At 39.9% G+C, this 126,844-nt stretch overlaps 13 protein-coding genes, 1 long non-coding RNA gene, 1 other non-coding gene and 2 pseudogenes across 23 annotated transcripts; 6 read left to right on the forward strand and 11 right to left on the reverse strand.

Moving 5' to 3' along the window:
* Nucleotides 1–645: 645 nt before the first annotated feature.
* On the forward strand, nt 646–1,214 carry LOC121746041 (annotated as a pseudogene).
* A 2,474-nt stretch (nt 1,215–3,688) lies between these two features.
* Nucleotides 3,689–4,373, forward strand: LOC121743798. The gene is made up of 2 exons (XR_006038328.1): nt 3,689–3,902; nt 3,982–4,373. It is a non-coding gene; the product is annotated as an uncharacterized LOC121743798 (long non-coding RNA).
* A 2,603-nt stretch (nt 4,374–6,976) lies between these two features.
* On the forward strand, nt 6,977–10,129 carry LOC121743514 (derlin-2.2-like). Its single transcript, XM_042136825.1, has 6 exons — nt 6,977–7,414; nt 7,766–7,865; nt 8,464–8,678; nt 8,776–8,859; nt 9,307–9,360; nt 9,696–10,129. The coding sequence occupies exons 1-6, from the start codon at nt 7,316–7,318 to the stop codon at nt 9,876–9,878; spliced, it is 735 nt and encodes a 244-aa protein (XP_041992759.1). The 5' UTR covers nt 6,977–7,315; the 3' UTR covers nt 9,879–10,129.
* Nucleotides 10,130–10,348: 219 nt separating this feature from the next.
* Nucleotides 10,349–15,576, reverse strand: LOC121743353 (tobamovirus multiplication protein 1-like). The gene is made up of 11 exons (XM_042136643.1): nt 15,345–15,576; nt 13,645–13,735; nt 13,521–13,573; nt 12,883–12,975; nt 12,635–12,706; nt 12,361–12,433; nt 12,186–12,231; nt 12,003–12,066; nt 11,360–11,413; nt 10,884–10,961; nt 10,349–10,798 (listed from the first exon to the last, which is right to left on the reverse strand). Exons 1-11 carry the CDS (start codon nt 15,483–15,485, stop codon nt 10,703–10,705), a joined length of 861 nt encoding a protein of 286 aa, XP_041992577.1. The 5' UTR covers nt 15,486–15,576; the 3' UTR covers nt 10,349–10,702.
* Nucleotides 15,577–30,101: 14,525 nt separating this feature from the next.
* TRNAW-CCA lies at nt 30,102–30,173 on the forward strand. The gene has a single exon. It is a non-coding gene; the product is annotated as a tRNA-Trp (tRNA).
* An 851-nt stretch (nt 30,174–31,024) lies between these two features.
* On the reverse strand, nt 31,025–35,487 carry LOC121744868 (N6-mAMP deaminase-like). The gene is made up of 12 exons (XM_042138545.1): nt 35,314–35,487; nt 33,790–33,888; nt 33,592–33,662; nt 33,281–33,372; nt 33,134–33,193; nt 32,714–32,944; nt 32,554–32,630; nt 32,399–32,468; nt 32,191–32,304; nt 31,759–31,825; nt 31,495–31,599; nt 31,025–31,390 (listed from the first exon to the last, which is right to left on the reverse strand). The coding sequence occupies exons 2-12, from the start codon at nt 33,864–33,866 to the stop codon at nt 31,266–31,268; spliced, it is 1,089 nt and encodes a 362-aa protein (XP_041994479.1). The 5' UTR covers nt 33,867–33,888; nt 35,314–35,487; the 3' UTR covers nt 31,025–31,265.
* Nucleotides 35,488–39,386: 3,899 nt separating this feature from the next.
* On the forward strand, nt 39,387–40,873 carry LOC121744869 (vacuolar protein sorting-associated protein 28 homolog 2-like). The gene is made up of 2 exons (XM_042138546.1): nt 39,387–39,583; nt 40,054–40,873. The coding sequence occupies exon 2, from the start codon at nt 40,130–40,132 to the stop codon at nt 40,757–40,759; it is 630 nt and encodes a 209-aa protein (XP_041994480.1). The 5' UTR covers nt 39,387–39,583; nt 40,054–40,129; the 3' UTR covers nt 40,760–40,873.
* Nucleotides 40,874–45,684: 4,811 nt separating this feature from the next.
* On the reverse strand, nt 45,685–47,594 carry LOC121743246 (tryptophan synthase beta chain 1-like). The gene is made up of 5 exons (XM_042136493.1): nt 47,258–47,594; nt 46,817–47,173; nt 46,302–46,735; nt 46,124–46,218; nt 45,685–46,032 (listed from the first exon to the last, which is right to left on the reverse strand). The coding sequence occupies exons 1-5, from the start codon at nt 47,570–47,572 to the stop codon at nt 45,830–45,832; spliced, it is 1,404 nt and encodes a 467-aa protein (XP_041992427.1). The 5' UTR covers nt 47,573–47,594; the 3' UTR covers nt 45,685–45,829.
* Nucleotides 47,595–56,294: 8,700 nt separating this feature from the next.
* LOC121744343 (homeobox-leucine zipper protein MERISTEM L1-like) lies at nt 56,295–60,894 on the reverse strand. Of its 3 annotated transcripts, XM_042137857.1 has the most exons (11): nt 60,512–60,894; nt 60,212–60,320; nt 59,127–59,403; nt 58,742–59,048; nt 58,224–58,667; nt 58,030–58,131; nt 57,737–57,937; nt 57,474–57,648; nt 57,127–57,398; nt 56,948–57,043; nt 56,295–56,858 (listed from the first exon to the last, which is right to left on the reverse strand). In XM_042137857.1, exons 3-11 carry the CDS (start codon nt 59,345–59,347, stop codon nt 56,493–56,495), a joined length of 2,184 nt encoding a protein of 727 aa, XP_041993791.1. In that variant the 5' UTR covers nt 59,348–59,403; nt 60,212–60,320; nt 60,512–60,894; the 3' UTR covers nt 56,295–56,492. The 3 variants fall into 3 exon arrangements, with proteins under 3 accessions (XP_041993791.1, XP_041993792.1, XP_041993793.1); XM_042137858.1 differs by lacking the exon at nt 60,212–60,320; XM_042137859.1 differs by lacking the exons at nt 60,212–60,320; nt 60,512–60,894 and adding an exon at nt 59,909–60,181.
* A 4,256-nt stretch (nt 60,895–65,150) lies between these two features.
* On the reverse strand, nt 65,151–67,409 carry LOC121744344 (COBRA-like protein 10). The gene is made up of 2 exons (XM_042137860.1): nt 66,666–67,409; nt 65,151–66,586 (listed from the first exon to the last, which is right to left on the reverse strand). The coding sequence occupies exons 1-2, from the start codon at nt 67,210–67,212 to the stop codon at nt 65,181–65,183; spliced, it is 1,953 nt and encodes a 650-aa protein (XP_041993794.1). The 5' UTR covers nt 67,213–67,409; the 3' UTR covers nt 65,151–65,180.
* A 245-nt stretch (nt 67,410–67,654) lies between these two features.
* LOC121744345 (CRIB domain-containing protein RIC10-like) lies at nt 67,655–70,018 on the reverse strand. Of its 2 annotated transcripts, none has more exons than XM_042137862.1 (5): nt 69,794–70,018; nt 69,379–69,495; nt 69,214–69,311; nt 69,056–69,140; nt 67,655–68,196 (listed from the first exon to the last, which is right to left on the reverse strand). In XM_042137862.1, exons 2-5 carry the CDS (start codon nt 69,437–69,439, stop codon nt 67,991–67,993), a joined length of 450 nt encoding a protein of 149 aa, XP_041993796.1. In that variant the 5' UTR covers nt 69,440–69,495; nt 69,794–70,018; the 3' UTR covers nt 67,655–67,990. The 2 variants fall into 2 exon arrangements, with proteins under 2 accessions (XP_041993796.1, XP_041993795.1); XM_042137861.1 differs by having other exon boundaries at nt 69,727–70,018.
* A 15,752-nt stretch (nt 70,019–85,770) lies between these two features.
* LOC121744221 (non-specific lipid-transfer protein 1-like) lies at nt 85,771–86,325 on the forward strand. Its single transcript, XM_042137702.1, has 2 exons — nt 85,771–86,144; nt 86,242–86,325. Exons 1-2 carry the CDS (start codon nt 85,804–85,806, stop codon nt 86,246–86,248), a joined length of 348 nt encoding a protein of 115 aa, XP_041993636.1. The 5' UTR covers nt 85,771–85,803; the 3' UTR covers nt 86,249–86,325.
* A 1,175-nt stretch (nt 86,326–87,500) lies between these two features.
* On the reverse strand, nt 87,501–88,361 carry LOC121746042 (annotated as a pseudogene).
* An 11,070-nt stretch (nt 88,362–99,431) lies between these two features.
* On the reverse strand, nt 99,432–100,730 carry LOC121743409 (thiamine thiazole synthase 2, chloroplastic-like). Its single transcript, XM_042136711.1, has 2 exons — nt 99,799–100,730; nt 99,432–99,713 (listed from the first exon to the last, which is right to left on the reverse strand). Exons 1-2 carry the CDS (start codon nt 100,672–100,674, stop codon nt 99,561–99,563), a joined length of 1,029 nt encoding a protein of 342 aa, XP_041992645.1. The 5' UTR covers nt 100,675–100,730; the 3' UTR covers nt 99,432–99,560.
* Nucleotides 100,731–101,601: 871 nt separating this feature from the next.
* Nucleotides 101,602–103,875, reverse strand: LOC121743824 (protein translation factor SUI1 homolog 2-like). Its single transcript, XM_042137192.1, has 5 exons — nt 103,771–103,875; nt 102,584–102,660; nt 102,309–102,514; nt 102,182–102,235; nt 101,602–102,090 (listed from the first exon to the last, which is right to left on the reverse strand). The coding sequence occupies exons 2-5, from the start codon at nt 102,618–102,620 to the stop codon at nt 102,046–102,048; spliced, it is 342 nt and encodes a 113-aa protein (XP_041993126.1). The 5' UTR covers nt 102,621–102,660; nt 103,771–103,875; the 3' UTR covers nt 101,602–102,045.
* Nucleotides 103,876–107,714: 3,839 nt separating this feature from the next.
* Nucleotides 107,715–113,953, reverse strand: LOC121744540 (tyrosyl-DNA phosphodiesterase 1-like). Of its 6 annotated transcripts, none has more exons than XM_042138118.1 (16): nt 113,609–113,953; nt 113,343–113,525; nt 112,954–113,231; nt 112,711–112,875; nt 112,473–112,533; nt 111,919–111,995; nt 111,585–111,842; nt 110,780–110,869; nt 109,764–109,898; nt 109,470–109,619; nt 108,863–108,966; nt 108,687–108,740; nt 108,491–108,581; nt 108,220–108,297; nt 107,995–108,142; nt 107,715–107,923 (listed from the first exon to the last, which is right to left on the reverse strand). In XM_042138118.1, the coding sequence occupies exons 4-16, from the start codon at nt 112,774–112,776 to the stop codon at nt 107,826–107,828; spliced, it is 1,410 nt and encodes a 469-aa protein (XP_041994052.1). In that variant the 5' UTR covers nt 112,777–112,875; nt 112,954–113,231; nt 113,343–113,525; nt 113,609–113,953; the 3' UTR covers nt 107,715–107,825. The 6 variants fall into 6 exon arrangements, with proteins under 6 accessions (XP_041994052.1, XP_041994050.1, XP_041994053.1 ...); XM_042138116.1 differs by having other exon boundaries at nt 112,954–113,235; XM_042138119.1 differs by lacking the exon at nt 112,473–112,533 and having other exon boundaries at nt 111,939–111,995; nt 112,954–113,235.
* Nucleotides 113,954–114,089: 136 nt separating this feature from the next.
* On the reverse strand, nt 114,090–118,351 carry LOC121744541 (chaperone protein dnaJ 50-like). Its single transcript, XM_042138123.1, has 10 exons — nt 118,173–118,351; nt 118,008–118,070; nt 117,844–117,910; nt 117,522–117,581; nt 116,245–116,295; nt 116,026–116,106; nt 115,758–115,870; nt 115,075–115,192; nt 114,776–114,902; nt 114,090–114,467 (listed from the first exon to the last, which is right to left on the reverse strand). Exons 1-10 carry the CDS (start codon nt 118,289–118,291, stop codon nt 114,364–114,366), a joined length of 903 nt encoding a protein of 300 aa, XP_041994057.1. The 5' UTR covers nt 118,292–118,351; the 3' UTR covers nt 114,090–114,363.
* Between the last annotated feature and the right edge of the window lie 8,493 nt (nt 118,352–126,844).

Genomic DNA, 126,844 nt, shown 5'->3' on the forward strand with positions numbered 1-126,844 from the left:
GAAGTTGTTAATCTGAATTGCAGTCCATGGAATCTGAGTTTGGGACCACTTTTACTTTGTAGTTACCTTTTGCTTTTGCCCTAGTACCCTACAGATCTGTCAGAAATCCTAAACAACCACCACATATTCTCTGTTATTCCATTGTTCCATTTTTAGCAACCGTTAACTTTCCACATGTCTCCAAAACACCTTGTCCCCCACTCTCACGTACACAGCCACATGTCAATCACCTTCACACCCCCAGTCAGTAGAGTACCACCTTATTTTTGTGAAATAAGAATCTAAATTTTTATAATACTCCGTATATTAATTATATAAAAAAGTTTAAGTGAAATAAATTAATAGAAGTGTAAAAATAAAATGTCCTGTTAAATAGAAACATCCAAAAAAAATATGACACCTAATGAGGTGTGAAGAGAGTATATATAAAAAAAATCTGATCGGAACTAAGTGTAATATACTAGTGTTATTTAGACAAAGGACACTGTTTATTTTAATCAAACGATTTTATTTGCTTAGTGAATAAAGTACTATGTTTGATTCGTTTTATTAAGTTTTTCGTATGAGTTCGTTGTATCACGTATGAGCTAGCTCTATTTTTCTTGTAGTATGAAATGAAAGTGACGAAAGAGATGTATACTATAACACCTCTTCGGCGTTAAGGTCGGGAAGGACCGCGAATGGTACGGCCGGAGACAGCCGTTTCCCTGCATCCAATTCATAGGCGGCGATTTGGGGATCCACATGTTCCGGTCGTCGGAGGATGCTCGGAAGTCGACTGGCGGCCGGGAGACGATCAGAGTCGGGAATGTAGAGCTGTTCCGGGTGACGTACGAGGTGGAGTCGCTGATGTTTGCGTCGAACAAGCGGATGATCAAGTGCTTGGGGCTGGAGAGCTCCGGCGAGGATCGGTTTCCGGTGTTCGATGTGGTGCGCTGCCGGCCTTCCGGGGAGCTGGAGTTTAGGAATCCGACGTTTGAGGAGCTGAGGTTTTGCTATGGTGTTTTGATGGCGGCTGCTCTGGTGCATCCCCTGCTGGAGGAAGATGGTGGTGGGGCTCCGAGCTATGCTAGATTGGCGGCGTTTCAGCCGTTAATTGAGACGTGGACGTTCAGTGGCCGGAAAAGATTGTTGCTGTGACCATCTCTCACCCACCCAATCATGGATACCAGGAAAAGATTACCGAGCAGCTTCACAAGGATGACAGTTTTTAGTTGAAATAGAGTAAAAGGTTGGTTGTGATTTTAGTTTTACTAGGCGTGTACTCCTTGCATTTTAGTATGCCGCCCGGACACGCCGTTATAAGAGTGAACTACCATAAACTATGCATTTTGTATGCAAATGATATCTGAACTATAAAAATATCATGGGTAGTCCCTAATCTAAAGTATAATCACATTTTTATATTTTTCCATTATTCATAATAATTTTGCACTAAAAATGCCCGGAAAGGCATAAGGGCATCTATTTACTTTCATATATGGGCATTGCAAATAAATAAAATTCACTTTATGTTTTCTCTATGTAGAAATGTGCCCTATGTTCTGTTATTGCATTTGACTCTTGTGTGGTTGATTGGCTGCCGCCTATAGTGGCTGTTTTGGTTAAAGTAGTGGCTGCTAAATTCTGCAATTTGTAATTTTATTAATCCTTAGGCCATCCGCAATGGGCGGACGATGGCACGTCCGATGGCGCGCATCGTCCGCGCCATTCATCGTCCGCCCCCACTGTGGGTGTGTGGCATAGGCCGCGGACGATAGTCGCGGCCTATGCTTCGGGCGCGACTTAAACCGCGGACGATGACCATCGTCCGCGTCATCGTCCGCTCCATTGCGGACGTCGCGGACGATGGTCGCGGACGATGGCCATCGTCCGCGACATCGTCCGCCCCATTGTGAAGGCCGCGGACGATGGCACGCGGTTTCGTTTTTTTATATAAATCTCGTTTCTCATTCAGTTGTGCATACGAACATATCGACTATCTCTCAACATATTCTCTCTCAACATCCAACGAAAATGAATCCCAGCGAAGACACCAATAGTTCTAGTTCGTCTGATTCCGGTCGTTCGATTGACGAAGCATTAGATGCAGCCGTTGAAGAGGCCATGGCGGCATGCTATTCGCAAATGCAGCGCGAGAAGGCGGCGGCTGCAGCGGCGGCTGAGCAAGTCCATCGTCCTATTCGACATAGGACGTATGTCGCAACCACGAGGAAGCTTACAGGCGTCTGGTTGAAGACTATTTTGCCGAACAACCACGTTGGGGCCCGACTGTGTTCCGCCGCCGGTTTCGAATGTCGAGGTACCTTTTTCTCAGCATTGTTCGTACATTGTCTTCACGTCAAGAATACTTCACGTTTCGGGAGGACGGCATCGGGAAACCCGGCCTTACACCATTGCAAAAGTGCACGACTGCTATTCGTCAGTTGGCATACGGCACCACGGCGGACCTTTTTGACGAGTACCTCCACTGTGGGGAGACTACAGGCCGCGAGTGTCTGAAGTACTTTTGTCGGGGGATAGTAGAGGCCTATGGCGACACATATTTGCGCAAGCCGACAGCCACTGATTGCCAGGGTCTGATGCAGATGCACGAGAGGGCGCACGAGTTTCCTGGGATGCTCGGGAGCATCGACTGTATGCACTGGCAGTGGAAGAACTGTCCGACGGCGTGGAGAGGCCAATTCACAAGTGGATACAAGGGCAGCTACCCGACGATGATCCTCGAAGCCGTCGCTGACTATCGGCTTTGGATCTGGCATGCTTACTTCGGCCTAGCCGGGTCGAACAACGACATCAACGTCCTCAACTCGTCCACCCTCTTCACCGACCAATGTAACGGCAACGGCCCGGCCATAGAGTTCACTGCCAATAGACGCCAATACCATATGGGGTACTACTTGGCCGACGGCATCTACCCACGGTGGCCAGTTTTTCTAAAGACGGTCAGCTGCCCGATTGGTGAGAAGAGGGTTTTATTTGCGCAAAAGCAAGAGGCGGCGCGGAAGGATGTAGAGCGGGTATTTGGGGTGCTCCAATCACGGTGGGCAATTGTGAAAGGGCCGGCTCGTTTCTGGTACAAGGAAGTCATCGCCGATGTCATATATGCGTGCATAATCATGCACAACATGATAGTCGAGAGTGAAGGCGGAAGCATCACCGATTGGAATGACGACGACCGTGCATCTAGCTCTGCCGGCACATCGACCGAGACACCCGATAGAGGGTTACCGTTAGGTTTCGATGAGGTTTTATCTAGGCAGGCCTCAATGCGCAACCAACAGGAGCATGCGCAGCTCATGAGCGATATGATTGAAGAAGTGTGGGCTCGTAACCGCTGTCGCTGAGTTTGCGTTTTTTATTATTTCGCATTGTAATGTATTAATTTTTATTAAATGAATGAAGTTTTTAAAATTCGTATTTTAAATGTATTTTAGTTTTTTTTAATTCGTATGTATTTTGTAAATATTACAAAATTGATGATGTGGCGCGCTATAGGGCGCGCCTTAAGGCGCCCCACTGCAGGTGTAGAAGGAGGAGGATAAAAATACTGACGTGGCGCGGCATAGGGAGCGCCTTAGGGCGCCCCACTGCTGATGGTCTTATCGTTGGGAGTTGAATCTCTAGCTAGATATTTTAGTGTTAAGTACAAGTTGTACAACTTTTTGTGAAGACAAGACAGCTTGAATATAGCAACTTGACTGCGCTATAAATTGATGTTTCCCTAGCAAAGCATCCCAATCTCAAATTCTCAATCACAGGCAGCAGATATAATTGATCCTCGTTCGTACGGAAGTTGCGCCATTCACCTATCTCTTCCCTTCCGCTCATCATTTCCCCCCTCGAAACTATGTGCACTGGACTCAGACCCCTGAATCCATCTTTCTCGGCCGACATACCAGGTTCCTTTCTTCTCTCCTTTGGTCAAAAAAACTAATTTATAAATGAAAAAGATAGTAATAACGTTTTGTGAGGATGCAGGTGTGCGGAAGGAGGAGATAAAGGTGGAGGTGGAGGACTCCAGGTACCTCATCATAAGAACGGAGGCGGTGGCGGACCGGAGCTTCAGCCAAAAATTCCGGCTGGATGTGGAGGGCATTTCGGCGGAGTACGTGGACGGAGTGTTGACGGTGAAGATGCCTAGATCCCTACATCAGGATGGGGTTTTTCATTGATCCACCTCATACCGTCGATCTTACCGCCACTGCTGCTTGATTTTACTACTACTACTACTATTTTATATGTATGTGTGGCTTGCATTCAAAAGTGATGAAATTCTTTTTTAAAATATGCATATAATCTCGTTGGTATTTGAATCATTGTTGAAATTCTCCATTTTGTTCAGTAGACTGAAATATGGTCGTAGTTTGGCATTTTGAGTTTTCAAGGTGTACAGTACAGTACCTATACGCATAAATTAATGTTTCAGCCAAACAAGGCGCAAGTGGATGAATAACTCTCGGCATTTTGAGTTTTCATAGATGCTAAGGCCACCCGCACGCGGGTGACCCGTATTTTGTTCCTCCGTGACGGAACGGTGGCGGGACGCGTTGCAGCGTCTCGTCCCGTCACCATCCCGCTGAATCGTCCGTCCCTTCGAGACCCGTTGCGAGACGTCTCGCCACGCGCTCCCGCGACATGGCGAGCTCTCAGGCCATGCGTGATGCCCACTCGCTGGCCATCGAGTGGGATTTCACGCTGATGCAATAAATCATTTTTTTAAAAAAATTTGAATTAAAATTAAAAAAATAATAATAATTGTCAAACGATAATATTACCATTTTATAGCCGTTTTCCTTTTTTTTTAGCTCTATAAATACTCCTAATTCATCATCATTTCACACACAACTACACATCTATTCTTCCCAAATCATCTCCATTTCCTCTCCAATTTTCATGCCAAATCATCTCTCTTTTATTCTTCCCCCAAATTTAATCGATCGCATGGATCCGTATAAGCAAATGCGTCGAATAATGGAAGAATCACTTGAAGAAGATCGATGCCGGGAGGCGGAGGAAGCCGCGCCGCCCAAAGACGCTCCCGGACTTACATCCATCGTAACCGGGAGGAAGCCGCCGCAAGGTTAGTCCGCGGCTACTTCTGCGATAACCCGGTGTGGGAGATACCTACTTCCTTCGCCGTTTCCGCATGCGGCGACCGCTATTTCTCCACATCGCAAATACATTGGCGGCCCGGGAAGAGTTCTTCCAAGAAAGGTTCAACGTCGTCGGCCGTCCCAGCCACACGACGCTCCAGAAATGTACTGCAGCAATCCGTCAGCTTGCGACTGGACAAACGACGGATGTGTTCGACGAATACATCCACATTGGAGACAGCACTGGGAGAATGTGTTTGCTCCAATTCTGCAAAGGCGTCCGGGCAGCCTTCACCGACGAATTTCTCCGGAAGCCAAGCACGACAGATTTCCAGTTCCTGCTCCGCCTTCACGAAGAAGTGCACGGATTCCCCGGGATGCTTGGCAGCGTCGATTGCATGCACTGACAATGGAAGAATTGCACGGTGGAGTGGAGGGGGTCGTACACGAGCGGCCACAAAGGCACCCACCCCCACCGTTATACTCGAGGTCGTCGCCGACTACCGGCTATGGATCTGGCATGCGTACTTCGGGTTCCCCGGCTCGAACAACGACATAAACGTGCTCCACCAATCCGACCTCTTCGCCGAAGTTTTGGATGGTAAAGCGACGGCCATCAACTTCACCGCTAACAACCGGCGCTATAAAATGGGGTACTATCTTGCCGACGGCATCTACCCGAAGTGACCAACCTTCGTGAAGACGTGCACTAGGCCTGTGAACGCAAAGCAGACTTTTTTTGCGCAGAAGCAGGAGGCTGCTTGGAAGGATGTGGAGCGGACGTTCGGGGTTCTCCAAGCGCGCTTCAACATTATCAAAGCCCTGGCTCGTACGTGGTTCATGGAGAGCATGGTCGGCATCATGTATACGTGCATAATCTTGCACAACATGATTGTCCAAGACGAAGGACCCGAGGCGGGAAATTGGTTCGACCCTGAAGCCCCTAGAAGCTCAACCGCAAGTAGTCCGCCTCGAAGTGGAGTGCATCCGTCTATACAAGAACGGTTGTCTATTCGGGCAAGGACACGTGACTCTACCGCCCACGCCCAACTCTAAGATGATCTAATGGAGCACATTTGGGCAAACATTGGCGGAGAAAATTAAATTATGTATTTTTAATTTTTTTAAGATTTTTAATTATGTTTTTTTAATTTTTTTTCGAATTTTATGTTGTAATGTTATTTTATTTTTAATGAAGTGTGTTTTTTATTAATGAAATATGTTGGAAAAAAAAATTAAAAAATGAAATTGAATGAATAGTAATTTAAGGGACGGTTAAGGGACGAATGGTTGCAGGTTCCGTCCCTGATGTAAAAGTGGATAAGAGCATCCACAATGGCGTCCGTCCCAGCGGACGTCCGGTCGGCATGCCAGAGTTTCGCGCGGGACGTTCGCCATTGCGCAGTGGTGACGCGGATACGGGCGTCCGCTGTGGACACCAGAGATCCGCTGCGGACACCGGGACGTCCGTCATTGCGTTGACCCCACGGACGTCCGCGCGGACGTCTCGATTATTTTATATTTTTTTATTATCGCGGGAAGTCCGTCGGGATGTCCTTGAGGATGTCCGTCACTGTGCAATGATAAGTTCTTATGACGTGGCAGAAGGTATTTTTGGGATGTCCGCAGAGACATCCGCACCACTGTACATGCTCTAAGGGGATCAGGATAAAAATCGCACTACCAAATTAAAAGCGTCACTCGGCAGTGAGTCGACCACCAGGAGGTAAAAATAAGTTTTACATAACGAATATGCTAGTGGCATCAATACCATCACTTGTTTGCATCCTATTGGCCAGAGCCACTCGAGCATGCATCCTATTGGCCGGTGATCCTTGCGCGTGTTAACAACCCCCACGCGCTACAGGTAAAGTTTTAGCTCTTAAATCCAAGGCGGAGAAGAAGAATCAAACAACGAAAGCAGAGAGAAAATTACCGTCGTCTGTTTGTTCTTTGTTTCGCACCTATACACATTACACATACACCCCACACAACCTGTATTTCTATACACACACACATGCAGATATACATTTGATATGTATAATTGAATTTCGGATTCAAATCTTAGGGTGTTGATCAAGCCTTCTTTGTTTTAATCGGACTGCTTATCTGGTTTTTAACATTCTCCCGGAATTTATATCCCTCCAATTTGGCCGGGGTAGATCGGGCTAGGGTTTATTGTTCTGCTTCTTGGCTGATTAATTGCGAAGATATAGAGAATGGCGCAAGCAGTGGAAGAGTGGTACAAGCAGATGCCTATCATTACGCGTTCGTACCTCACAGCTGCCATCGTCACCACCATCGGTTGCTCTCTCGATGTAATACTTACTTCTTTCCCCTTTATTGAATTATTGTGTGGCGGATTAATTTTTATCGAGGGCGTGATTTAATGATGAGGAGCGAGCACGAGGTTTATGCGGTGAAGTGTATAACTGTCATTGTTCTCTGATTTTCTGTACTGGGGTTGTCGGGATTACTGAATCAATTTTTTTTCTTGCTAATTGCCAGTTGTGTTAAAGCTAATGCAATTTTTTTGGTTTATTTCTGTTTTAAACAGTAAACTAACTTCTTATTTGATATTGGGGGTTCTGCTTTCTTGGTTATGTTTTGGGAGGGCCCTTGGCTGAGTAGTTCTTCTTATTTGATGTTGTGTTTCTGGTGATTTGCAGATAATATCACCATATGATCTTTATTTGAACCCGAAGCTTGTGGTGAAGCAATACCAAATCTGGCGCGTCATTACCAATTTTCTGTATTTCCGCAAGATGGGTAATTCTCTATCTGTCCTCTAAAAGTTAGGGCTTTCTTTGACTGATTGGTGAGTGGATTAAGAGTTCCTCTATTGATGAATTGATATGGTTGATTACAATTTATTGTCAAATTTCCACTGCATTCTGGATTCTGGAGTATAATTGCTTTAACATACTTTTCTTGTATTGCTTCTTCAGCTCAACCTGACCCCCCCCCCCTTCCCACATATTAACTTATAAGAGAAAAATATGAGTGGCCATGTTTCGGGGAAAAACCGGCCTTCACTTATAAATGGCTACATGTTTTTGATGCAACCTTCTATGTTGCTTGATTGTGCACACACATGGAACTTGGAAGTATGTACATAATCCATGTGTTATTTGTTTGATGATATAACAGAGTTAATTGGTAAAGCATCGTCACTATAATTTAACTTAGCAGGGAATCCTCCCTGTACTGCTTATGTGACTGAAAATTCAGGTTTTGGACATGATGATAATTTGATTGGTAACTCTAGATGGAAAACTTTCAAGCCAGAGATGGATGTTATTTTTGTTTTCTGTGCAGATCATTTCTGCTATATAACACAATGTACCTCTTTCTCTAATCCCTACAGATCTGGACTTCTTGTTTCACATGTTCTTTCTAGCTCGATACTGCAAGCTTCTTGAAGAGAACTCCTTTCGGGGGAGGACTGCTGATTTCTTCTACATGTTGTTGTTTGGTGCAACTGTTTTAACTGGGACAGTACTCCTTGGAGGAATGATCCCTTATGTCTCAGCATCATTTGCTAAGATAATATTCCTTAGCAATTCCTTAACCTTTATGATGGTTAGTTGCTTGTCATTAGGAATTGGGAGTTTTAAGTTACTATAGCTTAACAGTTTGTCATAGCTTTCCTATGATATTTTATATCCTGTTATTATAGGTATACGTGTGGAGCAAGCAGAACCCATTCATTCATATGAGCTTTCTGGGCCTTTTTACTTTCACAGCTGCCTATCTGCCATGGGTAAGTGGCTTTACATTCATTGGTCATTGTTTGCAGTGCTGCCCAATACAATACTCACGTCCACATATCATGTTCCTGTAATGAAATGGACCATATCTTATGGTCCACTTAATTAATAATGTGGGCAGAAATTCTGCTGCTTTCTTGGTTTGTAGTATATGGTAGTTTTTCTTCTATATGTTGGTATTTCAAGTGGGTCAAGTTATGTGTTTACTGTTGTGATGCTTCATTTCCTGATTGCTAGTTTTTTTTTCAATCACTGTTGATTGTGTCGAGACTTTGGCTGTAATTTCATCACATCTGCTATACACCTTAGATGAGCTGCATTATATGCATAAGGACATATATCTGACCATTGCATGTTTTAACATTGCCTCATTATTTATGCATTCTTTTACTTACATGCATTTTGTAGTGATGTGCGAATTCTGATGTTGACCTCAACAGGTGCTTCTTGGATTTTCTGTCCTTGTTGGTGCAAGTGCTTGGGTGGATCTTCTGGTACGTCTTACTATTGCGATTAAGTTTCTTTCACATAATTGCTTGGCATTAGGGGGAATGTTTTTTATGGCAATATTAATATGGACTACATACCATCAACTGAGCGTTTACGGAGATATGTGCGACAGAGATATTCAACTAGGTTCTGCATATTTTATCTGGGTCTAAAAGCGCATTTCTTTGTATGTATCTGATATTTTTCACTCTGTAGACCACAATATCTGTCTTGAGTCTTGCCTAGGTTTTGAGTAAATAATTTATTTAGTGATGCATGTCCGAGAATGTGCTGGTTGCAAGGTATACTCGTGTCGTTTACATAGGTTTCTTTGGCTCAGGGAATGATAGCAGGCCATGCTTACTACTTCCTTGAAGATGTATATCCAAGAATGACAGGCCGCCGACCCCTGAGAACTCCTGCAATTATACGTTCATTATTTGCTGATGAACCTGTGGTGGCGGTCAGGCCTGCCGCTGTGAGATTTGCTGCTCCAGCAATGGAAGAAGCTCCACCTCGATGAAGTTCTGGCGCTATGGGATGTCTAATGTTGATCAATGTATCAACCTTGGTCGAGGATCAATTTTGGATTCCTTGTCAATAGTGTCAAGGACAATTGGTTCTCTCACAGTTAGCGTGTTAATTACATTGGCGACCCTTCTCAGTTAGCAAATTATCCCTGGCTGTATAAAGTTGTTTGAGTTTTTAAGGATACTGTGTTTTCAAAACGATCGAGTTTTCGGGAATTATTATAATTTATGAATTTACTTGCAATTTGTTCTTATATAATGATATTGAAGCATCTCCAATCATCTATGTATAAGTTGTCAAATCAAATAATGATTTTACTATTAGTGTTTATTTACACAACATTAGTGGATAGTAGAATTCATAAAATATTAAATTGTTAATTCTAATAATATACTAAGTTGTAAATAAAATAATAAAATTTTCTAATTTATAATTATCTAATTTGAAGGGACAGAGGGAGTATGTTTGAAAAACTGAAACTAACACATTTTTATGACATATTAAGCATAGAATTCTAAATCTTGACATTTTTATGACATTTTAACCATAAAAGTAACTACAAACTATGCTGACAGAACGGCCAAATTCTGCACAATACAAAGCAGACTGTGAGATCGATAAAATGGCTAACTTCTAAACACCAGAATTCATTAGATTGCCGTCGTTGACACCAGACTCCCACAAAATACACGCAAAATAAAATCTCATGACCAGAGCCAAACCAGAGTGATAATAAATCTGGTTGGTTGTAGGCTCCAATTCCGTCTTGCCAAGAATGCCAACAAATTTATGTATATGGCCTTTTTCATGCATTCACTACCGTATAGGGTGATACTGTGCTGATGGTACTCTTTTTGGAGGTAGCTTGCGCAAGATGTACATAACAAGAGCTGAAGGAAGAATCTCAACCAGCTGTTTTGCAGGACGGCAACATATATCAGAAATATCAACTATTGTATATAAATTTAGCACAACCATTAAGAGAGGAAGTCCATACCGTGTAGTAGATTAAATTCAAAACTGGATGGTCCAATACATCAAGTGATGCGTCTGAATCAAAGGCTGAGAGCATAACCTAAGGTAGAGAACAAATAATAAGGATCAACAGAGAAGATAAGAATATCAACAGAGTCACTTTGGTCAATTGAAATCTGGAATATTCAAGAACTTGGACTTCAAAGATATTTTATTTGGGTGGGTTGATAAGATATGAATAATGTTTCACTTGGCACATCATAATTCAAATTGCCAAATGCTTCTTCCCTTTGTGGGATGATGAGGTTTTTCCATCTTGAATTTAGAATCTCGCAACTATAGAATTTTCTCATAGACTGAATTCAGTTACTTTTTTTGTGTTCAAGAATAAAGGGTACATAGCGGTTGTCTAAATGACAAGTACCGAAATCCAAGCAAAACTAATTATATATTCATTTAGTTTTGAAATAACAATGTGAGGGAAAATTGAAACCTTACCACGAAGCACCTTATAAGGAAACAAGTGAAGCATATAGCAGTTACAGATCCAACCTGTAAATGGATACTAATAGTAAGTACACATAACTCAACTAACAACAAAAGAGGATGATATCAAAAGCAAGGATAGGTGCTCAAAGTACATTCCACAATTATCAAATCAACATTTCAAATTGTCACATCAAAAACCTTCAATTGCATGATTGTCTGGATTGGACAGAGATTTTCAACAGTTAAATAAATGATGCGCAGTTTAGGATTTCGTTTTAAGCAATAAATAACAAAAGCTGGTTATTAGAAGAAACTTTGATAGCTTCACTTAAAAAGTCATTAACCAATTCAACTAGCCACTGTCATGAATATAAATTGATTTCAGGTTCTCATTATCAATGAAACTTTGTGCCTGGACAATGGAGAGCAGCTTAGCTGGTGATACATTTACTTCCCTTCAACCAATAGGTCGGGGGCTAGAATTTACATTACAGGTAAACGGGGAGCATTATTCATCCTTTTTAAAAGAAAAAAAAAACTCAGTGTAAGTAGAGATGCTACTGTGAACCCTGAAATCTTTTTCTGGTATAAAAATACCATTTCCAGTTAATTCAATCTAACAGTATTTCCAGTCAACAGATATAACACAAACCTCATAAAGTTTCTTTCTCCTCCCTTTAGATTCAATAGGGAAGCGTCTTAGCATGATGAACAGCCTGCACAAGACAAACGACAAGTATGACACAGAAAAGTGTAAAGAAATAAAACATAAGGCCTGAAGAAAGGAAGTAAATAAAATTTTCATTTGAAAGAAAAACAGCCTTTTGACATTCACCTTCCTCCATACAGCAAAAATCCTAATGCAGCTGCAAATGACACCACTGCAGAGACCAAAATATTGAAGGAAAGTCAGACTGTTGGCCTACGGATATCCCAGGCAAACTAAGAAGGGCAAAGGCTTTAACTTTTGCATTTGTTGATATGAGAAAAATAGGACTAGGAATGTTTACCTGCAACAAATATCTTTCCAATGAATTCTGCAGTGCTGTTGTCATCTATCCAAAGGTACACCCAGATACAAGCCTGAAGATAGAAGCCAGATTACAAGAGGCCCATAGATCTAGTGGAGAATAATAGGCCAATCATTATGTGGATTCAAGAGATCCACAAAACATCAGGAAAATATATCTGTAACTACGCATGATTTAATATATATTGTTCCACAAATAGGAAACAACATAATTCAAGAAATAATAGCAGTAAATCAAGAGTGCTGCAATGCACCTGCACAACATATACTCCGCTGTTGATGGCGAAGTAACATATTCTTAGTTTATCTGTTGGCAGACTTCTGGCCTGAAAAATGATAGGGATAGAAATGTTAGTGTTTCCTCATGTGACAACTGTAATTACATGTCATAAGCAATGAAATACCAGCAGGGATCTAATCAGGGTCTACGTGTTCGGGATATTGTTACACTAAGTTTTCAATCTTTAATTGTCAGAACTTTAACCAGAAAAATAACTTATACCTGATGATATATCTCTGCCCAAAAAAGAACTAGAAGAGTATATGTGGAGAAGAAGAGCAAGCCAGGAGACTCCAGCAAAACCAAAGAGAGAGCCTGAAATGGGGAAATTAAATTTACAATGGAGGTATAATAATGAAGGATGGATCATGTTAGCTAGAGTCACCAAAACACTTCATTGCCAAAGGACTACTCTGTAAGTCCATAAAATATGATCTCGATGGAGAATCCAGTAAAAGGAGACCTAAAACAAATTTCTGACATCTAGAAGCAGACATCTTTTTAACTGAATCAAACACTTCGTACGATAAAAAGGTAAAAAACATGTTCTGACAAGGAGGTCCTCCCAACCCCAATTACACTCATTGCTGTTTGCCAGCTCAATTTTTCTAGTGATAGGCTGATAGCATAATAAAACAGACAATGTATAGTACAAATTCATCATGAACATTATTAGCTATATCAATGGATTTTTGTTGGTCTAGCCCTGTTCCTTTAGTGATCTAGAAAGACGTTGTAATGCTGTTTAAAATTCTTACACTACACATAGCGCAGAATCTAATAGGGCAGTAACTTGAAGCATTAATGAAACAGGGAGGATCACATCAAACAAAACAGTAAACAGTACTTTAGGATCTTACCTTAGGATGTAGAAGAAAGACATTCTTATGAAATCCAAATGCGATAGCACGCACTGCAATGAATGATTTAAATGATTAGTCAAAGAGGTAGAACTATGTCTGACATAAAACTATAATTTTATACCTCCATTTACTATGAAGTTCATGAGGTGGAACACTTTTTGCGTGGTCCAACCATATTCGGGCACCCTAAGTTCAATTCTTATCAATTGAATCTGCATTAAGTACATCCATATCATTTTAGGAATAACATAATCTGGCAATTAAGTCCTCACAAATCAGACGTACAATCATGCTCATATTACATAATCAACAATTCTATAAAGCTGAAAAAAATTAACTGAGAAGTTCACATGAAGAAATGTCCAGAGCCTTTGTCCTAGCGGAAATGAGCTTAGACATTATTGTATGAGGTGCCGAGTTCGAGCCCTCTTGACCTCAGTTGTAATTTCCTCCTTTATATAGGAGTTTATTTGTAATTTCCTCCTTCATATTGGAGTATTTTTTTTTAAAAGTTCACATGAAGAAACAGTAGAGACACACAAGAAATATCATAACAGTAAAGTCCCATGATATAAATTTCCAGCTTGAAGGAATGGAAAAATGACTTCTTATAATTGTCGATAATAAAAACACCTTTCGGAAAAGGTGGAGTGAGTGGTTCCAAATCATATAACAAAAAAGTGATCCGGATAATTAAAAAATATGTGTACCATTACGATCATAGCAAAAGTGGGTAGATGATATATTCTACTTATACTTGTTTGCGAATCAAACAGATAAAGGTGAAGATAACGAAATTAATTTATCTCAAATCAACAATAAACTTATATTGCATTTGTCAATTGTGACTGCTATAATAACTTAGAGGTGGTCGTGTAGATAAGAAAAAGCTTGTCCCCACGGATACAGAGTGCATAATACATTGCACTTGCACAACTATAGGACAGGTAACTGAGAAAGTTCTCTTTTTTCGCTCTGCAATATTTAAACAATGACCATAAGATATGCCAATTGCCAAATCCCAACATGATCTCTATTCTCTGCCAGAGTTTCAACTGTTATATCTGAAGCAATAACCGTATGTAATTGAGATTAGAAACCAACAGTGTTTTCAGACACTGAACTCTACAACTAGCAACCATCACAAACTTATAATGTCCCAATGGAATTAAGCACTTAGGTTATCAAGAAAATTTAACTATCCAATTAATCCCATTAGCCTTAAGAACATTCAAAATTTCCAGAACATGGATCTAGTTCGACAAGATTCAAAAAAGTTGACCAAGAGGAAACACTATACTAATTCCCCTTGGGAAGAGATCCATCCAGGGGCGGAGGCTGAGAATTAGTGTGATTGGGGGTTAAACTAATTAAAATTAGGTATATTAATCGAAAAATCAAAATAGAATAAAGAAACACAGTGAAAAGAGCTCTATCAACAACTAAGCCCTCTTGGACTCCCCTCTCAATCGTGACCTTACCATGGGTCAGAAGAGAAGACATCGAAATTAAGTAGTGATTAAATACATCGAAATTATTAACAGTATGCCATGTATCAATTGAATAGTGATTAAATACATCGAAATTAACGGAGCTAAAATTAGCCCCAAAACCATCAGTTCATATGCCCCGATATTCGGAGAGGAATAAACGCGAATTCAACTGGATAAGAAAAGAAGCTCCTATATTCCTAAGCTGGCGTTTTCCAAGTAAGACAAGTTTGGCAAAGCAAAATCACTAACTAGAATCCCAACACAAGCAAAAATTCAACAAAAAGTATATGGTAGATATGTAATAGCAAGAAGAATATTGTAGACTAACAAGTGCAACGGAGGAAACAAGGGCATAGGCAGCGCAGAGAGAGTAAAATATTCCGTCTTGCCATACGACGGACTCGTTGATTTCATCCCACCAGTTGGCCACGGCGTCGATGGACGGAGAGCTCATTAGCATTCTGGTCATTGAGCTCTCCTCTCTCTTCTCTCTTCTCTCTTCTCTCTCTCAACTTGAGATGAGTAGGTCAAAATTGATTAGCTGTTGCTACTTTGAATAATATTATTTCCAATCAGAGGAAGAAGAGATCAAATCATAATAAGAGCATCTTTAGAGCATCCACTATGGGGCCGCGCCTATAGCCCCAGCGGGGGCGGTCTCGGACGGTTTATAGTGAAGGAGATGTCCGCCCCCGGGGCGGACGAGGAAATGGGGGCGGTAGGCAACGGACGACGGATAGGCGAAACGAGGGCGAGGACGCGTCAGGCGTCCTTTCGCCTCGCCTATAGGCGCGCCGGCCATAGTGGCCGGCGATCGGCGCGCCGACAGTCTTCGGTCGAATTTTTAATTTTAATTTTTTAATTACCTCTATAAATACCACTCTTCATCACCTATTTTTCCACCATTTTCACACAATCTCTCCATTCACTATCTACACTTTCACTCTAAAAAAATGCACGGTGGAGATGACGAATCACCCGACTCGCAGGAATCGGGCTACGACGGCAATCCTTCACACCCATTGGGATATGGCGGACATCCTTCTCAGCCGACGGGATATGGCGGGGCTCCGTCTCAGCCGTGGATGTGGAGTCAATCTTCCCCGCCGTGGGCATCGAGCCCAAACCTACCTCCATCTTAGTCGTGCAGGTCTTCTCCAACGCCCCCACCTATTCAGCGGAATCTGAGTCGCTCTGCATTTGGAGATTACAAACCCAACCTCGACGCGCTTAACCAGCCGCGTCCGGAGTCCCCTTTCCAATCCAGCCAATCGCCTTTCACCGAAGTAGATCAAGACGCACTGGATACTATGATGGGTTGCTCAGTTCCGGCGTCCAGGATACCCCGGCAGCACGGGTGGCAACGCCTGTTCCGACCCGAGGCTCTAGCAGCGGCAGCGGAGGTGGCGGCGGCGTCAGCGGTATGGGCGGCAGCCGTGGCTAGGGCAGCGGCGGTGGCGGCGGTGGCGAGGGCAGTGGCGTCGGCGGAAGCGGTGGCTCTGGCTCCAAACGGGGCAAGCTCTACACCAAAGCGGAGTCAATTGCCGTGGCGAGGGCGTGGGATGCCATCACATCGGACCCCATAGTGGGCACCGATCAGACTGAGGGGAGCTTTTGGAGGCGCGTCATGATGGCATACGACGAGTTCAAACCCGCCGGCACCGATAAGCGCGACCCAGAACAGATCCGCAAAAAGTGGGGTAGGATTCTGCTGGCTACCATGCGGTTCGCGTACATATAACAGAACAACATTCTCCACGCTGAGAGTGGCCGAAGCGGGATAGAAGTGATGGCCCTGTCGATGGGCAAATACCACACGGATGGCTGGCCGAAGTTCACAATGTGGGAGGAGTATCAAATCCTCGCGGATTGTCCGAAATTCAAGGCCATCTGCGCGCAAGAGGTCAATACAGCTCCTGGGCCGAAGCGTACAAGGCACAACCTTGCCGGGGACTACAGCAGTGGAAACGGCTCGCACTCGTTCGAGCAGCCCGACGAGCAAGTCGAAGAGCCAGCCGCTACACACACTAGGCGAGGACGGCCCCTGGGACAACAGGCCTCTATCCGCAGCGCCAGAGGGGCTAGAAGTGCCTCCCATCAGCCGTCGGCCCCGTCTGGATCTCGCATCCCCCAGCCCGCCCCAATCCCACAACACATGGTGCAAGGTCCCCACAAGGTCTTGAGGGATAACATAGATGTGCAGTTGATGCTCCAACTGCAGGACGTATGCAGCAAATACGTAGCCACCGACAGTGGCGGATATAGAAATTTTACTCTGGGGGTACAAAAATTGTACGGCAAATAATCACATCACCTATTAAAAATAAAATAATACTCACTATAAATAAATCCGCAAACTCAATTTAGTTGAGTCGTATTTCTTTTTAAGATGTCCCGACTTAGTAAAGTCATTTTATTAGCAGAGAAACAAAACATATAGTCACTCTTAACTCTACTTTATTCTCTTTTTTATTTTATTTTATCTTTATTTATTTTGTATAACACAAATTTTCAATATTTATGCCCAAAAGAAACGCTTTAGTTAAATTAGGACGAAGAGAGTAGTAATGTAACCAAATTAACAAGCTATATTCGTAAAAATGACTACTATATCCACAAAAGAAAATAATAAAAAATAAAATACTATAAAAATATACACACATACTAGAATTATTTTAAAACAATCATACTAAGCCATGAAAAATATTATTGAAATAAAAATTAAATTGCAAACTATCACATAAGAATATAATTCAGCTAAAAGAAAAACACTATGAACTGCAGTACTGCTGCCGGTAATTGGATAGAAGGTGGCAACCCGAGGAATCGAACACGAGTTCAAAGGAAGGCAAGTGAAGCGTTCAACCACTGGACCACTAAGACTATTGTTTAATCCTACAACAATTATATATTAAGACAACTAAATATGGGGGTACAGTTGTACCCCCTTGCTCCTATGTGGCTCCGCCACTGGCCACCGATGACCCGTACGTCAGGAACATCTAAAAGAAGCTCATCACTTGGTATGAGCGTTGGCTAGGGTTGGCTAATGACGCTCCTGGGGAAACCGCGGCCGGCAGCAGCGAGGGAGGAGGAGGAGGAGGAGGAGGAGAAGAAGAAGAAGAAGAAGAAGAAGAAGAAGAAGAAGAAGAAGAAGAAGAAGAAGAAGAAGGAGAAGAAGAAGGAGGAGAAGAAGAAGAAGAAGAAGAAGAAGAAGAAGAAGAAGAAGAAGAAGAAGAAGAAGAAGAAGAAGAAGAAGAGGAAGCCGACTCCGACACCGAGTAGATGGTGGCGGAGTTTTTAGTTGTATTTTATTTTAAATATTCGTTGTATATTTTTACCCTTTTGCAATACAACGAATATTTGACCCCAATTACCTCGTTTTCTAATTATTTGCATTGCACTGATTTTAATTATACTTGATTGAAACTAAAAACATTTTATAATGAAAATTGATTATAAAATTTGGGGGCTATTGGAAGTATCCACCATAATGGCGGAAACAAAATTATGGGGCTATGGACAAAAAAATTGGGGCTATGGACAAAAACTGGGGCGGGGCTATTGGGGTATCCGCCTTATAGTGGACACCCTTAACCCCGTCCCCAATTCAGGCCCCAAGTCCCCTCCACGTCATCATTCCCCTAAATTTGAGTCTCAGACCATAACTGCTCTAACCTTGCAGGCTTCATCCGTGCCACAAGTATTAAATTGCACTATTCACAATTTACCATCTATTTTACGCGTAAAATAAAAAATATTGAACAATTATAACACGAGAAATTCATTTTTAATTCAAAAATAATAAATTATAAACTAAAATATTAAATTAGAACATAAAAAAATGCAAAAAAAATACTCTTCTTCCCCTTCCTCTCGCCCCTCTTCATCCTTCTACAAAATGCAAAAAAAAAGAGAAAATTGGGGGTGCAAATGCAAAAGAAACCAGAAATCGTCGCCCTCTTCTTCCTCTCCCCCTCCCCCTCCTTCCTCTCCCAAATGCAAAAGAAACCTGAAATTGGGGCCCGGGACCGGAAAAAGAGCACCTCCAACGCCGGTCAGGTCGGACCCCAGGCGCGCCCTCAGGCCGCAACTGCGGCCCCGGGACCGGCCTGGGCAGGAACTTCCTCTCCTCCATCGACGCGGGCCGGGACCCAAGTGCGGCCCGGCCCCTTAGCGTTAAGGATGCTCTTAGAAGTTAAAACTCGAAAAAGATAAGAATCATACGTGCAGTAGGACTTTTATAAGAAAAATAACTAAAGTAGGACTACTTATTTAAATCTAGAAATAAATTTTGCTTCCTTGTTTAAAAGATTCTGTGAGATGCGGCCGTGACATGGACGAGTGTGGAATGAGTACGTGGCTCGTTCAATGCAGCTCACCAAGTCGAGGGTGCATGGATAAAGCGTTGCATGGGATCTAAGCTAAAAGAGAGAGCAGAGTTAGTTGGTAACTAACTTCGAAGGTCGTTTTCAGCTTGATATAAAGGGAGGCAGTTTTCCTCATTCATCAACGGGAAGTTTTCAAGATCAGAGAGAGTGTGAGTAAAGAAGGAAGAAAAGTTGTGTGTGTGTGAATCACCATTGTAGAGTGAAGTAGCTCTTGTAAAGTTTTCATCTTCTTGTTTCCATCTCTGTGTAACCACCAAAAGGAGTGATAGTAATAAACATCTCATCCCTTCCGTGGACGTAGGCAAATTGCCGAACCACGTAAACCCGAGTGTTACTTGTGTTCTTGTTTCTGATCAAATCAATCTTCAATCTAAAACCTCGACAGATTCACAGAAATTTATCCACACAAAATCATGGTATATTAATTTGAACAATATTTGTAGAATATATTAGATTGTTTTAATATATTCTACAGTTTAGAAAATTATATATATTGGGCAGTCTGGTTTGTAAAATTATATCACATAATTAAATTTGTTTATATTTAGGTTTAATGCTATATGGATAATTATGTGATAATTAGTCATAATTATCCGCTTCAACTAAAATAATTATACTACTTAATTTTAGATAGATAATTATATGATAATTAGTCATTATAATCGAACGAAATTATTAAGGCCATCCACAACGCCGTTCCTATACCGTTCCTAAACCGTTCCTTAAACTACTATTTGCGGGCCCCACTGTACTTTTTTACTCCATTCCTTAACTAAGGAACGGAACCTGCAACCACCCTCCGTTCCTTAACCGTTCCTTAAATTACTATTCATTCAATTTCATTTTTTATTTTTATTTCCAACTCAATTCAATTAAAACAAACACACTTTATTAAAAAACACACAACATTAAAACAAAGTTACAACTTAAACTTAAAAAAATAAAAAGCACATAATTAAAATCCTAAAAAAATAAAATTACACAATTTTAATAATTTCATCCGCCAAAGTTTGCCCAAATGTGCTCAATTAGATCCTGTTGGAGTTGGGTGTGTGCGCTAGAGTCGTGTGTCCTTGCACGAATAGATAACCGTTCTTGTATAGACGGATGCGCTCCACTTCGAGGCGGACTACTTGCGGTTGAGCTTCCGGGGGATTCGGGGTCGAACCAATTTCCCGCCTCGGGTCCTTCGTCTTGGACAATCATGTTGTGCAAGATTATGCACGTATACATGATGTCGACCATGTTCTCCATGAACCACGTACGAGCCGGGGCTTTGATGATGTTGAAGCGCGCTTGGAGAACCCCGAACGCCCTCTCCACATCCTTGCGAGCGGCCTCCTGCTTATGCGCAAAAAGAGCCTGCTTTGGGTTCGCAGACCCACTGGACGTCTTCACGAAGGTAGGCCACTTCGGGTAGATGCCATCAACGAGATAGTACCCCATTTTATAAAGCCGGTTGTTGGCGAGGAAGTTGATGGCCGGCGCTTTACCATCCAAAACTTCGGTCAAAAGGTCGGACTGGTGGAGCACGTTTACGTCGTTGTTCGACCCGGGAACCCCGAAGTACGCGTGCCAGATCCAAAGGCGGTAGTCGGTAACGGCCTCGAGTATAACGGTTGGGTGGGTGCCTTTGTGGCCGCTCGTGTAGGACCCCTTCCACGCCACTGGGCAATTCTTCCATTGCCAGTGCATGCAATCGACGCTGCCGAGCATCCCGGGGAATCCGTGCACTGTTTCGTGAAGGTCGAGCAGGAGCTGACAATCGGTCGTGCTTGGCCTCCGGAGAAATTCGTCGGTGAAGGCTGCCCGGACGCCTTTGCAGAATTTGAGCAAGCACATTCGCCCAGTGCTGTCTCCGATGTGGAGGTATTCGTCGAACATATCGGCCGTTTGTCCAATCGCAAGCTGGCGGATTGCTGCAGTACATTTCTGCAGCGTCGTGTGGCTGGGACGGCCGACCGCGTCGAACCCTTCCTGGAAGAACTCTTCCCGGGCTGCCAAAGTATTGGAGATGTGGAGAAATAACGGTTTCCCCATGCGGAAACGGCGACGGAAGTACGTATCTCCCCAAACCGGGTTATCGCAGAAGTAGTAACGTACTAACCTTGCGGCGGCTTCCTCCCGGTTACGATGGATGTACGTACGGGAGCGTCGTTGGGGCGGCGCGGCTTCTTCCTCCTCCCGTCGTCGATCTTCTTCAAGTGATTGTTCCAATATTTGACGCATTTGTTCAAAAGGATCCATTAGTTTGATTAAATTTGGGAGAAGAAAAACAGAGTTGATTTGAGATGAAAATTGAGGTGGAAATAGAGAGGATTTGAGAGGAATAGATGTGTGTTTGTGAGTGAAATGAGTATGAAATATGAGTATTTATAGAGTAAATAAATTAAAAATAAATAAATAAATAAATAAATAACGAAAAAAAACGGTAACAATACCGTTGCAATTTTTTTATTTATTAAATTCGAATTAAAAAAAAACGAATTATTGCGTCATCGTGACGACGCCCACTCGCGGGGCAGCGAGTGGGCGTCACGCGTCGAATGGGAGGCCGCCACGTCGCCTCGGCACGTGGCGGCACAGACCGTGCCGCGTCTCGTGCCGACGGCACCCGGGACGGCATGGGAACGGAACCGCGACGAAACGCAGCGCCGTAACGCGTTCCGCTACGGTTTCGTTCCGAAGGAACGAAACGCGGAATGCCCGCAGCTCGCCCGCGTTGCGGGTGCTCTAAATATTGATTTTTGGACTAAGCCAATATGAAAATTTTCTTAATTACAAAAGTAAGATTGTGTTGTTCTTTTGAAAAGAACATGAAAAAGTTATTTATAATTTAAAAACAAGCTCTATTTGAATAAAAAATTAGTTGAGTTATTCTTTATATGAAAAAACTTGTTTATATACATAAAAATTGACATCTATGTTTGAATAGAAAATAACATGCAAAATAATAGTACTAGTTCATTAGGATTTATGAGAATTAAATATAGAGTATTTGCAGCATTTATACTTTTAGAATATGTATAATTTTGTAATTTTTGTGGATAGCAATTTATAGTAACCTAACTTGATTCATGAGGCATCCCCTTCAAATATTTTACTAGTATATGATATCATTTTTTTCAAAATAACTTTATATTTACTTTTCTTGTTTTTTCTCAATTTCCTTTCAGCAATGAAAAATAAGTAAAAGCAGAGATTTTATTTTAAAAATAAAACATATGAAATTAATGAGAACTAGATTTGACCAATATAGAAAAAATAAAAAGAAGAGAAGAATACAATATACGTCTACTAGTATCTCTATTCCTAGAATACATTTTGGCACTTTACTTCGAAAATTAGCGTTAATTAAATTAATTCATCTTCATTCCAATGTATTTATAATTAATTTTAGATAGTACAATCAAAATTACATTTCTCATCCCGCGTAGGATTATAGATCATACTATCTCCGTCCGCAGTTAGGAGTTTCATTTTTTACCATTTTAATCCGACCTTGAATATGAGTCTTGATCATTTTTTACTACAATTGGTAATAAGGTCCAACATTCAACATTTTCACTAACGCATTCCATTCACATTTAATTTAAAATTAATACTCCCTCCGTCTCGGCTAAGACGACACATTTTTTACCGGCACAAGATTTTAGGAGTGTTATTGGTTAAAGTATTTAATTTGAGAGAGAAAATGTGAGTGTAAGTATTAAAATAGAGAGAAAAAGAAAGATGAATATTTTAATAGGAGTGAGAAAAAGTGTGGGTGATTTAATTGGAGAGATAAAGTTTCCAAAAAATGAAATGTGTCATTTTTGTTGAGACAAACTAAAAAGAAAAATGTGTCATCTTAAGCGCGACAGATGTAGTATTATATAGTACAAGTGAGATTTATATTTTGCTAACTTTTTTCCACCAACTGTTTTTTAACATTTCTTAAAACTTGTGTCGAAAAGAAATGAAACTCCTAATTGGACGAAGGGAGTATCTTATAGTAATAGGGAATGGTTATAGTGAGAACATTTTTTTAAAATGAGAACCGAAAATCATTACATTAGTATGGGTTGGATCACAAAACATATCAATTACTGATATTAAGTTAGAAACTACATGGAGTAATAAACTGATATTCATAAAACAATAAACTGATATTGAATCAATAATTGATAGTAGTATGATTTATAATATTAACTGATATTAATATATTTATGGATTATATAGTACTCCCTCCGTTGCACAAATTTTGTCACACTTTGCCGGGCACGGATTTTAAGAAATAATAGAAATTGAGTTGAAAAAGTTAGTTGAGAATGAGTCCTATTTTTTATATTAATTTTATAATGAAATGTGAGTGAAAATGAGTTAGTGGAATATGAGGCTCACTACTAAAAATAGTAAAAAGTGAAATGTGATAAAAATTTATGGGACGGACGAAAATAGAAAATGTGATAAAATTTAAGGGATGAAGGAAGTATAAAATTATTTAAATATGTAGCACAAATGCATGCTACTTATTTTGTCTAATTAAAACTTGTCGCATGAGATTGGTGACACTATGAACTAGTGAACACGTGCATGCAATAATATTATACTCAAATTATAATTACTTTTATTTTTATAATCTTAATTTAGGATCCTACTATTGTATACTCCCTCCGTCCCAGATAATTTATCCTAGTATTCCATTTTGGTCCGTCCCACATAATTTGTCCCACTTCAAACTTTCCATTTATGGCAACAAATTACTCCACTCTTAATCTCACTTTCGGCTACCCAAATTCCACCATTTACTCCACTTCATTTCATCTCCTTCTTCATTACTCCACACAACCTCCAACTGATTCCCCTTCTTCCTCTTAATTGCACTTTCGCCTACCCCAATCACACCATTTACTCCACTTCATTTGATCTCCTTCTTCATTACTCCACACAACCTCCAACCGATTCCCCTTCTTCCTCTATAATCTCCCTCTGAAAACCCTAGATCTACACCATTCCTCCACCATTTTCATCCGCTTCCACACAAATTCAAACCCCATCAGGTCTAAATACTGGACCTACGCCATTTGAAAATCCTAGATCTACGGCGATGGGTGATTACCCCGACTCTCCTCCTGGCATTTTATCTGCCGATCTGGATGATCTCGTCGTCCCAGAGACGGCGGAGTATATGTGGGGTTCTGCTTCCGCCATCGACGACTCTTTCGTCGCCGGAACCCTAGCTGACACTATTGTCCCCGAAACCCAACTGGAATCCTTCATTCTCGTTGATGTATGGCCTTCTCACTCCGCCATCGATTACTTGGACTGTGGTTGTCCCTACTACGGGTCGCCACCAATAGCCCCACTCTACAACCGTGTGCCACCACCAGCCACCCCCACCTATGGTCCACCAGCCTCATCCGCCGATCCAGCTCAAGCCCCTCCCGTCGTGTATTCGGACTTTGAGAGGCAGATGCTCGCCATTTTGCTGCCTGGGTTTTTAGATTTAATCTAAATATGTTGTCCCTCACTTTTATTGTTTTTCCGATTGGGTAGGCGGTTGGGCTTTGTTGGTTTGGGTTAGAGGCTGTGGTTTTAGTTGGGTTGGAGGCTGTGGTTTATTGGTATGGGTTGGTGGCTGTGGTTTTAGTTGGGTTGGAGGTTGTGGTTTGTTGGTATGGGTTGGAGGTTGTGGTTTGTTGGTATGGGTTGGTGGTTGTGTTTTAGTTGGGTTGGAGGCTGTGGTTTGTTGGTATGGGTTGGTGGCTGTGTTTTAGTTGGGTTGGAGGCTGTGATTGTTTGTGTATACAGGAGGCTGTGGTCTGATGTTGTGTTGGCTGCTGTGGTTGTTTGTGTATGCTGGAGGCTGTGGTTTGATGTTGTGTTGGCTGCTGTGGTTTGCTGATTGAATGTTGCTGTTAATTGTGTTAATCATACCCCTGTGATGATTTGCAGTGTGTTGCTATTACAGATATGTGTTGATTATTAAGCCACCCCTCTTGTTTGGTTAGGAGGCTTATTTGTGAGTTGATATAAACAGCAATATCTTAGGGAAATAAAAACCATACATTGACATTACAACAGCCACCCCTTTACATGGTTAGGAGGCTGTTTTGTTAGCTATGCAGCCTTAGAAGCCACCCCATACACATGTATGGTTTGGAGGTTGCCCTATGATGACAATGTTCTGAGGGATTAGGATTTTAGAAGCCACCCCTATACATGTAGGTTTGGAGGCTTTATAAAAGTGTACAAAAAACAGTTGATAGCATAAGCCATACCTAATCTTGAGGCTTCCACATCCAACTACCAAAAAATGCTTCCTAACTTACCGATCTTAGAACCCTACAGCTCTACTGATACCTGAGATGTCATATGAGGTGATCTCATTATTTTCAGACTGTTGGAGGTATATCACTGCAGCCTTCACTATATGTTCTTCAACCTCCAATGTCTTTGGCAGTATCCCCAGCCTTGTCAACCTTTCTTTGTTAATGTGTGGAGTTTTGTAGCCATCCCCCCCTTTCTCCTTCAAAATCTCTGTTAAACATCCTTGAAGAGTCAGAAAAACATTGTTCAGTGTTCCTGCACTAAGTTCATCAAAGGCTGCTTGCACATTAGCCACCAACTCATCCACTCTCCGAGCCAATTTGTCATCCTGTATAGACTGGATGACCCTGAAAAATCCTAAATCCAACACATTACAATCAGGAGAGTTAGCTGGTTGGCAAATGATATGGAATATGAACCCATCTGTGTTTGCAACTGACTGAAATTCTGCATTATTATGGCTGATGTGAGGTCTGGCATTGTCTTGTTGGATGAATATTTCCTTGCTTATGTTATCTGGCCATTTAGCCTTGATTACTGGTATGATCTGCATCATTACCTCAGTGTGTGAGGTCTGGAGTATGATTTGATACAGTTTGAAATAAAAAATTGATGCAAAAACAATGTACCTTATGAATAAGGCATTCTCTCATTACATCCTTGTTCACTGATTGAATGGGCTTGGTCTCCAAGGTGCCTCTTGGTCTGTTCTTTGATTTTCTCATTGTTGGCTCTTGTCTTGTGAATGGAAAGATGACTATTTTTCCATCAAATATGACATCTTCACTTTCTCCAAAGTATGGTCTACACACTGCACACATAAACATCACCTTTGTGATGAACCTCTTTGACTTGCATGACCTATATGGTTCTTCCTCATCTGGCAGCAGGTAGTATCTATCCGTAGTCTTTGTCATGAAAAACCATTTTTCATCTATATGCACTACGTTGTGCATTGTGTGGTATTTGAGCATACCATTGTTAACAACAGGCTGAACATGAGTGAGAGCCCATTTCATTCTTGATACCTTGTTTGCGGCAGTAAGCAGCGGCTTAACAACATTTGTGTGTGGCCTCAGAAGTTCACATTTCACCATCCTGCCTACTGTGCTCTTACTTAAATCTAGCTTGAAAGCCATCTTGCGGATGCTAGATCTTTCAAGGACTGAAAGAGCTCTTACCCTGATTTGATCTATCTTAATTTCATCATTGCGCTTGAAGCCTTTAACACGATCTTTTATGCTCACAGGTTCACCACTTTGGATTTGCTTGCTGGCCTCTGCCCAGATTCGATGGACTGTCTTCCTGCTCACTCCAAAGTCATTTGCTGTTTTGACAAAACTTTCATATGGTATTTTACCTAAAAGGCTCGCTTGTAGCAGGATTTGTGCTATCAGATTCTTGGTGTCCACTCCTATGATTCGCTTGCCTTGATCTCCGGCAATGTCTCTGGCCGTGGCTCCGGCAGTTTCACCAGCAGCAGAATCCATAGCCCTATGATGAAAATTTTCTGAGGGCAATACTTCTAAAACTCTCCTTTTGTTGTGTAGGTAGTCCTTTTATAGGTAGTGGTAGTTGGCATTTCCCTACTAAGTTCCCTCCTAAAAATTTGGTTAGAGTATTGTGGGTTTTGGCATTTCCCTCCCAAAAATCTTTTGTGTGTAATTTGATTAAACTCTCATTGAGATGTTGTATGTTGTGGAGTTGTATGAAAGAAGAAATTGAGCAGCATGTTTAATTTGTAAACTGCACAGGTTGTCCATTTTTTTAGAGCAGTTTGTTTAAGTTTGTTGAGCATTTTTCAATTCTGCCATTTAATCCACATTAATTAAAAACTAAACATTGAACCAAAAAAATTTAATTATACTCACATTAAAACTAATTCAAGTTTTCCATAAAATTGGCAATGAAAAAGTAACAAGGTGGGCTCCATTTTCACTACCTACCTTCATTTAAATCAAAGTCAAACAAACATTTCTTAAAACCCGTGTCAGGTCAAACTGACCCGAAGTATCTGGGACAGAGGGAGTATATATTTTTCATGCACAAAATAGTTCCATGCACATACGCATTTTTACACATGCACACTCTTCGATAAGATTCAGAAGTCCACTTTATATGATTTACTCCAGTCATTTTTATTTTTAGAGGGAACATCTTTTTTGGTCCACGAACTTTGCCAAATTATCATTTTAGGTCCGTGAACTTTGAAAATATCATTTAAGGTCCACCAACTATAGATTAATATCATTTGAAGTATTTTTTACTATTTCCAAGTTTTTTTGGACGAAAATACCCTCAATACCTTAAAGTGTATATATTTTTAATAAATTTATCATATACTCATATTTTTTTATAAATATCTTTACAATATATTTTTGACAAACTTTCTAAATATAATTTGACCTTAAATATTATCACTTAATTTTGTGACATGCAAGTAAAATTGCTTCTTCAATTTTTTATATTAATTTTTTTAAAAATTGAATACATAACTTTTCTTTAATAATAAAAATTGAATAAAGATCTTTTCTTGCATGTCACAAAATTAAATGATAATATTGAAGGCCAAATTATATTTAGAAAATTTGTCAAAAATATATTGTAAAGATATTTATAAAAAAATATGAGTATATGATAAGTTTATTAAAAATATACACCCTTTAAGGTATTGAGGGTATTTTCATCCAAAAAACTTAGAAATAGTAAAAAGTACTTCAAATGATATTAACTCATAGTTGGTGGACCTTAAATGATATTTTCAAAGTTCACGGACCTAAAATGATACTTTGGTAAAGTTCGTGGACCAAAAAAGATGTTCCCTCTTAATTTTTATGTGTACCTTTTTATTTAAATTTTTTATTTTTATTAAATTTTGTACTTGTTGTCAATTATTTACTATATTTATATAAGAGTATATATACAACTATTTTTATTAGACATGAAAATATTATAAGGCTGGTAATAATCCAACCAGCATGACTCTGACAACCTTAATTTAAAAGTTAGATGAGCAATTTTTAACATTTGACATTTTTTGCATATACTCCTTCCGTCTTACGAGAAATGCACTCTTTCCTTTTTAGTCCGTCTCACAAGAATATACTTTCCAATTTTGGAAACTTTTTTCACTCTAATAAGGTGTGACCTATTCTCCATTAACAATACTTTAATTACTTTTTTCTCTATCTCTCTTATCTTTTTAATTTTGCATTAAAACTCATACCAAATCAAACGTGAATATTCTTTAGGGACGGAGGAAGTATTAAATATTCCATTGACACACCATTTCTCTAGTGGGGAAGAAAAGAGTTTATCTAATTCGAATGATGAGAGAAAAAGTGTATCAATGGAAAAATTTAATATACGCAACAAAAAATGTTAAATGTTAGAAAATTGTAATCTCCTTTTAATGAACTAGTCTAAAATAGCTTCTTAGGGCATTTTGAACAATAAATTAATTTAGAAAGTGTAAATATCATTTTAGATATATTATAGTAGTATTAAAGTTTAGAAATGTGTAAAAATATTTTTGCAAATATATCTAATACTTCATTCGTTCCAATAAGAGTCTTATTTTGTTATTTTTATCCGTCCCACAATAAAAGTTATACCCCCTTCGTCCTATAAAAATATGGGCATTAGGTATGACATAGGAATTATGACAAAATTGGTAAAGTAAGAGAGATGAGGAGAATTGTATGGTAAAGTAAGAGAGATGAAGAAAATGGTAGTTAGAGCAGTGTTAGTGGATAGTGAGACCTATATTATTAAATTGATATAACTTTACAAAAATGGAATGCACATATTTTTGTGGGACGGACGAAAATGGAAAGTGCACATATTTTTATGGGACGGAAGGAGTATTACACTTTTACCATAAATGGTAAATAGGTTACACATTCCACCAACTTATTCAACTCACATTTTATTATAAAACTAAAATATATAAGTGAGACTCATATTTCACTAATTAATTTAACTTATTTTTATTTATATTTCTTAGAAATCCGTGGCTTAACCAAATATGACTCCTATTACAGGACGAAAGAAGCAGAACTTGCTGGTGCGGAAAACAATACGATCGACATAAACGGCTAAGGTTTATTCTTTTCTTATTCCTTTTTAATCTTTGGAATATACAATAGACTTTGGTGATAGGCTTATAGCTACAACTTTTTGCCTCTTTCTTTAAAATATTTGGACCACTTGGACACAAGTTTGAAGAGAATTGCATTAATAAAGGTTCCCGACAGCCATAAGATACACACATAAGAGTATATCAGTTGAAATAGGATAAAATAAGTCTACAAATGTATTGATAGACATCTAGCTAAGGAGCAATGTATCTATTAATTAATTAGATGGTGAATTAACACCGAGGATCCGTGGCGCAATGGTAGCGCGTCTGACTCCAGATCAGAAGGTTGTTTGTTCGATTCACGTCGGGTTCAAATTCATTTCAATCTTTTTTATATTTTTAATTCGTGAAACCTAAATCAAATATTGCAGTTATGAATCCAATGTAAGACCAGATTCAAGACTAGTCTGAATACACTATATTTTTCGACATGGGTTACTATCTTGTATTTGAATTAAACAAACTTAAAAATATGACTGATATATAATTGATGAACATGCTACATACTCTACTTATAAGCCAAAAACTAGACATCATATCTCTGCGAATCAACTTTAAGGTTAAGATAATCATAACCAGGAATATCATTGAGACGGTCTCCGTGAGCAACTTCAACGACGGAGCAGATCCCACTGCTCCTCCTCTTCTTCCTTTTCCAATTCAACATTGAAAATCTGAAGCCACCCCCCCATCTAGAAGGCCTCTCTTGAGAGCTGGTCTCAGCACGCTCCAAGTCGACTTTTCTGAAGTAGTCCATCTCCCTCTTCACAAGTGATCCCATGGTGCCTCGCGTGCCCACCTCCAACAGCACCCTCCCACCGCTCATGATCAAGATCAAGTGTGTATGATTGAGCTTGAGCCCTTGGTTTTTGGTCTAGTCGATCTCCTCGTCTTTTCCTGCCGTTCAAATCTACTTAAATCGGAGAGCATGAGACTTCTGCTGGTCACAGAAGCATCTACATCATCTGCCGTTTTACAGCAAGGATGGAATGATTATGCTGCTATTGCAAGGGGTTATATCAGCACAGCACAGCACAGCACAACTCATCCCTCTTTAAGTTTAGAATCAGGCCATAATTACGCATGCATTGCAACTTACCTGGTCCACCTAAAAAAGATGCAAAATCGAAAAAAAACACACCGCATATATTTACATGCCTTATCTTACTTGAGAGGTAGTGCTCAAAATGATGATATCTCAAGAGTGCAATTGAAGGGAATGACTTTAGTTACAGTAGTGGATAATTTAATAATCTGAAACCAGCCTAGTTTAATTTGTAATCATTCAACTGCATCATATCTTCCCCTTGCAGTGATTTAAACCTTTGCTCATTTTGCGCACTGGTAACCTACAACGTTAGCTAAACAAATTCTTTGTTTAAGAGAGTTCAATTCACTGAGCAGATTACAAGTTGAGTTTGGTGTGAGCTGAGGCAAAAGTAGCCTTCAAATCTTCCTTTACTCTCTCACTTGCGAAAATGAAGTCTATGGCTTTTTGCGCAAGCTGAAACATCTCCCTCTTTCCAAGACCTTGATATCAGAAAGAGAGAAGAAAACATTAAAAATATTCATGATGCTAAACCAGGGCGTAGAATCAAATTCACGTAACCAAAATACAAAATAGGTAGACCTACCAAAGGCAGATGAGGCAAGGGCATACTCAGCAGATAGACTGGTAGAGAAGACCCCACAATCATCAGTGCACAAAATCAGAGGATGGTTTGATTTGTATAGATCAGCTGCAAGAAACATGAAGCTCTTACAAACTCTGTATTTAGTAATTTTTCTTTTCTTTTCATCAATGTGAAATTAGTATAGCACATTTGAGATCACCAACATTCAAACCATACTAGCATGGAACCTCAAAACAAAATTCGGAAAGGGTTGTGGAATCTAACCAAAGTGGTGAACATCTGCAGAAGCAATAGTTTCAGTTTTAATGTTGGATGTCAAACAAATCTCCACCTGTTAGTTTGAATGAACAGTTAATCAGGAACATAAATATTACATAAGCGCAAACACAACACATGATGCAACAGCCAATGGCGATCTATGTTTATATTTAAAGACTATTTTAGCAATATTGTTAAAACATGGTTGGGGTATTTGTAATGAGCATAACCATGTAATCTATGTTCATTTTTTAAACAAGTTTAGGAATGCAACGAAACAAATGAGTGGGGCGTTTGTAATGAGCATAAACCGAGTAATATATATTAAGCATGCCTTCTTACACAACAAAAAAAATGCGGCCACAAGTCACCCAAAAAGAAGAAGAAGATAAGATGGAGAAAGAAAAAAGAGAAGCGCAGAAGAAAAGAAAACTTTACTGGAATTTCAAGTCTTTTCAAAAGCTTCCAGTCTTCATCTTCAAGGCAACAGGCATGCCCGATTCTCTTGGGAAGAAAATCTAGCATTGCATGAATTTCAACTGGATTGGGTACCTATAAACAACTAGGTTGTAGAAAAAATGCTTAGAATAACAGCAATTTTGGCACCATGAGAAATGAAATTATAGAAGGGATAGATCAAATACACCTCTCCACAATGTAAGGTAATTGGAAGGCCTTGCTTTTTAGCAAATTCTAATGCTGGTAAAAACGTCAGCCTATACAAGGAAGAATCAGATATTTATCATCTCCAAGCAAACAGAATGTTGGTGTATATCATGTATGACAAGTAGTGTAAGCTACCATTGACCAACATTAGGGTTGCCACAAAGATCTATGCCCACTACCCCAAAATCTTTGAGTTCCATAGCAAGCTCCACCTTCAAAAATAGGTAACAAACCAAAGTTCTCCAGATCCGAACAACTTAAAACCTGGAATTCTTCTGGTCATAGACTAACTTACAGTTTCCATAGCAGCTTCAGCTGTCTCACGGCGATCGATACTTAGAAGTAGCCTCACATATATCTTCTTGCTTCCAATGCCATTGCATAAACCATCCACGGAATGAGAATGTGCAAAAGCACCTGTCTTCAGTTCACCAGAAAGATCTACCTCAACTGAATTGACAGATCTTATGCCCTCTAGAACTGCTTCCACGTATGAGCGCTTGCTCATAGCTTTAGAATCATTCCTCTGCATTTCAAAAGTGCACAGAATTATAAATTTAAAATCATACGTAGGCAAAAAGTGTAACAGAATTAGACACTTTGGATGCTCGGGGGTCGGCTGCCCCCACCGGCCCCCTAAATCCGCCACTGCATAATAACAAGATTATCTTACTCAGGTATGTGTCAAGAAGTCTTCAAGAAATATATGACATACCTTCGGAGTCGTTCTTAATTCCAGGTAGACGACATTGTCTGCAGCAAAATCCTCAATAACCTGTCCACATGAAGTTGAATATCATACAAGAGGGTGAAAAGCGTGGGGTACAGGACTATAGCACCTGAAATATATCTGCACTCTCACCTCTTTTGTTATCCTAGCAACAGTTTTGTGGTCGGTTGTAATAACATGAATCAGATCAAACATCTTGAATACTTCATTCAGAGCTCGATCGCCTGGAAACACACAACATTCAAGTCAGTTCTAGGTCAACATCTCACCTCAAATTTAATGTTCATCTTGGCTAAATCCATCAATGCCAAACAAAAGGAGGTCCTAATCTCAATTTGCAACAGTTGTGATTAAAACTAAACGAGAAGTTACTTAATAATTAAGAAAAAACTACACAGTAATACGAAATTGGGCATGATTATAACAGAAAGGGATTGCCATACTTTTCAGAATAACATGCTCGACGTCTGAGAAAATGATAGCACCTTTCTCCCCTAGTTCCCTAGCAAGCTCCCTGCACATGATAATTTTCCGGTTAAAAAGAAAAACCAGGTCAAATCTCATTTAACTATCAATATAATGTAGATTGAGTAGTATCAGCAGAAAATGAGAGAAATGAAAGATCTGAGAGTTGGGCATACAGCAATGTGGAGTCCCTGATTGAGCCATTAAGATGCGCGTGAAGTTCAATTTTGGGCATTGACACACACCAGTCCATGTCTCTCCACTTGCGACACAATCTGTAACACAATATTAATGATGTTTTACATGAAATACGAACTCAATTCCTAAACTTGAACTTAAAGTTAAGTCAAGCAAACAAAATTAACTTAAGATCTTAATCACACCGCACCTAATTATGTCAAAGTAGAAGAACAATTTGCTAGACAGTAAGAGCCTACCTAAACTTGGAATATATAAATCACAAGGACTCTCATGCTGCATGCATGCGTACAATGGGGCTCTGTACACAGACCCAGCCAACTCACAAATTGATGAAACCAATAGCTAACAAAAAGTTTCAGCTTCTACTTTGTGTGCATAATTTCATTTTTTAAGTTTATATGCTTTAAAATTCTCATATATCCAATTAATATTACTCCTGCTTTGTAAGCGTAATTTCATTTGTTTTTTTCAGGTCTCATTCACTCTTAGGAAAATCTCATTTATCAAACACTTTATATCATAAGGTAAACTTCTAAGAATGTAACAGAACTTTTGAAATCATAATGAAAAATTCTTATTCATTTTCTTCATTCTGGTCCACCCGATCTTCCTATTCTTTTATTTCCTAAGACCCAACAGTGTAATGCTTTCCAAATTAAATCAAATCCGAAATTTGGGCCTAACTGTAATCAACACTTTCAGCTCAATATTACCCATAAAGTCTCCCTCTCTCCTATCCTTCACCTGTCTCTCTCTCTCTCAACTCTGCAGATTGTGACTCCCTTCCCTTTCACAAATCTAAAATTCTTCCTCTCAAATATCTAACCTTCTTCTTCTCTAGACTCTAATAGATTCCCCAGGAAATTTTCTGCTCAACCACCACCCCGCCGAACGCCATTACAATGGCAACAGCACATCTACTTCCTTGAAAATTCAGGCGAAACAACATGCAACCGCTGCCCTCTTCTCTGACACAACCAGCTACACTGCCACCCCTCTCGCCCAAAGCCAGCTCCCCCGGCGCCATTCCTCCCCAATGGCTCCTCGGCAACATCCACAAACTCCAGCTCCTCTTTTCACTCATCAAATCACCAGGGTCCAAATTCAGTCAACAACAAAAGGGTAAAAAAAAATCCCCTACCTTTTCTCTCTCTTTAAAAATCTACTAATTCTTTTCAATCTCTATATCATATGTTATTATTGTTTAAAATTTTCTTTTCGATACATAAAACTAGTGTTGGCAGATCATGGAAATATAAGTGAAATGGTTTTGGTGAATGTGATTATGCTAAAGCAACTAGATGGAAATTTATCTGAGTGAAATTGCACATCAAAATTGATTGAGAATAGGTTGCTGTGGCTATTGTCTATTGATATACAGCAAGATAATACGTACTGATTTTTGAGTGATGAGGTTCTTGTTCATGACAAAATTAAAGGAGATTAATAGCAAAATTTCTACAGTGTAAATAGGATTAAAACTTGAGTTGAGAAATTACCGACTGAATCTTGTAGGAAGACTGCCAGCAGAAACTTGCTATGATAAACTTGGTGTGTTGTTTGAGTTGACAAATTGGGGAAGCTACAGAGTGGTTTCTGGTGAAGTAGTACTGTGTAAACCGCAAACTAACAGAATATCTGGATTTGGGGATCATACAAATATTCAAAAAATAATCCAGCAAATAAAACCCATCTTTAAATGAAATTTATAAATCAAAAGCCCAACAGTTTAACTTGGCCCAGAGATAATTCATGTTTTCTGAATACTGTGAAATTGCAATCACTAAATAGATTAGGAACAAATTAATTTAGGTCGTCCACGAGCCCAAGACCCGTAATATTTTATAAATTCAATTATACTTGAAGGAGCAATTCTTTCATGAATCATTATCTATTCAAGAAAGGAAAATTAAGACCAAACATACTATATGATGTACGTAGTATATTAGTGTGTATAAATAGGGCTAGATCAGTATATTTACGGTTTGGACCGGATTCAGAAAGCTAATTAACCACACGATCCACATACCTTACGAGTGGATCTGGTTGATTTAATCAGCATTATTAGTAGGAATTGATAAATACATCAAACGATCCAAATAAGAAAAATAATATCAGTAATTAGGCCTAACAAAATGGGTAGCAAGAATTGGGTATTTCCCGACCCAATAGCCGATAGTCGACAGGTATCCGGTATCTGCTAGTTGACAAAATCGAAAACGGGTGAGTATGGGGTAGTGCCTTTCGGGGATTGTCGGGTATTGTTTATACCCAAAAGACATAATTAATTACAAAATAAGTTGACAAATAAATAGATTAGGGCTTTGTAATTTCATTTTCACCTTATCTTTTAATTTTACACAAATGAGTTAACAAACCCTATTGTTTCATCTGCATTCACTCGTCACCACCGGACGACAACCTTCCTATGTTCGATGCCAATGCCAAGCATTAAGGTCGCTGTCACCGCCTTCCGCTCGACGCCGCCTCCGTCACCAACCGTGACTACCTACTTGATGACCGACACAAAGTAAGATTCGTACTACATGATTTTTTTGATAGATGGTATATGTTTTGTAATCAATTTTATTGGACTACAATCGGGTGAGAATACCACAAGTATTGAGTGTCGGGATATAGAGATTCCTACGCATTACTATTTGAAACCGTAGGCCGTTCAGGTTCCAAAATTCTAGAACCGCCGGTTCCAAACCAGAATCACAAAAAATCAGAAAAAAACCGTGTAATTGAACCGGAATCGCAAAAAACCGCCATAAATCAACGGTTTGAAATTGAACTACATCGACGGAAACCACCGGTTCAAAACCAAAACCGAAACTTGTAGTTTTCAAACCAGAATCGTAACCATGAAATATGCCCAAGGTTCGGTTCGGTTCCAGTTTGAGATTTTCTGAAACCGGAACTGACAGTTCAACATCTTGGACATGTTTACCTGGATATCCAACATAGGCATCATACCCGATTTGTTCATGGGACGAGTATCAAGTGGGATAATGGGGCCAGGTTGGGTATGAGTATCTGCATATACCCATTTTGCCCGGGCTGGCTATAATCGAACCTTTGTAGATATTGTATTGAATTGCAATTTCAACATTTGACTATAGAAAATAAATACATTAAGGGTTGTTCAGTTTGCAAAATTGTATTCGAGATTAAATATGTAGTGTGTTATCCGGGATTAAATATGCAGTGTGTTTGATTTATGAAATTCAATCCCACAACTAAATTGTATAATTATAAGATAATTAGTTATAGCCCTGGCTAAATAATCTCCTTACTCAATTCTAAATTATATTTCACCGCTATTTTAGAGCATCTCCAGTGACTGCCTTCCGGTAGGACGTCCGGTCGGACACGCGAAAGGGCTACCGGGACGTCCGCCGTTGGGGGGTCGAAGGTCGGGTACGGACGTCCCGTGAGGACGTCGGGTGTCCTCGGACGTCCCGGCGACGGGCGGGCGGACGTCCGCCCCTGTGGCGAGGGTCGGACGTCCGATAATTATTTTTTTTTTAAATTCTATATATACGGCTCGTTGAACTTCATTTCATTTGCACCACTTGTGTTAATAAGTTTCTCTCTTCTTTTACTACAAATTTCATTTCTACCTAATGGAGAACGATAGGAACTCCCCGGCCACGAGCGAGTCGCAGACTCCGACATTTCCCATCGATCTGGAGGGAAACGTTAGCGGAAGTGCGTCAACGGTTCCGGGAATGTCGGGGATGGGTGGAATGGGTGGGATGATGTCCCCTTATATGTACAATTGGATGGGTGGTATGGGTGGTATGATGCCGAGGGCAGCCGGGATGGGGGGCATGACCCCAAATATGATGATGCCGGGTATGGGGATGGGGGGCATGACCCCAAATATGATGATGCCGGGTATGGGTATGGGTGGGATGATGCCGGGGATGATGCCCGGGATGATGCCGAGGATGATGCCGGGGATGATGCCCGGGATGATACCTGGGGGAGGGGGTGGCAGGGGTCCTGAACCACTAGCGGACGATGTGTATCGGCCCGTGATGGATACGCTGTCTACTGATACCCCCTCCACTTATGTTCCGGAGACTCAGTTCACCGGCTTGGAAACTTTCTCTTTTGAGGAGTTGGGGCTATCTCCAATCAGGGAGACTCCCGATGATGTGGGGGCAGCTGCAAGGGGTAGGAGCAGGGGCAGGGGGACGGGACGTGGCAAGGGCAAGGGGAAAGCCCCGGGCTCTTCCTCTCGAACGGTGGCAGAGGAGGAGGATGAGGAAGAGACGGGAAAGAGGACGGTCTGGAGCCCGTAGGAAAACGTTGCGCTTGCAAAGGCGTAGGTGGCAATTGTCGAGGATCCCTATGTCGGTGCCAACCAGCATATTGACAAACTGTGGCATCGGATCGCTGAAGCCTAACACACACACAAACCGGCTGGGGCGAAGCGTCGCGTTCCCGAACAGTGCCGGAAACAGTGGGAGCGTTTGAGGCCTAAGCTTAGTCGATTTGCTGGCCTCTACCAAAACAATCTCCGTCAGGCAAGCAGCGGCATGTCCGAGGAGGATGTCCGGAGCCGTGCCTTTGCTCAGTACCCCGACAGAGCCTTGAAGTTCAAACAATTCGACCAGTGGGAGGCCTTCCTCGTGGTGAAGGATTCCCCAAAGTTTTGTGGGGGTGTCGAATCGGGCTGGGCGAAGCGGACGAAGATCAACGCTTCCGGTGAATACAGCAGCAGTGCTGATTCGCACGAGCTCCCAGAAGCCGATGAGGTGTCCCCGCTACCTCAATCAGACGCTCGCCGTCGTCGTCGCCCAGTTGGGCAAAAAGCAGCGCAGCGGAGGGGTCGGGGAAGCAGCAGCGGAAGCGGGTCGTTCGAGGTCGAATCGGAGGCCCCTGCTCCTGCGGAAGATATCGACCGCCTCGCCCGCGCGCAAATCACCCAAAGCTTGATCCGGACCATGCATAGGTGGCATGGCACGACCGATGCGACGTACAAGAGGATGTTAAAGGATGTCATCGATGGATGTCGGCGCGATTTGGGGATGCCACCCATTGGAGATGATGGCGCTGAGATAAGCGGAGGGGACGACGGGCCCGGCGCGGGCGACGGGGGCGGCACTGGTAGCGGAGGCGGCACGAGCGACGAGGACAGCGCGGAGTGAGTCGGGGATGTTGGACTATGTATTTTTCTTTTTTTCATGACTATGTATTTTACTTTTTTTCTAAATTCTCTTTTTTTTTATGTTTTATGACTATGTATTTTTGCCCGTTTTTTGGTTTTCCGTAATTTTTCCCGTATTTTGCTTTCTCGTACTTTTTGTTTATATTAAAATTAAATTATTGTGATTTTTTTTATTGCGGGATGTCCTAGTGGGAAGGGCGATGGGAATGAAGGATTATGCAGGGGATGTCCTAGTGATGTGGCAATAGGGTGGGATGTCCTAGTGACGTGACAGAAGGTGTTTTTGGGATGTCCTAGTGGATGTCCGAGTGGTCGGACATCCGCCCACTGGAGATGCTCTTATATAGGACTGCGATTCACACTACCGATTTATGATTATGAATAGCGATTTTCTACAGGCAATTTATGAATAGCTATTTTTCGACAGCGAAAACGAAGTGGAAGACTGCAAGAGAAGGAAGACGACTATGAATAATTTATTCTGAAATACTAATGATTAAATCCCACACGCAATCTCAGACTGGCATAAAACCTGCTCTCCAATCTGCAACACTCTTCCCATAATTCAAACCGCGTCTTTTTTCCCTGTAAGTTCTTCCATCTCTCTCTAGATTTTAATTTGTTGGATTTCGTTCTTTGTTATGGCTCTTCCGGTGAAACCTATGTTCTGAGATAAATTTGATCTGTTTATATTTTACTCCATAGTCTTGTGGAAGAGTATTATGTCGCTTCTGGGCGATGATTTGTTTCTTCCTCGATCCTAGAAAATTCCGGGATTATGAAGCTCCATCCAAGCGATGAATATAGGGTTTCGGAATTTAATGACCTTTTTAATATAGGTTTTGAGTGCACAGTAATTTTTTCATTGATCTGATATGGATTGTAGCGAATTTTAAATTTGTAGAAACCTGCCCCTGTTTATTCGCTTATTTTTAAGTTGCCACCTGCAAATTGGGGATTTCTTCCTACTGTTTCGAGCGTGTAATTCTATTCTTCTGGGAATAATTGGCAATGTATTGAGGATTATGAATCTGATGTTTGGTTTTTGAGCTTGCAGTGATAAAAGTGTGCTTCTTTTTGCGCGTGTCCCGTTCTCTTCTCCAGTCCGATATCTACATACATATCTATGCTATATGGAGGTTAAGCTATGGAACGACAAGCGCGAAAGGGAGATGTATGAAAATTTCGCTGAGCTCTTTGCGATTATTAAGGCAACCGAGAAGCTTGAGAAAGCTTATGTGCGGGACGTGATATCTCCAGCGGAGTATGAGGTCGAATGCCAAAAGTTGATCGCCCATTTCAGAACGCTGTCTTCCACGTTGAAAGACATTGTGCCTAGCGTTGAGAGGTTTCACGATACTTACCAGATGGATTGTCCTGCAGCCATAAACCGGCTTGTGACATCTGGGGTTCCTGCAACCGTTGAGCACAGGGCGGCTGCTGCCACAACACATACTACATCGGCTGCCATTGTGGCCGAATGCGTGCAGAATTTTATTACTGCTATGGACTCCTTGAAATTAAACATGGTTGCTGTTGATCAGGTCCACCCGCTCTTGTCTGATCTCTCTGCTTCTCTCAATAAGCTTTCTATATTGCCACATGATTTTGAGGGGAAGACAAAGATGCGGGATTGGATTGCCAGGTTATCGAAAATGGGTGCAGCAGATGAGCTTACTGAGCAGCAGGCTCGGCAGCTGCACTTCGACCTGGAATCATCTTACAACTCATTCATGGCAGCACTGCCAACTGCAGGGACATAGTTGTTTTGCTGGACAAGGTTGTACATAATGGATACATTTGTTTTCATGTCTGTTATATTTCAATATGTATGTTTGGAATTCTGAGTGGAACTTTGGTGGAGCAAGTATTGTTCAGCACCGGTTGCCGACCTTTTGATCGTATTTTGTGCTTAGAGCATCCACAATGGCGCCTAGCGCACCGCCTAGCCGAGCGCCGGCGCTAGGCGGTCGCTAGGCGAACCATTGGAGGATCCGAAAACCGCCGAGCGGTTTTCCGGATATCAATTTCGCCTAGCGCTAGGCGGTCAAAAACCGCTGGGCTATGCGCTGGGTGATCCGCTCGGCTCCATTGCAGCGCCCGGATCGTCCAACTCATAGCCCAGCGGATTTTTTATTTTTTATTTTTAATTTTCGAAACACTATATATACGCGATTTGCACTTCATTTTCATTCGCACCACTTGTATTAACGAGTACTCTCTCTATCTTAATTTCTGTACAAGATCAACACCGAGAAATGGATCTGAACAACGAGCCTAGTTCAGGGACGAGCGGTTCTCAAACTCCCCCAATCCCCGTTGGAGGCGGATGGAATCAGATGCCCGGGTACTACAACATGTACCCGTGGCAGCAGATGCTACCTGGGATGCCGACCGGAGGGAGTCCGCCGGGGGAGTTCCCGGCGATGCGGGGTTGGGCACCCAATATGCAGATGATGCCGGGGTGGGTACCCAATATGCAGATGATACCCGGGGGAGGTTCGGCGACGCAGGGGACGCTGGGGGGCGTACCGGCGACGCAGGTGACGCGGGGGGACGTCTATCACCCCTGTTTTGATTTTTGACTGCTTCATCGCATACATCGACCCCAACGGATGCGCAGTTCACGCCGAACGGTTTTGATGATTTTGCTTTGTCGGATTTGGGGTTTGATAGTCTCGGAGTTCCGGAAACTCCCGTTCAAACGGGGGGGGGGGGGCAGTGCAGGGTAGTGGCGCCCCAAAGAAGAAGGGCAAGGGAAAGAAGGTCGGGGAGTCGTCTCAGCTGGGTGGGGATGACCCCACGGTACGCAGAAGGTGGACGGACGAGGAGAATGTTGCGCTGTCAAAGGCGTGGGTGAGTGTTTGCGACGATCCTCTTGTTTCTAATAACCAGAGGATCGTCAACGTGTGGGGCAAGGTAGCAGCAGCCTACCAGCTATTTTGCCCGGAGGGGAGGCCACACAACGGGGAGGATTGCCGGAAGGCGTGGAACCGAATCAGGGCTGCCGTCTCCTGATTTTCGGGTTTGTACGCCAACGCCCTCCGCATGCAGAGTAGTGGCCAAACGGAGGACGACTGCAGGAGAATAGCGGAGAAAGTCTTCCCCCCAGCCCGGGTTGTATAAGGACTTCACCTACTGGAACTGCTATCTTGTGCTGAACGACTCCGAGAAATTCCGAGTAGGTGTCGACGCTGGCTGGCCGAAGAAGCAACGATTGAACTATACCGGGGATTACAGCGGCAGCAGCGGTGGTTCCCACGACCTCCCCGAGACGGACCAGGTGCTCCCCAACCCTCGTTCGTTCGGCCGCCGACCTCGCCTCGCTGGGCAAAATCGGGCGCAACGGGAGGCGAGGGGGGTCGCCGGGGGTTCCCAGGAGGTCCAGTCGGCATCCCCCTTTGACCGCCAGTCTGCAGAGGATCTCAAGTACTTCGCGCGTCAACAAACGCGCCAGATGATGGTGAAGACGTTAGCCGAATGGCTAGCAGCGACGGACCCCCAGGAGAAGAGATTTCTCTTCACATTGCTCGAGAGCATGAATGACGATCTGCGTGGAGGCGGCAGCGGCGGAGGCGGCGGTGACAGTGGCGGCGGTGGCGACGGCGACGACGGAGGCGAGGGAGCCGGCGAGTGATTTTTTTTAAGTAATGTACTTTTACAATTTTGAATGTAATTTTTTTTTATTAATGTACTTTTTTAAAATTTTTGTACTTTTTTTAATTTATTGTATTTTTTTAAAAAATTAAAATAGTATTATTAATGTTTCCCGTATATGTCTCGTAAATTAAATTCCGTATATTGTGTTATTAGTGATGTGGCTATTGATGTGGCTGGGTTATTTATGATGTGGCTAGGCTATGGCTGGGCTATTTATGATGTGGCAGGAGGATTTTTAGTATTGATAATGTGACAGGAGAAGTTTGTGGCTAGGCTATGACTGGACTATTGCTGGACTATTCCTATTGTGGATGCTTTTATGAGTAGAGGGATTATCTGAATATTAAAGTGTTTCTCTCTGATGGAATACACTGGTCCTTGTTTTTCATATATGCTGCTGTTAACAAATATTCCTGTAGGCAGGGTAATGTAAGCTATTCAGATTTCAACATTTTTTGTGTTGGCACTCTTCTTTATAAGTCGAAAAACTAGATTGGTCTTCCATTGTGGATATAAGAAGATTGCTTTCTAATGTACACAGTTCAATCCTTGTAAGTGCTGTAGAGTTTTTATGTGTTGGGTTTAATGTGAATTTTAAGGGTTCAAGAAATATATATTTTCTGGATTTGTTCTTGCAAAAATATTCAATAACCCAAACAAGAAATAAAACAATAAAAAGATGGAAGAGAAGAAGATGATAGGTGTTATGATTTAGATTAAAACTCAAGAAAGGAAACCCAATGACTACTTTTACAAACAAAAATCTAAGACCAACTAGCAACACAAGAACTAGCAAGCATATCTTAACATTCAACCTAAGTCCGACAATAGATTGGAATGCAACCACAAGTGATTTTGATAAATCTTCAAAAATGAAGATGATGCTCACAATGGAGTCTTTGTTCTTTCAATATCATTCAAAGTCTGCTATGAAATAAACCCTAGCAAGAGTATTTATACTAGAGTGAAAAAGAAGCAAAATAAAACAATTCTTGGCCAAAAAGTCACATTCCGGACAGAACACCCGACCGGGTGTTTTCCACGGCTCATTTCACCCGCCCGCGTGAAGTCTCTGGACAAAAACTAATTTCTCGGCAAAAACCGGCCGGGTGTTTTTGGGTTGGCAAAACACCCGCGCACGTGTTTCTTTCTGCATTGCGCGACTTTCTTAAAATGATCATAACTTCCTCATCCGGACTCCGATTGAGGCATGCAAGATACCCACGTTAAGCTCTTTTGACGGTGAAGACAATGGTGGTCTGAGGAGTGCATTTGGATTTTATCTTCACAGTGAAGTTCCAGTTTAAATCAGACCTCTGAATTTGGCTTGGCACCTTGACATGTCTCCACCCTCTTCTCGGACCTCAATCAACCCATGACCCTCGACATCGTTGTATTCTATGATTGTGAATACCCGGATTCACATCATCCTCCCCTTCTTTGTGAAAGGATTTGTCCTCAAACCCGGTTCTTCGATTTTTCTTTAGGACACCTGGATTCACATCAGTGTTCGTTGCCTTCTTGTCAGTAGGCAACGATGTAACTGCTGTAATTTCTTGAGTGGTCCTAAACCATTTAATGATGTTTGTTTCTTGTGTGACTAGATATGAAGGTTGTACCTGCTGAAATTGCTAGAGTGGTCCTAAACCTTTTCAATTGATGATGTTGTGTTGTTGTTTTTTTTTTTCTGGTATAATCTGTACACGAAGTTGTATTCTAGTATCTTGAAGAACATTGGCGGACACAGGTAGAGCTAGGGAGGGGATTCAGCACATGCCAACAAATTTTTTTTCTTTATTTTCTACTGTTAAATTTTTTCAGCCGTTCCTAAATCAATGCTGTTAAAGACTAAATTATTGGAGATTGAATGATGGAAGGGGCTAAAATGAATTTCAGCTTGAAAAATATGCAGAGGCAAATGAAGAAAGCTTCCATGGTTATGGCCTTTTGGAGAATAAGATGACCCAACTCTCAAGAAATAAATAGTACAATATGTAATAAAAATTTTAAAAAGTACAATTTTCAAAGAGTGCATATCTAATTGACTTTTCAACTTTTAACTCAAATTTTCTTTTTTTTTCTTTCCAGTTCAATTATGCAAATATTTATGTTTTAACAAATTTTATGTATTATATATTAAGCATGAAAATATAAAAGAAATTATGATGGATTGGATGTTAGAATTTTGTTTTTTAAGTTTAATATGTTTGGGTTAGAGTTAATTTGATGTGCTCAATTTGGATAATCTGAAGTTTGTCTCAAGTGGAGTAATATTTACTATTCCTTCCGTCCTACAAAAGATGTCACACTTATAGGACGACACGAGATTTTAGGAGGTTTTGTTTTGTGTGTTAAGTAGAGAGAGAAATTATATAATATTTATATTAATGTGAGAGAAATTTTTTTCCAAAAATTGAAATGTGACATCTTTAGTGGAACAAACTAAAAAGGAAAGTGAGACATCTTTTATGGGACGGAGGTAGTATCTTTTACAATGTTATTGTAAGACAATTTTGATTTAATTAATTGAAATTTTAATATTTTGTCTACTATATTTTTTCAAATGTATATTACTAAAAAAATCATTCCCCCCATTCATGATTTGTTATTTTATGTATCTTACTTTAACTCTTGGGATCGAAAAAACTGTTAAAAAAAGTTAGTGAAAAAATTTAATAAAATTTAAGTCATATTTTTATATATTAATTTTAATAAAATGTAATAAGGGTCATTAGTGGAATCGGAGTCCAATTATTAAATAAAATAAAAGAGGGTAAATGATATACTTTTCCTTACACGAACGAAAAAGGATATACGTAGCATGAAACAATTATTTGAAGATGGAAGAAGTATATAATGCAACCGCTGCCATAATATTTTTCTGCGTCCGCCACTGATTGAAGAAGTCTCGAGTCTTGGACATCGCATGTTCAAAAATTGTACGAACTTTAATCTGTTAGCTGGCAGTTATTTGAAGTGATTTAGGTCTTGCATTATGTGACTAGCATGAGTTTGAAACATAGAGGAGGCATTTGTGCATTTGTTTGTTTGCACATTTCTTTAGAGAAACAATAAACTTTTTGTGTGAAATTGAGTTATTTATGTCTGCGTTTTTAAGGTACCCAAACTATGTCTCTTATCTTACTAAGCATTTACAAACGGTACATATCCTATTAGAAACTGATAAGCTCCCCACTAGATTTTTGCTGTTGATGCTTAAAGACGGTCTCTATATCCTTATCGCCGCGGCCACTGCAGTTAACTACTACCTTTGTGCCACTGGGCAAGGTGGAGCATAGTTTTCCAAGATGTGCGAGGGCGTGTGATGCCTCCAGCGCTGGACATATACCTTCTAATCGGCACAATAATGCATACGCTGCAAATACACACAGCTACACAGATGAGCACAATGTATCATCAAACTCTACTTAAACTTCAAATATATGCTGCAAAAAATAGGCAATCACCATCAAGAGCTTCTTCATCTGTAACTGTGTGAATCTCTGCACGTCCGATGTCTCTCAGAAAGCTCAGCTCCGGGCTGACTCCGGGATATTCCAACCTGCACTTACAAAAATCAAATCTGTAAGATTATGCATTCACAAAACACCCTTCATTTTGATATTCAAATGAATGATTACTTACCCAACACCGACGGAATGTGGGCCAACAATCTGGCCCTCATCATCTTGCAGCAAATAGGTCATGGCCCCATGATACACACCTATCTCTCCTTTAGCAAGAGTAGCAGAGTGTGTCCCTCCATCTATGCCAGTCCCAGCCGCCTCCACTCCGATCAACCGGACATCCTCGTCCCTCACAAACTCGTGAAACAACCCGAGAGCATTCGAACCACTCCCCACACAAGCCACCAAGACATCAGGCTTCCCACCCCACTTCTCCATAGCCTGTTTCCTCGTCTCTTTTCCGATAACCGACTGGAACTCCCGCACCATGGCCGGGCACGGGTGTGGCCCTACCGCCGTCCCTGCTAGGTAGTACTTCCTCTCCAAATCTCCCACCCACTCACGTATCGCCTCCGACGTCGCGTCCTTGAACGAGCCTTTAATTGATTTCACCTGTAATCATATGAATTTACCATAAATATTTGTATATATACACACAAGTGAAGTATTATAGTAATACTACTAGATTAGCACCTGCGCTCCGAGAAGCTTCATCAAGCGCACGTTGTGGGACTGCCTCGCCACGTCAACGTCTCCCATGATTATGGTACACTCCATATCGAGCTTCGCGCAGGCGGCGGCCGTGGCGACGCCGTGCTGGCCGGCGCCTGTGGCAGCAACGATGCTGCGCCGGCCCATGCGCTTGGCGAGCATGGCCTGAGCGATGGCGTTATTGATTTTGTGGGCTCCACCGTGGTTGAGGTCTTCTCTCTTGAGGTAAATCTCGGGGCCTTCCCCACGGCCGTTATTGTAATGATCGGTGAGCCTTTGAGCGAAGTATAGTGGCGTTTCACGGCCAACGTAATCTCTCAGTGCAGTCGCAAGCTCGCCCTATACAATCAGCATAGTTTTTTACTAACCAAAAATATGTATAACATGTATCGAATTAGGAAAAAGTTGAGTATATATATGAACCTGAAAGTGGGGATCATTCAGGCAAAAACTGAATTCAGACAGAAGCATGTTGAGACAGGTGACTAGTGTTTCAGGCACGAAGACGCCTCCAAACCTGCCAAATTTGCCTGTCTTAAACAAGGACTCTTCTGTTTCGTCTATTAGATGGAGAACGTCTGTTTTCCATGTTTGAGTCCACGTGTGCTGCGGGCTCATCACTGAGGCTATCTTGAAACCTCTGTGTGATGGCAATCTGAAACCGAGTCTAGTTGAATTATTTGGGTTTAGAGAGGGAAATGAGATGGCGTGGTGAAGAGATAGAGCTTGAAGATTCATGGTTTTACTAATATGAAATGTGTTCAGGTGTGGATTGTTATGGTTCCACGGAATTATGGCTGTTTAATTTATAGAGGTTGATTAGCTACAGCTAAAGTGACATATATCTGAATGTATCGTTTAATGCATGACAGAATGAAAAATTAAAACGTGGGAATAGTGAAAAAGAATAAAATATCCCAGGGTTGGCAAGTGTCGCATACTGCAATCACGTTTATTTATTTTAGAGGGGTTTAAAAAGTGCATGAACAGGAGCCCACACACGCACACACACGTTGAACATACCAGGAATAGTATGTTGTACTCCATATCTTCTAGTTTTTCAGCTTGTCAACTGTAATTTCAGTAGGTTATCCTCTGCTAATGCAATCACAATAAAAACTATTCATATAAATTTTATTATACTTCTTCCGTCCCAACTAAGTTGAGTCAACTAAAAATTAAAAAAAATCATTTTCTCTGAAAAGTTCACATACCTCAGTCCTATTCTAAAAGATCAATAAATTTAATTCCAAATTTTAAAAAGTCAGCAAATTTAATCTGATTTTTTGAAATTTCTCTTTATTTCGATGCTTAATGATTTGATTTTGATATTTTTAATTTGTGATAACTATAAAACGCAGAAATATATTTTGTGTCCACGCTAATTACCTGTCAGTTTTTCCATGAGCACCTGAAATTGAGGTTTATCTGTTTGAAAAGTCGTAGTACTATAAAACATGTATGAATGGATTCAATATGTGCCACGAATTCAGAATTTCATTATCAGTTCCACTCGAAAATATGTGATGCGCTTTATACGGAGTATGTCGTAATCCAATTCAGAAATTTTATTGTTATAACCCAACTACATTAATTTTGTCTACAGGGTGGATGAAATTGTATACAAAATGTAGACAGTCCAATTAAATTTCAATTAATATATTTTAGAGATAATTGGTCAATCTAACTCATCTCATATAGTATTAAAAGTAAATACGGAGTATTATCTATGAAGGAAAAAAAAGAAGTACAAATACTATTCCTTTTTAAGTATAAATGTACAAAATTAAAGTACTTATACATGTTTATTTGACAGAATTTTGACATGTAAAAGTAATTCTATTCTTGATTATTTATATATTTGTTGCATTGTTTATTTTACTGATAAAAATTATAGAAATAAGAAAAGTAGTACTACCAGTATAACTTTCCAAAATATTTATTCCTTTATTTTTATTAAATATTTTTCCTAGTTTTAGTACTCCATTTTTCATATTTAACTATTTAATGTCATTTTATTATTTTATCAATTAATAACATAAAATTTTTTTGATATGATATTTAAAATCATGGATCATATTTTATTACCGTATTTAAAGGACTATAATAGGGTATTGCCATGGTGCACTTTGCATGCTTATTTTCTTATGGTATTGTACTGTAGATAATTTAAGCTCTCCTAGGTTTCTAATCTTGTTAACAAAAGGGATATATAAAATAAAAATAACTAACAAATCATTTCAAATTGTATATGGTGTAATTTGATATGATTTCTAATTTAATTCCAGCTAAAATACTAAATTTGTTTCATTAACAGAAAAAAGAGTACAATTCTTACTTCTTCCGTCCCATTAAGATGACCACATTCTTAAGTGACACGAGATTTTAGGAAGAGTTGTAAGGTGGAATAAAGTAGAGAGGAAAAAAGTAGTACTTGAATATTTTAACAAGGAGAGATGAGAGAGGATGTTATTTCTAAAATTGTAAAATGATCATCTTGATTGGAACAAACAAAAAAGAAAAGATAGTTATCTTGAATGGGAGAGAGGGGGAGTACATTTTTTCTGTAATATTATATTTCCGATTCTGGACAGTTTCCTAAGAATTTATCTAAATTTATGAAGTACGAACAATACTAACAACTAATATATCGATATCTCTTGAAATTCCGCTAAAGATTTTCTTTATATAATACAGTAGATACTAGAAGAAATAATAATTTCTTAAAAATAAATTTGAAATACGAATTTCTCAATCTTTAAGGCCATCCACAACGCTGTTCCTATACCGTTCATAAACTGTTCCTTAAACTACTATTTGTGGGCCCACTGTACTTTTTTACTCCATTCCTTAACTAAGGAACGGAACCTGCAACCCTACGTTCCTTAGCCGTTCCTTAAATTACTATTCATTCAATTTCATTTCTTATTTTTATTTCCAACCGAATTCAATTAAAACAAACACACTTTATTAAAAAACACACAATATTAAAAAAAATTACAACTTAAACTTAAAAAAAATAAAAAACACACAATTAAAATCCTAAAAAAATAAAAAACACACAATTAAACGTGGGAAAATAAAAAAACTACTCCGCCGGCTAATCATCCTCCGAAGGCGGTTGAGGTTGAGGGGGAGTCGGAAGGCCAAGTTGTGCTGCCATATGCACAATTCCGTTCCACCAGGCCGCGAATTGGGCGTACGAGAAGCGGGAAGTGTCCGCCATTGTGGCGGTCATGTACGCCACCATAAGTGTGTCCGAGCCTCCCCGCGAGCCCGATCCCGAGGCTGGCTGGCTTGATTCGCCTCGGCCCTTCCTCGCTCTAGCCGCCTTCGCCGCCTTGCGGCCGACGGCGCCCACGGCTGGATCCCCCGTATTCGCTGGCCGTACCCGCAAACACCTGCGGTTCACCCTCGCTGCCCTCCCCGGTGTCACCAGACGAGTAGTTGCCGCTCGTCGTGTGCTTCGTGCGCTTTGAGGTTGAGCCCGAGCTGGAGCGGACACCGCCGGCCCACCATTCCTCGTCCTTGACGAGCTGCCAAATATCAACAAATTTGAACTGTAGACCGGTGTCCTGGTGAAAGGCGCGCAAAGCCGCTCTCAGAATGTCGGCGCCCGAAGCTCCGCTTTGGTAGTGCGCCGCTTCGGCCGAGTAGATGCCGCAGAATTTTTTGAACTGTAAGTCGACTCGGCCAAAGTGAGCACGGAACATTGTATATTTGCGCTTCCGGGCCCCTTTCGGCTTAGTCTGGTGGTAGACATCACGGACCTTTTCCCAGAAGCACTTGGCGGCTTGTTGATTCCCGACGATGGGATCGTACGAGACGGTGAGCCAGGTGTTGTACACCGCCTTTGTTTCTTCGTTGCTGTACGGATGCCGGCCCAGATCCTCCGGTTCCTCCTCCTCCTCGGCCGCCTCAGACGCAGCCCTGGAGCTTCCACCGCCTCGGCCTCCTCCCTGGGTGGGTTCAACGGGGATATCCTCCCGAATCTGGGACAATCCCTGAGAAGGCCGCGAGGCGGAGGGTCGAGCGTATGCATCCACATCGAAAGTGGGTGGTTGGTACCCACCCGACGTCGCCGAACCCTGGGTGCCCGGCGTCGACGAACCGGAACCACCAAGTGTGTTGTACATGGTCTCCCAATCGCCGAACGCGTTGAGATCCCACCCACCAGAGCCGCCACCGCCGTAGTTGCCGTCGCCGGACATTTTGTGAAGAGATTGAATATGAAAATTGGAGAGGAAATGAAGTTGATTTAGGAAGAATATATGTGTAGTTCTGTGTGAAATGAGGATGAATTAGGAGTATTTGTAGAATAAGAAAGAAAAAAAAACGGTAATAATACCGTTAAATTTTTTTTTATAAAATCGAATTTTTTTTAAAAAAAAATAATTATTGCGTCAGCACGTGACGTCGCCCACTCGCGGGCCGGCGAGTGGGCATCACGCACGACGCGGGGGAGAGCCACGTCGCCGAAGCGCGTGGCGGCAAAGACCGTGCCGCGAGTCATGCCGTCGGCACCCGGCACGGCATGGGAACGGAACCTCGACGAAACCATGCTCCGCAACGCGTTCAGCTGCAAAGTCGTTCCGGCGGAACGCCGGCGGCCCGCGTTGCGGGTGCTCTAAAGAATGTCATAAGAATTTTATAATGTTGTCAACACACTTCCCGTCCGATATAAAGCATGTCAACTTTAATCAACTTGCAACTTCACTTTTTAATTTGTTTAATTTAATTTTAATATTTCGTTCATGTTGGAAACGTGTATAAGGTGGGTTTATTTAAACTGAAAATTTCATGTTGGAAACGTGTATAAGGTGAGTTTATTTAAATTGAAAAGTCTCTTCAAGGAAATGAAACGTAGCGTAAGGTGTCCATACAAAGGCGGAACAGCCCCGTACAATCATAAAAAACTTGTCCGTCTAATCATTACGGTCACAGAAAGTTTGTCCGCCTAGTCATCACAACCACAAAAATTAGTCCAGCCACGCCACAGTCACAAATGATATTATTTTTATCAATTGTTGGTATATTTTAATTGGACTAGAATAAAATTAATTGGAATAGGTTGTATTTATATAAATAAATTTTAAAAAATCGGATAGGGATAGCCGCAGTGGTTTCGTGGCGCTGCTGCGAAGACCGCCGCTTTCGCCTCGACTGCGCCGGATATCCGGCGGTTCTTCCACCGTCGCGGCTCATCCTCTGTGTGCAATAGGCGCCGCCGCGCCACCACTTTGGATACTCTAATTATAGGTATTGGGCTGTCCAAAACTGAATCATGGGTAAATATTGGACCATAATTGTATTATATAGCTCAGCCCATCACAAAAATTAAATGGAAAAGGGTCATACAAAATCTTAGTAGTGTTTATTTATTTGTTCAGTCGTGACTCGTGGTCTCGCGGAAATGAGAAAATGCGGATTGAACTCTTTTAGGTCATTTTTAAATTAATAAAATAAAGAAAATAATAGAATGATCCAAACAAGAATGAATCTAAATTCAGAAATGCAGTTCAAATCTTGACCCTAGGATTAAGTGATCTAATGATTAATAATTGACCAAAAACACGGAAGGTCATTATTAATCAGTTTTAGGTCATATTATAAAATTCGAGTTTGATGTCATGTTAAGATCATTTTAGGTCATTCTTTATTAGAATGACTTAAAAATTAAACTAACAATGACCTGAAACTGCCCTATGTATGATTTTGTTCTGCGTTTCTATATTTAAATATAGTTTTATATAGATCAAAACTCCATTTACCATATAATACTATTATGAGTTTATAACAATTAAAACAAATAATTTTAGTCCATAATGGGCTTAGAGATAGATTTAGGTACACGGCCATTGCTCAAACAATTTATCCCATAAATAGGCACAGAGAAATTCAGTCCTATTAGCTTGAAATAAGTATAGCTAATTATCCAGAATCTGATGGAGCTGACCCGGCTAACAATCATTTTTATATAAGTGAGTAAAATTAGTACTAGTCGTGCGAGAATATAAAATTGAGGGGGGTTTCAACAAAGCAATTTAATGTTGAGAGAGTTCTTTACTTCTTGCCGAGCAAACGATGGCCTTGTTTACGGATAAAGCGCCGTAGTTGAGAACGAGTATACACATGGGATGTGGTGTGTTTGAATTGAAGTTTATCTTTCATTTAAATAAGAATAAAATTATTTTATAGAAATATTTTTTTTATTTTTCCATTTCTATTTATGGTGTTTGAATTGATGGTATATTATTTATAGTCCTTAATATCACATGTTTGATTTATTATATAAAGTCACACTATAATAGGAAATTTCAAAACTATCCTCTATCTTTTTCTATATTTCCAAAGCTGAAGGATATATTAGTAAATTTCACATAATTTAAGATTAATATAGTGTTGCACGTATTAATATATTATTATTACTTAGTTTTCCATGATAATAAAATACCATTTTCAGCTTTAATTCAACAGGCCATTGCCCATTGAATAGGTCACACAGAAAATTTAAACAACATATCAAACAGTATATTGTACTATTAAATGTACTTTAAATATGTCTATCTATCAATTCAAACACCCAATTATGTAGTTATGTAAAAATCAATTAATCAGCTAAGCAAACAGAAATATTTGAAAAAATCATACTATCGTGATAAATTCGTAGCTACTTTTAGAGATGCCCAAGGTTTTCGGTTCCGGCGGTTAACTGCGGAACCGTAACTTTTTTCTTGAACCGGAACCGCCATATTTTGAACCGCGGGCCTATTCCGGTTCCAAATTTTACGAACCGAAACCGTGCCGGAACCGCCGGTTCTGGACGGTTCCAAACAGGAATCGTGAAAAACGTCAGAAAACCGTGAAATCTAGCTGGAACCGCGAAAAACCGCCGGAAATCGGCGGTTCGAAACAGTGAAAACCGTTAAAAACCGCCGAAAAACCGGCGGTTCGGAACCGAAACCGGAACCGTGTTTTCAAACTGAAACCGGAACCGTGAAATAGCTTCACGGTTCGGTTCCGGTTCCACATTTCTCGAAACCGGAACCGCCGGTTTACGAACCGTGGGCATGTGTAGCTACTTTAGAGGACTCAAGTCTAGACACATTAAGTTTAGTTACTATGTGTTAATATTATTGTTATATTTATGTGTAACAAGAAGTGACCGGGAATGTTGAGCATCCACATCTCTGCTCTTGCCAAAGAGTATGGATGTGAGTCTTGACCCACTTTTATTCATTTTTTAATCCATGCTCTTTGTCAAGAGCACAACACCCACATTCATGCTCTTCTGCAAGGACATGTTATTACTAATTACTAAAAAATTAAAAATTACATAATTTAAATCCTAAAAATTAAAAATTTTATAATTAAAGTGCTAAAAATTAAAAATTACATAATTAAATTAATAAAATTAAAAATACGAATGTGAGATAATTTGATGTGAAAAATGGATGATGAATGTGTGTATTTATAGATGATTTTGGGATTAAAAAAATTTAATTTTTTTTTTCATAAAAACTGTAATAAAACGGCTATATTTTTGGGAACCCAAAAATATTTTTTTTTTTATTTTTCGTATTATTTTCGATTTTTTTATAAAAAAAGAAAATGTCAACGGCATTGACGTTGACCAATAAAAACGCGTCACGTCACCCTGCTTAGTGGCACGGACGTGCTCGATGCATCGAGCAGGGCCGTGCCGTCGGCAAGAGCACAACGGCGGACACCTGCATGCCGCGCCGACAGCACAGACGTCGTCCTTACTGACAAGCACTGATGTGGATGCTCTAATATTGTTCGATCAATAAATTAAGAGTAAAGACTAAAAGTGGTCCTTATATATGTCGATTTTACGATTTCGGTCCTAAATATTATGTTTTGAATTATTTCGTCCAACACAATTGAAAACGGGACATTTTTAGTCCTCTTTGGACGGAGCCGTTAAAACTAACGGTCAAACGACTGTTTAGTTGATTTTGACATGATTAGGTTTTTAGATTAATTTTTTTTACAAATTTTCGAAAATAATATAGTACTAATTATTATTCTAAAAAATAAATTCAAAGTCCATTAAAAATGTTAAAAATAAACTTAACCCTAACAAAATGAAAATCAGATTTTTATATAGGAGATGGGCGCCTACTCCTTCTTCCCCATTCTCTCAGCTGATTCTCTCACTCTGCCGCCAGTGCGGCTGTCGTAGCGGCAATCTCCTCCTCCTGTTTTTTTTTCTCCGCTGCGAACTCACCTCTCTCGGGCTTCTTCTCCTCTTTTTCTTTCTAAAATCTTGCCGCCTTCAAGCTTCTGCAATTCCACTATGTTCGATAGTCTGCTCCCATCACCAACAGCGGCGGCGTGAATTGTGCTGATTCTGTTTTTGTTTTTTTGGGAATTAGGTTTAATTTGTGTAAATTGGCTGTAGATTGCGTAGTAGAGTTTTTGATGCAATTTAAATGTATTTATTATTTGATTAAGTTGACATTTATAGACATAGTAGTATGATTTACTCATCGTAGCTCTATTGTACAATAACAATTACTTATATTGTTAGTTTCAATAGGAGTATTAATTTTAAATTGTATAAGCTTATAAATGATTAGTTCAAATAAAGGGAAAAAATTTGAAACATTTTGACGAATTACAAAATTTTCGTAAACTACATTATCAACATGGCAAAATAAATATTTTGCTTACATATTTTCTAGACATATTTTAACATCAATTTACTTTTATGGAGTATGTAAAATGTTACAATATTTTCGTCGATATTTAGTTTCTTAATTCAGAATGAGAAAAGTGAGATAATTTTCTGTTATGTACTTTTTGCATTTTTTTGTAGTTAAAAGTATTTTAATTTAAAATTTTCCAAACAAAAAATTAGGTTATAATTTAGGCGCTAATAAAACGTAATTAGGAATTTAATCCGGTCAAAATCAACTAAACCACTGTTGATTGTTAGTTTGAAACGGCGCCGTCCAAATAGGACCAAATCCCGGTCCGTTTCAATTGTATTGGACGAAATAATTCAAAAGATAATGTTTAGAACAAAAATCGTAAAATCATCATATGTTTAGGACCATAAAAGTGCTGATCAATCGGCGATTTTATCGGTGGTCGGGTCTGCAATAGGCGCCGTTTGCAATCGACACTGTTGATTTGCAGAAATCATGCAACATGGGACGAAAAAAGCGCCAAGCAAAAGCCCTCATGGTTTTGCTCTTGGGGCACTCCCCAAAAGGCATCATACTAATGGAGTTGGGGAAGCCCTTATATATGCTTGCAATTCTTGTCCATTCTCCTATGTGGGATATGGTTTACTTCACCACAACTTCCGTCACCTTTTCGGAACTATACTGAAGACGTAAAAGAGGCGCACATGTTGAAAAAAGCAAATTGCAACTAATAAATTACTACTACTGCATACTACTCCATATTGCTAGTTAAAAATAAGCAAGAATTTAGGGGTAATTAAAACCTTGTAAGGAAATAAAAGGAATTAGTTGGTGAAGAAAAGAGATAATACATAGCAGCAGTTTTGCATACACATGAAATAAAAGCAGGTCTTTGATCTCAAGAGTCAATACCCGAACCCAAACCCCTTGCTCAGCAAGGACCACGCGAGGTGCGTTCTTGACTTCTCCCCTTCGCTCCAATGTTACACCGCGGTGTCGCAGAGTACTGCGCCCTTAATCCTCTCAACCGTGCATTTGATGAGGTTGTTAACGGTTGTCACCGATGCCAATGAAAGCTTCGCCGTCGGAACCGAGTCCACTAGTATCTGGAAGGCCACCGTTAGCAGCGACCCACCGGATCCCACCTCAACTCCCCCGGCTTCGTTGCTGGGCCCGTCAGGGAGTATGGCAAAACCAGAGGGGAGGAGGGCCACGTAGTCCGGGTCGCCGCCACTTAGGACCACATTCATCGCGTGGATATCTACCGGAGCGTAGATCACGTACGATCCCGTTGCGTCCGTGCTGCTCTCCTGAAGTATAAGCATGTTGCTTTGGCTCGAATTCGCGCTCTGAAAATATGAACGAACACCTTCACGTTTTAGTTCCCCACTATAAACACAGAGATTTAGAAGTATGTATTGTTATTTGTTAATCTTACGTTGACGCGCAGAAGTGAGACTGAATTTCCTGGATCACGTCCATTTGCAATGTGTGCCATTTCTTGAACGAGGCCGCCGTTTGAGAGAATGTCCCACTTTGATCGGATTAGGTGGATTAGAATCACTTGCAGATCGTAATAAATGAAAATAGAAATGCATAAGCACAGGAAATAAATACCTCGCTTCTTGAATTCTCGTCGCGCAGGAAATCGAAAACTCTTTTAGGGGAGACGGGGAGCCAGAAGGAAGTAGCAGCGCTGAGCACAATGCCGGGCGGCCTCCCTGGATCGTCCATGCTCTTTCTGGTCATCACCCTAACATCATCCGCGCCACTGCCCGAGAGCGTCGTCCATGTGTGAGCGGTCGAAGCTCCCACGCCGCTGCAGAAACTCATCACCATCCTCTCCGCTAGCTTGAGCATGCTCTTCCTACCTTCTGGCGATGAAATCACTGCCAACATATGCATAATTAAGATTACTTCAATGATTGATTATTAAAAGTAAGTTAAAAAAGGTGGAATTGTACCTCCAACATCGCCTGCGGAGATGTTATTGGCCATGACGCTGGCTAGGCGTTCGCATTGTCTGTCAAGAGTTGCAACCCAGCGCTTAGCCCCGAATGCTAGTCCCGAATTAACCAGTGGCTTGTAAATGCTGTGGACAGCTCTGTCATCTATCTCTACATGTTCAACCCATGTCACCTACCAAATTAAACATATAACGTACATTAAACAATGTGATTCTGCTGATTAGATCATATGCCTACCTACATTGATCAATTAGTCATACCTTAGAGTAACCATTAGGCAGTTCCTGAATCAAACAACCAGACGGCCGTCGCCTGCATCTTGAAATGGAACTAGGCCTCAAGTTGTCTAAAGAAACATCAACCACGGCCCATGTCCCATCGGTGTGTTGCTTGCAGTATCTCACGAAGTAATTCTCGCGCGTTGGGACCAAAGGGGATGGTACTTGGAATTCAGCAGTCATCTAATTAATGAGCCAACCACATCACTACTCAGCCAAATCTATATAAACATGTAAGTAACTAATGAACTAAGTAATCATGGTAGCAGACATACCACTTGTAAAGCTCCGTTGTGGTTGCCTGCAACACCAGTAGACAACACCTCCACAGTCACTGCTCTAGAAACAATGCTGGCGAACATACTCGACCATTGGTTCTGAAATCACAATCCAAACCAAGCATTAGAATAGAAACTAGGCATTTTAATTTATCTATGTGATTGAAAAATGAAATGGTGGCTCATCCTACCACATCCATCAAGATCTCGACCAGGTTTATATGGTTCATGATGACTACAGCCAACTCCCTTGATGCCTCGGATATCAACCCTAAAGGCTTGGGACCAATTCCGCGGGGGAAGGTGGTTCCATAGTCCTCCTCACTCAACATCTCTGCACCATTGTTGATGCTTGGAATCCACAAGGGTTCTCCAGCTTGAGCCATTCTGATGAGTTCCTCCATTGCTGCAACGGCCAGCTCGATTATCACTGGCTTATCAGCCTCAGTAGGCCCTGATACTGACCTGAGCAGATCAGCAGCTCCAAAAACTTCCCCACCTATGCCTGACTGACCCCCGAAATTCCCCACTCCAAGATCAAGCGACCGCGATGCTCCTCCTCCCGGGGATAAATGAGGATATGACAGCATTGGTTTCCCAACATATTTTGAAGCAATACCAGATATCCTATCAATCTGCATATATATTATATATAGACCTTAGTGAACAAACAAAATGAATCATATACTATACACGGAGTATTACTCACCTCTTCCCTTAAGCGGGCATTTTCGATTCTGAGATGCTGCTCATCGAACGACATCTCGCCAATCGCGGCTGGGCCTCCACAGCTAGGACAAGTAGCATTGGTGAGAGCCTCTTTGTACCGTATGTTATCTGCTCGAAGCTTGTCGTTTTCATTTCTTAGTTGGGTGTTCTCGTGACGCTCATGTTGGGCCTTCATTTGGGTACGTTTGTTCTGAAACCAAAACTTAACTTGCAAAGGCTCCAATCCAAGTCGTCGACCGAGCTCTTTCCTCTGTTTGTCGTCCGGGTGGGGGCATTCATTGAAGAACCTGTCAAAATACTCATTTAGGCATAGAAAAGAGAGATAATTAACAAGAGATGGAAAGGATTCATAGTAGTGAGCTTACGATTCCATTTCCTGGATCTGATGCTGTGTGTGGCGATGATACCTCTTCTTCTTTGGGCGTTGATTGGGATCTTGATCATCGCCAGATGGTGCCTCCATAATATCAGTCCCGGATTTGCTCCCGTATTCGTCGTCTCTGATCAAGTCCATCTCATTTTCCGGTGTTTTATGCGCCATATCAAGCAGGTGATGGTGGCTATCGAACATGTTTGGCTGAAACATCTTACAACCTGCTGCTTTTCTTCTACTAACGTCGCCGTTGTTTTTTAAATCGAGATCTGCTAAACAAATAATGATGTTACGATTTATGAATTAGAGCTAGCTAGGAATTGAAATGTTGCAATACCAAATGGAATGAATTTGGCTTCAAAACTGCGTGTTGTGGTTGTGCAGTTTCCCACTGTTTTTACACGCTTATGTATACACGCAATTCATTTACTAGCGAGAAAACGGGGGTCAGCTGCATTCATTTAAGCGTGTGTAGAATATTCGATTAAAAATAGAAACAGAAAACCAATTTAGAATAGGAAATGATTATGGTGTTAATGATGCCGTCAAGTCCTCAGATCTATCTTTACTCTCCCCGGTGAAGAAGATTGAATGGCAAAGATAAAGTTAAACTTAGCTCAAGGCCTAATCAGATCTACATTAAGAAATAAAGATTGTACAACGAAATCACCGGTAAGAATGTAAAGCGTCACAAAATATTTCTAAATAAGAAGGTAAAAAAGAAAAGATTCTTGTAATCCTGGACCAATTTGAAAGAAAACCCTAAAAACTCACCGACTATTATTTTGGTCCGAGCATTTGAAATGGAGATGGCATGAAGGACCAGATAAACCCTAGAAACTTTTCACTCTAATTCCGGCGAAATGGGGGTATATATATAAAGTTTTATTGGGTTTCTAAAAGTTAGTAGTAGATTCTATGGCAGAGGGATGGATTTTTGTTTTGTTGTTTCTTTTAAGGTTTGATGGACTTTTTTGTGTCTTGGTTTTTGGATTAAAAACAAGACTTTTCATCTCCACTGTCGTGACGTGCCAAAGGACTAAAACGAGTAAAAGAAATTGCAGAGAAGGGGTTTACATTGCGAACTGGTCTTTTGACGTTCTAGCTGAATCTTAGTTTCTTAAAACGGTTTTCCATATAACGCCCACGAGATCTTCGGCGGTGTCCAAATTCAAATCTTTTCGCTCTGTCCAATAAATAAAATTAAAATAAAAACATAACGGAATAAAAAAAAGAAGCTAATTAGGAATACAAGAATGTGAGAAGAAAAGCGAGAATTACGGTGTTTTTTCCTTTCTTTTAGCGAGAAAGAGAATTAAGGGTTTAGAGAGCGCAACTTGCTATAAGAATATAAGCAAAATATGAGAGTAGACTTACCTTTGTTGAAACTTTGGTAAAACAAAGGAGAAGAAAACCCTTATCTTGAATTAGGGTTTGGCCAAATATTGAAGGTAGAGATCTGCTGTTTTGGGAGATTAAAGGGATTGCAGAGAAGCAGTTGTGGGCAGGCAGTGAAGAGTTTTCTGGTTTTATTGGAGATGGTGGCTTTCTTGTGAAAGGAATTTAAGAAGAATTGTTGATGAAAGGGAGAGAAAGGAAAAGGAGATAGAAAAAGGCATGAGAGGAATTAAGAAGAAAAGGTCAGGAGTGGGTGAAGGCGATGATGAAGAAGGGGGAGAAGAGGAGAGAGATGATGAAGGAGAAGAAGATGTGGCAGGAATGGAGTAATTGCAGAGCGTATAGAGAGGGTGCGATAGCATTTATGGCGGGGGTGGGGATGGTTTTATGGCAAGGCCCTTTGGGTTGGTATATGATGTTTAAATTTCCTCTGCCGCAAAACCTTTTTTTAAAAAAAATAAAAAATAAAATTCTCACGCCTCTCACTCTCCATACAACTCAATTCTTACTGGACCCGTTTTATTTATTTTTTTGTTTAGTAATTTGTAATTACGCACACTTCTCCAGAGAATATGCACGGTTAAACGGATGGCGAAGTATAATTATCCCATGCGCATTAATTCAAATCTCGTGTTTCATTTTATTAGAATCCGAGTAATTAAGAAGTTACTATACATACGGAATTACTTTCGATAAAATAAAAAATGCAGTATTTCCAGTATAGTAAGAAATATAGAATTCGGGATTGGATGTGGGAAATGAATGAATGTCTGTAAAACAAAATAAAATCATATTGGATGGTCTCAAGATCTCGCATTCGGTTTCATTAGTTAAATGTGCGAAAATATGAAAGATAGCAAGGAACAAAAAGTTGAGTTGGATCAGAGGTGTATGAAATTAATCTAGATGATTGCAGTACAAAATCTAATTATGTTGCTCTGCGCTTTCACCAATCTCGCATTCTAATTCATTACTTCGTATATAATTTTTAAGGTGTTTATTAGATTTTACTCGACCACATGTATAACATGCACGTGGGGTGTACCACTGTTAATTAGCATGAAATGCAGTATTAATAAGTATGTAGTAGTATCTTATAAAGCTTATCAATCAATGTTTATGAGACAGGTAGTAATGATTCAAGCTAAACAGCATAACATGTCTGATTAAGGGGATGTTTGGCAAAGTGTATGTTAAAGAGCTTCAAGACCTTGTAAGATGCAAATAAGTGTGTGAATATAAGTTAAGAGTAAGAATCATAAACTAGATAGTAAAAAGGCTATATCTTAAGTTTATAAGTAATAAAAGTGTGTGAATATAAATTAGAGAGAATCATAATTAAATTAGATAAAAAAGGCAAGAGAGATGAAATTCAAAGTGCGTATGCATTTAAAAATTATAATAGAGTATTTTGTATAAACATTAAAACTTACTAACATTAAAATAAGTAAATTGGGTTTGAGAAAGTTATGTTTGGAAAACTTATTTTTATTACTTGTAGTAATATATTTTTAAAAAGTTATTTTACTGAACAATTTGGAAAAGCTTATAAGCTTCAAAACAATTTATAAATTATGTTAACAAGCTTATCATCTTGGTCAAACACCCCTGAAATTGAAGCAAAATAAAGTCTTCATAATCATATGTGTAGCATTAAAAGTGCTAGAAAAGAAAAAAGATAAATCAAATAATAATATTGGAGTTCAAGAATACTTGGAACTCAAGAATACTTGATTTCCAAGTATACTTGAAGCACAAGTTTTACGATGTGTACATACTTTGTAATGCTCTATTTAAAGGGTGATATATTATTGAATAAGAGTAATTTGGTACCAAAAAAAATATAATTGTCCTTAAGCCATTCTCATTCTTTAATTTTAGTATTTACATTTTCGCATTTCAATTTTATTTTTCTAACAAAAAGAGTTGTCGCACAATATTTGACAGATGAAAGTGTACTTTTCTTTGACAATTTTTTATGCATTTCGTAAGCGACTCAAACCTTGGACATGAAATAAATATTCTAATGCAAAATGATTGTATCATTAGTTGTATTTAATAATGGCATTTTATTTCATTAGTTCAATTAATAATCTACTCCATGGAGTAACTAAATGAAGATAAACTTAATCATTTACACAAATTCTTTTAGCTAGACAGAACATTCGTATCTTGCCAATGCCATGTGGCAGTTCCTCCGCTATCATGCAGGCTTATTGGTTGTCGCTGCCATTACTTTTGACGAGGGTTCTTGAGGAGGAGCGAGTGAGGCCAATGTGGAATGGGACGCTGCCATGGATCGGGGTGATGGGGTCGCTCGGCTTTGAGATCGAAAGGGAGATTCGTTGCATTGGAGTTGGCAACAATGCTAGGCGGCTTTTCGGAATGGGTGGGACCGCCTAGGATGTTGTGATAGGGCCATCGAGCCAGCAAATATCGCACAAGATCACATCAAAATAATTTTACCAACATATCTTCTTAAATTTATTTGATTTACCATATATTTATACAATCTTTATCTTTATATGAAATGGAAATCTACGTGGATCTTTATTCATTGAAAAATATAAACTAAATATTTTTTCTCATTTCTCATATCGGTGGAAACCCCCGACCCCTAGAACCTCAACTAGAGTGTTTATCTTCAAATTCAGAAGTAGTGGTGCAATTGGTTGAACAACACGAGGGGAATACTGAATTAAGCCTACAAAATCTCGGTATGATGATGGCACAACTGACCAAGGCCTTTTCACGATTGAACAGGGCCATGATGGGATGCGGGTTTGATCAGGTGGTCATGGCGCAACAACAAGATTCCATGACCTGAAAACTCCAGGCGCTTAGTGCACGTCACCCACGTCACGAACGATAGACAACCCAACGACAACCAACAAGGCAACAAGTATGTCTCTTAGCATACATGGCGACCACCTCCTTAACGGACATTCAACATGGTCACAGACTTATCCAATAGAAGTAGTGAGGTCCATAAAGGGCGGACAATATATAACACATTGACGTTGGTAAGAGAATTAGGATTTTTATTGATACATGAAAGAAATTTAAAGGTCATGTGTCACCGTAATACTTCATACATTCCATAAGAATATGCATTTTTTTTCCTTTTTAGTCCGTCTCACAATTATATATACATTTTAAAATTAAAAACTTTTTTCTTTCTAATAAGGTGAGCCCCATTCTAAACTAATAATACTTTAATTATTTTTTCTTTTCATAATTCTCTTATTTTATTTATTGTACATCAAAATTTATGCCCAATTAAAATAAGGAATGGGTCAAATTTGAAGGCCGCACACCGAGCTAGTGTTTTCTTTAGTATTGAAAGAGAATGACCAGTGAGATAATTTTTTATTACTCCATGTTTCAAAATAAGGAATGGGTCAAATTGAATATGAGTAAAACAGGATAAATGTTCGTAGTATCAATTTTGTCAAAATTTTAAGGGCAAGTTACAATTGGCTATATATACACTTGTTTTTTAAAAAAATTGTGGCGAACTGATACTTCTTTTGACATATATTATAGGCTACTTAGATATATTTTAACACAAATAATATATGCATATAGAGCTTCAATATAAATTGGTTGTCGTGTCCATAATTTCTACACCCTTACAAATTTATAATAATAGTGACAAAGAACTAACTACCCTCTGAATTAGGCGCCAAAGGGTATAAAAAGCCTTTATTGAGTTCACATTGTACTACTTAATTTAGTTACATAAATAAGATATATATTCATTATTAATACTAGTGACACATATGTATTAGTGTACTTGAGCAACATCAATAAATGGTAAATGTCTCACTAAAGGCAATGCATACACCCCCCGCATTAATTAAGTCAGTGTCTTTAATATTCTATTTCTTGTTGGGTGACATAAAATTATTAGTATAATTTGAGACATAAAATAATTTTGTCTTAATAATATTAAGGGAATAATTGATGTGATGAGTCGATCGACATATATATGACAAATTGCATATTGGCAAGTTGATTCTTCTGCTAATTAAGCTTTGGAAAATTACATTTTTAGAAAAAATAAACAGATAATGTAAGTAATTAATATTAGCATGTCGAGCGAGCCACTAAAATTAATTTTCATAATTGATGTAACAATGAAGAGTTTATTATCATATTCTTTGCCTCACAATAAGATAACAGTACAGGGAGCATTATTTTCCACCAAAATTGACATCCCAACTGCACAACGGTGCCTTGGATTTTTCTTATTATACATTATAGTTGAAACTTAATTGAAAGCTACTCTTAGTTTTGTCGAAAAAGTCCTGCATTTTATTTGTCACATATAATTAAATACCTAGCATTCGAACAATGTACATAATGTCTCGAGTCGAATAATCATGCTCTAAAACGGAGGAGCCAGCTTTCTTCAAGAGGGGCTAATGCCCTCTAAAATTTAAATCTTTTTTTTTTTATTTTTTATTTTAATACTACATTCACAAGTTGCCCTCTAATTAATCTGCAGTATGAAAAATCCAATGCCCCTTTGAGGAAAAATAAATTTCCAAGTAATACTAATTATGGAAGAAATAGAACATGTAAATGTTATTGGATTAATTAGAAGTTAGGGTATGCAAACATGTCAATCGTGTTACAGCTAATACTAGAAGAAACTAATAAACAAAAAGGTGATGCACGCTAAAAATGCAAGAGTCTTAAAATTAGCAGCAGCGCAAGCAGCGCCGGCTTCTGGAAGGATCGAAGGAAGCGCACATTCCTCCCCATTGAAAAACAGCTTTGTAGGAAACAATTCACGGTCTACAGTTGGCCTATTACCCAAGTGTTTCTTGTGGAAGGACAGAACCGATTGCTGTTTACCGGGCACTTTCGGGTCCCTCTCAGGGTGCGTTCCATTTGTCTTCGCCACCAGATAATTGAGCCCGGGCAACCCGGTCATGAACACCGTTGCGTTGGGCTCTTTCAGAAGCGTTCCGTTGAACGAATAAGCCTTCTGGAAACCCACCCCGGTGATGTCTAGTTGAACCGCCACGAACCAATCCGCGAAATCAATGTCTCCCCAGTTGAACAACGTGACATGTGCCGCCCAGCCATTCACGTGGTTGCTCGACACGTGCCAGTTCACGCTGACTCGGCAGTTGTCCGGGCAGGGCAGCGGCCTGGGAAGCTTGAAATGCTTTATTTTGGCCCAAATCACGGCCTTGTCCGTTCTGTTGGCGAACGGGACTAGGAGCGTCTCGGGCGGGAGCAGCAGCTGCTCCTTGGCATTGCATCGCCTCGTGTTCGTGCAGCCACACGCGCACGCGCTGCATGGGACGACCGAGTCGTTGTAGTAAGCAGAGAAGGAGGCGCAGCACCGCGTCTCCCCCTTCTTAGGCCGCGTGATGTTGCATACTACTTGCCACGTTGCGATTGCCAAGCTGACGGTCTGAAGGCCACCGGGATCTGGGAACTCTGTTGGGTCGACTCTTATTATCTGGCCGCATTTGTACTGCGGATTTACGACTCCCACGATTCTCCATTTCTCGGGAGGGTACAGAGCTGTTCTGTTCAAATCGGGTGGCATTTTGTAGACCTGCATCTGGAAGACGGACTTGGATTTGGTTTCGTTCATGGTGGTGGGGAGCAATGTTCCGTTTCTGCAGCAGAAGGGGATATTCCCGACGTCTTTGTCTTTCTCCCTTTGCGGGGGAAGATCGCCTATGATTGGCCTCTTCTCACATGTCATTACTCTTGAGAAATCCAAATCTTTATAGTACTGGCCGGCTTCGCCGTACATGCACTGGGATGTGTCCTTTCTACGAGTGTAGGCGCCTCTCAAGGAGTCGATGAACTCGCCTCTCTTCCACTCCCATGTCAGATTCCAGTGATCCAGCCGCCCCAGAGGGTGGCGGTTATCCATGGTCACCTGAGCAAGGTAGTTGTTCCCATACGCCTGCAGCACGTCGTACGTGATAACCATGTCGCCTTTCAGCCGTGGTAAAAACTTTATCGTTGTGTTCTTCACCTTCACCTTCAAATCCCTCACGCAGCAAGCAGACATTGTCCCTCCTGTACAGTTCTATCACCAACTATGAATCTTTTGTACTACTAATAAGTATTGATTTTGAAAATCTGATAGAATGCAAACCTTTTCGATAGGGAGTTGGGCACTTGTATCCGTCGTTTACAAGCTTGATCGTCTTAGGCATAGGGAATCCTGGCGGCCTGATCCCGAAAAGAGAGCCTTTCATTTCAACTTTGGCCTGAATTTGATCCAAATCTCCAGCAGTTAAGACAGAGGTTTTCAAGTCCGTCTGAGGAAAGCCGGAGAGTGTAGTTCCATTCCCCACGGAAGCTGGGAGCTCATCAACGTCTGTAATAACAGCATTGCTGGCAGAGACTAGAATCTCGTCGTTCTGAAAGCCGATGAAGATTTTCCAGTTTTTGAGTTCATAGAGTCCGGCATTGGTGATCGTGGCCGTGGACTTGAAGGCCCATGGTTGCGCAGTCACGTTCTTCAAATACGGATACTCTTTGACGCGAGATTCGAACGCGTAGGTGAGAAAGATGCCGTTGCAGTCGATTTTTGGTAGTGGCTTGGTACCGCTGCTGTAAATAGGTACCTCTTGCGCTCTTACCACTTCAACTGCGAGTGTGCTCAACAAAATGTACAAGAACACCATTGTTGTGCCCATGTGAAAAAGGTTGGTTAATTCTCAGATTAAAGCATCTGAAGAATTGTGAGTGTAGTGAGCATTAAACCCATCTCAGATGTAGGAAAATTATCATGGATTCAGTGAAGAATTAGTCAAGTCTCATTGCCTCCTCTTCCTCACCGAAATTGGCGGTCTGCTTAACCACCAACACACCAACTGTCACAAAAATAATTCCCTTGTCCACAATATTTTTATAATCTATACTCATTGTTAATGATTGCAACTACCTATCGTATTGTCAAGATTCAACTCCTTTTGATGAGGATCTTAAATTACAAACCAAAAATTGCAATTTATAAGCTTTTATGAATAAAAATTTACATACCCTACCACACTTTATTATGAACAGATGAACTATATGCAGTAAACACTCATCAGAAAAAAAAAAACATTTTATGTTTGAAGATTTGGACAGCAGGTCTAAAAAAAACCAGATAAATAATATATATCCAATCCGCACAATTTGCATCAGGCCAAACCAAAAACTATCTTAAGCTTTACAATACCCCTCCTCATCATCAGAAGGAAATTAGCAGTTTCTTGATCGTATCTTGTCGTGTTTGAACGTTAAGAATACCATGTTACCTAAGATTCTGGCGCCTATAATATATGCAGTTCACCCAGCTAAACTTAGTAGATTATCTACATCTTCCTCTACTCTTTGAGAAGTCTCTGCATGCGTGTGGTGTGGGGATGTTCCAAGAACAAACGGAGGAGTTCTCATGAGCTATATAAGCAGGTCACTCTATCTATGATTTCACGCAACTACAATATTTGCTGGTCCCTCAACAAATTTGGCGCTTGAATTTGCTGCTGCTCTTGCTGACCTTGAGGAAGAGCCGGTCATAAACTTTAGGGAGGAAGTTGACTTACACTTGTTCCGTTTGTGCTTCTTCTTTTCCGGAGAGGCCATGTCTCTAAACATAGCGGATCTTGATTGGTGTTGCATGGACTCCCCAAAATCTGTTGGGAAAAAAGAGAAATGAGGCTATATAAATAGTCGGGATAACTTCTTTCAGCTTTAAGAGGCACGTACGAAATAATACATCAGATCGAAACAATCAATCTCGTATGTTTCTCATTGGCCCCAACGGAACTTAAATGAAATTAACTTAAGGTAAGAAATGCATTTAATAGAATTGCCATCTAACTGCGATAATTGACAAATGGAACACACAAAACTAGAATAAGGTCCCTGCAAGACGTTATCATGTGCATTGTACAATCATCCTAAACACGACGAAAATTTGCATGGGAATTAGCAAAAACAAAACATTAGTCTAAATTCGCATTGCTCTCTTACACAATACTTGTTTGTGCATTGTTTTCATGTAGGAAATTATTCTCCATATTACTACTAAAGGTTTGTTTCCAAGAAGAAATGTCCTATCCTTTTTCCAATATTTTCTTAAATCTATTTTCTTAGTAAATGAAAGGGTACTTCAGGTGTTCTAGGCCACTGGTAGTGCAGCAAAAACCGAGCATGTGACCCATACAAAAGCAGTCATTTTCAGGCACACCTCCACCAATCTCCAAACACCTCGTGACAGAAGAGCCAAAACTTCCCCTGCTTTGAGGTAAAGAATCTTTCGAAACTGCGCTCTCAAAAAATAATGTCCAAGTAGTACAACCAACACATAGGACATATTTCCATTTTTCCAGTCAATAATTTCAGCCCGTGACAATGCCATTAGATTTGTCCAAATCCATACAAATACTAGACAGACAACTCCCCCTTTCTGGCCCTTTACACACCAAACCAATTTACTCTAAAAGTTTTCATTATAACAAAAACTTAAAAAGAAATTGGAGAAGAACATACCTTGAGAGGACCATGTAGAGAGTGCAGAACCAGAGTTTCCAATCGATGTGGTCGCAAAATCAGGCCCTGTCTTGAATTCACTCATCTGCATTCGGTGAAAGGAGATAAAAAAAGAATTTCTTTAAACTGAATACAGATATAGTGAGGTGGAAACATACCCAACTGGGAGCCGTTCCGGAGGCGCCGTCCCACCCAATATGTGCCAAATGCTTAACATCTGTTGGATATCCAATCTCTATTTCACGCTCCTTCACAACTGCAAACGATCATTGCTAAATGTTAACTACTAAAGAATGTAATCAAGATCTGACTAGGGAGTCTACCGAAGAATTGAGAAATTGTGTATTTGAATCCTTTGAAGATCCCTTTCACTGCTGTCGCCATTGGAGAAGTATGCCTCCAATTCAGACCACAATGCCGGCGACAAACTGTGAATTTGCCTGTAACCAAATTAAACACACCAAGAACTAATTAATCTGCAGATGAAAACTGAAAGGGGGCTAAAAGAGAACAACTTTAGGAGGGTATGCGACACAACAACGCGCATAAACTGTAATTATACTACAAGCAAGATTGGTTTTTTAGTGTGCCCAGAATCCTACAAGCAAGAATTGGAAGACGAAGAAGAGAAACTGAGGATAAAAAGAAATAAAGGCTGAAACTTTCCCTACTTAGATTCCGTAATTCGTCCCTCCTCGTTACAACTCCGGCATATATTCATATAATTAAGGGATGCACCTGTCTTGCGAAACCGAATTGGACAAGGTGCAGTCTATCAAATAATCAAAAAATCATACGCTATTTCATGAAATGTAAAAAACAAGAAAATGTGGATTATTGCATAAGACTAGAGGGTTTTGGGGCTTTGGATGGTTTTAAGAAGAGAGATAGAGAAGAACTGAAATGGACTATGAGAGAGAAAATAAGAGGACAGGTGAGGGCGTGAGAGGTGGACTTGAAGGACATGGCAACAGGTAAAACTGAAATATATAAATTAAACAGAAATAGACTATTAAGAGCATCTCCAATAGCGGGGAGCGCACCGGCTCGCCGGTCCGATCGCCGAACTATTACAGCCAGCGAGCGCCAAATCGGTGAGAAAAACGGCGAGCGCTCGCCGATCGGCTGGCCGCTATTGCAGGCTCCCGATTGGCGAGCAAAAATTTTATTTTTTTTATTTAAATTTTTTTATGAAACTCATTCTTGGTTGTTTTTCTTGTATAGAGACATCCTTGAATGTTTTATGTTCCACTTTCGATGTGGGACAAAATCATTCTTGGTTGTTTCTCTTTTATAGAGACATCCTTGAATGTTTTATGTTCCACTTTCGATGTGGGACAAACTCAATCTTAGTTGTTTCTCTTTTAGAGAGATATCCTTGAATGTTTTATGTTCCACTTTCGATGTGAGACAAACTCATTCTTAGCTGTTTCTCTTTAATAGAGACATCCTTGAATGTTTTATATTTCACTTTCGATGTGGGACAAACCCATTCTTGGTTGTTTCTCTTTTATAGAGACATCCTTGAATGTTTTATGTTCCACTTTTGATGTGGGACAAAATCATTCTTGGTTGTTTCTCTTTTATAGAGACATCCTTGAATGTTTTATGTTCCACTTTCGATGTGGGACAAACTCATTAATGAGGATGTTGTAATGTTATTTTAATTTTAATGAAGTGTGTTTTTTTAATTAATGTACTTTTTAAAATTTTAATATTATTATTGAATTTTCCCGTATCTGTGTCGTAAATTTAATTCCGTATTTTATGTGATTGTCAATTATTTGTTTTATATAATTTTGAGTGATGTGGCTAGGCTATTGCTAGTATATTGCTGGGCTATTTGCTTGTCCTGATGATGTGGCAGGAGGAGTTTGTGGCTAGACTATGGCTGGGCATTCTTATTGTGGATGCCCTAAGCAAAAATAGACTTGTATTCAGGAAAAATTAATGAGAACAGTGGTTCCGGTTAAAGCCCATACCACTTAGAGCACCCACAATGGGGCGCCCGATGGCTCCATTGTGGGTGCCCGGACGATGACACGCCCTATGCCCACGCCCTAAGCTTTGGGCACGGACGATGGCACACGTTTTTGAATTTTTTTTTCCGAATCTTGTCTATTTAAACCTCGTTTCTCATTCACTTATTCATACGAACATCTCGCCTCTCTCATTTCTCTCATCTCTCACATTTCTACCTCTCTTACATACCAAAATGAACCACGACGACGATACCACTAGTTCCTCGGAGGAATGTAGTCCGACCGAGGATGCCTTAGATGCAGCCGTTGAAGAGGCCATGGCAGAATGCTTAGCCGAACTGCAGCGCGAGGAGGAGGCGGCGGCGGACGTCAGACGGTTGTCCAACGCGACCACGCGACAGCTCACCAACGTCTGGTTGCAGACTATTTTACCAAGCAACCACGGTGGGGCCCAATTATTTTCCGCTTTACCTTTTTCTCAGCATTGTCCGGACGTTGGAGTCACGTGATGAATACATGACGTATCGGGAAGATGGTGTCGACAAACTCGGCCTTACATCGTTGCAAAAGTGCACGGCTGAACTCCATCAGTTGGCCTACGGCACCAGGGCGGACATTTTCGACGAGTACCTCCACGTCGGGGAGACAACAGGCCGGGAGTGCCTGAAGAGATTTTGTAGGGGAATTGTAGAGGCCTACGGGGACACATATTTGCGCAGGCCGACTACTGTTGATTGCCAGGGCCTGATGAAGATGCACGAGAAGGTGCACGGCTTTCCTGGGATGCTAGGGAGCATCGACTGTATGCATTGGGAGTGGAAGAATTGTCCGAAGGCGTGGAGAGGCCAATTCACTAGTGGATACAAGGGCAGCCACCCGACGATGATCCTTGAAGCCGTCGCTGACTATCGGTTCTGGATCTGGCATGCTTACTTCGGTGTAGCCGGGTCGAACAACGACATCAACGTCCTCAACTCATCCACCCTCTTCACCGAGCAATGCAATGGCAACGGCCCGACCATCGAGTTCACTGCCAACAGGCGCCAATACCACATGGGGTACTACTTGGCCGATGGCATATACCCACGGTAGCCTATTTTTGTGAAGACGATCAGCTACCCAATTGGTGAGAAGAGGGTTTTATTTGCGCACAAGCAGGAGGCGGCGCGGAAGGATGTCGAGCAGGCATTTGGTGTGCTCCAAGCACGGTGGGCAATAGTGAAAGGGCCGGCTCGTCTCTGGTTCAAGGAAGTCATCGCCGATGTCATGTATGCGTGCATAATCATGCACAACATGATAGTCGAGCATGAAGATGGGAGCATCACAGACTGGAACGACGATGAAGGTGCATCTGGCTCGTCCCGCACGGCGACCGCGCCCATTGCTAGAGGATTATCGACGGGCTTCAATGAGGTTCTATCTAGACAGGCCTCAATGCGCAACCAATAAGACCATGCTCAGCTTATGAACGACATGATTGAAGAAGTGTGGATCCGTAACCGCCATTGATGAGTTTGCGTATTTTTTAATTCGTATTGTAATGTATTAATTTTTATAAATGAAATGAAGTTTTTTTCCAATTTTTGTAGTTATTTAAATATTCAAATAAAAGAAAATGCATAGAGCGCGCCTTAGGACGCCCCATTGCAGATGAGAGGGTAGGAGGATAAAAATGATGACGTGGCGATGCATAGAGCGCGCGTAAGGGCGCCCCATTGCTAATGCTCTTAAAATTACAAAAATACCCTGACAGTCAATGATTCAATAGAGTATTTAAATTTTTATGAAAATGAGGATTTGAAGAATTTTCAGTACAATAAATGGAATTAAATGAGTGTCTGGTAGGAAGATCTGGAATCGGGTCTGAGGTCATTTTCTGCTTCCTTTCTCAAGAATCTCGCGAAACAAATTAGGTAGCCATAGACACGGATAAAATATCTCATTAATAGAAACTTAAAGAAAAACTAAATACTAATATGGTATCTCAGTTTATGTGTATATATGAAAAATATTTTCAAATGTAAGTGAATGGAGTGTTTCAGTGTGTATATATTTATGAAATATTTTTTCAAATCAAAGTTAATGGAGTATTTCAGTTTATATTTATGAAAAATATTTTCAACATGCAAACGAGTTATTAATAGGACCATTTTAGGATTCTCAATGTCCTACTCTCTAACCAAAGGAACAAAATAGTGTCGTTAAATCGGTTCAAGTTTGGTAGAGAGTATAGCAGAACGAGCAAGAAATGATAAAGAGGTTTAAGAATAAGAAATTTTCAAGTTCGAATTTGTTCATTTAGAATTTGAGTTCTTTTACTTCATTTCTTCATTTTTTGTTTGATGTTTATTGTTAAAGTATCGGTAGAATCGATATATTATTTCTGAATGAATTTACATTATACACATAGCGTCAATATATAGGGCTAAGGACTCATCTATATGGTAAACCTAATTAACATAATTACATTGATTCCAAATCTCCTATACTTGGTAAAGATTGATTCTCGTATATCTTTTCCCTGATTCTGTGCAATCTTCTCCAACACCCCCCCCCCCTCAAGTTAAGCGACGGGGTTACCGATGCTCAACTTGCACAATACTTCCCGAAATAGTTTCGAGTTCACTGCCTTTGTAAGGATGTCCGCCAACTGATCTTCGGACTTGACAAATGGCATCTCCACTATCTTTGCTTCAATGTTCTCCTTTATGAAGTGTATGTCAACTTCAACATGTTTGGTTCGATCATGCTGAACCGGGTTCTCAGAAATGCTGATGGCTGCCTTGTTATCGCAAAACAATATGCAGGTCTTCGATGAGTCCAGGCCCAATTCTTTCATAATCCTCCTTAGCCATAGTAGTTCGGTCAATCCACTTTCGATTCCGCGAAACTCTGCCTCCGCGCTAGAGAGTGCTACCACCTTCTGTTTCTTACTTCTCCATGTCACAAGATTACCTCTAATAAAGGTGAAGTATCCTGCGGTTGACTTCCTATCATTCGGATTTCTTGCCCAATCCGCATCAGTAAACCCATGTATCTCCAAGTTCCCGTATTTTTCAAACAGAAGTCCATGATCTGTCGTCCCCTTTAAGTATCGGACGATTCTTAATGCTGCATCCCAGTGCTCTTCTTGTGGTGCATGCATAAACTGACTTACAACTCCCACAGCATAAGCAATATCTGGCCTAGTGTGTGATAGATAAATCAATTTTCCAACCAACCTCTGATATCTCCCCCTGTCGGCAAGTCTTGCGTTTTCCTTCATTTGTAACCCATGATTTTGGACCATTGGAGTGTCCGCGGGTTTACAGTCCACCATTCCCACTTCTGCCAATAGGTCGAGGACGTACTTTCTCTGATTTATGAAGATCCTCTTCTTCGATCTTAGCACTTCTATCCCCAGGAAGTATTTAAGGAGTCCTAGATCCTTCATCTCGAATTCATTGAACAAGTTCTTCCTTAGCTCGATCATTTCTTCTGTATCATCTCCAGTGATAATCATGTCATCTACATATATGATTAGACACGTAATTTTACCTCCTTTCTTCTTAATGAACAATGTGTGATCGGAATTACTCTGCTTATATCCATACTTCTTCATCACCTCCGTGAATCTCCCGAACCATGCCCTTGGAGACTGCTTGAGCCCGTATAATGTCTTTTTCAGTTGGCACACCTCTCCATCTTGGAACTCACTAGCAAAGCCTGGTGGGGGTTCCATGAAGACTGGTTTTGGTAGCTCCCCGTGCAAGAAGGCATTAGTCACGTCGAACTGGTGAAGTGGCCAATCCTTGTTGGCGGCGATTGAAAACAAGACCCTCACAGTATTAATTTTCGCCACAGGTGAAAATGTTTCATCATAATCGATTCCATAGGTTTGAGTGTACCCTTTAGCCACAAGTCTGGCCTTGTACCTTTCCACCGTGCCATCTGGTCTATGTTTTATAGTGAACACCCATCTGCACCCGACTGTCCTTACTCCTTCAGGCAACTTGCCTTTCACCCATGTATTGTTCCTTATTAGTGCCCTCATTTCAGTAAGCATAGCATCCCTTCAATGTTTATGTTTCATTGCTTCCTCTGCCGATTGTGGAATTTCCTCTTCCTCATACAGTGCGGCTTCGAAAGCTCGTGCCATTTTAGCCAAATTCCCTTGCACAAAATTTGCTACTCCATAACGGCTCTTCTTCCCAATCTTCTCAGGGGAGTATCTCTTTGGTGGTATTCCTCTTGTAGTCCGATGACGGAGAACATACCCTCCAGTATCACTGTCAATCGTATTATCTTCTTCGGGGAAATCTGGACTCAAGGGGTTAGGAGAAACTGTATTCTCAGTAGGATCGGGTTCAGGAATTACCTCGGATATCATCGAAGGAGGATCCGGGGACGGCGGATGAGATGACTCTTGTGGTGAGACTTGCTCGGCGGCAATAACAACTGGTTCTGTTGGATCCTCAATCGAAGAGTTTGGAAGTGGCACAACCCAACTTAGATAGTCTGGTGAACTACCTGGATCACTCCCCCCCTGACTACTAAGGTGGGTGTGGTAAAAGAATTCGGTTTCTAGGAAGTTACAGTTCATGGTAGTAATGACCTTTTTGGTGAGAGGGTCAAAACATCGGTATCCCTTCTGGTTTATCCCATACCCGACAAAGGCACATTTTGTTGCACAAGATGATAGTTTGGTTCTCTCGTGTTTCGGGATATGGACATAAACGGTGCACCCAAAGACTTTAGGTGAAAGGTTCAGGTGTTGGGGAATTTTGGTCATTTTGGATAGGGTATTGAGCGGGGTTTTTTTGTTGAGGATTTTGGTAGGGAGACGGTTCATGAGATAGACAGAGGTGGCTATAGCTTCAGGCCAGAAATGTTTGGGTACCTTGGATTCGATCATGAGAGCCCGGGTGATTTCAAGGATAACTCTGTTCTTTCTCTCGGCTACCCCATTTTGTTCGGGTGTGTAGGCACAGGATGTTTGATGGATCATTCCCTTATCCTTACAAAATTGGGCCATAGAATTGTTAACAAACTCCCTCTCATTATCGGACCTAAGGGTTTTGATAGTGGTGTGAAACTGGGTTTGGATCATTTTATAGAATAAGACAAATTTTTCCACAACTTCAGATTTATGTTTCAAAAAGTATATCCAAGTCATTCTAGTGCAATCATCCACGAATAGCACAAAATATCGAAAACTGCCCCCACCAACAATTGGTGCAGGGCCCCACACATCAGCATGTATTAAGGAAAAAATAGAATTCATACGGGTGTTGGTAAGCTTAAAAGACTGTCTATGGCTCTTGGCCAAAACACATGTTTCACATGAAAAATCGGTAGGAATAGAAATATTTGGAAAAAGAAGTTTAAAGTAACCAGGAGAGGGGTTCCCTAGTCTTCGGTGCCACAGCCAAATTTCTTGTTTCGTGGTTCCGTGAGCCAGCATCGCATTGCCATGTTGAGCTATCTCATCCACGTAGTAAAGTCCTTGTTTCTCAGTGCCACGCCCAAGAATCCTCCTCGTCTGAATATCCTGTAATATACAGAAAGTGGGGTGCATCAGAAGTGTACAATTCAAGTCTCTAGTCACATGACTTATGGACATCAATCTCTGAGATAGCGTAGGAACATGTAGACAATTTGACAAACATAGAGTAGGAGATATATTGATAGTTCCCGACCCAACAACAGTAATCAACTTCCCATTTGCAGTTCTAATAAATGTATCAGCAATTTCACCATAGCTACTAAAATCATTTCTATCCGGGGTCATAGTATCTGTGGCTCCACAGTCAAAAATCCAACCCTTATTGCTCGTTCTATCATTATTATAAACATGAAATGCAGCGGAAATAGTTTCTAACGGTGCAAAGGGGTTGTTTGACACAAAACTGCAAATATTTGGGCATTTTCGAGAATTTTCCATATTCTGGGCCCGTGTTTGATAACCCATAGGATCTGGGGGTCTAAATGAAATATCATGGGGTCCAATTTGTAATAAACATTTCTTCTTGGGGTCAAAAGTAGAGTAGGAAAAAATACAAGGGTTTGGTTTTAAACCAAACCCTTTACCTTCATAGACGGAGCCGCTCGTCTTCCTCAGCTCCTCCGCTCTCTCGGCGAAATTGCCGACTCTACGAACGCCGTCGCCGCCGGTCGAAGCTCCAGCCGATGATTTCCCTTGGCCAGTCGCCGTTTCCCTATTTCAGGCACCAATTCGAGCGGGATGCCCCTTCTCATCTACGCTGACCGCGAGCTTTGCTTGAGCTCTCTCATTCTGTTTCTCCTCCCACCACTTCGGATATCCGATTAGAAGGAAGCATTCCCCCCGGGAGTGTCTCGGTTTCCCGCAATGAGAACAGATTAGCCGGGATTTGTCTGGCCTGCTTCCCGGTCGGTGAGTGGTCGTGGTGGGTCGTGGTGGTCCGCGCGAGTTGGGGCGTTGGCTCTGGGCAGCGAGGTCGTGCCCAATTCCTCCTCCTGTCGACGAATCGGCTGTTCTGCCGTCGTCGTCTCCGGTGGGTGGGGTGGCTGTGTTGATACTCCTCCCCTCCCTCTTTACCCAACCGTAGGCCTCTAGGCCTCCTATCTTGACTTTCGTCAATCTGGACCAGATCGGGTAGTCCTTTCCGTTCAGTTTGAACGCGACAGTAACGTTCTTGATGTTCCTTAACTTTGTTGGTGTTTCCAGATCCGTTTTTGTATCCTTCTCGGTGTCTGACATCGTTTCTGATGTAGGGTTCGATTTCTGTGGTTGATTTGGCTATGAGGTCGAGAATTTGGTATATTGTGGCTATGATGATATTGTTCTGAGCCAAGATCATTCCTGCTCTGAGGCCATGTTAAAGTATCGGTAGAATCGATATATTATTTCTGAATGAATTTACATTATACACATAGCGTCAATATATAGGGCTAAGGACTCATCTATATGGTAAACCTAATTAACATAATTACATTGATTCCAAATCTCCTATACTTGGTAAAGATTGATTCTCGTATATCTTTTCCCTGATTCGGTGCAATCTTCTCCAACATATTTTCTTTTCACTCTTTTTTTTTCTTATATCATTATCATTCCTTAAGTTTCATAAATTTGATCCAGTAGAATTTGATCATTGAACAAAGGGTAGGAAATAAATTTGATTGATTTTTCGATTAAAATTACTATGTGAAAATTTTAATTTTTCCTTCTCATCTGTTACTATTTCAACGGTACAGGTTTAGGAACACAATAGAAATTGGTAAATGATGATATGCAACATCAGTCAACCATAGTAGACCTCCAGTTATCGAATCTTATTCTCCACAAAAAATAAAAAAATATGCATATTTTGACCAATTTAAGGTGAGAAAATGAGGTTGCTCAATAGGCAAAAGTCGCGATTCAAGATAAATTCATGAGGGAGCGATATCTCTTTAGAGCATCCCCAAAGCTGTTCTTGCGGGAAAGCATGCTCGTGCTGTTGGCACGGCATGGTGCAAGCACGCCGTTGGGCTCATGCCATCGACACGAGTATGCTCGCGTAGACGAGCTCCGCTCACCGGCAAGAGCACACACGCCCAGCCCACATGACTCGTTGTGGGCTAGGCGTGATGCCCACTCGCCCCTGTGAGTGGGTGTCGTTTTTATCATTTCAATTATTTTTTTTAAATATATAAAAATAAAAAAAATCATAAAAACTAAAAAATATGGCCCTTTTATGGCTGCTTTTTAATTTTTTTCCCTGCAATTCACTCAAATAATCTATAAATACCCTTATTCATCACCCAATTTTTTTTATATCAAACCAAACTATCTATCACTTATTTTTCTCAATTCAAGTATGTCAAGAGGAGGAGGACGAAACTAAGTGATAGGAAGGGGACGAGACGGGCCACACCAAGCAACCCCCAAAACTTCCACAGTTGTTTTATTGGGAATGTTGTTCGTCGCTACAACGGCTGACACTTCCTGTATGTCGGTGTCAGAACGAGCGATAAGACAACAAACTTGCACTCCTCATGTCTCGTTAGAACATGCCTCCACCGTCGCCGCTGCCTGAAGAGTAAAGTTTTAATTTTTTTAACTATGATTTTAAATTATGTAATCTTTAATTTGATTTTATTTTTAGGATTTAATTTATGTACTCGTTAATTTTTTAATTTTAAGAATTTGAAATGCATTTTTGAAATTTTAAATGAAGTTTTATTATTAATGAAATATTTTTAGGAATTGTAGTGTTTAAATTGAACAATAGAATAGTGAGACCCATGAATAACGAAAAACATTCTAATGGGATAGAGCATGGTTGCAGGTGTTGTACTTTAGTTAAGAGCGTGTAATAAAATATGGATAAAAGTGGGGCCGAGCTCATGAATAGTAAAGAGCATGCTCTGTGAAGACCATGGTTGGGAATGCTCTTGCGATCTACTCATTTAGAAATTAGTTAATCGGTAAAGAAACATGTACTTGATGTCCCGCCAAAGAAAGAGACTCAAGTCTTAAGTTGGTGGAATATTGAACCTATTTAACATTTATGTTAAAGTGAAATAGAACGCTTAAGTTGAGATGGATGAAAATGGCAAAACATGACTCTTTGCTACGGAGGAAGTACGTAATAACGGCCACCCATTCTCCTCAAAATCATCACTTTATTTCAAATTGCAGTTTTCTATGATAAATTTGTTCCACGCCTACATCATCGATCAATATATATACTCGTATTGTTTTTAAAATCATCCTCTCCTTTAGTTTCTATCCAATAATAGCCAGATATGTTGATTGTTTGTATATTCTCACTCATTATTTTAAAGTTTAGTATTCACATTGTTTTCTTTGTTGCAACCACGTTATGACAGTTCTGTTGGTTGCAGTTCAACACACATATATTTTACATTTATTGAAAGAGTAAAGGCCATTTTACGATTTTGGTCATAAACATTACATTTTGAATTATTGCATCCCACATATTTCAACTCGGGCCAAAATCAGTCCATTTTGGATGACTATGTCTAAAATTAACGGTCCACGGCTTTTAATCAAATTTTGACTCGATTAAACTCTTAATTTTAACTATTAGTGCTCTTAATTTTTATTAGCAACTAATTAATCTAAAACACTAAACAAATGAATTAAAATACCCAAAATGCAAAACAAAAAGATTATTGATTGCAATTCTATGCAAAATCAAAAACGCAAAAAAAGACATTCTTCTCTGCTATAATGAGGAAGAGCTCAAGCTTCCCCTGAGAAGATTCATCACTCTTTCTCTTATGTCTCACCCAACCTCCACCTCCAACCCCAGCAAACGCTCCTCCTCCCCTCATTCCGCCGCGCATCTCCAATTCTTCCCGCGATGAAGAAGGGCACACGTCTCACAATACTCCCCACGCCCACTTCTCTGACTCCCCCGCCCTCTCCCCGATGATTGAGGACGATACCGCCGCCGCGCTCGAGGCCTCTTCCCCCTCGACGCCATCTGATGAAGCTGATGACGACGCTGCACGACTCCCTACTGGCAAGCACGAGCTGCTGACAGCGGCAACCCAAAGAGGAGCAAGTGGAGGAGAGGTACAAGCCACAGTAGGCGACCTCGGGAGGGAGAAAGGAGAAGGGCGATGGACGTTCTGGCATCCCGATTCAGGAATGGCAGAAAAGAGAGAAATAGGAATTGGATGAACTAAATGAGAGAGAGAAAGAAAGCGTGGGGATGAAGCGGGTGGCGCCGCATGCCGGTGACCGTCCAAGGCAGGCTGAGGCGCTTTCGCTGGTGAAGAGGGGAGGGGGCAGATGCTAAGGCTCACAATTTGGGGATTCAGTTGGGAGAATGATCTAATAGAACTCTTCAATTGGGAGAAAGATCTACTAGGGTTCTTCAAAAAAGATGAACATAGAACGAAGGAGAAGAATAAGAAAGATTTAAAAAAAAATAAAAATAAAAATCCTAATCTAAATCTCTAATCCGGTCAAAATTGACTAAACAACAGTTGACTGTTAATTTTAAACGGCACTGTCCAAAAAGGACTAAATCTGGCCAGTTTTTAAATATGTTGGACGAAATAATTCAAAACATAATGTTCAGGACCAAAATCGTAAAATAGTCATATGTTTAGAACCACATTTGACCCTTACTCTTCTTAAAATGGCATACAGTTATTCAGTGGTCCGTATCTTTAATTAATTCTTTGTAGAATTTGCAATTAGTGCGTCGTATGTTTTAAAATTATAAGAATATACATTCCGTTGCTCATCAAACTGGTATTTATCATAGATGGTATATAGTGTGAGATAAATAGACCTATTAACTGATTGGGCTGAGTTTAAATATTTCAGTGTGCTGAATTAATTCATACGTCCGAATCTTTGTGTTGGCCCAATTATGAGATAGACCCATTACTTACCTGGGAGGCTGCCGCGTGGCACTCCACGAGAATCACGAATGTTGGTCGTATGATATATGATTGTCTCTTGGTGCTTACCTTGTGACTCTTGGTGGGGAGGTCCTTGGCCCTCTGCAGTTGCACATGCAACCTGCGCCATATCCTAAATCTTTTATTGTTTCTTTACTTAGTTGGCTTCTTGTTTACAGATCTGGTTGAATCTTGCTATTGTTTACTAACCAAGTTAGTGAGTGTCCAGGTGTATTACAAGGAGTATAGCTACGACTTAAGTTCGTCTAGACTCAAGTAGTGCTAGGATTTCCCTTGTATCTTGTTATGTACTTAGTAATTGGTTTTGTAATTCTTTGGTTGTAGAGAGATTGACCATCCCTTGTTTGTGATAGGAAAGTCAGTAAATAGTGAATCTTGGATGATCTGATCTCTACAGTGGTATCAGAGCCACATGGGGATCATCCAGACACGTTTTGTCGCTAAATATACGGGGGTGGGCTCGTTAGAGTAAGGCTCGGCTACCGGTACAGGCCTTAACATAAGACGGGTATTCCTTAACGTAGTTAGTATTCCCGCTCTGGTAAATTGGCTGGTTCCCTAAAACTTTTATTTTTTTTTCTCAAACACCATCAGAACGGGGGGTTAAGGCTGACCCCCAACCTGTATATATCAAAAATCATCAAAAGAACATACATCAACCAAACCCAAAAGTGACTCAGTCCGCACGAGAGATACAAATCACAAGAGCTAACAGAGCTACTATGGTATCCCCACAGACCGGGTACTAATCATCTAACTAACAAGAAAATAAACATAACAAAGTTGTAAATCAAAATAATAACAAGGATGATGGCTAGATGTTGGCCAAATCCAAAGGAAAACAAAAAAACCATAAATCAAAACCACGAACCATGTGAAGTAGTCATCCATCTCGATATCTGAATCTGATGTTCGGATAGCCCAACTGGTCCATCCTCACGAGCGACTTCAAATATCGGAGGCGTTGAATCTGCATCAAAGAAGGTGATGGCAGGGGTCTGAACCCCCTACCTGCCAAAAAATTGGCTGCCCGGTTGCCCTAAAACTTTTTCATGCTTTCTTGTTTTAGGATTAGGTTTGCTTGCTGGTAGTAGTCACTGGCCATGACTTTAGGCTATGTGCTTTTGTTTGAAGTCTAGGTTTGCCTAGGTTTGTCTAGGTTTAATCGCTTTTCAAGGTGTTCTTTCTGCCTTACTTGTTCTTTCGTTTTGTGATTGCTGGTGTTTAAATTGTTAGCAAGAAGTGGGTCTCAATGAGTATACATGCTTCTTGAGGAAATTACCTATCCAATGAATGCCTTAGTTTCCTTAAGTGACCCCCTACACCCTCATACATTAAGTGCTTGCGAACTAAGGAAATCCTCTTGTCGGGGTGTTCGTGACAGATAATGACAACCTCTGTCTTGGTTGGCTTCTGAAGCAGCCTGTTGGGTATACTCAGATTGATCACACTTTGTTTGGGCAGACTACTTGTGTGAGCATGCTTGTGAGTGCAATTTTATTTGCTTTGTTGCATCTGTGGAGTTTTAGATGTGTTTGAATTGAAGTTTATCTTTCATTTAGATAAGAACATAATTATTTTGTAGAGATGTTTTTCTTGGTTTTCCATTTCTATATGTGGTGTTTGAATTGATAGTATGTTATCTATAGTCCTTAATATCACATGTTTGGTTTGCTATATAAAGCCACACTAAAGTAGGAAATTCCAAAACTATCCTCTCTCTTTTTCTATATTTCCAAGACTAAGGGCTATATTAGTAAATTCCACATAATGATTGATATAGTGTTGAATATATTATTATCACTCAATTTTCCATGATAATAAAACACATTTTTTCAGCCTTAATTCAACGGGACCTTGTCCATTGAACGGGCCATATAGAAAAATTAACCAACATATCAAACACTAGATTGGACCATCAAATGCACATTAAAAGTGCAAACACACCCAACCGAACAGCGGATTTTATATGCATTAAAGAAACCTGGATTTGGACAATAAGTTAATTTTAATCACGATAGTAACACTGATCATAATAGTTTACACTCTCTGACACTAACTATTTTTTAGACAAATATATTCAAATAACTCAATTTTTCTTTCGAAGTAAAACTTTTGTTTTGATTCCTCTCTTGTTTTAAATAGAGAGCTATACTCCTTTGTTTATAAAGATAAATTTTTAAAGCAAAACTTTAGTTTTGATGTGCAATAAATAAAGAGAACTAATCATTTATTTACTCCCCCATCCTATAAAAATATGAGCAATGAGTATGACATGTGAATTAAGATAACATTGGTAAAGTAAAAGAGAGGGGGGAATGTTATGGTAAAGTAAGAGAGAGAGGAGGTGAATGGTATGTAAAATAGTGTTAGTGGATAGTGAGACCTACATTATTAAATTGATATAACTTTCTAAAAATGGAATGCACATATTTTTGTGGGACGAACAAAAATAGAAAGTGCATATATTTTTATGGTACTGAGGGAGTATAATGAAAACAAACTTTAAGAGCAGAGTCAACTTTGATTTCTTCTCTTCAAATTGAGTGTTCAACTTAGTTCATTTTTCTAAAATTCAAGTCTTCAATTTGGTTTTCTTCTTTTCAAATTGAAGCTTTTAATTTTGTTTTCTCTTCTTTAATCACTACAACATACATTTGAGATGTACTCCCACGGGTACCCATTAATGTCTCATATTTGACCGATGCTGGTTTAAAGAAATTGTTTGAATTTGTTAGTAAAAGTGAGTAGAAAAAGTTAGTGAAACGTATGTCGTACCCTTTTTTAATGCAAAACTTTTAATTTGATTCATGTCTTGTTTTATATAAAGAGCTATAATCTTTTACTTATAATTAAGACAAATTTTTAAAACAAAAAATTTGTTTTGGTGTGGAATAAATAAAAAGCATTAATCATTTATTTATAATGAAGACAAACTTTAAGTGCAAAGTCAATTTTGATTTCTTCTCTTCAAACTGAATGTTCAAGTTAGTTCAATAAATATATCAATTTGATTTTCATCTTTTCAAGTTGAAATTTCTCTTCTTTAATCACTAATACTTACATTTGAGAGTACAGTCTCAACATTTGGTCATGTACAAAAAATGATAAACATTCTATTTTTATGAATAAAATAATTTTCAAAAAAATATAACTATTGTTTTGGATGCTGAGTATATTTGAAAAATTATATCTCAAAGACTTTATTTTATGAAAGTTAGTTAGTTAGAATTTATTTCAATATTGTATAAAAAGGCTTTAAAATTCTTGAGATAAAAGTATGATATTAAGTCGATCTAGCAGCAAGCTTGAATAGTTAAACAGCCTAAAATATCTTAAACAAGATAAATAATTTTAATTAAAGAATCCTAGATTTGATAATTTTTATTTGAAAAATAAGCTATTTTTTATCACGATAGTGGCAGTTCACAATAATTTATACTACTACTCACTAGTTTTTAGAAAAATATAATCAGAGCTCACACTTACTTTTTCTTTCAAAGCAAAACTTTTGTTTTGAATCCTCTCTTATTTTAAATAAAGATCTGTAATCTTTCATTTATAAAGAAGACAAACTTTTAAAACAAAACTTTTGTTTTGATCCCTCTCTTGCATTGGTGTGCTTTAAATAAAGAGCACTAACCATTTATTTATAATGAAGACAAACTTTAAGAGCAAGTCAACTTTGATTTCTTCTCTTCAATTTAAGTGTTCAACATAGTTCATTTTTTAAAATCAAAGTATTTAATTTGATTTTCTTCTTTTCAAATTGAAGTTTTTAATTTGGATTTTTCTTTTTTAACTCATGGAGTACACAAAAAATGATACACATACTAATTTTTGTGAATAAAAGATTGAAAAAATATGACTACTGATTTTGGATCAAGAGTGTATTTGAAAAATTGTATCCCAAAATTTATTGAGAAAATATATTAAAGTGGTAAACGTAATTAATAAATATATACATTGCACTTGTGGAAACTTATTTATTAACATGTCTCTTTTCATTGTAAGTCCATATAATATTTATGACAATTTAGAAGAGAAAAAGTTATAGGTTTTAATTAATTAAGCGTTTGTTTCTTCAACCATTTTTGCGTTGAGTTTATTCCAACCATTAAAGATTTTAAATCTTCCTACTTTCCAAGACTCCAAACCTTGTCTCGACTATCATTAAAGTAAAGTTAGGATTGTAACCATACACCTAATCTTACAGTTGACTATTTGAGGGTTTTTAGTTTTACAATCACTATAAATTCAGTACTAGCTAACAAGCATTTCAATCAGAAAAATTAGCCAAAGAGAGATATATACATAGTCATAAGTCATCTATACATTAGAGAGAAAAATCTTAAGATGGTGAGACAATCATCAACACTGTGGATTTTGGGATTACTTGTTGTGGCATCGGCGGCAAGCCATGCAAATGCAGTGTCCTGCCCACAAGCCATCACAATGCTGCTTCCCTGCCAAGATTATCTGGTGAATCCCTCGGCTAAGCTGACGGTGCCGTGTTGTCAGGCGGCTAGCAAGCTCAACAGCTTGGTCCATGGCAAAGCTGACCTCAAAGACATGTGTACCTGTCTAAAGCAAGCCGCTGCCGCCTTGCATGTTATCGGTGATCGAGCTAAATCTCTCCCTGACCAATGCCATATACAAGTTCCCGTGCCTCTTGACCCTAATACCGATTGTTCTCGGTAATAATGCGTGTATTTTTTTTCATATTGAAGGATATAAGCTAGTGAATTTTAGCTTGGCCTTTAACTAACCTCTACAATTTCTTTATTTTTGCAGCCTATGATCCGTGTCTGGAATGAGAAGAAGCAATCCGTGCTAGTTTCATAGAATTGATGGCAGAAATTAGTTAGGCCAAATTACTACAGTCACAAATGTTTTACCAATATATCTGCAGCCATCTATCAAAGAGTTAACATGGATTATTTAATAATTTGTTGATATCATTTTTGCTCTGTCTGATTTTATTTTACTATACACATGTCTTTAGTCCGTTCAATTTTGCTTTGCAAACGTTTGGTTAGCATTGGTGAATCTATTAGTTTATAGTTAGAACTTAACCCAGAACATTTAATTAAATAAGTAAAGGTTTTGAGGGAACTCCATCTTTTGGAAGTATTTGTTAAGTACTCCATAATGTCAAAATTTGAATGAACATCTTCCTACGGATTTCTAGCTAAGCCCGCATGAACAGTGCAAAACAAAGAAATTTGGAACTAAAATAGCATTATTTTTCAATTGAAAAGTTATTAAATGTACACAGATTTATGTCTACGATGTACTTATTGAACCAACGAAATGAAGTTTTGGTTTGGTTTGGTTTGGTTTTATGTCAAAATAGTTTATGTACATCGGTTTACACTAATACTCCCTCCGTCCCACTGAAGATGACTCACTTTCTTTTTTTTTTTTTGTCTCAACCAAGATGACTCATTACTAAATTTGGAAATCCCTTTATCTCTACTTTATTCCCTCTCTCTTACTTTACTCTCTCCACTTAACACACAAAATAAAGTTGTATAAATCCCGTACCGCCCAAGGAAGGGGGTCATCTTCCTTGGGACGGAGGAAGTACATTAGATGTTTAAACAGAAAATGAAATAGTACTTAGTATATAATATTCCCTCCGTCCCAACTAAGTTGATGCATATTCATATTTGAGACGTCTCAACTATGATGTCTCAACTATGTTAAGTCATTTATTTTTTTTGAAAAGAAGAAAATATCTAATCTCTATGACTTTATTGTGTCATCTCTAGTTTACTCTTTCTTATCACTCCTACTTATTCATTTCTTCTATTTTATTTTATTTTCAGTTAATTCATTCTACCCTAATTTTTAATCCTTTGTACCCAAAAGTTTTATCTGTAAGTTAGTTTTAATCTATAGCACATGAAAACTGGACTACATTAGTCTCTTCAACACAAAAAATTGAAGCCTCGGATTGGACGGTATTCTATAATGAAAGAAGAAACAAACATGTGAAACTTGCATGGAAACAGTAAACCAATATGAAATCAATATTGGGAAGTGGGAGGTTACCAGTAGGCATGAATGTTATACCCAGTCTTCCAGTTATTGAAAGAAATGAGTTGCCTCACCGCCCAGAAGGAGACCAGCAAAGCCATGATCATCCCACCCTCTGCCACTCGAACAACCACGAACGCCAGCAGCAGCCCCACCGCCGTGAACAGGAAACCCACGGTGAAGCCCTCCGCCCCCGCCATCGTCTCCCCGCCGTCCCTCGTGTCCACGGTGCGCCTTCCGGATTATATTGAACATCGTCCCCGACACGCTTAAGAAGTAGACGAACACCGCCCCCGCCATCCACGTGCTCTTCTCGTGCACCACGCTTTCCCCCGAGGCCAACTGCTTCACCGCATATGAAGACAGGATTATCGCTGTGGCCATCGCCAGTGTCATCTGTGTTTTGGATATCAGAGGGGGTGGTGGTTGGGCCCCACCGAGATGGCGGTTTCGGAGAGGATTACTTCGGGTAAAGAATCGAGCAAGGTTGATAAATAGGAGGGGTTGAGTTTGATTGAATCGGATTTGAGATCGGTGGCGGAGGCGGGGATGATGCGGATGTGGGGGATGGCGATGACGTCGAAGAGGGCGAATGTGGGGTGTGATTCCTCCAATTCGACGAGTTGAGATCGGGATTTGTTGATTTGGGGGTTATTGGTGAGGAAGGAGGAGGGGACGAGGGAGAATTCGGATTTGAGAGTGGGGAGGGCGAGCTCTGGTTTAGAATGGAGCTTCTTGGAGTGGAAGGGGCGGAGGATGGTGTCGTTCATGCGGATGACGCCATTCGAGGAGGATGACTGAAGCGCGGCGCGGCGGTGAATGGATTTGAGGACTGAGCGCGCGCTGCGGCTGTGGAGAGAGATATGAGGCATACCAGGAGAAACACGAGGCAGCCATCAGTTGTAGACTGCTCTGATTTAGTTCTCGAGAACGTAGGGCCATCCATTACACTGTCTCTATACCGTCCCTTAACTACTATTTGAGGACCCCACTGTATTTTATTCCTCCATCCCTAAACTAAGGGACGGAACCTGCAACGCTCCGTCCCTTAACCGTCCCTTATTCCGTCCCTTAATTACCCAATTCAATTAAAACAAACACACTTCATTAAAATTAAAATAACATTACAGCATAAAATACAAATACAACTTAAAATTTAAAAAAAAACATAATTAAAATCTTTAAAAAATAAAAATGACATAATTTAAAATACAATTTTATATGGACATCCTTGAATGTTTTATGTTTCACTTTCGATGTGGGACAAAAACATTCTTGGATGTCTCTATAAAAGAGAAACAACCAAGAATGATTTTGTACCACATCGAAAGTGAAACATAAAACATTCAAGGATGTCTCTATAAAAGAAGAACAACCATGAATGATTTTATCCCACATCGAAAGTGAAACATAAAACATTCAAGGTTGTCTCTATAAAAGAAAAGCAACCAAGAATGACTTTGTCCCACATCGAAAGTGGAACATAAAACATTCAAGGTTGTCTCTATAAAAGAGAAGCAACCAAGAATGAGTTTCATAAATTCGCAATCCCATCAAATATATGTGGGCTATTACGAATTTCTTGTATTTATTTATTTGTAAAAATTGTTTTAAATATAAAAACAATTTTTATAAATAAAAAGTATTTTTTTTTAAAATTCAATTTTTTTAAAAAAATTGATTTATTGCGCCAGCACGTGACGACGCCCACTCGCGGGCCGGCGAGTGGGCGTCACGCACGACTCCGGGTCGCGCCACGTCGCCTAGGCGCGTGGCGAGACGGCCCGTCGCTTGTCTCGGCGACACGGGACGCGGGACGGGGCGCAGGACGGGACGGGACGGCGAGTTGCAACGCGTCGCGCGATGGACCCGTCTCTCCGGGACGGGTCGCGGGACGCCGGCGCAACGCGTAGTGGATGCTCTAATTCTCACCTTGATCTTTTCTCCTCTGTTTGTTACCAAAGGAATTGCCATATTTTACGTAAACTTCTGTTCGATATCTTGACGTTTTAAATTTACTTTAGGATTATACTAATTCTTTAGATTAGAAAGAATTCGTAAACTAAAAACAGAATTCCATACTACTAGTATTTTATTGCAAATTGAAATTCAATTGGTGTCTTAGTTAAGATATTATTCGTGAGTTTCTTTCTAGGGAACTGCTAATTAACATCAATTCTGAATTAGGAACATCACAATAAGGCATCAATAAATAGGGGTGCATTATAATGATAACCTCAATTTCTGTAATAACCCTATAACTAAATCTGGACCATACATTTTAAAATCATGTGGTCTAGATTCAAACTTAGCTTTCATTCATAAAAAAAGCGCAGAGGGTAAATATGTCATTTCGCTTATTTAATTTCTGAATTTCGCTCATGATAAAATTTACGTATCCAAATTTCGCTCATTTAAATACGTAAAATCTTATTTCCCATGATATACAGATGTATGAGGTCCAGTTACACGTATGTATGAGGTTCAGTTATACGTAAAATCTTATTTCCCAAAATTACAAATTTTGCTCATTTAAATACGTAAAATCTTATTTAAGTATCCAAATTTATCATTTTATCAGTCAAAAGTATCATTTTATCAACTCAGAGTATCATTCTATCCGGCAAAACTATCATTCTATGCAATAAACCTAACATATATCATTTTATCATTTTATCAGTCAAAAGTATCATTTTATCAACTCAGAGTATCATTCTATGCGGTAAAACTATCATTCTATGCAATAAACCTAACATATATCATTTTATCATTTTATCAGTCAGTCAAAAGTATCATTTTATCAACTCAGAGTATCATTCTATCCGGCAAAACTATCATTCTATGCAATAAACCTAACATATATCATTTTATCATTTTATCAGTCAGTCAAAAGTATCATTTTATCAACTCAGAGTATCATTCTATCCGACAAAACTATCATTCTATGCAATAAACCTAACATATATCATTTTATCATTTTATCAGTCAAAAGTATCATTTTATCAACTCAGAGTATCATTCTATCCGGCAAAACTATCATTCTATGCAATAAACCTAACATATATCATTTTATCAGTCAGTCAAAAGTATCATTTTATCAACTCAGAGTATCATTCTATCCGGCAAAACTATCATTCTATGCAATAAACCTAACATATATCATTTTATCAGTCAGTCAAAAGTATCATTTTATCAACTCAGAGTATCATTCTATCCGGCAAAACTATCATTCTATGCAATAAACCTAACATATATCATTTTATCATTTTATCAGTCAGTCAAAAGTATCATTTTATCAACTCAGAGTATCATTCTATCCGGCAAAACTATCATTCTATGCAATAAACCTAGCATATATCATTTTATCATTTTATCAGTCAGTCAAAAGTATCATTTTATCAACTCAGAGTATCATTCTATCCGGCAAAACTATCATTCTATGCAATAAACCTAACATATATCATTTTATCAGTCAAAAAGTATCATTTTATCAACTCAGAGTATCATTCTATCCGGCAAAACTATCATTCTATGCAATAGACCTAGCATATATCATTTTATCATTTTACGTGATATTTGGCGAAATTCAGAAATTAAATGAGGGAAATGACATATTATCATTTTATCATCTCAGAGTATCATTCTATCCGGCAAAACTATCATTCTATGCAATAAACCTAACATATATCATTTTATCATTTTACGTGATATTTGGCGAAATTCAGAAATTAAATTAGGGAAATGACATATTTACCCCCGCACTTTTTTTTATGAAGTAAATCTAAGTTTGAATCTCAACCACAAAATTAGAAAATATGTGTGGTTCAGACATATGATCACAACTCTCAATAAATATATGGAAACTTGTTGAAGTTGTTGAATACATAAAGCTGCTTTCAATTACCATAATGCATTATTATACAATTACAATTATTATTAAATTGTGAGATTCGATACAAACATTACTAGGGCTGGAAAAATATACCGAAATACCGCACTTACCGTACCGAAAAAATACCGAATTTTCGGTATACCGTACTTTTCGGTACGGTATCATATCGTACCGACAGTTTTAGGTATGGTAAAGGTATGCATTTTGTATATACCGCGGTATACCGCGTTATACCTCATCATACCGCAATTGCGATATATACCGCAAATAACACGGTATATACCGAAAACACGGTATACCAACAAAAGCGGTACGGTAACGATATCTAAATTTTGGTATACCGACTTTTCGGTATACCGCAATTGCGGTATACTGACAAAAGCGGTACGGTAAATGTATGGTTTTTGGTCATACCGCACGGTACAGTACGGTACGCGGTATGGCCATTTCGGCGCGGTATACCGTATCGTTCCAACCCTGTAAAGAATAAGCCATGTTCCGGGTCGGAGCATCTCGTTTGGTGTGGCCAAATGAAAGTAAGTGAGTAATGGGTGAATGGGCTTTGATAATGAGCCTAAGTTAGGAGCCACGAATTGGGATGGAGAATGATTTGGGACTCCAGTTTGCACTTGTATTTTAAAATAATTTTAGCCCATTTGGGATTTCGTTATGTCCGTTTATTTGGAGGCTACAAAAGAAATAGAGTATGAAGCTACACTGGGGAATGAAAGTACTCAAATCCCTCAATTCTAAACCCCAACTGTCAACTCTGCTAGCCGCAATTCTAAATACTAATATACTGTTTGTTTCGTCTAATCAAAAACTAAAAATGTCAATTTATGATTCGGAGCTTAGTTCTAAAATGAATTAAGTAAACATATACTCCCTTCCCTTCGTCTGCGAATAAGAGTCTCAATTTTTCATTTTAGTTCGTCTGCGGATAAGAGTCTTAGTCCACTTTTACCATATATGGTAATAGAGTCTCCCATTCCACTAACTAATTTCACTCACATTTCCTTTTAAACTAATATATAAAAATGAAACGCATATTCCTCTAACTTGTTTCCACCCACTTTTCTTAATACTCCCTCATTCCCATAAATATATAGGCGGATGAGATGATACGAGAATTAAGATAAAATTGGTAATGTAAGAGAGATGATGAGAATGGTAAGTTAAAGTAAGAGTGAGAAGGAGAATGATAGTTAAAGTAGAGTTAGTGGATAGTGAGACCTACATTATTAAGGCCATCCACAACGCTGTTCCTATACCGTTCCTAAACCGTTCCTTAAACTACTATTTGCGGGCCCACTGTACTTTTTTACTCCATTCCTTAACTAAGGAACGGAACCTGCAACCCCCCGTTTCTTATCCGTTCCTTAAATTACTATTCATTCAATTTCATTTCTTATTTTTATTTCCAACCCAATTCAATTAAAACAAACACACTTTATTAAATAAAATAAACTTACAACATAAAATTCGTAAAAAACATAATTTAATAATTTCCTAAAAAATAAAAGTACACAATTTTAATAATTTCATCCGCCAAAGTTTGCCCAAATGTGCTCAATTAGATCCTGTTGGAGTTGGGTGTGGGCGCTAGAGTCGCGTGTCCTTGCACGAATAGATAACCGTTCTTGTATAGACGGATGCGCTCCACTTCGAGGCGGACTACTTGCGGTTGAGCTTCCGGGGGATTCAGGGTCGAACCAATTTCCCGCCTCGGGTCCTTCGTCTTGGACAATCATGTTGTGCAAGATTATGCACGTATACATGATGTCGACCATGTTCTCCATGAACCACGTACGAGCCGGGGCTTTGATGATGTTGAAGCGCGCTTGGAGAACCCCGAACGCCCTCTCCACATCCTTGCGAGCAACCTCCTGCTTCTGCGCAAAAAGAGCCTGCTTTGGGTTCGCAGACCCACTGCACGTCTTCACGAAGGTAGGTCACTTCGGGTAGATGTCATCGGCGAGATAGTACCCTATTTTATAAAGCCGGTTGTCGGCGACTTTACCATCCAAAACTTCGGTCAAGAGGTCGGACTGGTGGAGCACGTTTACGTCGTTGTTCGACCCGGGGACCCCGAAGTACGCGTGCCAGATCCAAAGGCGGTAGTCGGCAACGGCCTCGAGTATAACGGTTGGGTGGGTGCCTTTGTGGCCGCTCGTGTAGGACCCCTTCCACGCCACCGGGCAATTCTTCCATTGCCAGTGCATGCAATCGACACTGCCGAGCATCCCGGGGAATCCGTGCACTGTTTCGTGAAGGTCGAGCAGGAACTGACAATCGGTCGTGCTTGGCCTCCGGAGAAATTCGTCGGTGAAGGCTGCCCGGACGCCTTTGCAGAATTTGAGCAAGCACATTCGCCCAGTGCTGTCTCCGATGTGGAGGTATTCTTCGAACATGTCGGCTGTTTGTCCAGTCGCAAGCTGGCGGATTGCTGCAGTACATTTCTGCAGCGTCGTGAAGCTGGGACGGCCGACCGCGTCGAACCCTTCCTGGAAGAATTCTTCCCGGGCTGCCAAAGTATTCGCGATGTGGAGAAATAACGGTTTTCCCATGCGGAAACGGCGACGGAAGTACGTATCTCCCAAAATCGGGTTATCGCAGAAGTAGTCGCGTACTAACCTTGCGGCGGCTTCCTCCCGGTTACGATGGATGTACGTACGGGAGCGTCGTTAGGGCGGCGCGGCTTCTTCCGCCTCCCGTCGTCGATCTTCTTCAAGTGATTGTTCCAATATCTGACGCATTTGTTCAAAAGGATCCATTAGTTTGATTAAATTTGGGAGAAGAAAAACAGAGTTGATTTGATATGAAAATTGGGGTGGAAATAGAGAGGATTTGAGAGGAATAGATGTGTGTTTGTGAGTGAAATGAGTATGAAATAGGAGTATTTATAGAGTAAATAAATTTAAAAAAATAAAAAATAAATAAAAAATGGATACAAAAAACGGTAACAATACCGTTGCAATTTTTTTATTTATTTATTAAATTCAATTTTTTTTAAAAAATGAATTATTGCGTCACCGTGACGAAAACCACTCGCGGGGCAGCGAGTGGGCGGCAACGACACCCGGAACGGCATCGACACGGAATGGCGATGAAACGGCGGCTGCAACGCGTGCCGCTGCGGAACCGTTCCTCCGGAACGGCATAGGCACCGCAACGGCACAGCGTTGCGGGTGCTCTAAATTGCTATAACTTTTCAAAAATGGAATGCACATATTTTTGTGGGACGGACGAAAATGGAAAGTGCACATATTTTTATGGGACGGTGGGAGTATTTTTTTAAACTTGTACCGTCAAGAAATGAGACTCCTAATAGCACATAGAATGAGTACTAATTACTCCCTCCATCCCACAAGAATATACACTCTTTCCTTTTTAGTCCGTCCCACAAGAAAATGCACATTCTAATTTTAAAAACCCTACTATCTCTAATGAGGTGAGACTCATTCTGCACTAACAATACTATATTATTTTTTCTCTTTACCTCTCTCTTACTTTATCAGTTTTGCATTAAAACTCATATCGAACCAAAGTACATATTCTTTGGGGACGGAGGGAGTACTAAATTATTATTATTACCAGATGAATACTATTCTACATCTTATATTAATATCATCATTATCTAATGCAAGTTTAAAGTTAGTTTATTTTGTTTAGTACTCCTGATTTTAATACTCTATCCATCTCAGTGTTTCATATTCCTTTATGGTTTATCACAAAATAATATACTACCAATTTGCTATGCTGGTGCATTCCTTAAAATTAAAAACTTTATTTTAGAAAAGTTTTCTATTTAATAAGATGTGACTTATTTCATTAACAATACTTCAATCACTTTTTCTGTTTTTTATCATTCTATTACTTTACAATTATGGATTAAAATTTATATTTTTCAAATTTTTTTAATAAGATAATTTAGCGATTGAGAAGATACTAAAAATATAATTGCAAACACGTACCACTAGTCAATAAATATTACTGTAATTTTCAATTTAAAAAAAATATTTGCATATTCATAAAAATCATTTCATCTTTTTATTTTGTCTATATACTAAAAATAGTCACATACTATTAAAAATGAAAAGTTACTGACAATTTATTATTACTTTGTCAGTTCTATGTTATTGATAGCTTTTCTTTATCTCTTTTAAAAGTTACTGACAATTTATTATTACTTTGTCAGTTCTATGTTATTGATAGCTTTTCTTTATCTCTTTTATTTTATTCTTTTTATCTCTTTCACTTTTATATTTTGTTAGTTTTGAAATTTGTATCGCTTAAGGGCCTCTTCAAGTTAGATGAAATGAAATCTGCCCAATATAATCTGATCCAGATTTCATACTGTTCCATCACCATTTATTTTAAGTGTTTATAGTGTTCAAGTTTCATGAGATGAGTACAGATATGGGCTTTAAGGTTTCTATATACTTCCTACTATGCCCTCAGCGTTTTAATAAGCCGGCCACCCAATTTCCCCCAATTTCATCACTTCTCTCATTCCCAGGTACCTCAATTCTCTCCAATTTCGCCTCTGTAACTTGTGTATGAACTGCATGATGATTTTTTGCATGTTGCTTTAGTTAATTAGGTTATGGAATCGGATTCCACAAGTGCAATCGAGTCGGAGATTGGCGGCGCCTGCGATGATTTCAGCGTCGACGAGCTCCTCGATCTCTCCAACGGCTATTCCGAAACCGAAGAGCACCAATTCGAAGAAACGGAGCTAAAACCCGCGCCTCTTCTTCCGGAGAAAGACGAAGCTCCTTTTCCCCCAAACGACCTCGGCGAGCTCTGCTTTCAGGTGAAATTCATTTCAATTCATTTCTGTATCGTCTGAAATCATCAATGTGAATCGCGGTTTCGATATTGGGGGAACATTGGTTAGAAACTGAAAAAATTAAGAAAAATTCGCAGGCAAAATGAGAGGGCTATCACGGGTGATTGTAAATTTTCAGAGGCAAAATGGTAATCTTCCATCCATTACTGGATCCGAATTTCTATACAGAAATCATAAAGCACCTCCATCGGCTGAATTGGATTTGGCATATTTCACCATTGAACAGTGCGGGCCCGAAAATTATCAGCGGGCTTCAGTAGGTTAAACCTTGTATCTTGAACAGCCAACAAGTCCAAGAAATAAGCCCATTTCTGATCATATCATGAAACTTGAACAGGCCCTAATAGTAGGAATGTAGGATTATACTTGGTGGAGGGAGGTACTAAAAATAAGATGGGGTGTGTGTATTGCAATGGACGTGTCAATATTTTGTCAAGCATTCGTTAACTCTAAGAACACTTGTCAACCTAGCATAGATTTTTTCATGCAGCTGGGTTAAGTGCATAGCCAAACCTAATTCAATAAATGAATGGCTCTAAAAGACGATGTATTATTCAGGATTCTAGCATAATATTGAGGGTGCATTAGAACAAGACAGGTCATATTAACTCTTTATTCGAAAGAGCATGGACTTTTGCACTTCAACATCACAAGACAGGTCATATAAATACAGTTAATTATTTATACAAAATTTTCACTATTGTCTATGAGTCTATATGCTGAATTCATCGCCCAGGCTGGGAATAAACCATCTTTTTTCCAATTAATTAAATTTTTTTCTTCGGAATTTCAATACTCGAGCAAAAATGCAAGGGATAAACCAGATTTACATATTTCTTCTGGAAGAAGAGAAATATAAGTTTGTAAAATGTTTATGCACACAAATACAATTATACATTTTGGCAAGAACTAGATATTATAAGCAGTTTAAAACTTTAATTTTGTTTCGTTTTCATCCTAAGAGCATCTCCAATGGCGGACGTCCGGTCGGACGTCCGCGACGGGCGACCGGGACGTCCGCCATTGTGGCGTCGAAGGTCGGATACGGACGTCCCGTGAGGACGTCGGGTGTCCTCGGATGTGCGGGCGACGGGCAGGCGGACGTCCGCCATTGTGGAGTGGGTCGGACGTCCGGTAATTAATTTTTTTTAAACTCTATATATACGGCTCGTTGAACTTCATTTCATTCGCACCACTTGTGTTAACAAGTTTCTCTTCTTCTTTTACTACAAATTTCATTTCTACTTAATGGAGAATGATAGGAACTCCCCTGCCACGAGCGAGTCGCAGACTCCGGCGTTTCCCATCGACCTGGAGGGAAACGTTAGCGGAAATGCGACAACAGTTCCGACAATGTCGGGGATGGGTGGAATGGGTGGGATGATGTCCCCTTATATGTACAATTGGATGAGTGGGATGGGTGGTATGATGCCCAGGGCTGCGGGGATGGGGGGCATGACCCCAAATATGATGATGCCGGGGATGGGGATGGGGGGCATGACCCCAAATATGATGATGCCGGGGCCGGGGATGGGGATGGGGGGGTATGACCCCAAATATGATGGGGATGGGTGGGATGATGCCGGGGATGATGGCGGGGATGATGCCGGGGGGAGGGGGTGGCAGGGGCCCACAAGCGGACGATGTCTATCAGCCAGTTATCGATATGCTGTCTACTGATACCCCCTCCGCTTATGTTCTGGAGACTCAGTCCACCAGCTTGGAAAATTTCTCTTTAGAGGAGTTGGGGCTATCTCCAGTCAGGGAGACTCCAGGCAGGGGGAAGGGACGTGGCAAGGGCAAGGGGAAAGCCCCGGGCTCTTCCTCGTGAACGGTGGCAGAGGAGGAGGATGAGGATGAGACGGGAAAGAGGACGGTATGGAGTCCGTGGGAAAATGTCGCGTTTGCGAAGGCTTGGGTTTCAGTAGTCGAGGATCCCTATGTCGGTGCCAACCAACATATTGACAAACTGTGGTATCGCATCGCGAAGCCTACCACACACACAAACTGGCTGGGGCGAAGCGTCGCGTTCCCGAACAGTGCCGGAAACAGTGGGAGCGGTTGAGGCCTAAGCTTAGTCTATTTGCGGGCCTCTACCAAAACAATCTCCGCCAGGCAAGCAGCGGTATGTCCGAGGAGGATGTCCGGAACCGTGCCTTTGCTCAGTACCCCGACAGAGCCTTGAAGTTCAAACAATTCGATCAGTGGGAGGCCTTTCTCGTGGTGAAGGATTCCCCAAAGTTTTGTGGGGGAGTCGAATCGGGCTGGGCGAAGCGGACGAAGATCAACGCTTCTGGTGAATACAGCAGCAGTGCTGGTTCGCACGAGCTCCCAGAAGCCGACTAAGTGTCCCCGCTACCTCAATCAGACTCTCGTCGCCGTCGTCGCCCGGTTGGGCAAAAGGCTGCGCAGCGGAGGGCTAGGGGAAGCAGCAGCGGGTCGTTCGAGGTCCAATCGGAGGCCCCTGCTCCCCCAGAAGATATCGACCGACTCGCCCGCGCGCAGTTAACGACTAGCTTGGTCCGGACCATGCATAGGTGGCATAGCACGACCGATCCGGTGTACAAGAGGATGTTGAAGGATGTCATCGATGGATGTCGGCGCGATTTGGGGATGCCACCCATTGGAGATGATGGCGCCGAGATTAGCGGCGGGGACGACGAGGCCGGCACGGGCCACGGGGCTGGCACGGGCCACGGGGCGGCACGGGCGACGAGGACAGAGCGGAGTGAGCCGGGGATATTGGACTATGTATTTTTCTTTTTTTGAATGACTATGTATTTTGTTTTTTTTCTAACTATGTTTTTTTTATGTTTTATGACTATGTATTTTTGCCCGTATTTTGCTTTCCCGTATTCCGTGTCAAAATTATAATTACGTTTTTACGTAATTACATTATTGTGATTTTTTTAATTGCGGGAAGTCCTAGTGGGAAGGGCGATGGGAAGGGCGGATTGTGCAGGGGATGTCCTAGTGACGTGGCAGTGGGATAGGAAGTCCTAGTGACATGGCATGAGGTGCTTTTGGGATGTCCTAGTGGATGTCCGAGTGTGACATCCGCCCACTGATGATGCTCTAAATCTCACTCCTCCACTAGTAAAGAATTCCCCCATTTCATGTGTTGATAAAATAACATAGTTGTATGATAGTTGTCCTCGGAAAATATAAAATAAATCATCCAACAGAGGCAAAGAGAAATGAGGTTGAGTAAAATCAAAGTAGATAACTCGAGAAGAAACATGATGAACATAGAAACCCAACTCTCAGAAGCCCATTACATTCGATTGCTGCGCCTCAGTTTATTTATAAAAAAAAACTAGCACAGAATCAGGCATCTACCACATCAGACTCGGCCGAGGCAAGGACCAATTCCGGTTGAGCAGCCACCGCTCCGTCCAAAGCATTGGGCAGCCCCAGAGCCCTCAACGCCAAGTGCGCCGCCTTCTGGCCCGAAATCATCATCGCACCGAAAGTCGGCCCCTGTATACACAAAACCCCCCAAATCAGAACCAACTCAATTGAAAAGCTGTAGACATAATTAATTAAACCGGTTAGGGCTAATTACCATTCTCGGGGCTCCGTCGATCTCGGCGACTTCCATGCCGGTGATGATCATTCCAGGAACGACCTCCCTGGTGAGCCTGACAATGGCATCCTCCGCGGTGTTCATGTCGAGGGCCTTCATCCCGGGGACGCTGTCGATCATCCCGATGCTCCTCAAGCGCTTGACTCCGGTGGCGCCGAAGGGGCCGTCGTGGCCGCAGGAGCTGACCACGATTTTGGCCTCGATGACATTGGGGTCCATACACGACTGTGTGTCGTGGTTCATGGAAACGAGGGCCCAGTTCGTGACGACGCCGGCGACCCTCTGGTTCTTGACGATGAGGTCTTCGGCGGCGACGGCGTTGAAGAGCTTGACGTTGGGGCGGGCGAGGAGCTTGCTCATGATGGTGGAGGTGAAGAGGGCGGCGTGCTTGATCACGACGTAGTCGTCCGTCTCGTCGTACTCGATCTCGAGCTCGTCGAGGAAGTGGTGGGCGGGCTTGCGGACGACCATGGCGGAGAAGAGCTGGCCGCCGAGCCACGCGCCGCCACCGGGGCTGACGGACTGCTCGATGATGGCGATGTTGATGTTGGGGTTCTTGCTGAGCTCGTACGCGCAGGAGAGCCCGGCCGAGCCCGCGCCGACGATGACGACGTCGGTGTCGGCGTAGGTGATCATGTCGGTCATGTAGCGCCTTGTCATCTCCCGGGAGACCACGGATTCCTTGATCGGCTGGAATTTGAAGCTGTCAAGGTTGTAGGCGGCGGACATGGTCACGGACGCGGATTTCGGTGGCTGGGGGCGTGTTGGCACGGCGGAGCCATGGAAAGAGGACTTGGTGTCGAATAATTGGGTTTTGGAGAGGGAGGAGGTGAGGGTGGTGGCCATGGCTGCCATTAATTAGGAGTATTTGATTTGGGAGATGAGAGAGTGAGGAGTGGTAGTGATTGTTAAGAGGGGAGTGTGGGAATATATATGGTGGAAATGAAGGCTGATGATGAAAATATCGGAGGAAGAAAAGATCTCGTGATGTGGGGTGGGGTTGGGTTAATTTTAAGTGATAATATTTGAGCGATGCAGAATCGTCAACTTGTTACGTACTACTACGCCTTTTTCTTAAAATATCACAACTTTTTTAATTCTTTTGTTCTAAATTATCTAACGTTACACTAAAATTGGGCAATGGGTTTCTGGCTAGCCACGCTGGTGAACAAGTTCCAACCAACCGTATATTCATTTACATATCTCAAATGTCACATTTTCTGTTTCGATTAATGTAAAAATATATATTTGCAGAGATCATATGTATTTGATGTGGATGTCAATCTGCCGAATCCATTTTAAGAAGTTTTTAACTAACTTTGGCTTCTCGGATTTCAGTCTTAACTGTCAGATCAATCGGCCAGCAAGCTTTCGAAACAAACTAACTCTTGCACTTCTGTTTTTTTACTACATAAAATATTTATATAATAGTACAATAAAAGATACTATTATAAAATCACTTATAATCTGGAATTCAAAAATAACTAATCAAAGAATCAGCATTATACCCACAGAAAATAAAAGTAAAATGTTGTACCACAGAAAATATATTTGGCCTTACATAAAAAGAGCCTCATAAAATATTAGTATTTCGTAATTATATAGCACTCCTCATTCGAGTTGTTGGGCTATGCAAAAATCCTTTGATTACTCAGTTGATGAGTAGATATCACACCCCTTCCAAGCATCTGAGTTGGCATTTAACATCATTTATTGCAAACTTATGCCATATTGTTCATTGCATAGAATAGATAGATGAAGAATATGTGATAATCCATAGAATTGAAGATGTCCAAAATCTATATTAGTAGAAGGAAGGTTGAGTATTGGAAAAAGATAATGGACTTTACATTTGGGCCACACCAAAAATATTAGTATTGATATTACAGGCAGACTAACACAAAATTGGTGAATCAGCTGAACCCTAAAAAGTAAAATGGGGAGGCATGGGATACATAAAGGTGAAACCATAATCTTGCTGTATAAAGAAGACAGAGTGGTAGCATGTTCTGAGGCTGCAGAATTTGCATGGAGAGCGCAGTAACCTCTCTATACAATAGCAGAGTGGCAATATACAACATCCAGACACACACACACCAGAAGAAGAAGAAGAAGAAGAAGAAATAACTATCAGTTTATGAATAGACAAAGGTTGTTAGTCAAAGCAGACTAAGCAGCAGCAAACATAGGGAGTTGAGTCTCAGTGGTGGCTGCTGCTGCAACTTCTCAGAAACCATGAATCTTGATTTGTTCTTTTTTCACAATGGTTGCCTGAGATAAACATGGAAAAACATATATATCTTCATACATTATAATAAAACTATAGGCCAATTGTTATTTTGAGAAACAAATTAGAAGATACCTGAACAAGGAACGTCGAGACATTCTTCCTCTGATCACCTTGGAGTTGTATAACCTGTAATCCCCCCCCACACACAATGTATGAGGCATTACAGCTCAAAAAGCATGAAGAAATGGAATACTCTCACCTGTCCTAGCTCAGGGTCCTGTACCACTGTACCATTGCAGCAAAATTCCTTCTTCAGATCTTTGAGAATTTTGTTATAGCTGAACTCCTTCTTCAAACCCTGGACAGTTGTCAGGCTTTTCCTACCATTCCGCTGCTGGACCCGAATATGCACATATTCTTTTGATCCTGCACCCGAGTTCTCGGCTTTTGCCTCAGCAAAAGGATCTGTAGTTACCAGATAAGTGGACGAATCAGGGTAGAGCGAATAAGAAAGCACACAATTAATTGACTTACCAAAGGAGCCAGGGATATGGACTTCAAAATCAGACATGAAATTTAGCTGTCGGAGAGTTCACAGAGACCAACCAACACTGTAACAATAAAAAGATTATAACATTGTTATAGAACAAATGGTTTAGATGAGGACCAGCCAACGGTTCTTGCCGATTTATTCAAAAATATTACCAACAATTTGTCCTTGAGTATATACAGTATTAAACATAAGGTATCTTTCTATTAGGCTGTACAACAATCTAGGCATTTCTTACTAGGATCACTTGAAATTTTGAGAAAGACCTTGTGGTTTTTACAAAATTAGCTGTAAAGAACTGTCATTTCCTTTTGGAAAAATGCAAAGCCCTATTATATCTTTTATTGTTGAACATTGAAAGGACCTCTGCTCATAACAAATGAACAGAAGAAGCAAGACATTAACTGCAGTAAAAATTGAGACATAACAAATTTGAGCTAAGAGATTTAATGAAGAAAAATTGCATGCATTATCCTTCACAAAAGTTGGAACTTCTACCTCCTGCTAACATAAGTACCACAAACAATTTTCAAAAGTGATACAGTAATAACATCACTTCAACTTTTTGTTCCATTAGTTCTTTATATTGGCATGTTCATGCTAAAAGTGAAATATTTCATGTAATCAACATTATTAAATGAGATTATCAAGCTTATAGAATGTTCAAAATTCATCCATAATCAAGATTGCAAGTCTATAACCACACATTTTCAATAGCTTCAGAAACAATACTTATCTTGAAGAGGGCTTACCAAAACTGCCTATTTCATGTAGTTCTAAGAGATAATCCTATTCATATTTTTGCTCATATTTCTCTTTGAGTAAGGGACAATGCAATAAAGAAAATGAGGTCATGCATGAGTCTAACCGTTATGAACAAGCACCTGTTTTACTTGATGCGACATTACCAAACAGCAACAATCCTCATGAATCACTCCAAGAAACAATCATAATATATTCAAACGAAGCATCATAAGAGGCGTTCTTGTTTTATTTCTTAGCAATGTTTTCCTAAAGAAGGTAAAAGGGCGTAAAGATAATACGCATTCATGTTAACAAGAAATAAAAAAAATCGCAACTTGAAGAAGAGGTCGATTCTGTAGGAAATATGGCATTCGAATCAACGATTTCAAAACACAAACAGAGATCATAGGGATGGCGACAGAATTACCTTTCAGATAGGGAGATGTTTTGGTGTAGAAAATCGGAAGCAAAAAATATCGAGAGAGAGAGAGAGAGGGCGAGAGATATACAAGGGGGGAATGGCAATCTTTCTCCTCTCTCTTTCTGCATATATATGATTATACGCATAATCATATAATGATATTTAAAGAGAACGGAACGCACATCTGCCACTCAATCAACTTCGGCCTCAGGCTCAACAACTCTCTGTTTCTTTTTCGCTTTTGTTGGATTACAGTTTTTGTTATTTTTTATAATTTTTTTATTTACATAAATAGCAATATGAGCATTGTATTCCATATTATCAAATTCAGAATCACAAACTAAACTAAACTAAGCAGTTAATGCCATTGCGTCAAACACAAAATCTATGAGTATCATTAAATTCACAAACTAAACAGGATTGTTTCAGAAGACACAGAACTGAATACTAGTATTACAAATTACAATAGAAATAAAAAGAAAAAAAGGCAAGATACTTGTTTAAATACTAATATATTTTTTTAATGCAATATTACATAATACTAATTAGTAAGTACTAGTACATTAATAAAAATAAAATTTGATTTAATCTAAATGGTTATTTTTGAAGTTTGGGTATTTGGGACCAATATTTAGAAGAAGAAAAAAAAATCACTTTACTGATCGGTTGTCCTTGCTTTTAGGTAAGACACCTAATTTTAAAAAATGCTAATATTATGGAACGTGAGTTTTTGAGGCAAGCATCGTTAGCAAAACATTTTTATGGTGTTGTTTAACTAAATTGTAAATGTAACCATTTTTATGGGGCACGTAGCTTGTTCCTCCTGATATGCATGCATTATATAATACTCCACTTTTATATAACGGTAACAAATGTATTAATGATATCATGACAACACTCACCATCATATAAGGTAGTAGAAGCATATTACTATCCTTGTGATGGGATTATATATAATGCTTTGAATGAATAACAATTTTTATGCGATATTGTGCTTTGAGATATTTGTGATTTTTGTCTTTCAACAAATTGCATTTGGTTCATATTTGTGAGTGCATATGCATGGATACAATGACATGAATCTTCTCACAAGATTTGAATGCTAGTCAAACTAAAAACACATCTCCCTACTGAGATACATATGATTGAAAACACATATAATTGTATTTATCTTCAAATTTCAATTAAAATATTGAACATTAAATGATTTTAGAAAAAACACAATCTCAAAATTTAGGTATCTCAGAAAATTTTAAAAGTTCATGTATTTATATTGACAAATTACCTCCTTTTATTAAAAACCACGCCATTAAATTCAACAAATTTGACCAAACTAAAACCAAGCCATTTTAAATATAATAGTTTAGTTTAATTAGATTCAACAAAACTAAAAAAAAATTAAAATACAAATATCTTGCGCCTAAAATTGAAAAATTAAATATAATATTTTAAAAAAGTAAAGGATAAAAAGATTAAAAGTAAAAAAACAACGAAAGAAAACAAAAAATATGTGAAACTGTTACAAAATGACATAAATTAGTATAAAATACGTATAATAAAATTTTAAAGTGACAGCCCTAGACATTTTGCTTAGCTAAGCATAAGCAATGGCGCCCGTCTCAGCGGAATTTCGACCGGCGTGCCAGAATTCTGCGGCGGACGTTCGTCATTGTGCATGGTATTCACGGATACGGGATTCTGCCAAGGACACAGAAGTTCCGCTGCGTTACGCGGAATTCCTTCGTGACAGGCGTGCGGACGTCCGCCATTGCGTTGACTCCCACGGACGTCCGCGCCGAATTCCTGTTTATTGCATTAAATTTTTGTAAAAATTTCTATATATACGGCTCGTTGAACTGCATTTCATTCGCACCACTTGTTTTAACAAGTTTTTCTCTCTACATTTCTTTTATATATCCGGAATGGCTGGTAGTGGTAGTGGTAGTGGTAGTGGTAGTGGTAGTGGTGGGCATTATGAACACATGATGCGTTTGATTCATGCACGTGTACGGGAATCAGCGGAGAGGGAGGAACAAGCTGCCTTGGCGCCGGCGGTACCTCGACCCATCCATCGTCGAACTATAATACCCCGGGACCACCTCGCTGCCCACGCTCGGTTGTATGAGGATTACTTTACGCCGGAGCCAAGGTTTGGGGAGAACCTGTTCCGGCGACGGTTTAGGATGCATCGTCCGCTCTTTCTGAGTATCGTGGGAGCTTTGGAGCGTCGATACGGGTATTTCAGGGTGCGGGAGGATGCGGCTGGTAAACCCGGCCACACGCCTATTCAGAAGTGCACTGTCGCAATCAGACAGCTGGCATAAGGAGGCGCGGCCAACATGTTCGACGAGTACCTCCACATCGGCGAGACGACTGCCCGCGATTGCCTGAAGTATTTTTGTCAGTGCGTTAGGGAGATATTCGGGGATAGGTATCTTCGGAGGCCTACCCCCGAAGATTGTCAGGCTCTGCTGGATATGCACGGGAATCAGCACGGGTTTCCGGGGATGTTAGGCAGCATAGATTGTATGCACTGGGAATGGAAGAACTGCCCCGTTGCCTGGAAAGGGATGTACACTACTGGTTTCAAGGCCAAGAATCCCACGATGATCCTTGAAGCGGTAGCTGACAACCGGCTGTGGAATTGGCATGCCTATTTTGGAGTAGCCGGGTCTAACAACTACATCAACGTCCTCCAGTCGTCGCCACTTTTCAACGAGCAGTGCATGGGCGTTGGTCCGGCCGTCAACTTCGTCGCCAACGGCAATCAACACAATATGGGCTATTATTTGGCGGATGGGATGTGGCCCGTCTTTGTGAAGACGATTAGATGCCCAGCAGATGAAAAGAAGATTATTTTGCGGGTCGCCAGGAGGCAACGCACAAAGATGTGGAGCGGGCATTTGGTGTGCTCCAGGCTCGATGGGCGGCAGTGAAGGGTCCAACACGGCTGTGGTATGTTGACAGCATCGCCGACATCATGCCGCATGTATTATCATGCACAACATTTTTGTCGAAGATGAAGGTCCAACACTGACTGATTGGACCAATGATGATGTTGGTGCTGCGGGTCCAAGCCACGGCGTGACCACTAGCAATGTACGCATGGGGATACCCCATGACGATGTCGATCGAGTCCGTGCATTTGCCAATATGCACCAAAGACAAGCCCATGTTCGGCTCTAGAACGATATTATTGAAGAAGTATGGCAGCAGAGGGGTCGTCGTTGATGTAGTTTTTAATTATTGAAATGTTTTTTTTATTTGGTGAAATGTGCTTTTCTTTTTTTTTATTTAATGGAATTTTTTTCCCTACTTGTGTCGAAATTTTAATTCCGTAAATTGTTTAATTTCGGAAATTTGGGTTTTTTTAATTGTAGGAAGTCCTTGGGGATGTCAGGCACTGTGCAGTGGGAAGTCCTTATGACGTGGCAGTGCAGTGGGAAGTTCGTATGACGTGGCATGAGGTGTTTTTGGAAATTCCGCCAGAAATTCCGCGCCACTGCTGATGCTCTAAGTGGCGTTGGTCCCTTAAACGTCCCCACAACACATTCTTTGTGGGTCATATCGCAGTATGCCCTGTCACCAGATATTTTCAATGCTATTCTAAAACTAACTCAAACTGGAGTAAGCAAATACTAGTTCCAATGGCCAAACCATCCCATTTCGAGTTTCTTGAATAAAATATACCTTTTTTTTACACTAAAATAAATCTAAATCAACTTTTAAATTTTTTGAGAAAAAAATGAGAGAATAGATAATAATATTCTTTTTAAGTTTGAGTTTAGTGTAGATAGTTAGAGTAAAATTATTATTTGATATGATATTTACACCAAAATGGATTTGGATTTAGTATAAATGGACATGTTCTCTCTTTCCCCACCAAATTAGTATACCTCTGAGCTACTTTTTTCTCTTGATGTTAATAACTGAGACTACAGTCGACAACGGACGCAAAAGATAGTGAAGATTGATTAAAGAATTTGAACACAATACACTAACCGTAGCCTAAAAATCTCGACAGACTGTTGTAGAGAAACTAGTCAACAAAGAAGAGCGTATCAGAGAGCTTGAGAGGTATACAGCTCTACCTGTCTTGGCCAAACTTGACCATACACATCCTTCTCAGTATACCGACGGTCCCAGGACCATGGTGTATCTGCAATAGAAAGGCGGTTTAGTTATCACTCTCTCAGTCAAAATGAAATAGCTTTGACAGGCTGCACCAACCTCCAGATGAGTATGGCCTTGGTGGAAGTTCGTAAGGAACAGGCAATCGAATGACTTCACCACATTCTTCATTCTCCTCTCCTTTCCAAACTAGGGAGACTAGTTTTGTTAGCTTCATTTCCGAACTTAGTGAAGATGCCAATTCACCCTGAAAGCCGAAAATGGAGCTTCTTCAGCTACATAGTTTTAGCAGAGCATGTTACTAATAACCCTAATAAATTATACCTTTGGAAGACGTCCATCATCTGTACAAGAAAAGCTGTATTCATGTTTCCTGGCGAAAGGTAAAAACAGCACCCCTAGCTACGATGGCAAACAGAATAACAAGGGTAATTTCGAGCAAGTGAAACAGAAATTAATTATTCAAAACTGACAGATGCAGACTTCAAATACAATTAGCAGTTTTAAGTAATAGTCAGAATATTTGGGAACCTCATATTTTTACCATTTTAAATAACTTCAACAAAATGTAGTCATCCATAAGAAATTTGATTACCTCATATGAACGGATCATCAGTTGAGAATTGTTTTTTTGAAGAGCTCCCCAAGCCGCTTTGCTGAGGTTTGATGAAGTAAGCAGTAGCCATCTGTTCCAGAAAACAGAATTACATCTTCAATAGCCAAAAGCCAGTTATGCAAGGATAGAGAAAAAGCATGCACTAAGTAGAACGGAGTCTGGTGTGGACTCTTACGCAATGTTTTGCCCATTATAACGCATGAACGTCTTTATATGAGGCATTGCCCGACTGGAACAGTTCAGAATGTGAGTATTTGTACCAATACGATGCACAAACAGAAATTGAATTACAACATCCATCGACTAGCTTTGCACAGGGATACCGCTATACAGTTGCATATTAATTCATACCAGCGACCTGCGTGGCTTGACTTCCACCTTGCCCAATACTTCTGCAGGAACTGTTTTTCTACGTTCTTTAAAGGGCTTGGAATGGCATTTCCAGCTGCATAACCCTTGAGAATCAAGAAATACATAGACACTGTCACTAGTAACATAAGTGAAAAAGCAATGAAGTTTTACCACCAAGTGAACTATGAATCTTATTTGCACCAGGGATAAGTTACACTATAAGAAAATCCAGTTATCAACTAGATCTAAGAGAATGGGTGGTAGTGCTGTAATATCTACCAGTTACATGCCAAGGATCCTAGAAATTCAAGAAAATCAGACCCGAACACTAGGTAAAAGAATTGAAGATTGCCATCAACTCACTGATATATCATGCAATACCAAAAACAATTACAGTATCACAGATTAATCTTGAGATAAGATTACGGAAGGGAGACTCATTTTGTTTGATTTTATCCTGTATCTTCATTACCTTTACAAGGAACTTAGTTGCATTCATGAACTTCCTATAATTAACCATCATTTTGAAATTGCGTTGCATAAAGGTTTACTCAGTTCATTCTTCAAAACTCTAAACCTGGTAAGTGTATTGCATTGCTCGCATTACCTCCAACGAACATCTGACATCTTCAACGGATGGCCATACTATTAAGGGTTTCCCGAGACCCAATGCTTTTTTGTCTTCTTTCATTCCTGCCGACATTGAAAATGCTAGCTCTGTCATCCATTTCTCATCCAATGAACCTAGTGAAGAAAACTACAACAAGCAGGCAATAACATAACAACATAAAATGTTAGAAGTGGAGCAGATGCATGGACACATTCTCCATTATTGAATAATAACGTACAAGTCAATATATTAGAAGTGTTGACAATGAGATGCAAGATGAATAACTATTACCTGGTAGATAAGATTAGATTTCTCAAACTGATTCTCAAATATACACTCCTGGAGAACAGTTCTTAGTTTCATATGTCCCCATTTACTTAAATGGGGGCCAGAGTGATACCCAGGGACAGATGCAATGAGCCTAACCTGGCAGATAAAATTATTCTTAGCATCTCATTGTGGACATGTTGTACAGCTTCAAAATGAAAAACGTCAAAGTTTGCATAATAGAGCTACAGTTTGGACAATCCAGAAGATATCTATAATAATACTCGAACTCGACTATCAGGTATTAATGATGATCTTCAGGTGCTTTTGGGTTCATCTTGTAGTAAAGATTGAAAATAAATCTCAGAAATTTTGTGGCCCAAAACCAAAAATTAATGATTCTTTAAGTCATTATCAAACAATATGAAACACTCTGAAATACTCCCTCCGTCCCACAATAAGAGACACTTTGCCATTTTTGTCCATCCCACAATAAGAGGCACACTTCATTTTTACCATAAATGGTAAGTAGGTCTCACATTCCACTAACTCACTTCACTCACATTTTATTAGTATAAAATTAATATAAAAAAGTGGGTCTCATATTCCACTAACTTTTCCAACCCACTATTCTTTACATTTCTTAAAACCTGTGCCCACAATAAGTGACTCTTATTGTGCGACAGAGGGAGTATACTAGACGAAAAGTGAGTTTTCACCCAAAACAAACACATGTGTCACTCTAGAGTCAAAGATAATAGATATGCAATCAAGAGCACCAATACATCAAAGCAAAAGCATATTGTGGCGATACTTCTTTTGTAATTTCACTGGAACGTATTATATGCATACAAGAAGACAAATATTGAGCATCATGACTGCAACTGGAGACCAAAAGAGATCTAAGCACGAGGCTGTCAAAAAGTTATCAAATACTAGATTAAACCATCAATCGAATAAGATAATCTTTAAAGGACCCAAAACACAACCCTCACAAGCCTCAGATACTGTAACCTCAAATTATTGAAAATCACAATTACCGCAGCGGAGCTATAATCAAATTTTCTGAAGAAAGAGGGGTTTATACTGAAGCTGCCGGCAGTCGGTAAATTAGCATTGAATTCAGGCCACTGCAAAAACACAAACAATAAAATTGAACTCGCATAGTTAATAGGGTTACAAGTTATTGAAAACAAAATTAGGCATGTCCACAGAATCCAAAAGCAGAATAGCATGTCAGTCTGATTATTTGGACTTAGTCAAAGGAAGGTAAAGATAATTCAATCCTCCATTATAGGATGGATTATAGAATCAAAGTACAGGCAGTACTGTATCACTTCCAAATTGGCTTTTCAAGTAAATAAAAAGAGTTGGATTTGTGCTATCTTAGGCGCACACATTCTTGTGCCTTATAATTATTTCCGGCCTCTCAACCAACATAATCCAACAACTGTTGGTTATTTAAGGTTGAATATATTTAGAAAATCAACACCAACCTGACAACAGCAGCAACACTTAAAACTGGATATATCCCTTAATCATGGGAGGCTTATGCTAGGAACTTAGAACATGGCAAGCAATAAAATACGTATACTTATAGTCCAGCTTGTACAGCCGTACAGGAACACAGATTACAAAATTAGTTTCCACTTTCCATCACACAAAGTAGTAATTTGAGATGAATGCTCGATTGACAAACTCCAAATGGAAATTTTTTTGAAGGTTTTTGAAGCATTATTATCATCTCTGGAATAGGTTGAAGATTAGAATCAGATTTTGCACAATCATTATCCAATACTTAATGTATGGAAGGAGCTACTGAATACCCAATACAGATAGCAATACCTTTAATGTACTCAGATATTCAACCAGGTCATTTTCAAATCCACATCCCTTACTAGTAGTGTTTTGATCTTTCCATGGAAAATCTTGCATCCACAATCCCTGAGTTTTGTTGTTCCAATCAACATATATCAAGTTTGCAGTATGCACAATAACGCGTACTCCTCGAGGATAGACAAGAAGCATTGCTTTTGAATGGTGTGTTCCATATGAAATGGGCAAAGGAGGCTTGTGGAGAATCCAGTTAGGAAGCTTCTTTCTCTAAGAAGAATAGAAAAAAGAAGTTGAATCAAATACAACACCACTCCATCAAAAGTTATATAATAGACAAGTCAACCTTCATATGTGCAAGCGTACCATCACCTTCCCCATGGATGACGAGTACATGGTGGACACTTTTAAGCATCGGACATTCTTCATAAATGTAAATGAGCTAATCAGCATACAATAAACGAAAGCTCTAACACAATCTCAATAAAGAAAAAGGGGCATCGGCATGAATCCTTAAATAAAATGCGGCAACTATCCCATGGTCAGCAAACCCAGTGGAATGAATCCACATCATTTTGCTAGAATAATCCACAACTGAAGTCGATGAACATGATAAATGGCAATAAATCCACCAATCATAAATTGTATTCGCTTCAATCACAATCTTATTAACAGGAATGCAGGATAAACCAACAGACAGAAAAAACAAAGCAGCAATCTCAAGATACTATCATTAAGCTCATAAACTACATATGGATTTTCTTGTACTTGTTGCAGAATGTCTCTTACCACTAGCTTCTGTTAAATCATAGATTACTTAGATAACATAAATATAGAGATGGGACATTCGTAGAGCCGGCATAGGAATCAAACAGCAAGGTCATTACAGTAAATACCCACCAGAGAGTAGCCAATCAATGTCAACCATATAATTTGACAAGACAGCCATAAGAACGTTCCCCTTCAAAACAAAAAAAAAACGTGAGCATCCAAGATGCTGAAGGAAACAGAATGGTCCCTTAAATCAATGCTTCCTGGATCAAGGGTTACCAAATGAACAAACTATTGCAGCATCATATTCTATGTTTCTAACAAGAGACTTCTTGACTACTGTGATCTAAAGCTTGTACAACTTTACCTGAATCACATCATTGATGGAAACAGCATTAGTGTTTGCCCATTCTGGCAATTGTTGCACTTGCATTAGCCTAAAAGTTAAAGGTAGCTTATTCTTAGAAATTCAAAAATTCCTAATTCCCTCAATCAAAGTGTTCGGCTCTTGATTAGCACGCTGCAGCACATCCTGCAGACCAGGACCAGAATAGTTGAAAATAACAGTTTCAAATATAGGTAAGCAGACCATAAAACCAAAAGGCAGTACATGTGATTTTTCAGCTAGTGCTTCTTCCTCAGTAACTCTGTGCACCCTCTTCCTACTTTGAGCAAGCTGTTTGCCCTTACTACTTTCTTCACCTGAAGGCCTTTTCTCTCTAGTAGTAGTTGGCTTCCTTCCCTCCGAAGTATCATCAGCAGCTACATACTTAAAAAGGTAATGCCCAGGTATTAGCTCTATAACATCACCACTTCGAATTTTCCATTTTGCACCAGTCAAAAGCTTATTTCTTTGACCTTTGGATTGTATGACAACCGGGTTCGATCCTTCCTACATTATTCAATAATTAATATTCAGAAAAAAAAAAGAAAATAATTAACAGATCATGCATGTAGCGTGGTGAATATATTTACAAATAGAGATAGAGAGAGACGTACGACGAGAATATCAGCAGAGCCATCAGCAGAGATGGTAACCGCAATATGTCTCCGGCTGAGACGCTTATCGGCAACTAGACTGATGTCGCGGCCGATGTAAGTGGTGTCATGTGAAAGTACAATTTTTGGAATTGAACACTTCTCTTCCTTCGAATTACCATTTACAGGCACCAAGAAGCCGCCCTTGCCAAACGAAAGGAAAAAATACTTAAAATCAACCGATAATCTCAAAATAAAGCTCGAGAATCGATTAAACAATCGTGTACCAGTGGAGCAGCAGCCATTGTTGATTCTGTGCTTAAGGTTATTGATCAAGAGCCTACAGAAGGAGGTTGGGAATTGGGGAAGAGATTTATGTACGGCTACTGCTCCTCACTCCACAGACCAACGTTTATCTCTTTTTTTCGAATCAGTAACGCAAAACTATACTTTGGAGAAACCAATACTGAAATCACTATGTTAATTAGGCTTTATTGTTTTCATTTGACTGATAAATTAATGAGTTTAACTGTATCAATTATCATATGATGGTAGTTAAAACAGCTTGGTTGTGTTATTTCCTTCCAAAATTGATCAACTTAGCTAAAACTAAAATATGAGATGAACCATCTGTCCATTCCAGCACCACTCAGGAAATGTTAATCAAGAAATAACAGATCCCATTGTGATTGGTATAACAAGTACTGGGCCGTGTCTCTACCAACATTGCACACTAATCACGCCACGATTAAATTAAGCCATCAAACATACTGCAAGACAAACGAATAAAATTCTAATTATTGCCATCAGAGGCTTTCCAGTAGATTTTACAAATGTTCAGTAACTATAATAATCATTGCATTCATTCCTGTAATATGTTGTTCGTGTCTTGATTAGCTGGTTGGGTGTTGTGTATGATATAATAGTGATTAGGTTATTGCTACATTGACTATCAATATACCACCAAAATTCTCTCGGAAGTAACAATAGAACCAAGGCAACCAATGCTGCAATTGTATCTTAAGATTCTCGTAGTTATCTCCTATCTTCGGCGCTTTGATTCTTTCCTCATCTCGGCGTGGTAGCTATCCAAGTTGGCTTTTACCCACAGACGTCTTTGGACAAGATCATCCTTCGTTGATTCACCTGATACACCCCCAAACTCAAGTTAGCAGAGTATTACAATAATCGCTTCAACTCATTACTGGTTAAAGCTCGATACTAGTCAATATGTTAGTTTGGTACGCAGAATGCCAAACAGAAACCATAACCATGTATGTCTAGGCTACAAATACATCTCACAAATTTAATCAGATTCAAGATCAAATTTGCAGAAAGGTGGGGCAATATAAAGGGCAGATAAACAACGGTGAAGCTTGTAGTAATAAGTAAATTCATAGCTATGTGCCAGAGAATAAAGCAAGAGGAAGATCACTGGCAGACAGTATCATTACCTATGTCTCTCCACGAGTCAAAAGGTACCCCAAGAGATCTTCTAGTAAGATAGGAGGCATCTTCCCAAGAATATGGTTTTTGTTTCACCTGGTACCGCCACAACCAATGCCCATACCATAACAACAGCTGTATACAAAATGAATCATACAGTATATAATTAGTAGGATTAATATTTTTCTAGTTGTGATGTAGGTCAAACCTAGTAGAGGACAAATATGATTAAAATAAACAGGTTTGACAGAAATGCTAATGTTTTTTAATATAAGATACATAAGGAAATACAACTGCAAAAAATAACCTTTCCCACAGTGTAAGGCAATAAAATGACACGAACAGCAAGAAGCTCCCAAAGAGAAGGCTTTTCAGCTCCTTTTATCTGCAGCTCAAGTTCCTTGCTAAGATCCTCCACCAATTGCCTACAAAGAAAGTATATTCACTTCAACTTGGATGGCTTCTGAAAAAGTTGTTTTGACAAGATATTTTCCACACTATTAGCAACAAAGGCTATAGATGTAGTCTGATACACGGTTACTTGATGATTGTATTAGTGGGTAATTATTTGAAGTTAGTGGGGGAGTTATTTGAAGTTAGTGGGGAGTTAATGGGTGGTTACATAGTTATTATTGTAGTTAATAGTAATTATTATCTTTATTTCCTTAGTAGTATATATAGGTCCCTTAAGGTTTTAGAGATTATGAAATATTAAGTTTAGATTAAGGACGGTATTTTACCGTAGGGCCTCCTTAGAGGATAATTGTTCATTTCAGTTTGTATTTCTATTTCCTATCATATTTCAGTTTGTGTGTATAACTTATCATGGCCGTCTTTCACTCCGTATCATAGTCACTAGAGGAAATAAAGGATAAGTGTTCACTTATGATACAAAGAAAGAAATATCCTAGGTGATAGGACAGAAAGATCTACTGAAAGCACAACTATCAAAGAATCAATAGTTACAAGACAATATAAGGCAAGCCATACTTGTTCATCTGCTTGTTACCCTTCTTCTTGTTTGTTACTCCCCCAGTGCGTTCAAGTTCCATAGCTTTTAGCTTATTTTTATAAGCTGGAGTCTTCTTCACCATGTCAATGGCCTAAAATAAAGTAATTAATCAGCAGCAGAGACTGAAGCAATAATTTCAGTAGATAATGCTTTAAGCTTTAATATAGGCACTACAAAGTGACAGCATTTCTTCCAGTAAACTTTATCCCACTGATTTCAGTTTGCATGACATATAACTTCAGTTACCTGGTTATACCTTGTCCATTGGTTAAGATACTGAAATCCCGAGAGAATCAAAAGAAGACCCACAAGGACAGCACGAGTATCCTAGCAAAAGGAAATATTTAACATCCAATATGCTCGATAGAAGAATTTCAAAGAAAATAAGTTCAAAATTCAAATTTTAGGATCAATCTGTATCAACGGGACTAAACAAAATACAATACATCATTAAGAGTAACTTACTGTCTTATGGCCGTAGTAAGCATGGTAGTACCGTGCCGTATTGTAGAATACCTAAACAAGGAGTAAAGAATCATTATAAACATCAATTCAAATTAAAACAGTATCATGAATGTATAGAAGAGAAACAAGCCAGTTTCTGGCAGAGGATTACATTAATGACAATAGTTTCATCATCAAGTACGTTAATGATCAATGCACTTTGAGTATTCAAGGAGTACCAAAGAGGAAGGGGAAGAGCAGTAATACCAAATAATGATACTTCCAACCAAAATTTCTTTTCCCTGGAAATTTTACATGATGACATACATAGGGGCATTCTCTTTAGTTCATTAGCTGTAAATTTATCATAAGGAAGGGAGGGATAAGAAAATTTTATCATATTTTAGCCGTCACCATTTCATTAATCTGAAGCTCTATAATATGGAAAACGTAGGAAAATGGGGGGAAATATTATCACGCCAATATCCCATGATAATTTTATCAGAAATTTTAGTGAAATGAAAGAAAATGGGCAGCATGAATGTCAATTCCATCTTTCGTTGGGGATATTATCCACCCTATGGTGGAACTATGGTGAAAATATATGTTTTCACCTTATTCTATCAAGGGGAAGACACCCATAGAAGTCAAAGCTCTGACTATGAAATAGAGTCAGGCATGTTACTGACAGAAAAAACCAAATGCAGGGTAACAGGGGCAGAAGTCACATAAGGTATTGTGAATTACTATAAGGCAGAAAGAAGTGTATATAAAACCAAAATTGGCAAATCACTGAATGTGTGATCAGGTAATAGGTATCGTAATAAACATCACTTAAACACGCAGAAAAAGTGAAAAGTTGTAAGTTCAGAAATTGAAGATAACTGATACACTATTGTATTCCCGCATGCTGAGGTTAATCCATTTTCTGTTGATATAAGAAACTCAATTTACATGGCATACAATGAAATTTTTTACTCTTTTAGCTAATACTAGTAGATTCAACATATATGACGCTAGATAGTATGGTAATGGACCCATGAATTTTGAAGCTTCTCCTGAAGTTATATACATGCACTAAACAATAACATTGAACCATCAAACCTTTCATATATTATTACACTAAAATGATGTAAGATATTCAACTCAAAAAACTGATAATGAGACAGAGTTCACTTTGGACTCAAAACAATAGTTATTGTAAAATATGATCACCTAAAACCTTTTGCATTCATCCCAACCAACACAAGAACATGAAACCACTGTAGATTAACATGATGAGAGAGCAGCATACAAACCTCTTCTGGATGTGCAATTGCATAGTCATACTGCTCCCTCGTGGCTTCATCTTTCAATATCTGGAAAACTAATGGAAGTGAGTGCAACTGCGAATTACTTTCCTATCAACTCAAATAGTACAGCTGCAGGAAAGCATTGTAGGAACAACAATTTTACATCTTGAGAAACCTTATTCTCCCAAATTGATCGGTTAAAATAGCCTCAGAATCAATCAATACTACAATCTCAGCCTCAAAACACAAATATTTGCACGGCATACAAATAGCCAAGTAAGTGTAAGATTAAATCATATCTAATCCAGACATCAGAATCTGAATGTACCTCATAAGCATTTGCAATCTTCACAAAAAACTTCTTCGAATCGGGATCCGGATTTTTATCCGGGTGACTATACGACAATTAAAAAGAAAAAAATAAAGTAGTCAATAAGAATTAACAAATTTAACGAGTCAGGCCAGAAAATAAATCATCACAAAAAAACTTACTGTTTAAGAGAGAGCTTGTAGTAAGCTTTCTTGATCTCGGAGGTATTGGCGCTTTGAGTGACCCTTTAATCACAATGTAAACAGGAGGAAAAAATTTTTTTTAAAAAAATCGTAAAATAAGCGAAAATGGAGAGAGAAGTGAATGCCGGAGCAGCGGTTGCGTACCCTAAAAGATCGTAGCAATCGTCTTCGTCGCAGTAGATCGAAAGAGATGGTTGAATGAGGAAGAAGAGCAGGAAGATGAATGTGAGAAGGCTCCAGCGGTTAGAAGCTAATGGCTCCATTAGCCGCCGTATTGCCTTGGAGACGGATCTGCGCCAAGAACTGAGAATTTGTTAGTCGTATGTTTCTCGGGGGCGCTACTAAGTGTAAGTACGATTATGTCCTTCTTAACTAACCCATTCACGCGTGTCTAGCATGACCTGGACCAGAAGTCAAGGGTTCGTTCAACATCATGTATGCATGTATTATATCGTATAATACGGAGTATAATAATTTAGGAAGAATGTGAAAACACAACTAGGGGTGTGCATTCGGGTTTCGTTTCGGTTCGGTTTTTTGTCAAAACCGAAAAACCAAATTTAGTTCAAAATCCAAACCGAACCGAACCCGAAAAACCATAAAACCGAAAACTGAACTTAAAAAACCGAAAAACCCGAACAAAACCGAAAAAACCAAAAAACTCGAAAAAATAAATATAATATTAATATATATATGTGTGTAATTTATTTTATTTAATATATACTAATAGAATATTTATATATAATATAAATTTAATAATACATATAATATACTAATATAGTAGAATTTATTAAAAGAATATACTATATATTATATATAATATAATATATTAAATTAATAGAATATATATATAATTCGGTTATTCGGTTTTTTTCTTCTCCAGAACCGAACCGAACCGAAAAACCGAAATAACCGAACCGAATTTCAAAATTTCGGTTTGGTTCGGTTCGGATATTCGGTTTCCGATTTTTTTGCTCACCCCTAAACACAACCAATTTTGTTGATAATGAAGTTTGCACACAATAGCTTGCAACGACCCGTTCAAAGCGCATCTTCTGAATTTCAAGATTTTTAAAGTTAAACGCGCTTCTATTTGCGACTAGCGACTTCATTGCTCTAACTCCAAGCATATACTATCATCTAAGAAATTTGGCCATCTCCCTCAATGGATGAGGAATTTAATTTTTTTAACTTTATAAAATATTTTAATTTTAAATATATATCAATCTAAATAATTTTATGAAATTGGAAATTAATAAAAGAATGACAAATTTAAAGTACATATAAGACCGTAGATTAGATTTGTAGTCTGTGGTTGTTTGCTACAAAAATTTAGATTTCTAAAAAATAACTGATTTGATCTTAATTCGTAGATTTAAGGGACTTAATCCTAAAAATAGTTGTTGGCATTTGGATCCCTATTCTTGGAAGATGTAAAACATGGAAATGTGCCTACTACTAGTGTTAGTGCCAATTATATTATTGGGCCACTAAGATAAGTAGTAGCGGGTAGATACTATCCATGTTGGGTCCAATTATTTCAGATAATGTTGTGGATTGGTTTAAGAGAAGTTTCCCATTGATTAGACAGTAGAGGATGGGCCACAAAGAAAAAGTACAAAGTTGAGCTTAGATTAGAGCATCTCTAGTGGGCGGATGTCCCACTTGGACATCCACTAGGACATCCCAAAAACACCTCCTGCCACGTCACTAGGACTTCCCATCCCACTGCCACGTCACTAGGACATCCTCTGCCCAATCCGCCCTTCCCATCGCCCTTCCCACTAGGACTTCCCGCAATAAAAAAAATCACAATAACGTAATTACGTAAAAACGGAATTATAATTTTGACACGGAATACGGGAAAGCAAAATACGGGCAAAAATACATAGTCATAAAACATAAAAAAAAACATAGTTAGAAAAAAAACAAAATACATATAGAGTTTTAAAAAAAAGTGGTGCGAATGAAAACAAAATACATATAGATTAACACAAGTGGTGCGAATGAAATGAAGTTCAACGAGCCGTATATATAGAGTTTTAAAAAAAAAATTAATTATCGGACGTCTGACTCACTCCACAATGGCGGACGTCCGCCCGCCCGTCGCCCGCACGTCCGAGGACACCCGACTTCCTCACGGGACGTCCGTATCCGACCTTCGATGCCACAATGGCGGACGTCCGACCGGACGTCCGCCATTGGAGATGCTCTTAGACAGTAGAGTTTGAGCCACGAACAGAGTACTGTACTAACATGAGCTATGGGCTATCTGCATTTACCAAACTAAAACAAATAATGGAAATGACATTACACTGGCCCAGTCACTAATAATTCTAAACTAAAAATATGAGTTCGCAAATTTATCTTACAAAGTAAAAACAGATTACTCAAAACGAAAAAGAAAACATTTTTTAAGGCAGGATTATTTTTCTTCATTTGATCTGTGATATGGAGTATTTCTATTTCTTACCTTCAAAATTTGATAGTCTATTTTTCATGCAATTTAAACTTTTAAATAAGAGTATTTGATTAAAAGATTTGAGGTCGTAATTCATTTTAAAAGTGACTGGAGCTGCAACTTCTGGTCTTTAAAAAGAAATATTCTGATATCTAGAAGCATCATTGGGAATTAGATGTCTTCAAAAGATCCCCTGCAAAATATAATACTTCTTCCATCTCATTAAATATGAAACATTTAATTTTCGGCACGAGATTTTATGTAATGTTGTTTTATGAGTTAATGAAGAGAGAATAAAGCAAAAGAGAGAAAAAAATAGATAAAGTGTTGTTTCCATTTTTAGAAACATTTTATTTTTAATGGGACAACCCTAAAATGAAAACGTTTTATTTGTAATGGGACAGACTAATTAATGAAAATTTATCTGTGAATAATATAGTAATACTGTAAAATGGAAATCTATTTGTTATGTGAATGTGATGCTTATTTAATACTATGAAATTAACAATAATGGCGAAAAAAAAGAAATTGTCTCTTTAATTAATTGGGAAGTCGATGGAATGTCTTGGCGCCTAAAATTTTTCATTTCCCTTATTTATCTCTACCGAAAATAATGTTTGATGATTTTGACTTTATAATGAAAATAAACAATTTCCTTTTCTTATTATTTCCTTACAAAATATATGAACTGACCAAATTATTTTATTAAATAATTAAAAACTAACACATATAGACTTTTTAAAAAAGAGGAAAAAAATACGAAAAATATTTTTTAAATAATTAAAATTGTATAGGACACGAGAGACTCCATCTTTTCCAATTATTAGTATCATTTTTAAATTTTTAACTATAAGATATGATCGCTCAATTCATGAAAAAATAAATTATAAAATTGATCAGGGAAAAACATTCGATTTTCATGTTAATAAATTATATAATTAATGGTTTATATATTTTGTTAGGGCAATGATAAGGAAAAAAAAGGAGAAAATTGCAAATTATCTTATTTGGAAAAATTCACATACCTCGATCTCAGAGGTATCTCAGATATTGAAAGTTCAGTGAATTTAATTTCATATTCTTAAATTTCTTGAAATTGGGAAATGGGTTGGTAGGGCATGAAATAATCCCTCAAATTGGGAACGTGTAAGCCTAAAGTCTACATGTCGCCTACTACACATTGATGTGAAATAATTAATACAATTATCCAACTAAGTTCAGTCGTATTTTTTTTATGTCCCAATTAAGTTCAGTAATTTTCTTCTTTTGACTAAAAATAAAACATCTCATCACTCTTACTTTATTCTATCACATACTTTAATTACTTTTTTTATCTTTTCTATTTTATTTATCTATCCTACTTTTCAATACAATTTCTTAATCTTCGTGTCCAAAAGTTTTAACTCAATTTAATTGGAACGAAGGGAGAACTCACAACCATAATTTCAAAAAATAATTTCTCCAATAAATATAAATTAGGAATTGATGGGGAAAAAGGATTTGAATTCATAATTTCATTTATCCCCTCATTATTTAGAATATTAGAGCATCTACAATGACGGCGAGCGAACCGGTTACCCGATTCCCGGCGCTGGCCGGTCCGCTCGCCGAACCACTACAGTAGGCGAGCGCCAAATCGGCGAGAAAAACGGTGAGCGCACGCCGATTCCCGGGCGCTGGCCGATGCACTCGCCGATCGGCTGGCCGCCATTGCAGGCTCCCGATCGGCGAGTGATCGGCCAGCCAATTTTTTATTTTTTTATTTAATTTTCGAAACACTATATATACGCGATTTGCACGTCATTTTCATTCGCACCACTTGTTTTAACGAGTTTTCTCTCTATCTTAATTTCTGTACAAGAGCAATAACGTGAAATGGAACACAACAACTAGTCTACTCCAGTGACGAGAGGGTCTCAAACTCCCACGGTACCCGTGGGAAGTGGATGGGGTCCGATGGCCGGGTACTACAACATGTACCCTTGGCAGCAGATGATGCCCGGGATGGCATCCGGGGGTAGTATGCCGGGATGACAGGGGATGTAGGGCGGACCGGCGATGCCGGGCGGGCAGGGGGTACCCGGGATGCAGATGATGCCGGGGTGGGCACCCGAGATGCAGATGATGCCAGGGTGGCGTCGGGGATGCAGGGGACGCCGGGGGGGACAACGTCTATCGCCCCAGTTTTGATTTTTTGACTGCTTCTTCGCACACATCGAACCCATCGGAGACGCAGTTCACTGGGTGTGATACTTTCTCCTTAGAGGAGTTGGGGATAGATCTCGGGGATGCGGACACTCCCGTTCAAACGGGGGGGAGTAGGGCGGGGTCGGGGCGCGCCAAAGAAGAAGAAGGGCATGGGCAAGAGGGTGGTCGGCGAGTCGGCGCAGCCGGCTGATGACGAGAGCCCGGCACGGAGGAAGTGGACGGATGTGGAGAACGTTGCGCTGTCCAAGGTGTGGGTGAGTGTTTGAGATGATCCCCTCGCCTCGAACAATCAGAGGATCGTCAACTTGTGGGCTAAAATAGCAGCAGCCTACAAGGCATTTTGCCCGGAGGGGAGGCCACGCAGCGGGGAGGAGTGCCGGAAGGGGTGGGACCGAATCAAGGCTGTGGTCTCCCGATTTTCGGGCTTGTACACCAACGCCCTCCGCATGCAGACCAGTGGCCAAACTGACGAGGACTGCAGGATAATAGCGGAGAAAGCCTTCCCCGTGCCCGGGCTTTATAAGGAGTTCACCTACTGGAACTGCTATGAGGTGCTGATGGACTCCGAGAAGTTTCGGGCAGGTGTTGATGCTGGCTGGCCGAAGAAGCATCGACTAAACTATACCAGTGATTACAGTGGCGGCAGCAGCGGCGGTTCCCACGACCTCCCCGAGGATGTTCAGGAGTTCCCGTCCCCTCCCGCGTTTACTCACAGCACTCGCCCCGTTGGTCAAAGTCGGGCGCAACGGGCTCTGCAGGGTCCCAGGAGGTCCAGTCGGCATCCCCCCTGTTGGCAGGTCGACAGCCAGCTCACCTTCTTCGCGCGTCAACAAACGCAGGCTCAGATGTACAAGATCTTAGCTGACTGGAAGACGACAACTGACCCAGAGGAGAAGAGTTTTCTTCACTCAATGCTCATGAGTATGCGGGACGATTTGAATGCCGCCGCGGCACAGTTGGGGGGCTCAGACGCGGGCTCAGATACCGCAGATTTGGGGGTCCCGGATAGCGGCGACAGCGAAGACGACGAGGAGTGAGGCGGAGGCGGGGGGCTCGTGTGTGGAGGAGGAGTTTTTTTTAAATTAATGTACTTTTAAAATTTTAATAGTAATATTGAATTTTCCCGTATCTGTGTCGTAAATTTAATTCTGTATTTTGTGTGATTGTTAATTATTTATTTTTTATAATTTTGTTTATTGTGGCTAGTCTATGGCTGGCCTATTGCTTGTCCAGTTGCTTGTCCTGATGATGTGGCAGGAGGAGTTTTTAGTGCTGATGATGTGGCAGGTGGAGTTTGTGGCTAGGTTATGTCTAGCCTATGGCTGGGCTATCTCTATTGGAGATGCTCTTAGGGAAAAATATGAATCTGACACCTGGATGAGTTTACCTGCTGGTCATCAGTTGATAGGTTAGTGGTGAGCACATGTGATAAGGGAAAAACCCTTATCAAGTGAAAAAGATAAAGAAAGTCGTAGAGAAACCTTGCTCTGTCGACAATCGAAAATTCTAAATGGAAAACTAAATAAAGATAAATGACAATAATTATGATTTCATCGATTGATTAATGAGAATAACAATAGGTCCTATTTATAATACTCCTATGAATAACCTAACTTGTTGAACAAGATAATAAAGATATGTGAAAGATATGATAATATGATAATAGATATATGAAAGATATTTCAGAAGATATAATCGTATCAACTCCCCCACGGTTGAAATCCACCTTGTCCTCAAGGTGGAAACCATGAAGCAACGATGAGCGTCGAGGAATCCTCCTGTGTCAAACATACACCGAATAGTTGAACACCTTCATTCACCATTTTTAGCAAAAATTACTAAGGAATGACCATGTTGGATGCGAGTCAAGCCAGGTATTGAAGCATTAGTCAATTCATACACTAACCTGGCTCGTCTAAGTGAGGTTAGATTCCTCTTCTCCAATTTCAAGGCCTTGTATGTTTCCTTCACCCCCTTGAACTTTACATCAAAGTCCTTTTTATCTTCTCTGTTCTCTAGGTTTAAAGAAAACAACTCAGTCCTCTTCTGTTCAACTTCACAGACACTCTCTTTCTGCTCGACCAACTTCTCATCTTTCTTATTACAATGTCCCTTCAGAAAAAATCTCCCTTCACCATCACTTTCATGCGATCCCCTTCCCCATTCCTTTTTCATTGAACACGAGAGATGTAGACGCAATGGGTGTTGGGTGTCGTCAGCGTTACGCGGGGCATCAGCGGCAGGCAGCGGCGCCGTCGGCGAGCGTTGTCGCCTCGGTGGAGAGATTACTTCACAAGATGAAACTCGTTGGTCTTCGTGGCTGCACGGAGGAATCATCAGGGCTCGTGGTGGCGGCGGGGAAACAACCATAGGGTAAATCGGTTGGCCCTGTGGCGGTAGGTTGAACCCCGACAACAGTCCTGAGGTGGGCTGCTGCCAATCCGAGTGAGCATTCGGTGGTTCCGGCCCAGGAAAATTAGGCGGATGGAGGCTATCCACGCGACGGTCGGTGACAGCAAGATGAGACTCCATCTCGACAAACACCTCCATCCTTCGGTCAGGCGGTTTAGTGAGCGGTGGGTGAAATCCCGCATCAACTAACGACGATTGGTCATATGGTGGCGCCGTATATGTGGGTTGATTGTTGGTCGGTGAGTGACAATGCCAATCTGGTGGATCAGGATTGGGTTGTTGTTGTGGGCGGGGATTCCAGAAAGTCTGATCAGTTGCGCCCCAATTGTAAGGCTGGTATGGCTGCTGCCAATCTGGGGGGTCGGGCGGTTGAGTGTGCGGTGGGTGAAACCCTGCGTCGACTAATGGCTGGTGGCCGTATGGTGGTTGTGGGACAGCAGATGCAACCGGCCAATCAGAGGATTGTTCGTGGTATGCGTGATGTTGTTCATCAATCTCGTCCAACTTCTTGTGTATTCTGTTGCAGGCAGCCATTATCTGGTCACATAGGTAAGATAGATAGATTTCATCGTTGGAAGTCATGGTGAGATAGCAATGAAAGCACCAGTTGATAAGGGAAAAACCCTTATCAAGTGAAAAAGATAAAGAAAGTCGCAGAGAAACCTTGCTCTGTCGACAATCGGAAATTTTAAACGGAAAACTAAATAAAGATAAAAGACAATAATTATGATTTCATCGATTGATTAATGAGAATAACAATAGGTCCTATTTATAATACTCCTATGAATAACCTAACTTGGTGAACACGATAATAAAGATATGTGAAAGATATGATAATAGATATATGAAAGATATTTCGGAAGATATAATCGTATCAACATGTCTCTCATTGTTGCATTACTCCTACGATTTTGACAGTATGATAATACTAATATGCTAACTGTCAATAATTCTAATGTAATTTCGATTTTATATTAGAATTTACGTTAGGTTATGTTGAATGAGCTAGATATGTGTATAATTTAGCATACGTCAGTTGAGCCAACATATGAATTATAGAATAACAAATATAAACCAAAAAGGTGGTAAAATAAAATGATACTCCCTCCGTCCCATGCTACTCGCACTTTTCATTTTAGGCCGTAAATTTGGGATTGATTTTTTTATGTAATTAAAAAAGAATTTTAGGTGTAATGAGACATCACTTAATAAAAGAGCTCTTAACTTAAACTAACATATTAATTAAATGCATTAATTCTAACTTAAATTATAAATAGTGTAAGGACTTTGTGACGAGCCGAAAAGCAAACGTGCGAGTAGCACGGGACGGAGGGAGTACCATATAATAAACTGACACATGTAGTTGAAGGGATATGAGGTTGAAATGGGAAAGGGCGAAGAGGGGGTCATAAACTGACACATGTAGTTGAAGCACATGAAGTCCCTCGAAGGGTCTCGTGCTACACCTCTTTGAAATTTTGGATGTGGTGCATTACCTCACGTGGGATTTGAGGTTTAAGCATGTGACGAAGACTATTTTCTTACATATGGTCACGTGTCCGTGTCCATGCCGACATGGATTCATATACTATATATGCCGGTTATTACCGTTGGGTCCGACTCTCTTTATGTCCCTTCTCCCAATTACATGCTGGAATTACACTTTTCTCTTTATCCAAATTAAAGAAACTTCAACTGCAGCTTTTGGATATTATGCATCACTCTGCTGGGGACT

This window comes from Salvia splendens, chromosome 8 (assembly GCF_004379255.2).
Source record: "Salvia splendens isolate huo1 chromosome 8, SspV2, whole genome shotgun sequence".
Lineage (NCBI taxonomy): Eukaryota > Viridiplantae > Streptophyta > Magnoliopsida > Lamiales > Lamiaceae > Salvia > Salvia splendens.

Excerpts from the sequence above, each read along its gene's own strand:
- LOC121743514 (XM_042136825.1), top strand. The coding sequence starts at position 7,316 with ATGGCGCAAGCAGTGGAAGAGTGGTACAAGCAGATGCCTATCATTACG. Across the intron at positions 8,679-8,775 it reads ATTCCTTAACCTTTATGATG|GTATACGTGTGGAGCAAGCA; the intron begins GTTAGTTGCTTG and ends CTGTTATTATAG. Across the intron at positions 9,361-9,695 it reads GTGCTTGGGTGGATCTTCTG|GGAATGATAGCAGGCCATGC; the intron begins GTACGTCTTACT and ends TCTTTGGCTCAG.
- LOC121743353 (XM_042136643.1), bottom strand. The coding sequence starts at position 15,485 with ATGACCAGAATGCTAATGAGCTCTCCGTCCATCGACGCCGTGGCCAAC. Across the intron at positions 13,736-15,344 it reads TTGTTTCCTCCGTTGCACTT|ATTCAATTGATAAGAATTGA; the intron begins GTTAGTCTACAA and ends TACTTAATGCAG. Across the intron at positions 12,434-12,634 it reads GCGGAGTATATGTTGTGCAG|GCTTGTATCTGGGTGTACCT; the intron begins GTGCATTGCAGC and ends TTCTATCTTCAG.
- LOC121744868 (XM_042138545.1), bottom strand. The coding sequence starts at position 33,866 with ATGGACTGGTGTGTGTCAATGCCCAAAATTGAACTTCACGCGCATCTT. Across the intron at positions 33,194-33,280 it reads TTGCTAGGATAACAAAAGAG|GTTATTGAGGATTTTGCTGC; the intron begins GTGAGAGTGCAG and ends TCATGTGGACAG. Across the intron at positions 32,305-32,398 it reads TTACCTTACATTGTGGAGAG|GTACCCAATCCAGTTGAAAT; the intron begins GTGTATTTGATC and ends AGTTGTTTATAG.
- LOC121744869 (XM_042138546.1), top strand. The coding sequence starts at position 40,130 with ATGGAGGTTAAGCTATGGAACGACAAGCGCGAAAGGGAGATGTATGAA.
- LOC121743246 (XM_042136493.1), bottom strand. The coding sequence starts at position 47,572 with ATGAATCTTCAAGCTCTATCTCTTCACCACGCCATCTCATTTCCCTCT. Across the intron at positions 46,736-46,816 it reads TGAAGCTTCTCGGAGCGCAG|GTGAAATCAATTAAAGGCTC; the intron begins GTGCTAATCTAG and ends ATATGATTACAG. Across the intron at positions 46,033-46,123 it reads AGATGAAGAAGCTCTTGATG|CGTATGCATTATTGTGCCGA; the intron begins GTGATTGCCTAT and ends GTGTATTTGCAG.
- LOC121744343 (XM_042137858.1), bottom strand. The coding sequence starts at position 59,347 with ATGTTTCAGCCAAACATGTTCGATAGCCACCATCACCTGCTTGATATG. Across the intron at positions 59,049-59,126 it reads CAGATCCAGGAAATGGAATC|GTTCTTCAATGAATGCCCCC; the intron begins GTAAGCTCACTA and ends GTATTTTGACAG. Across the intron at positions 57,649-57,736 it reads TGCCTAATGGTTACTCTAAG|GTGACATGGGTTGAACATGT; the intron begins GTATGACTAATT and ends TTAATTTGGTAG.
- LOC121744344 (XM_042137860.1), bottom strand. The coding sequence starts at position 67,212 with ATGGGCACAACAATGGTGTTCTTGTACATTTTGTTGAGCACACTCGCA. Across the intron at positions 66,587-66,665 it reads CCCAACTCCCTATCGAAAAG|GAGGGACAATGTCTGCTTGC; the intron begins GTTTGCATTCTA and ends AGAACTGTACAG.
- LOC121744345 (XM_042137862.1), bottom strand. The coding sequence starts at position 69,439 with ATGGCGACAGCAGTGAAAGGGATCTTCAAAGGATTCAAATACACAATT. Across the intron at positions 69,312-69,378 it reads CACAATTTCTCAATTCTTCG|TTGTGAAGGAGCGTGAAATA; the intron begins GTAGACTCCCTA and ends GATCGTTTGCAG. Across the intron at positions 68,197-69,055 it reads CTCTACATGGTCCTCTCAAG|ATTTTGGGGAGTCCATGCAA; the intron begins GTATGTTCTTCT and ends TTTTCCCAACAG.
- LOC121744221 (XM_042137702.1), top strand. The coding sequence starts at position 85,804 with ATGGTGAGACAATCATCAACACTGTGGATTTTGGGATTACTTGTTGTG.
- LOC121743409 (XM_042136711.1), bottom strand. The coding sequence starts at position 100,674 with ATGGCAGCCATGGCCACCACCCTCACCTCCTCCCTCTCCAAAACCCAA. Across the intron at positions 99,714-99,798 it reads TCGACGGAGCCCCGAGAATG|GGGCCGACTTTCGGTGCGAT; the intron begins GTAATTAGCCCT and ends TTGTGTATACAG.
- LOC121743824 (XM_042137192.1), bottom strand. The coding sequence starts at position 102,620 with ATGTCTGATTTTGAAGTCCATATCCCTGGCTCCTTTG. Across the intron at positions 102,515-102,583 it reads CCATATCCCTGGCTCCTTTG|ATCCTTTTGCTGAGGCAAAA; the intron begins GTAAGTCAATTA and ends TGGTAACTACAG. Across the intron at positions 102,091-102,181 it reads TCTCGACGTTCCTTGTTCAG|GCAACCATTGTGAAAAAAGA; the intron begins GTATCTTCTAAT and ends TGTTTATCTCAG.
- LOC121744540 (XM_042138118.1), bottom strand. The coding sequence starts at position 112,776 with ATGCAAGTGCAACAATTGCCAGAATGGGCAAACACTAATGCTGTTTCC. Across the intron at positions 112,534-112,710 it reads CCATCAATGATGTGATTCAG|GGGAACGTTCTTATGGCTGT; the intron begins GTAAAGTTGTAC and ends TTTGTTTTGAAG. Across the intron at positions 107,924-107,994 it reads AAGGCCATACTCATCTGGAG|ATACACCATGGTCCTGGGAC; the intron begins GTTGGTGCAGCC and ends TTTCTATTGCAG.
- LOC121744541 (XM_042138123.1), bottom strand. The coding sequence starts at position 118,291 with ATGGAGCCATTAGCTTCTAACCGCTGGAGCCTTCTCACATTCATCTTC. Across the intron at positions 115,193-115,757 it reads GGTAACAAGCAGATGAACAA|GCAATTGGTGGAGGATCTTA; the intron begins GTATGGCTTGCC and ends CTTTCTTTGTAG. Across the intron at positions 114,468-114,775 it reads TGACTCGTGGAGAGACATAG|GTGAATCAACGAAGGATGAT; the intron begins GTAATGATACTG and ends GGGGTGTATCAG.